The sequence below is a fragment of the Notechis scutatus genome, chromosome 4 (genome assembly GCF_049901735.1).
Source record: "Notechis scutatus isolate UNSWTSFEM ecotype Mainland chromosome 4, rNotScu1.2, whole genome shotgun sequence".
Classification (NCBI taxonomy): Eukaryota; Metazoa; Chordata; class Lepidosauria; order Squamata; family Elapidae; genus Notechis; species Notechis scutatus.
Window position 1 is genome coordinate 150,610,643 of NC_142012.1, and position 144,179 is coordinate 150,754,821.

The 144,179-nt window shown below is 38.3% G+C and overlaps 1 protein-coding gene and 1 long non-coding RNA gene across 14 annotated transcripts in view; one reads left to right on the forward strand and one right to left on the reverse strand.

The window, feature by feature from the left end:
- Nucleotides 1-760: 760 nt before the first annotated feature.
- GOLIM4 (golgi integral membrane protein 4) lies at nucleotides 761-66,234 on the reverse strand. Of its 9 annotated transcripts, XM_087965286.1 has the most exons (17): nucleotides 65,333-65,654; nucleotides 63,246-63,302; nucleotides 47,316-47,390; nucleotides 46,131-46,180; nucleotides 44,198-44,251; nucleotides 42,436-42,586; nucleotides 41,872-41,954; nucleotides 38,392-38,475; nucleotides 34,792-34,959; nucleotides 26,245-26,601; nucleotides 24,263-24,501; nucleotides 22,635-22,711; nucleotides 22,059-22,180; nucleotides 13,157-13,324; nucleotides 6,800-6,868; nucleotides 5,685-5,765; nucleotides 761-4,134 (listed from the first exon to the last, which is right to left on the reverse strand). In XM_087965286.1, exons 1-17 carry the CDS (start codon nucleotides 65,517-65,519, stop codon nucleotides 3,973-3,975), a joined length of 2,184 nt encoding a protein of 727 aa, XP_087821412.1. In that variant the 5' UTR covers nucleotides 65,520-65,654; the 3' UTR covers nucleotides 761-3,972. The 9 variants fall into 9 exon arrangements, with proteins under 9 accessions (XP_087821412.1, XP_026521774.1, XP_087821413.1 ...); XM_026665989.2 differs by lacking the exon at nucleotides 63,246-63,302 and having other exon boundaries at nucleotides 65,333-66,234; XM_087965287.1 differs by lacking the exon at nucleotides 38,392-38,475.
- A 35,266-nt stretch (nucleotides 66,235-101,500) lies between these two features.
- The window catches only part of LOC148130963 (uncharacterized), a 268,594-nt gene continuing 225,915 nt past the window's right edge, over nucleotides 101,501-144,179 (forward strand). Inside the window, exons 1-2 of one of the 5 annotated variants that reach the window (XR_015749516.1) lie at nucleotides 101,501-101,787; nucleotides 105,707-105,812. This is a non-coding gene — a long non-coding RNA (uncharacterized LOC148130963). Of the gene's footprint in view, nucleotides 101,788-103,976; nucleotides 104,110-105,706; nucleotides 105,813-144,179 lie in introns of those variants that run through there. The other 4 variants (XR_015749512.1, XR_015749514.1, XR_015749513.1 and 1 more) reach the window with 4 other exon arrangements.

Consider the following 144,179-nt stretch of genomic DNA (forward strand, 5'->3'; position numbering starts at 1 on the left):
AATTTATTATTAACCAAATTAATCAATACAAAGGAAGTTTGTGAAAATAACAACCAATAATGGATAATGTTTTAGGCCAGGCTGGAGAAACAATAGTTGAAATAGGGGGTGGAAATAGCTATTGAGGAAAAACAAAATAATGTCAAAGGGAGAATATAAGTAGTATAAATCAAACACAAAGCAAAGACATTCTATGAACATTCAACAGGTAGTATCTATGACCTGTCGTCCCAGTGTGGAGATTGCATCTGACTGCTAATTTCTAAAAATAAGTGTTTCCCAGTCTTTATACTAGTATCCTTCAAAAAAACAAAAAAAATTGCACCAATAATTATTGTTTCTGAGATATGTACTATTTATGTTACAGAGTATGTATATTCTAATGATAATCAAATCTAAACTTATATGTTTATGTACATATGATAAGCAATATATTTTAATAGGTTCATTGCTAAAATCAGCTGAACAAACTAAGCCTACAAAGTAAAAATCTCAGTGATAAAAAAAATACCCGTTAATAAAAACTACATTTACATCCATGTATCTTCATTTAATAAATTCTTTTCTTGATCACCTACTTCATTGTATTTGTTTGCAATGATCAGAAAAATGATTTCTGATTTGAATCAAAACCCAGATTATTTGAACTTGATTGTTGAAAAGCAATGTTATTCATCTACTTGGATGATGCACATTGCTAGAACTTACAGCCAGAACAATAGTAGAAATAAAGAAAAAAGCACACACCTTAAAATCAGCATTATTTCAAACTCTACCATTTATTGATGGTCTTCAGTTAAAGCCTCAGAAAAATTAAATACTGTCCCAAGGCATGAAAAATACACAGAATTTTATCAAAATATTTGTATTCCAAAGGGTATGTACATATCATACACTTTACATAACTGTAAACAGGGAAGTTTTTTTCACCACCTGTAAGATAATTTTGTTTAATCAGATTTGTATTGTTATACATATACAAGTGGATGCCATGTTTAACACAAAATCCTTTTTTAAAAATGTATAAAGATATGGTTCAAAACATTTACAAAAGTAAATTACCATCGGGTTAGTACAAAATGAATTATATTACATTCATATAAAAAGATTAAAAGAAATTTTCCATTATGGTTGTTGTGGTGTATCTTAAAAGAAAAAAAAGGAAAAGATTCTCAAGCATTGAATTATTATTATTTTTTCTTTCCTGTGATAGAAGAAAATAAAATGGAATTTCACCCCTGATCTGAAGAATGTTTGTGCTTCTGAAAAACATCCTGAAATATTGTTTCTTAACCTTGGCAACTTGAAGATGCGTGGACTTCATTTCTTCAACTGCCTGGAGAATTCTCAGAGTCGAAGTGGACACATTTTCAAGCTGCCATGTTTGAGAAACACTGTTCCAGAAGATATCCAATCGGCCTGTGTGTGAAGGAATCTTCCCAATTTTTTGATTCAAACTCCTCTCAGCAACAACCATGCTAAGATGGGGAATTCTGGGAACTGAAGTCCAACATCTGCATGCCTAGGTTGGGTAAGACCGCCATAATTAAAAGGGTATGGGTGTGCATGTGTATATGTGCATATGCTGCAAGTTACAAACATTTGACAAACATCACAAACATAAACCTTGGACTTGGGAATTTTCCCCAATGTGAATATGTGAAAGAAACTCACTCTCTTGTGCAAAAGATAAGATGGAGAATTACAGTGAGGAAAAGGCTTTTGGAATGGAATCTTCATCAAGGCTCTACGGCACGGGAGGAGAAAGTCTTCTTTCCAAGATCTGCATAGAATATGTTACTACGTTGGAGTTCATAGTATATATTGTTTGGGAACAATCTTTGATTTCCCAGGTAGCTGCACAGCATTTGTGACCCTTATAGCATCAGGTGGTACAGGCACTATTACCTTCTGTGCATGCACATATTAATGTATATTGATTATTCCATCAGCAAGTGCATGAGGTAAGCACTATTGATTAATCAAAGCAAGTCCAATATTTGAAGAAGACAGGAATGTCTATGAGTATTCGAAAGCTTCATTCTGTTTCCAATTGTGACACAGATTGGTCAGTTGATATGCAGTTCTCATACTTTAGTTCCAAAGATGAGCAGATTCAAAAGAAACTGCCCCTGTTTCCTAACACTAAGGAACAATAAAGTTGCTCCAAGATCATTTTGGAAGTTATTAAGAACTTGACATCAGAAACACAAGCATGGATAAAGCAAGAGAGTTGGCCAAAGGCTCCCTTTAGCTATCCACATGTTCTTTTTTTTTTGTTTCACAGTTGGCTCAAAACAGGCATATGGAAAAAGTCAACTTAAGACTAGAATATCTGGGGAAAGAATATCTGATTCTCTTGTAAGTATGATTACTAGAAACATCCGCTAAAAGTTAAACAAAACAAGAAAGACTGCATTAAAAATAGGGAGCATGGATAACGGAGGGGTGTGCAAAGGAAGCTTTGTAGAGTAGAGAACATATGGCATATTAGACACCAGGGCAAAAGTTTTCCATGCCTAAACTAAGTGATTAACTTGTGTCTATGCTGTACTGTTTCAGATGCTAGATGGGTGACAGGGCTAACAAATCTGGGCTAAAATCCAGTGCAATAAAGAACAGCCATCTGGAATTTTGGACCAAGATACTCAACAAGGAAAAATATAAAAATACTTTCACTCCTATACGACTCTACTAATCCCAACACACTAGTTTTTTATATGCCTAAAATACTTCCTGTATTCTGAATTTTGATATAACCAAGATGAAGCTTTTCAGATTCTTGGAGAATCATGGTAATAAAAAAGCCTTGAGAGAAAGCTATTTTTAAAAAAACCTTAAAAACCTAAAAGTCCAATGTGACTTTTTATAAATTAGGCAATGGTGAAAACGAAGTATGATTGAGTGCAAATAAACCAGAGGAAGAAGAGATTCGCATATACACATCACCTCTTAAACTAGACAAAAATGGGAGTTTCTAATAACAAAAATGTATACAGGTCCACTCAGAAGCAATTTCCATAGTTTTCAAATGTGAGCTTTCACAGAAAATGAAAACAAGTCAGTGAAAGAATCAGGACATTCTATCTTCATCAATGGATGACAACCAATCTTGAGTTAAGGTAGCTTTTTCAGCTTCATACCATCTAGTTGAGTTATGGCTATAAGTCCTATAAAATTTCTACCCAGTTGCAATCCTAACACACCTGAAGAAAGAACTAGGGCATGTAAGGCAGGATCAAACATAAACGTTACCCTGCTGGATCAGAACAACCAATCATCTAGACTAGCATTCTGTGTCATATGATGGCCAAGCACTGGGAAGTTCATAAGGAGGGACAGAAGGATAACAGTCGGCCTGCAAACATTGAAGTGAATTTTACACTCTGATCTGACACCAGCTCAAGCATTCCCCTGTTGCTATGCCTTTTGAAATATGCCAACATAGCTGTTACAAATCTGTGCTAACAACATCTGAATCAATGACACTTAGGCAAAATGATTCTAGCCAAAATGAACACAGGACAAGTCAGCAACAGGCTCACAGAAGTGAATGAATTGAGATATGGGAGCAGTCAGCCCTTCCTCAAGCTTCAAGCTCAGGCACTAGTTTTATTGTTGGCTTAAAGAATACCGTACCTTGGCTTCTCACTATATGGACAATGCCAAACCAAAACACACATAGCCCTTTTTTTTTTAAAAAAAAAAAAAGGCATCATAAAAAAAATTAAGAAAAAGAAAGAAAAAAACAATACTTTTCCTATTCTATTTTTTTGTCCCATAAAACTTATATTAAGAATGCAACCTAAAAATACTGTATTCATATAAATGCACAAAAACCTCCAATAAAAAAATATAATATATTCATTTTTGTTAAAAGGCTCATTTCACCCCCCCCTCTAGAATCTACACCATTTTGCTCTTACTCTCATCCCTTTTTCTTTCGCATAATGTCAGGAAACAATCCCAGAATTACATTTCCCCTCGCCTGCGGCTTTTATCTGCAACAGGAGCACCATCCTCCTCTTCTTCCTCTTCCTCTTCCTCATAGTTTTCATCATGGCCTTCTTTCTGTTGCTTCCCTTCCTGAATGTCTTCCTCTTGATCAACTCCTTCGCTCATCTTTTCTTCAGCCTGGATATCCAAAATTGGTAAAAGACAGAGACGATTTCAGGACACAAATTGAAAAACAAACAGAGAAACAACATAGAGAAAAGGATATAGCATTTGGGAATTATAACTAATACATTTTATAGATGGAAATATAATGGAAATATAATGGAGGGAAACTAAACAAAGAGAGAAGCAACCTGGAATTAAGGAGAAACTTCCTCACAGTGAGGAATATTAACCATTGGACAGCTTGCCTTCAGAAGCTTGCCTTCATCACTGTTAAGTTTTTAAGAAGAGACCGGACAGCGACTTGCCTGAAATGGTATAGGGCCTCCTTCTTGAGCAGAGATTGGACTAGAACATGGGTGTCACGTGATGTATTGTGACTTATCATTACTTTTTTGCCTTTGCAGAGCCGGGGTGGGCATGGTCTGTGCATGACGCAACTGGCCTGTGGGCCATCAGTTTGATAGGCCTGGACTAGAAGACATCCAAGGTCCCTTGCAGCTCTATTCTGATTTAAATTTAGATTAAATTATATAGTATTCCAATTGTTACAGCAAAATAGGTGGGATTGCTTCCCTCCCCTCCAGATAATTTTCTGGAAATGGGAGAAAATTCAAAGGGATATGTATTAGCGTCCTACACCTTTCGCTCTATAAAGGTGAAACAGTCATAAATGAAGTGTGCATACTGTGCAGCTTCTGAACTACATAATCTAACCAGATTCAGTTGTCTCAGCCACCAACTTTCATAGCTTTAATTCTAACTTAATGTCCGTGGACCTTGCCTCATATTTAAGAGGTCCCTAAGAGGGCGTATGTAAGTGCCTATTGTCCCCGTCACATTTTAATTTTTTATTTTGCTCATTTGGATTTGTATTTTTCATCTGACGAATAAATAAATAAATAAATAAATAAGTAAGTAAGTAAGTAAATAAATACATGAATAAATAAAATAAACAAACAAGCAAACAAATAAATAATCTAAGCTTCTGGAGTCACCCAACCCATCCAACAGCAAAATGATGACATGTCATACTGTTATCTATTTTATTATCTAATTAATATTAATGTCCATTTTATTTAAAAATAAAGTAATTTTTTATTGCTTTTTCCTGAGCTGCCTACTTGGAACGGATGGTGATCGAAAGTCAAGTGTAATCTTGATTGGAAAAAGCTTGCATCCCTTCATCCTAATGGACCTTTTGTTAGCATTTTATTAATGCTGTGAAGATTTGACAGTGCTTCGCAGGCAATCCATATATTCCTGGTATTCATTCTGGTTTCACTACAATCTAATTATCCTCCCCCTCCCCCCCGCACAAGAGCTGGGTCATTGATTCTGTTGAATTTGGCATCTGTTGTGTTTGTAAAAGTTCTGAAAAGCTGGTATGAGGCTCCAAACTCTGACTAAGACTTATTTGCTTTGGTAGGAATACATTTGCTTTTATCTACATAGAAAGAGTAATAGTTAAGAGATTCAATGGATAAAGCACAGCATTTTAGAACCAAGTCCATCTCCCACAACAGCATCTTCTTCACTTCATTATTTAATTGTGCAGTGCTTACATTTTCATCATTTTCACCATATGGATCTTCACCATTGTGTTCCAGCCCCCTTTTCTTCTCTTCGGGTAGATCTCCTTGGGCCTATTAAAAATATACATATTTAAGAACAAAGTGATTATAGAAGATAAAGTACCCATTTGGGCTACACTGTACCTATTGGGTAGGGAACATTTATCTTGGCTGCTGTATGTATTTATTTTGTGGATGTTTTTACTGCTTTATTGGTTTTAAATGTTTTATAATTGTAAGTCACTTGGTTGAATTGGGAAGTTATAGAGATTGATTGATTGAATGAATGAATGAATGAATGAATGAAAAAAAGAACAAATGTTCTTTTTAATATCTTGGAATAAAGTTCTAAGAATTCCCAGTCATAAAATTTTTATCAGTTCCTCCCCTGATGACATGGGTGGATGGCATCACTCCAATAGGATTATGAAATACAGGTAGTCCTCGATTTACAACAGTTCATTTAGTGACCATTCAAAGTTACAACAGCACTGAAAAAGTGACTTATGACCATTTTTCACACTTATGACCGTTGAAGCATCCCCATGGTCACGTGATTTACACTCGGATGCAACTGACTCACATTTATGACATTTGCAGTGTCCCAGAGTTACGTGTTCTCCTTTTTGTGACCTCCTGACAAGCAAAGTCAATGGAGAAACCAGATTTCACTTAACTACCATGTTACTAATTTAACAACTGCAGTGAGTCACTTAACAAATGTGGCAAGACAAGTTGTAAAATGGGGCAAAACTCACTTAACAAATTTCTCACTTAGCAACATAAATTTTGGACTCAATTGAGGTCGTAAGTTGAGGACTACCTGTACATGAAGTACTTCTATGGGCTATGTACTGTTTTAGCTTGTCCTTCCTTGCAGAAACTACTTGTGGGCTATACATTACATTGTTGGACTTGTACACCTGCCACTTCAAAAATACGGGCTTATGGTTCCACTCAAATATATTATTGCAGCTTTTTTCTGTAATGCAATTCATCATTTAGCCTGCCCTTCCTCCAAGAGGAACAGGAGACATAAATTCAACCCACTGCCGTATATTATCCTCACCATAAACCTGTAGGGTTCATAATTTCAGGTTATTTACCTCTTCTTCTCCCTCTTCCTGGTAGTGCTCATCCACATTGTCTTCCTGTTGATCCGGATTGCCCACCACCTGCAGATAAATCAAACAGATTCTGTTGCTCTTATTCCTGCAGCTCCAGAACTCAGAAAAATAAGTATTAACTTAAAAAAAATAAAAAATAAAGGATGGGCAAAACTATAGACAGGCTGGGCTATTGCAAAGACTTAAATCTGTAAGCTCACATATCACTAAGAACTGTACAGGCATAAGTTTGGTCAGTCTATTAACTGTGGTTGAAAGATCTGGAATAGTTTGATACACAGGGCCATAAAATCAAACTGATACATGGGGCTTTGTCTGCCAAAACGGAGTCTGTTGCGGTACAAATGAGCACATAATTCACTGAGTTCTTTCGCCTACTCTTTGAAATATTTCTCAGCTAAAAATACAAGGTGCATTAAAATTTGCGCAAAATTTTAATTTTAGATTCACATTAAGATCATATTTTGGCAAAGATGTATACAAAAATAAATGTAGGTTTTTGTGCTATTCATCCAGAATAAAACCAGTTTTTAAAAAATGCAGAACAATCCAGAATTTTGATGGAATGAATCACTCAAGGCATATGATACATCAATTGGATTATCCACTAATTGCTTCAATATATTCTGAGATGGAGATGAAAGCAAATACATTATTAATCAACACTAAACAAACTGGATGTTCTCTTCCCATCGTTTTAAACAAATTATTTACTTTTATAAGGTTGATAATGCTGCTGCAATCAACAACTGAGTGATTACATAGTCCATTAATAAAAATTATAAAAAATAGCACACCCATAATAATATTCATGAAACAACGCTAGTTACTAATCAAACTGATAAACAAAGAAAAAGAAATCTGAGAACTGGGAATATCAGTTAGCCAACAAACATTCACCTAAAGAAAGAATTCATTTCATCCTTCAGAATCGAAAGGATTAAACAGCCAGATCTCAATGGTTTTATAGAAACTCAAGAATGGTGGGAAAATGATGTTCTCTGCAGAGATATTATTCCAGAAAAGTGGGGCCAGAGAGAAAGGGCAGGATCCCAGCATATATAGGACCCAGAGCAGGGACCCAGAGGGAGTCCTTCCTCTGAGATCTCTTCAGATGACCAAGGCCACTGGGAGAAGTCATTCCAGATGATATCCAAGGCCAAAGCTATGAAAAGATTTACATGAACCATGAACACATTTAGTTGTACCTGGAAACCCAAAAGGTAACCCGAGCAGCTCTCACAGAAGAGGTAATGAATAAATAAATTGCCCCTCATAATCTGAATTCTATGTTCTGGACTAGCTTATGGGCTCAGAGTGATGTTCAAAGACAGTCCCATGTAAAATGAGTCCAAATGGTGGGTCCTTGGTGCTCTCTGAGCTTGGATGTTTTCTTGCAGATGCTTCATTAGCTAAATTAGATAACATCATCAGTGTAAACAAGACCCCACATTTCAATCCTGAGCTACAAGTATTTTCCTTTATTAGTAGTCCAAGTGAAAATTGGTCAAGGCATGAGGGACTATGAGTAACCCAAACCTCCCCCTCCAAAAAAAAAAATGAAGGAAAGCTTGCAACTGAAGCACAAGATGAAACTGTGGAGAAGCCTTCCGAATCACAATTGTGACCAAAATGTGTTGAAACTTTTGTATTTTTTTTCTTTTTAAAACATAATCTGGAAGCAACTAGATTGCCCAGAGTCCCTAGGGTCAGGTGATACATACATTTAATTATAGTAACTATTATTATTTAGAAATGTACTGAAAGTCACCATTGAATATGGATAGTATAAACACAATTTATCTGGCCAATGCTTAAGAATATGGAACACAGCAATTAAAATTATATTAATATTATATTAATGCTCGAGTAAATGATATTTTTGTAAACACAAATAATTTCCACTTCTAAATTCTTTCAGTGATGTGAAAGGTGGATACAGTGTTTAGAAACAAAATTACTTAATTCAATATTTATTCTTAAATGTTTCTCTCTTTCTCTTGATCTCTATCATTATAATGAATTTATCCAGAGGACAAGAATAAATTAATGTTTATTGTCTAGACCTTATAATGCTATTTGTATGTATTAGGAGAATCAATGTTGAGCAGGAGAAAGAGGATCAATGCTCTTCTTAATATTTTTTTAAAAAACATTGGAAACCCAGATGTTGGATTAAGCATTTCTTCTTTCAAAAATAGTGTCTCCTTGTAACAAACACATTTTAAGCTATCATCAATATCTACTAATGCTTTTACACAGTGTTTGTACCGTATTTGAACAATAACAAATATTCCAAAAGTAGTTTTGATTATCTAGAACAGGAATAAGCCAGTCCTGATGGTTCAAAGGCCACAGAATGGCATATAGAGGGCCATTCTGCAAAAGTGGATACAGGAGAGCTTGGAGGAATGTTTGAAGGGAGAAAATAATACTTTAATGCTTTAACCCCATGAAGGCTTAAAAAACAATTCCCCTAATAGCATTTCTCTCCAACTGCCCGAAGACAGAAAAAGGATGATTTGCCAGAGGGCTCTGAGACTGCAGACCCAAAGGGTAGCACATTGGTAAAACAAAGCTTAGAAATATTTACAACACCTTTCTGCTTCTTCATAGGATGTAAAATAGAAGCCATGACAGAAAGAGGGACATGTTTGAACCACCTCTCCTAAAAAAACAGGATTGAGTGACTTATGTAACAGAATAGCAGAGTTTGAAGGGACCCTGGAGGTTTTGTAGTCCAACCTCCTGCTCAAGTAGACAACCCTACACCATTTCAGACAAATGGTTGCCCAATCTCTTCTTAAAAACCTCCACGCTGGAGCATCCACAACTTCTGGGGGCAAGTCATTCCATTGACTATTTGTAAGGAAATTTCTCCTTAATTCTAAGTTGATTTTCTTCTTGATTAGTTTCCATCCATCTTGTTCTATGGAGAATATGCCAAGCTGAGATTTGAGATATGACATCACCATGAATGTGGTCAATTTGCAAAAGGAAGCTGTGTTTAAAGGTGACAAGAGTTTCAACCCCTATTCTTGGGGGAAAAGAAAGAAGATTCGGACTATTTCATAACACGGGAACTATTCTATAAATGGTTAAATAACAGATATTAAGGTTAGAGGAGTAGAATCAGGTGAAATATCGTTTATAGGAGAAAGAAAAACAGATGAGTAAATATTTCTGATGGTTATATAATCGATACTATAATGGAAGATATGTTATAATATGATTGATGTTATTGCATATTTGTTTATATATTACTACGTATTTGTTTATGTATATATATATGATCATAATGACAATGACGATGTTTTTATGTTAATACCTTGGACACCTAGAGAGCACATTGTTCAACATAGAAAGGAAATGTATGATATAAAACAATAAAAATATTTTTTTAAAAGATACATGCTGCCAAACAGCTCAACACCATCAGCAATTCCTATGGAAAGAAAATCTTGATGTGTTTCAAATCTTGGGACACATCTTGGTGTGTTCCAAATATATTCCTCTATTATCATTGGCTATAAGTGGAAGGTTTGCATTGATTACTCCCAAGTTCTTAATTAAGAAAGACATGGGATCAAAGGTTGTTTTATTTCAATGTTTGGTTAATATGTTTTGGTTTTCACTGAAAAGTAAAATGTCAGAAGTCTGACATGAAAAATATATTTTCTGATGTTCAAAGCTCTATTATAAAACCTCTTTCTCCAAGGTATTCTGCTAAAACATTAAAACTAGGATGTGGAGTCCTTAGTGTTTTCTGAGCTTGGCTGTTTACTTGCAGACATTTCCTAGGTAACATCTTCAGTCGATCAAAAGCTCAGAGAGCACCAAAGGACTCCACAGTTCAACCTTAAGCTACACATATTCTCTTGTATTGTAATTTAATTGATGTGTTCACACCATATTATTAAAGCAGGTTTCTGGTGATTTATGAAATTGAGCTCTATTATATGTTGCTGCTTTTCTAAAAATAAAAACATAATTTTATTATGTCTTAGAGCTGTTCTGATTTCTATTTGTTTTTACATGGCTTTTCAGTTTGCCAAGGAAGGTGAGATAAAATATTCTAAAGAAATAACAACAAATTTCATCATACGAAGAGCAGCACATTCAAATATTAATAATATGTATATAGTTGGTTTCAAAAAGGAAGTTCACAAGTATTTTACTTAGTTGGGAACCGGGAAATGCCTGCATGCACTGGTGATGCTGTTAAAAACCATTGTATCATAGATAACTACTACAGGAACGAGGCTGCGCCTCATGCTTTCTCCCTTGGGGTGTGTGAAGGTTATAGTGAATAAACATACAGGCTATCCTTGAACAGTATGCAGAAACTTCAGCTGGTACAAAATGCAGATATTGGGAGTCCAAAGAATGGTGCATTGATGTCAGTTTGCTTCAGGGTCCAATTCAAGCCATTGGTTATTACCTTTAAAGCCCTACATGGCACAGGGCCAGGATACCTTTGGTACTATCTTCATCTAATCCATTGGTCCCTCCCACCTAGTTAGAGTAGGTCAGTTGTGGACCGAATCAGCAAAACAATTCTGACTGGTGGGGTTCCAGGATCTGAGCTTTCTCTGCCATTGCCCCTACCCCGTGGAACCTACTCCCCCCAAGAGGTGAGATGGGCTCCATTCCCCTGGCTTTCTGAAAAGGCATGAAAAGATGGCTCTGCAACCTTGCTCAGGGCTCATAGTGATGCATGCAGCCATGGGACAGGTTAGCATCCAGAAAGCCCTTTTAATTAATTTTTAACACTGTTCTGTGCCTCTTTTTAAATGTTGGTACTGTTTTTATGTTTTAATGCAGAAGTCTCCAAACTTGGCAACTTTAAGACTTGTGGACTTCTGGGAGTTGGAGTCCACAATCTTAAAGCTGCCAAGTTTGGGGACCTCTGTTTTAATGCTTTATTTGTACATTACTCAGAGCTTCTGTTTGAAAATTTGATAGATTTGATAAATGAAAATAAGCAACAACAAACTCCACCAATATATCTGCCTAAACAGTGAAATTGAAGCCCCCCCCTTTTTTATGTACGTTGCACATATAAATGGATATACATATTTATCTTTAGCTGTAGCTTTAATTCCATCATCAAAGCACCATTTTTCATTAAAACAGTTTGTTTTTTGGTCACAATTGGGCCATAGAAACAGGGTTTGCACATTGTGCTAAGCCATTTGTTTTTTGAATATACCACAATTTGACTAGAGTCATACAATCTAAGCCATTAAACAAACCCGAACAGTTGAGTTTAGACAAACTGTTAACCAAACCAAACAAAATTAAAAAGGCCTTTGTGTGATGTGTGAACCAAGCTTAATTTTCATTTTAGGTACAGAAAATATATTCTACTGTATTACATAAAATCAGAAGCAGAAGCTTGCGTAGGAACTGTTGAGAAATTGTTTAATATAGATTAAAGTAAACTAAATTTTATTTACATCAAACTTCTCCACATATTGTTGATCATGCCAACTGAGAATTCTGGAAACTTAATTCAATATATCTTGCCGATACTACATTAGGAAAGACTGTCTTACATGTTTTTTGTGTACTTGTTGGTTGGCAGATTGATGCATGAACAGAATCACCTGAGAACGTTGCTTTCATTCATGTAGTTCACTGCTGGGTACTGTATTGATATTCATGTCTAAAACAAGGAAACAGATTTCCCCATTTCTCCCTTTGTTTTGTGATTCTAATACCTGGCACAATTTGGCCACAGAATGCTGATGCTTTGCAATTCTTCCCCTTTGGATTTCTGAAGTTCTCATAAATCATTTGTAGGCACAGCTTTCTTTCAATTTCTATTCTCCTTTATTGATTCTTCCCACACACCCCATCCTTCCCCCCTCTATTTGTTCAAGCTAAAGATGCTCATACATGCTCATGTCCACAAAGCATAGTTCATAAAGGAGATCTGATGCAGTGATGCATACCATTGCATCTGGATTCCTTCAGTGTCTTGTACTTCATCAAAGATGCACAAGGGTGTTTGTTAACATTGAGTGGAGAAGAAGAGGGAGAGATGTCACAGAACAGAAGATAGATGGCTCCTGAGATTGATTTTACAAATTTTCCATATTCACCCAAAGGAAATATGAGAGGTAGACAGGACAAAACAAACCCATAAAATGCTATCACAATAGGAAATTTAAATTTCTCTAGTAGCCATCCAGAATGACTAGCAGATGAGCCTTAAGATGATATAATGCATGTACTGCACTTTATGTTTGCAAGGGTTTTTTCACCCATGCATGGAAACACTTGAAGTTACAATCATTCCATGAACAGAGCCATTGGGTTTCACTGACTCACCACCAAATGGTCTTCCATTTCAGAATTTGCTTGTTTCTGGTTATTTGGTTTTAGCTCCTTATTCTCTTCAGGGAGATTCTCTTCCCTCTCTTGCTCTGCTTCTTCAAATTCATCTTCTCCCTGGTTGTTGGGATCATCAGCTGGGTTGATATCATCCATGACTGTCTTCTGTATTTACAAGATGAAATGAAAAAAAAAATCAATATATATTTCATTGCAATACCACCACTGTCACTTAGGTTTAACATATATTATGAACTAACTAGCACTTTCTGGCTATACCCTAGCAAAAGAGAAATACAGTCTATATTTATATCCTTTCAACATTAAGACCTGTAGAAATTTCTATTCTGCTTTTTCTTCCATTAGAAGAAAAATACAACATGGCAGCGGCATAAATGTACAGATGAAAGCAGTATGAAATATGTTGATAAATTATTTTTTTAAAAAAACAAGGAAAGCAAGTAGAACAAAAAGTAAATTCAGGTACAAATTCCTTTTTAGAAATATGGTACATTATCCATCTTATTCTTTGGATAATAAGAGTGCTGTAAACATTTAAAAAAGGATGTCTTCCAAATATTTTGGATAAAATTGCTGTTTAGAGATAGTAATTAATATAGTCCACATTCTCTTCAACAATCTTGTGCATGACCACAAGCAAGGTTTAGGATGATGGATAGACTCTACAGTATGGCAGCCACAAACCTCTCACAGTTGCTATGTTGTGGTATGCATATACAGTAGCTAAAAAATACCACAACATCGTTGGAAAGCAGATTAATACTAAAATAATGATAGGGTTGACACATTGGATTAAAACCATGTATTTAATTTTTGCTTTTGCAGAATGTAAGAACCTAGCCATTATGATTCTAAACTATGGTTTCTAGTTTACAGACATGAAGTTTGAAAGACTGTCCCAAAATCACTCAATGGGCTTTATGACCAAACATACGTTAATTCATTCATCATGGAAAACCAGAAAAATGCTTTGTTTGATATAGGCTTAGTTTGCTGTTTGAACTCAGTAATCATGTCATGTAAATAAAATGGTGGCTTTCCTTGATGTGTAAATCTCATCCATAGACTTGAAGGTCAAGTCCACTCGATGCATGATTTATTTTGCCATTAGAGCAATTCATTCTGCCAGTTTGGTTCTGTCTTCTCAACTTCCAAATTGGTCTTCATGAGTACAACTATAACAACAGAAGATGGGTAAGTCCATAATGCATTAAAGTCATCTGGATTCATCTCTTCTCAATACAGAATTTAATCCTGTAAATTAATATAGTGTAAGCCTGGTTTTGGAAGTTATTACAGCTGCTGAACTATAAACATTGAAAGTCAGGATGAAATCTCATCTTAACAGAACAACAGAATTAAAGGAACCTTGCAGGTCTTCTAGTCCAACCCCTGCTCAAGCAGGAAACCCTATACCATTTCAGACAAATACCTGTCCAATCTCTTATTAAGGATATAATTCATTTACAAAAATGAATTAAGCAAACGTAAATTCATTTATACTATAAATTCGCTCGCCAAAAACAACACCAAGCATAAAAACCTCCGAACTTGTCCTGACCTAACCTTACAGCAATGTGCCACTCCCGTATACTACGCACAGAACTCAAAAATCATCTAGACAATGGAGAGAAGGACCTGTACATTGATTACCTTGCAGACTGTATCAAAAGAAAGTCACACAACCCACAACTCAGCATCCAACCCTACTTCAATCAATCCACCATCACCCAAGACTAGGCACGCACGCCCCCAACTACCTCAATTCAAACTACAACTGGCCTTAAATGCAAGCTACTCAATGCAAGAAGCCTTATAAATAAAATACCTGAATTTCTCCTCTTACTAAATACAGCTAAATTCGACATCATATTTGTCTGTGAAACATGGCTCAACGCATCTCTCCCTGACTCCATTACCTCAGTAAGAGACTATCATGTTTACTGATCAGATCGTGAAATCCATAGAGGAGGTGGTATTGCTATCTTCTATAAAAAGTCCTTACATCTAAAAATCATCCAAGTTACCCAAGAGCTTGCTCTTCCTGAGACCATTATCTGTGAACTGACCTTAAATATCACATTTCGGTTCTTACTATGTTACAGAGCCCGATTATGACACTGAACATGGAAACAAGCTAAATACACTACTAACATGGGCAGCATCCTGCCCACACACTTTTATCTTTCTTGGTGACTTCAATCTACCTCATATTAACTGGACCCTAAACGAATGTACAACTGAACCCATACATGCAACCTTCTACAATGCTGTAACAAATCTGGGACTAGAACAACTAGTAACCAACAACACTAGACTTAACAACTGCCTCGATCACATCTTCTGCAACAGTTTGAATTCAATTTACGGAATACAAATTAAAGAACCCTTTTCCAACAGTGACCACAACATGATTGACTTTTGTCTCAACATACGTCCACACAAAAATCATCACAACAACGAAATCCCCAATTATAACTTCAAAAAAGGCAACTATGATCTTATAATCAACTATCTCTGTTCCCTTGATTGGCAATTTCTATTCACTGGATGCAATACTGTTGAAGACCATTACAACATATTTTTACTAGAAATCAAAAGAACCATCAAACTATATGTACCAATAACAACTCCCAAAACCAAGAAAAAACAGATTACCCATAACAATAAGGAAGCTTCAATCCAAAAAGAGATCACTTTGGCGAAAAAAACCAATCTGGTCACGTTGCCAACTTCAAAAGCCGTTACAAAAATCTATGCCACCAGATAAAAACGGAATGCACTAATTATCACATTAAACAAGAGGAAAACCTTCTATGCACAAATTCCACCCATGCTTTCTACAATTTTGTAAACAACAAACTAAAAGATTCAAGGTTCATCCCACCCCTGAAAGGACCTAATGGCAAACACTGCAACGATGCCACCATCAAAGCAAACCTCTTTAACACGTTCTTTGGCTCAGTATTTGTAAACAGCAATGGACCAAGCCCAGTACTTCCTAGTCAAACCACAGACAACTACAATGATCTAATACATATTGATTTTACAGATGACAATGTTGAAAAAGCACTATGCAATCTAAAACCATCTCTATCTATTGGACTGGATGGAATATGTGTCTACTTCTTTAAAAAGCTATTCACTGCCATAGCCGAACCTCTAAGCATAATCTTTGAAAAATCTTTCAGGACCAGCTCCTTGCCAAAACTGTGGTCACAAGCCACGGTCATCCCCATCTTCAAAAAGGGAGACCCCAGCCTAGTTGAAAATTACAGACCAATCTCCTTATGCTGCATCACCTGTAAAGTCATGGAATCAATTATTAACCAATCCATCATCCTCCACTTAGAGACAAACAACCTACTCTCTAATAAACAATTTGGTTTCAGGAAAAAAAACTATTCCTGTAATCTGCAACTCTTACACTGCAAAAACATATGGACTACACAACTCGATCAGGGCAAAGCAATAGTCGCAATCTACATAGACTTCTGTAAAGCCTTTGATTCAGTGGTACACGACAAACTACTACTAAAACTAAAATCTTATGGTATTTCTGGACACCTACATAACTGGATAGAAGTATTCCTGTCAAACAGACAACAAATGGTCAAAATTGGGAGCGTCCTATCAAATTCTGTACCTGTCAACAGTGGTGTCCCCCAAGGCAATGTTTTAGGACCAACTCTCTTCATACTCTACATAAATGACCTCTGTGATCATATTAAGAGCAACTGCGTTCTCTTCGCTGTGACGTAAAGCTATTCAACACCACCGACAATACTGCTACCCTCCAAAAAGACCTTGACTATGTATCAGAATGGTCAATCAAATGGCAACTTCAAATCTCAACAAACAAATGCTCTGTCTTACATATTGGCAAAAAAAATCAGAAAATAAAGTACAAGCTAAATAATCAAGACCTTGCTGAGGATCCAAACTTTGTCAAGGACCTTGGAGTACTCATCTCTAATGATCTTAGTGCTAGAGCCCACTGTAACTACATAGCCAAAAAGGCATTAAGAGTTGTTAATCTAATCCTACGTAGCTTCTTCTCTGGTAATATCACACTACTAACTAGAGCATACAAAACTTTTGCTAGACCTATACTTGAATACAGTCTGGAACACATATCATGTATCTGATATTAACACAATTGAAAAAGTCCAGAAATATTTCACAAAAAGAGTTCTCCATTCCTCTACTCATTGCAGAATACCTTATGCCACCAGACTTGAAACTCTAGACCTAGAAAACCTAGAACGATGCTGCCTCCGGTCCGATCTATATCTAAATATAGTATATAAAATCATACATTGCAATATCCTACCTGTCAATGAATACTTCAGCTTCAATCATAACAATACAAGAGCACACAATAGATACAAACTCAAGGTTAACCAAACCAAACTTGACTGCAGAAAATACGACTTCAGCAACAGAGTGGTCAATGTCTGGAATACTCTACCTGACTCGGCTGTGGTTTCTTCCCAAACCCCAAAAACTTTAATCTTAGACTGTCTACTATTGATGGCTTTCTACCCATCCCGCCATCCTAAGAGGCCTGTAAGGGGCATGACCGCGGTTGGACCTGTCCTGACTCTGTGGCCCAAACCCCAAAACTTTAATCTTAGACTGTCTACTATTGTATCCTGTACCACAATACTGTTGTATTGTTTCTTTTTATTTTTCTTATAAGTATCTATCTCATGTATTCAAAACTATGTTTATTCTTATACCTGTATCTTGCAAGCGATTGACAAATCAAATAAATACTAAAATACTAAAAAATATGATTGGATACCTAAGGAAAGTAATTATCTATTGCCCTCAATGCCCCTGCTACTGGTTTTATACTGATATATGTTCCTGGGTGGCATTATGGAGACTCTATTATACTCTTTTTATAGTCTTTTCCTGGAATTGGCATTTATTTAGAAAAATGTGATGTACATCTTAGCTGAAATCAAAAGGCACTCTGATGGTACTCACTTGGTATCATTTAAACACAAGCACTATTATTCTACTCTCATACACAGCTCTTCTTTACTTTCTTCCAAAAATGGTCTCTGGAGAAAAGAGTCTAAAGATACTGTTTTCTTTTCATAATCCATCTAAAGATTCTTCACCTTTAGACACACTTTTCTTTTTTGTTTTCATAACAAGACCGTCAAGCTAAGCAGTGGGATGTTGTATGGATAACTGGCAATCATTGCTCTAATTTTTGTTTTTCCCAAAGTTCTTAAAATTATCATGACTTCAGGCCTGACCAGATTTATGTTTATCTCTTTCTGGAAAAGAATTAACATATGTCTACTGATAAAGGAGAATATTTACAGCTCAGGGTTGAAATAAGGGTCCTTGGTGCTCTTTGAGCTTGGTTGTTTTCTTTTTCCACAACATATTTCTGTTATACAAAGCACCACAGAGCGATTGTGTGTGCAAACATACAAACACAAATACATATTCTCTCTTGGGATAAATAGCATTATATAAAGCACAGGAGGGTAAGAAGTACAGGTAGCTTTGATTAGTGACTGTTTGAAGTTATGGAGGACTCTTCACTAGTTACTTATGACCTAATTTTGAAGTTTCAATGGCTGCACCCTCATTATCACATTTTGGGTGCTTGGCAATCAGCTCATCTTTATGGCTGTTGTAGCATCTCATGGTTATGTGACAGTGATTTTCAATGGGTTTTTTTTTTTTTGAAGTTTCCAGCATTTTCTCCCAGTTTACAGTAAAAATGCAAATTGGGTAAAATTGACTCAGTTAAAGACCATGGTGTTTGCTTAATGACTGCGGCAAAAATTTAGATAAAATTGGGTCCAGTCACATGGTGATACGCTGAACAATTGTAATAACTTATGGTTTGAATTATGGTCGTAAGTCAAGGACTACCAGTAATGACAAAAGGAATATACTTGTTTCCTCATACATCTTCTCTATATGATCAAGGCAGCTCCACATTTTTCTACTGGTCATTCACTTTTGTACCCAGTTCACACTCATTCATTCTTTTTTTAAAAAAACAAATTTTATTCAATTTTTCACATAAAAACAAAAAGCTGTTTTTAGTGGACAACATATTTCCGGGTCATCATTTTACATACAAATATGAAAATAGTTATACATTCATATATGCATACTTAATTCTATTATTACCTTTTCCATTCCAAACTTTCAGAAAGGAGAGAAACAAGCAAATTAATCCTAGTCTCTTACATTAATCTCAATCAAAACATCTTTTCATTTCATTTCAATTATTTCAAATATAATCCTTTAATATTTATTTTAAAAATAGAAATAACAATATATGTTTGCCTAATAATAATTAAAAAAGTTACCAATGTCTCTCCTTTCTTTTAATAGTCTGTATTATCTTATTAATTTAAGTAGTTCTTTAATCTGTCATATTTTCTTTCCATCACACATTCTTTCTATAGATTCTAGATTAATACAAGTTTTAACACAAAAGAAAAAGAAACAAGTATAGGTTTCCCCCCTTTACTGCTTTGAGTGTGACACCTCAGTAGTTAAAATATACCTTTATTCCCTCATCTTAATTCCCAATAAACCATTATTTTTAAGTAGTTACAATAATAATCATTACATCTTTTCATTTGGATTCCGCAACATATTTCCCCCCCTTAATTTTATTTCTAATTTCAAAAAAGTAAAAGGGAAAAATTGACTATTCAATTTCTAATCACTGATATTGACCTCATTTTTAAACATCTTCACATTCATTTTAATTATTAGAATTTCTTCAATAAACCTTAACTTTTCTTTTAAGAATAAAAATAAAAATGTATATTCATCTAATAATAGTTATCAGTATCTATCCCTCCTTTAATAATCTATATTACCCTATTTTCTAAGTTTTTTTTAATTGCAAATATATTCTTGTTACCCCTTGTCACCCTGCAGAATCCCCTTTTTAATTCATCAACCATTATCTCTAAAAAAAACGATTTCTTTTCATCATTTTACTATTTCCGTATTTCTTTATTTCATGCACCTGTTTCTTACTACCTCTCCTCCCCCTCTTTTTCCCATATCTTTTCTCATTCCGATTTATATCCCTCTCTTTCTTGATATCTTCCTTTCCCCTTTTCTGCTGGATCTTTCTACCTCTCCTGATTTCACAGATATTCCCCTTTTTGATTACCTTCTTAAATCTCAACCTTTTAGCCTTCCTTCTTTCCCCTCATCTTTGTAGTGTTCTTTGTGTTAATTGTCTATTTAAGATGGCTTCTCCTTGAAGCAACTCCTCCTCCTCTGAAGTTCTTTCTTCTTGTTCTTCAATCGCCATTTCCATTTCTTCTAACATAGAGCAAAGTGATTCGCCTCTTTCCTGTAGTAATTCTCTCATATTTTTAAGTTCCATTTTTAATTCCCGAAGAGATATCATCATTACACACTCTTATATTTTATAATCATTGAAGTCCACAAAGAACACTTTTACTTTCTTTCTTTCTTCTTCCAGTTTTCTAAAGTTCTCAATTGTTCCAGGCCAGGGTCTATACCAAAAACATCAATCAATCCCACAATCAGTCTTTCCTTGCTTCTTTCTTTATTCTGGTTCAGCTTTCACTTTCTAAGGTTCTTACTTTGTTTCAATATTTCTTTAACATTATATCAACACAAGTTCATACAGAAACAGGATGCTTTCCCTTTTGTTTGGGTTCAAGTTTTTGTCAGAAGATGGCACTCTCCATTATACAAAGTCTTCACCTTTTCCCCCTATTTTTTTATTTAGGGTTTTTTGAACCTCAATATTCCAGCACAATCCAGTCTCCAAATTGTAAATGTTATTATTATTATTTTTTGACAATCTTAAGTCCAGCTTTATTTTATGCCTGTTTATTGCCAAAATATTTTAGTCCAATTTAATTAAATCTTTAGTTCCAGCTTCTTCCTTTCCCGGTTCGAAGCCCTGCTTAGCTGTCAAAATTATTTTCTTATTTTTTTCCCTGTCCCACTGTATTTTTACCACTCACTTTTCTTTTCTTAAAAGTTCAATGTTACCTTAATCCCAGGGTACTTTTTGTTTAGTTGTTGCGCCCAATTGTCCTGGTTCAGATGTTATCCACCTCTTCCTTCCCTCCTGCATAAATCTTAGTCCAGCTGAGTCCTCCTCTTCGGGGTGGCCATTTTGGACCACCGCTTCAGTTGTCTTCGGGGGGGAAAGGACCAAGCCCAGGAGGGGAGATGCGGCTCCCCACAACCTGGCTTGCAGCTTCCCCTTACTCCACCGCCCCTCCAAGGCAGCTTCAGCCCCTAATCGCAATGATTGGGGCTCTCCAACGAAAGAGCACAGACCATAACCACGGACAGTTGCGATCTACAGTCTGTCAGCAAGGAAGGCTCAACCCGGAAGTCCATCACCCATTCATTCTTGACTTATTCCTTATTGCTTTAGCACGCACACTTCTTAAATATTCTATTCCAACTACATTCAGGTGCAGTGGTCAGAATGAAGAATTGCAAGCAAACTCTGACTACAGCCTGGAGTTTGATCCTGACAGAGCTCAAGGTTGATTTAGCCTTCCACCCTTCTGAGTCAGTAAAATGAGGACACTGCTTGTTGGAGGCAATATGCTGACATTGTATACCTCCCAGAGAGGGCTGTAAAGCACTATGAGGCGGTATGTAAGTCTAAGTGCTATTTCTATTTAACTTAGTTTTGTTATTTCAGTTTATCAACTGTTTTTGGGTACAGAATGGGGATAGATAGATAGATAGATAGATAGATAGATAGATAGATAGATAGATATAAATAGACAGACAGACAGGATGGATGATAGATTGAATGAATGAACACATTATCTAGAAAATAATCTGTTTCTCTTAAAAAGTTGCTGCCACTTACTGGCTCTTCATTTTGCTCATTCTCTGACTGGTGCTCCAGCTCTGGATCCTGTTGCTCATTTGCATTATTCTGATCATCATCATCATCTACTCTTCTTGGATGCTGGTTATGTCTCTCATAATCTAATTGAAAAAAAAATCCATCTCATTCCTTCTTCCCACAGGCAGGAAGCATCATCACAAGCTTAATTCCACAGTTAGAAGCACCATAAAAACAGCATCTCAGCTCTGGATTCAGCGTGGAAATCGTAACACCACAAAATGACACATTCTATTCATAAGCCAAGTGTCTTTTGCCCATATTGGATATGATCAACCAATAAAAATGGTTATGTTAATGTTTATATTTTAAAATTATATTCCATAATTTCTGTTTCAAGGTTTTTTTTCTTCAGGCCAGGCCTTTTCAGATGGAATTCAGCTTAATGGTGATTTTATCTGTCTAAAATGTTTTGTTTTTTAACAGTTAAGCTCTATTGTATACTATTATTACCGGTCTTAAGTGGAATATAAATGGCATAAAAAAAAAATGGAGAAATAAGACAAACTGTTGACAGGGAAGAGAATGATTACTTACTTTCATCTTCTTCGTGTACACCTCCTTCTCCTCCTTGCACGATATCCTGATCTACATTGTCATAATGGGATTGCTGGCTGAAATGATTGGAAGATCTATTAATTGAGATTCATATGGAAGGAACCCTTATTAATATACAACATGTGGACTGATTAATGCTATGTTTCTTTTTAGCTCCAGGCTAGCTTAATATTACCCAGAAGGAGGACGAATGAGTAAAAAAAAAAAAAAAATACAGTTAAATTCTTGGTTTATTTAGATCAATATATTGTCTTCTAAGACAAAATTCCTTCCCAACCCTACTTGGAGAGGCCAACAATTGAACTTGAGATGTTTAATTTCACCAATTCCTGTTCTGTTAGGAAAATATGATCTCTTCCTCTGAACTAAAACCCATCCTATTGATAGAGAAACATAGGAATATGCCTTACTGTGAATTAAGAGCACCAGTCCATCCAGCTCACCAATTGCTGGAGTTTCAAAGGACAGTTATGATGATAAATTCTCCCACTACTTCCAATATTTCTATACAACTTGCCAAGTATTAAATTGTTCCAAAGAAGTCTAAGATGGATTGGGGAGGAGCCACAATTCATGGTCAACAGCAGAAAAACAGCAGAATCTTTCTTAGCATCTCTTTATGCCTAAGAACACGCATGCTGCCTTGGTGTCTGCCATTTGGCTTTACATAAAATAACTTTCCCTCCTTAAAACTTAACCAAATTGAAGAAACAAATGTATGCAAATAAATGGGAAGCTTCAGCCTCTTGGACTATAATTGTTTCCAACATTGTGTAGGCCCAATGGTGGGTGACTGCAGCCTAGTGTTTTATGTAGAAGCATTTTCCACATTTACCTTAAATAATAGAAAAGCAAGTTAGGTATTGGAGGTAGTGGTGAGCAGAGGCTGAGGGGAAACAACTTTATGGTTTTGCTTTCTAGTAAGCAAATGTTTTCTCATCCCCATCTATTCTGTATCTAGGAAAGCCTTCCAAGTGGCAATGATTTTGTGAGAACAACCCAAAACATGTTCTCAAAACCCCAAATATGACTATTGTATCAAAAAGATTCCACCTCTGGGTTACACAATGCTAATAACAGGGCTGACTTCTGCAGGGTAAAACAATCAGCACAAAAACCAGACAGTAATAAATCTCAGTGTACTGTATATACAAAGATACATGAATTCTGTGTCTCTTGTCTGCCTGTCCTTATCTGCACATAGTTTACACAAACAATAGTGAAGCTCAACCAATGCCATATGAATCAGTTAAAGAATTCCTACAGGATACACAGGCATTCTTTTCCTGACTGACCATTTGAGACCGACAGTCCCAATACTGAAAACTTTAGAAGTCACTGTTTGAGGGCAGCCATTACAAATGCCATCTTGTAAACAGTTACTTCTCAGATAGGCAATTAATTAGAGAACTGCCTGTGTTCTTCTCAGGCCTTGTTTATGTACCTATTATTTACCACCCTGAAATAGAAAACATTCAAAAAAAGAAAAGAGGGGAGGCAGCATTCTAAGAGTTTTGCCGTTCTAGAATTTTCTGGCAAATTAAACTTTCTTCCTTTCTCAGGGGAGGGTGGGGCAGAGAGTATTGGCCCTTTGTTGCAAAGACAACCTGAGTTGCTGCTTAAATTGTTCTTCGTCCTGCTCGGCCTGTCTCTGCAGCACCAACTCTCTCTCTTGAAGCTGCTGCTGCCGGTGCAACTGCTCCTGAAGCCTCTCGTGATGCAGAGCCTCCTGATGGTCTCTTAGGCGGCTGGCTTCTTCTTCTCTCTGCGCAGCCAGCTTCTGTTGCTCCAGCTGCTGCTCATAAGGCGACTTGTACTTTGTTACAACCTTTGCGGTGGGTGGCTCCTGGCAGAACACACATACAAGATCGCTCAAGTAAGGCAACATTTTTGTTTTGTGTGCAGAAGACCCCAAGTTTGGCATCCCAGAAGACATAGAAAAACGTCTGCGTGAGACTTCAAACAAGACCTGCCAACTCGTAGCCTCATTTCCAAAGCCCTCTTTTCCAGCTTTTGGTAAGAAAAAAAAGCTTCATGCTCAAGAAAAGAGATGGGGAAAGAGACCTAATTAGTGCCATATTAAATACCAGAAAATCTACATTGTCTAATTCACATTTAGCTACGGCTCCACTACTAATTACTTAAACTTCACCCCTTCCTCATTCCCAGGGCTGGGTTTACATTTATCATACCCACCCACCACTTATTTTTCTCAAGACAAGGTACTTCATGATATAAAACAAGCTCTCATTCTTGAGAGCCAGAGAAGATAGTATTAAGTTAAATGAGACAACTGTTTGAAGTGGGTGTAGCATAGACTTTGAATGGAAAGTTTGAATAGATCCTTTGGCAGTAGTAATCAAAAATGACTAGGGAGATGACCATTTAAAATGTTTATGAGATAGGTTAAATGTCTAAGTTTCTATCATTTTATTCTTCCTTAGAATGAATACTAAGGAACAATATAGACAGCATCAAATGTTGGCATTGGGATAATAGTTTCAGAAGCCTGAAACATCAGGAGGGCTTGGCACACTGTATAAGCTTCAATTTGAAAATTAGTTGAAACAAACGAAAAAGTATATTTTGGTGCCCCAAGATATGACCTAGAAAGTAGAAGCATTTCTTGACACTTCTATTTATAGTTCTGTACAAAATGTGACCTGCATAAACTGTACCTCTGGGATTCTGGCTGCTGGATGCATATCATATTTAAAGTGAAAGGATTTGCCAAAATATGAAATATATTACACCAAGGTGGAGGAAAGAGCATTCTGGATTCACAAAGATAAATGTGCAAGTAGAAATGTCTGCCTTTCAGACTAATCAGATTCTGTTAATGTATCCTTATATTAAAGTAGAATTAATTGAACTGGGCATGGTTGTTGTTTTTTCTGAATTAGGGCAAGCATTAATCTTGCCAGTCTGAAAATACATTTCAACCCAACAAACATGGAAGAGTCCTTTCTGAGATATTTGCCATACTCACATTCCTGCTGTAGGCTAAGCTACCTCTTATCTGAATGTTCCCTGGCTGCAGTTCCTCACCTGTCTCCCAAGGTCATTTTCTCATCCATTAGAAATGCAATAAAGCCCAAGGTAGTCTACAATCCAACAACTTTTTCTCCCCCATTAATTACAAATTAATTCAACCGTTGCCAATGGCAGGGAGGACCCAGAGGTTTCTGCCAAGTAATGATAACCTAAAATTCTCAACAAGTGCGTCTTAATATATCAAAGGTGGCCAATTTATTCTAATTAAACACAGTGGGATTGACTTCCAAATAAACCTGCAAATGGTTCTCAGAAAGACCTAACCCGATTTAGAGCTTTTGGCAATCTCAAAATTGCTAAGCAGAATCAGACATGGTTAGTACTCAGATGGGAAAGCATCAGAAGTCTTAAGGTTGTGGTCTAGATTGGAAAGTTTAAAAAAGATGGCAAACCACTTTCCATTATTGCTACAGAAACACTAATGAAGGTGTTCATGAATAATATGAAGATGTCCACCAAGAGTCAAACTTTACTTGAGGAAGACTACTTTCTAAACATGCAAATATTCCTATGGGAAAAAGGGATCCCATCCCACCTGTGAATGGTTGTGTTCTCCAACTGTGTTGGTTTCCTCGTCAGTCTGTTCTTTGTCCTTCCATTCATGGTCTTCACGGATTTGATCAAGATCATCTGTTAAGTGTTCTGGTTGCCCAGCTTGCTCCATTTCTTCTTCTTCTAATTCTTTTTTCTGCTCTTCTTCATCTTGCGCTGCATGTTGTTCCTCATCTTCTCCTGCTTCTTGCTTTTCCTGAATATTTAATTCCCGTGGCCCATGACCTTCCATCACTTTTCTGTCAGGATGAAAAAGTTCTGCTGTCTGTTCTCTTCCTTTCCTAGGGTTTACTTTAATAGCTTCTTCTTCCCCTTGTGATTGCTCACCATTTTGCATAATCTACAATAATATAAATCATTAAATCTGAGAGGTTAGTTTCAAACAATATGCTTCTGGACTATACATTGAATTTCAAGGGATTTACTTCCTGTCAAGTTTTCAATAGTCAGATGTGGCAATTAAAATATTGGGTGGGATTGGGGAGACAACTCAACTATGGAAGCTCACTTAGATGACTTCAGGTCAAATATGATTGTTCTGTCCAATCTACTTTGCAAGATTGTTGTTCTTTCTTTTTGTGGTTTGTGCTATTAAAGGGGAAAAATGGAAGAAGTTCTTGTATGGTACCTAGATTGCCTGGAAGAATATTAATCACATCAGCACATAAATCATGATAGATACATTGGAAAAGTTAGAACATACACACATACATACATACATACATACACACATACATACATACATTCTATAGTATATATGTTTTCTACAGTGATGCAGAGAAGAGAAAAAAAGAACAGCTTTTGAAAGTAGTTTTGGAAGTTTTGCCTGGTGAAAAATACAAAATTCAAAGTGTTACTTTTTACTGCTAAAGCGCTAGATAGCTTAGAATTAGGTCACCTATAAACTGCTTATATCCCTATGAGACTGCACAAGTTTGTGATAGTTCACTGATAATAGGTCCCTTTCAGGTGAGAATAGTGAAGGCAGAGCTATTTTGCTGATTGTTTTTCAGTTTAGTCTCCTTAAAACAAATGTTCTATTTTTTATTTTTGTTTACAAATGCCATAAAGCATTCATCTATGCTGTGAGCTTTGTTGAACTTAAAAACTCAGTCTAGAATCTTGAAATGCATCTTGGAACATGGCTCCAGAGATCCTCCAAACAGCTGCTACTGAGTTATGTTTAATATGAAAGAAATGAATAAAAGCACATTAGTTATAATTAATATTATAATAACCCTATGGGAATTAATTATAAGAACTATATTTTAATTATTTCAATTTTAATTCCACTTGTATTTGTCTTAAGCCTAGCCACATTTCTATTCTATCCTTTTGTGGCTCTTTCTCCTTTAAAGGAAGAGGTACTCACCAATGCTGAGATAATTGCTGTCCTAAAAAAGAAACTTGTTTATCTTGTTTAGAAGAAATCCAGATTGTTGGCTAAACTGATGATGTATTTTACACTATTTTTACTTTCTTTAAAAAAAATGTAACTAGGGCGAAGGATCCTTTTTAAACATTTTACTGCAATTTTTGTCTATATAGTCTTGCTGTAAGAAATTTAGGCATTTTTTTAAAAAAAAGTACTTGTGTGCCTCGGTACATATCTTACATAATTCAAAAGCTATCCCTCAATCAACTCACATTCTCAAGATGAATATCCTAAGGATCAAGAGTGGAAAAAGAAAGGTAAATACAATACACAGGGGGAAACACCTGTAAGGTCCAGGGAATTATGTTGCAATGTTTTATTAATGGAAATAGCTTTATGCCGAGACAAAGTGAGCACTGAAATAATTATTGGACCTATTACACACCAATTAAGTGGAATCTTTACAGAAGCCAAATTAACTTTAACCTGTATTATTCTCTAAAACTATTTGCCTAGAAATTGCTGTATCATAAGGCTAGACTTTAATTTTAATCCTTCACAACGTGGCTAGATATTGAAGAATAAATTCATATGTAAATATTTCATCAGAGATAGAAACAGATGTTTCTCACCACTTATTATGACTCAAGAATAAAGGCCATATTAAGCATGATCTGGTGGCAATTTCAGCACTGAATTCCTTTTCATAGTTGGGTATCAGACTATTAAGAGCTGGGACATCAACAGATAGACATTCATGTGTGAAATTAGCCATTAAAAAACCCCTCAATTTGCCTATGTAAATCTGTATTTTTGCTTCACAGCTGATGTCTCACATCAGTAATATTCTTGTAGCCTATTTTTCTCAATTCCACAATTACTTCCAAAGAGCTATATTTTATTGATCTGAAACATCCATTCCTGCTGCTTATTCTTTCTTGATTTCATTGTTTTTGTTTTATCCCAATCTTAAGAAAAACTCCCACACAGACTCACAGATTTTCATTAGGAAATAAAACTGAAACTTTTTGTACCCAAACAAGACGATATCTGGAATTTAGACTCCTTTACCTTGCTCAAACTATAATAATGTGACATTTGGAAAGAGCAAAGATCTCTATCAATGTTTTATTAAACACAAGCATTCACAGAGGGACCATATCTGCTTATGCGTGGTTGTCCATATGCTGTGGGAGTAAAAAGGACACATAGGTCTCTTTTCGGATTACTTCCAGCCTGCGCAGCCTAAGCTAAATCAATTCTATGATTCATACTTTTATATTGCTAGCTTGCTTGTTCTTGTGTCAGGGGCTGCATTTTCTTGATGCAAGCAACCAGCCTCCCAATTAAAACATCTCCACCAGAATGGCTACAAATGAAACGGGGGGACATGGATAGGAGAGCAAATGCTAGGTAGCAACCTGTTCCCTTGTGTTATAGTTAAATAGGACAAAAGGTTGATGGTTGCTGAAAAATCAATGGCACTTTTTATCATTTTATGGTAAAAAACACTGAAAACCTGTCTTAAACCCCGCAACAAAGGTCTGATTTTCTAGCTCAACTAGAAAATCCCAGCCTCATCCAAGTGCAAGATGCTTTGCATCATGGCATACAAGTGACTTTGAAAGTGGGAGAGAAAGCAAAAGGAAAAATAAGACCTTAGCTGTTCGTGAGTCAACTGGAAGGAGCGTCAATTCTTCTTCTCAGGTGCAAAAGAAAATTAAAAAGTAAAAGCTAGGGAAAAAAAGGAATTCCCCCTTGCCCCACCAAAAAAAATGTTGAGGACAAATTCTCTGTATTTGAAGAAACTCATGTCTCAAGAGCAGAAGAAAGCATGGACACCAGGGGAAGGATGGCTGATACAGCTTCCACCATTGATGGTGACCAAAGACAGTTTGCTTTTAGGAAGTCAGGATTAGTAATTCTTTGATACAGATAACAAATATGTTTACATTCTAATGGGAAGGCAGCCGCCTACTGCTGCTAAGGTATTCCTGAACATATCCCTTCCTAGCTGCCTTTGGGATGGATGGATGGATGGAAAGCAGGCAGGCAAAGTAAAGCACCAGCCATTTATTTATGCATATATTGATTAAATGTGTATAGCATCCAACTCCCAACAACTGTGCGAGGTTCACTAAGTAAAATACAGAAAAATAACAATTAGTCAATATGCAAATAAAAACAAAGGAACAAAATATGACATTATATTTATTTATAGATCTTTATAGATAGATTTATAAAGTCCAAAAAGGATACCAGAGATAAAAAAAATAAACCAAGCAGCTTCACTTTCCTCATTAACCCGCTCTACATTGCAGAAATGAGGAAAATTTCCTTATCAGGATAAAGAAACCATGTGGGCCTCCCCAGCACAGTGCTCTGTATCTCTCTGAAGCCTAAATGGTCGGCCAGTATCTGGAAGGGACTTGTTCAGCTGCAACTTGTACAAAAGTCACTGACTGGAAGGGCATCCTGCCCAAGTGCTTAGAATGCATAGAAACTGATTCTAGATTGCAAGCCCAAGCGAAGCGTCTTCAAGGGATAACTCTGAAGCATTGCTGACATGAAGTACCCTGTGAAAGATTTACACCACTCTAGTGGAAAGCTTTCTGATAAATTGGTATTTGGTGCCTTCCCATATCCAATGTAGTAGCCAATTGTGAGCGTACCTACCAATTACTTTAAAGATGTCAAATGGGACTCCATGCACATATTTATGCTTACTGTGTGAGGTAGGATACTCCTGGTTTCCATCATCCATCCATCCAATTTTCTGACTACGTTCTGCCTCATGTTAATATTTCTGCCTAATATCAATTAATAATATTAATACTTAATAATGTTAAGTATTGTGCTGCAGTGCTGTAGAAAGTCAGCTAGTGAAGTTCCTTTTCCTGGCCAGCCTTGAGAAAGACTGCCTTTCTAGCCTTGATGAAAACTGCATTTGTTAACTTGAGCTTTGCATTGGGTGGGCACACCTGTCAGCAGCTGCAGGCAAAGGGGACAGGCAAGTGGACCTGGGCATGGTGGGATAGAGATAAGACCAATGGGTAGAGAAGGCCAGGCTTCTCATGAGTGGTGGTGGGAAGCAGAAGTCCCACATACTGCTAACAAATTTCCACATGCTGTGAGTATCAAGACTACCAAGGACTCCCCCACCTTGTGAGGCATAGGGAGTGGGATTGGGTTCGTTGAGTGAGACGGCTATGTGGGTGTCTTGCTTAATGGTCATGACAATTTACAATCAAAATTCCAGGCTCAATTGCGGTCATAAGTCAAGTGGCAGCGTGGAAGGACTACCTGTATTTCAACCAAGCTCCAACTTACTTCACTTCAGGTAGAAGTCCTGCCCATTATTTATTTAACATCACATCCCCAAATATCAGAAATTCTTTTACACTGGCACATAGTAATACAGTCTCATATTTTCTTTCTTTGAGAGGGCAGTTTTTGCATTGTTTCTTAAAGCCGCCATCTCTATTTATGTGGTGGGAAGAAAATCCAAATTGTGAGTCATGTATTGCTCTGTTGTCTCTTTTATACATACATTTGAGGTTTTTGTACTTCTCTCTATATAACAAGGGTGTCAAACTCAATCTCATTGAGGGACGCGTCAGGGTTGTGTTTGACCTTGGGGGGCTAGATGGGCATGACCGGAGTGGGCATGGCCAGCTTCTCATCACTCATGTCAGGGGGCACTTGTGGTGGCCAAGGCGGAGCTTGGGGGATCCTCCTGCAGCCCTCTGCCAGTGAAAATAAAGCCCAGGAGGTTTGCACGCAGCCATCCTGAGCTCCATTTTTGGCAGAAGCACTGCGGGTCGATTCTTTGCTATTTCCAAGGTGGCTCCATGGGCCAAATCTAAGCATGCTGTGGGCTGGATCCGGCCTGCAGGCCTTGAGTTTGACACCCCTGATCTATAACATACCTAGGCAGGCTGGAGGATAACTATCTAGTAGCTGTTCTAGGAAATAGACATTTCAGATAACATATCCAGGCTATGATAGAAGGCAAACAACTGCTTCAAGTAAAGTGAATTACAAAATGGCAAGCAGATGTGATGTTGCACTTAATGAACTGAGGGTAATTCACTGCATCCAAAACTGATGTTGTAAGTCAGTATCATTGTTTGATGTTTCATTTAATGACTGTGCCACTTAGCAGTGGAGTTGCTAGTTCCAACTGGGGTTGCTAAGTGTAGACTACTGTTATGTGTACTGGTATACCATGCTGCTTTGTTCTGGAAATATCAATTACCTTGTAAGTTATTCTGAACTATGATTTAACATCCTATGCTGACTCACCACTCTGACATCAAACATGTACCATAGAACTTACTCAGAAGACCCCCCTGATTAGTCCAACTAAGGTACAAAGTGATTATTTTGAATGTCCTCACTTGGAAACCATCATAATCCTCTATTTGGCGTAGTGAAAATTACTGGTCTTCAGCAGGCCAAAGATGGTTCAGCCAGAGCCATCTTTGTCAACTTCATGTTGACCTGCTCTGTAAATATCCTTGCTAAACTTTCTGACAAGTTTAAGTAGTTAAATTTGATCAGGGTTTTTATGATAGCGATAGTGGAGAATACGTATAGCTTAGGGTTAAAATGTTGGAATCTTGATATTTTTCCCCCTTGCAAACATTTCATTAATTGTGACATTTGCAAAAAGAAAATCAAGCTCAGTAAACACAAAAATCCCCAAATAAACCTTTTTTTAAATGAATATTTATGATTTGTTTCATTTTAAATGAAGACTGGCCATTTCTGGCAGCTTTCTGCTGGATTCTTTTATACTTGGACACACATCACAAAATGAGTCCTACATCGTAGTGCTGGAAATGCAAGCAGCCCTCCCTAGATGACATCTACGTTTTTTCCATAACTGAAAATCTGAACATCTAGAAATCATATTTCACTACTGTCCTTTCACCCTATGTTGATCTAACAATTCCACTATACAGTGGTATCTGGGTACTCATTGTTAATTGGTTCCAGGAGGCGCAATGATTACCACAAACAATGAGTACCAAACAATTTTTCCCCATAAGGAATAATATAGTGATTCACAAGGAAGCCCTGACAAGTTCTAGCTTGTCAGATAAGTACCAGGACAAAATCTTTGCATAAAACTGCATTGAGTAGCAAATTCAATGAGTTTCAAGGCAGTTGAGTACCAAGTGCCAAAAATTCTTCACTTCTTATTTCTATACTTACAAAGTTGAATTTTTCCTAGCAACCCAGTTAGAATAAAAACAGATGTCCTCTATGTGTTCTCTACTACAACTGACACTATCACTTTGTCTGGAACTAATATCCTTAATAAACTTTTTTGCCAATCCAAGGCCTGAAAAGATTATGCTTTATGGATTTGTCTATAAGAGATGGGATATGGGATAAAGAGAACTTTGATTGTAAAATAAAAGGGGGTACAGAGTTACAAAAATGGTTTATACAGTACTTGTGATGAAGCTTGGAAGTCACTTTATGTATTTCTTTTTTTCCCCTCTCTCTCTATTATATTCTCACTTTTCTTTCTCCCAAAGGTGCTTTTTCAAGAGGCAACTAGACTTTCTGTTTTTTCTTTGAAGACGTTTCACTTCTCATCCAAGAAGCTTCTTCAATTTCAGAGCTTGGATGAGAAGTGAAGTCTTCAAAGAAAAAGCCAGAAAGTCCAGCTGCCTCTTGAAAAAGCACCTCTGGAACAACTATGACCTGGATGATTGAGAATCTCCACAAACATTTAATTTTCTTTCTATTTTTTTCTTCTCTTTTGCACCTTTCATTCTTTCTTTCTAGTCTTCTTTCTTTTGTATTAGATTTTACTATTGTAATCAAAAACCTTAATAAAAATTATTCATAAATATAAAAAAGGAAAACTACTACAATTCGGTATGTAGAGTTGCTAACCCTAGTCAGACTGATTAGCATACATGCCAATAGATGACATACTGGTGTGACATGCATTATGATGTGAAAAATGTACAATGCTTAATTCAAGTCATTTGCATAAAAATGGAGTCAGGTCAAATTACTCAAAATGACCACTGTAAAACTGGCAAATCGGTCTTGCAACACACTTCAGGATAGACAATGTCAAAATTCTGCCAGACAACCTTTACTCAAGATAGTCCTAATTGTCATTTTCTGTTGTCAAAAATTGTATTCAGTTGCCAATTGGCAGTTTCTGGGATCCTTCATCTTATTGTCCGTTTTTAAGATTTCCCTACCCACACCTCAAAATATATTTTTCTCCTGTAATCACAGGCCAACGCCCTGGTGTTTATTAAATAATTGCTAGAATAAAATTAGTGTCCTTTATCATAGTTGGAGGCTGCCCAACCAGCTGAAGCTGTCCTTGTTATACATGTATAACATGTTCTGCCATTTGGAAATCTTGTTCACTACTAATTCATATGCCTGGAACAGAGGAATAGGAGTCGGGGGGATTGATGAAGTTGGAATCTGATTCAAAAATTTTCCAGAAGCTTCTATTCTTCTCCAAAATTTCCTCTAATCCAGAAGCAGTTTGTGTCCTGCCTATATCTGAAGATGGAAGACACAGCAGCAGAAAATGAAGAAATACATCAGATTCTGTAACTGAAAGTACTTTTCTTAATTTGTATGATTCCTCCCCCCTCCTCTTCAGATGTGGGGGAGTTTCATTTTTAGGCAATTTTTCACCTATCCCAAGAGGGAGCTCTGGAAGCAAGAACAGATTCTAGTATTAGCCTTGGTTGTAAATCTGATCCTTATCACGGGCAATGCCCTGGTGTTTATTAAATAATTGCTAGAATAAAATAAGTGTCCTTTATCATAGTTGGAGGCTGCTAGAGCCATAATGATCACAATTCATTGTCGGAAGACAAAACTTCCAATTTTCATATCCTGGCTGAGTGAAAACTATCTTAGGAAACTACTATTCAAGGTTTTTTTTTTTCCCTAACTGTGTTTTAATGTGATATTTAGACTAAATCATTTGTCCTGCTCAGCTTCTCTTCTCCTGCCCTTTGAAATGATAACAGCAACCTTTTTAATAGGATTGTTACATGGACTGCTGCTTAGTAATGTTCACAGCATTGTATCAATGCTAATAACCATGACGATGATTAAATAAAATTGCTTTGCCTTAATATAGTCAGTTCATATTACCTCTTTTTGCTCTTTAGCAGCATCTGTGCCCTGTGTTTTGGAATCACTCAGAGGAGAAGGCACAGGTGTCACAGGCAAACCATGTGGCGATTCAAATGTTTCAGGTTTCTGGAAACTGGGCATCTTTTTTAAGGTGTCCTTCAACTGCCTGTATTCTTCCACCTGAGACTAGAAATCAAATGTAACCATTAGATTTCACTGAGAGAGAAGCTGGTCTCAGTGATAAATGCAGGGAAGCAAGAGGCTCCAAGCTGATGCAGGTATTTTAACTAGACATGCACATTTGATCAAAAATGTCCATGTGCTAAAGCTATATCTTTCTATGCGGCAGAGTGCATCAGTTTAATACATTACAGCAGACATGCAAAGTCTAGCAGAAAATCCCCATAGCCCAGAAAGGGGATTAGTTTTTCATGCCACACAGAAGAAGAAACTGTCAATAGTGAATTATTACATCTTCCTTCAATCTTTGGAAGGAAAATAAAACCCCACCCACAAATAGAAAGCATCGTGGAATGAAATGGAAAGGAGGGAGGGAGGGAGGGAAGAAGGAAGAAAGGAAGGAGAGAAGGGGAAGGAAAGGGAGGGGAAGAAGAATGGAGGGAAGGAGGGAGGGAGGGAGGGAAGGAAGGAAGGAAGGAAGGAAGGGAGGGAGGGAGGGAGGGAGGGAGGGAGGGAAGGAAGGAAGGAAGGAAGGAAGGGACTGTCTTGTTCAGTTGCCCATAAGGATAGGCCTTCCATTTTTTAACAAACGTGTTCGTTTAAGAATGAATCAACCTCAGGACTTCTCCTTGGGAACTCTTGGAGAGAATCTGGAGAGAAAGAGATTGGGACCTATTTCCCTGCAAAATTCAGCCTGCTGCTGCCTATAATGTTTAAAAACAGTGACTCTTGATAAAATACATACAGAGAGAGAGAGAAAAAGGGGTGACAGAATAATTTCCTGAAACAAACTACTGATCATTCTCCTTACTAGGTCACAAGAGCAAGGCCTGGTGATGGAGCCACACCAATAGATACAATCTAGTTCTAAACTCCCTATAAATCCATGCGATGAAGGCTGCAGGTGAAGTTAACTTCAATAGCCTCACAGAAGGAAGACATGATTGAGTGAATAGAGTAGCAGTGTTTACTGGCTTTTTGCAATGTGCCTGTCTTATATCTGTGCCTAAGAGCTGTGGTGGCACAGTGGTTAGAATGCAATATTGCAGGCTAATTCAGCTCACTGCCAGGAGTTCAATCCTTACTGTTTCAAAGTTACTAAACCCTCCATCCTTCCAAGGTCGGTAAAATAAGGAGCCAGATTGTTGGGAGGCAATATGCTGACTCTGTAAATCGCTTAGAGAGGGCTGTAAAGCACTGTGAAGTGGTATATAAGTCTAAGTGCTATTGCTATACAATATTTTAAGCATGAGGGACCACAATCACCATCTATCTAGCAAACATTTTACACCTTTCACTGTAAAACAATTATCAGTGCCAGAGAGCATGAGAAGAAATTATAAAACTACATAGATAGAAAATATAATTATTTTCACCAACTTAATCGCCAAATAGAGAGAAACTAAGTTTAAAGAGTTTTTTAAAACAAAACAAAACAAAAGAACAACAATTGCATCATTATCTTGGTAGAAAGAAAACCTTATACCATTTCAGACAAATGGTTGTCCAACCTGTTCTTAAAAATCTCCAGTGTTAGAATAACTATAATTCTGGAGGCAACTTGTTCTACTGATTAATTATTCTAACTGTCAGGAAATTTCTCCTTAGTTCTAGGTTCTCTCAATTAGTTTCCATCCATTGCTTTTTGTCCTGCCTTCAGGTGTTTTGGAGAATAGATTGACCTGCTCTTCCATGTGGTAGTCCCTCAAATATTAGAGCACTGCTATCATATCACCCCTACTTCTTCTTTTAATTAAACTAGACATACCCAATTCCTGAAACTATCCTTCATATGTTTTAGCCCCCAGTCCCTTAATCATCTTTATTGCTCTTCTCTGCACTCTTTCTAGAGTCTCAAATTTCTTTTTATATCATGGCAGCCAAAACTGGATGCTGAGGAAACAACTGGAATAGAATTCCTAAATCAGAGAGCCATGATGTTTCTCCCTATACTCCACCATGCCAGCATGTTTCCCTGTCCTCATCTACTTCCTGATATGAAAAACTCTCATCTCCAATCAGCAGCCAATAGGAAATTAAACCTTAAGAGCTTTTGAAAAGGCTCTGCTGATGTCAGTGATGACAGTTTTTACCTTAATGCCAAATAGAAGCCATTTAATCCAAATGTGGGAAAAGTACCATGACCAGCCTTTGCTGATAAAGCAGAAGCAATGGAATTGGCATCAATTGGGAGCCAAGGAGATATGCTGTGTTCAAGGGATAGTTCTGAGCCTTGAGATTAGTTTCAGAGTAAAAAGATATGCGGACCTGCCATGTCTGTTCTCCCTTAAGGGAAAAAAAAAGATGTTATACATAAGAAGAGATGATATGGACAGGCAAAGCAAAACAGATAAGGTTTTTTTTTCTGTTGATATCTGTTTATCCTTTTTTTTCTTTCCTTTTTTGAAATTCAAATCATATTCACACACAAAAAAAGCTACAATCTGTTTATCAACATAGCTTCATTATGATTACAATAGGTTGAGGAAGATAAGATGGGAGATGGAGAGAGCAGGCCATGATAGGAAGCAGGAGAGGACAGTTGGCTCCCATGACACCTTCTGGCTACCCAGCCTGATCCAAGGACTTATTAAGGCCTCTTTGGCTTTAGTTTTGCTTATATTTTATAATTGGGGCAGTAGATTAGGTATGCTGCTCCTTTTGTTTTTATTTCCCTTCAACAACATTTATTTATTTGTAAAATCTATTGGCTGCCCATCTTACCTCAGGCTAACAACATAATTATTGTTAGGTAAGAAATATTCATTATATTCAGGTGTAAATTACCTAGCTACAGCTCTGGAAGAAATGAGGCAGAATCTAACAGTCAAAGTAGAATGAATAGAGAATGACCTTGAAGGACAGATGAAGAATCACTACCCAAGCAACAATTGGCTACAGGGAGGGCTGAATCTATTCCAAGCAACTAATTTGAGGAAACATCTCAACCCCCTCCCTGATTCACATGAAAATAAAATGAGAAGGGTGGGAGAATTTATTCAGTCTTGCAAAATGATTTCTACCAGTCTCAGACTATACAATTACAGTGATTCATTTAACAACTATGGCAAGAATGGTCATAAGATGGGGCAAAAGTCACTAAAACAACTGCCTCACTTAGCAACAGAAATGGTGGACTCAATTGTGGTTGTAAGTCGAGGACTACCTGCATATTACTAGAGCTGTTCTAATTAAAAAAAAAATAGTTTGGCACTGATTTCTTAGCTTTACAATTCTGATGTAGCAGAAATCCTTCTAGGCATGCAGATTTTGCCCCAGAGGGTAGCTGGTTATTAATCAGAGAACCCAACTTGCATGCATAAAAGTTACGGTCAGCAGGAAAAAGAGAAGCAAGAAATATTAGAAGATTTATGGGGGTAAGGGGAAAGAAAGAAAGAAAACCACCACTGCTAATGCAATGCCGATCTGGTGGCTGACCTGCGCAGCTTTTAGTGCGCTCTTGTGTTCTTCCAGTGTCATTACAAGCTGGTTGTGTTGGGAGATTAAATTCTTATGCTGAAACTACACAAAAGGAAATACCACATCAAATGCGAGCCCAAGTGTTTCTTCAAAGCTTAAAAGATATTTCTTAAGGAAGCTGCCAAGCACTGACTTCTCACATGCTTTTTAACCTTGCTTTTATTAAATATATAGCAAAGCCTCAGTTTAACACATAAATTAAAAAGAGTGGCTCTTTCTTGTTTCTCACTATTAAATCAAAGAGTATGTGATCTCCGGCACCATCGTTACACATTGTGACAAATTATGCAATTATAACAGGGTTTTCATTCATGCCATTTAAGTTCATTAATATGAGGTTACACTGTACACATTTTATCAAACTTTAATAAACGAAGGGTGAGTTTATGTAGTCACAACTAGAAAACACAGATTGAGAACATACTTAACCATGACTGGTCAATTTTAGTGTACAAGTTTGCTGCTCGGATATAGTCAACTGTGGGCAATTTAATGTGCCATCATTTAGAAAAATCACTTAGCAAGAAAAAAATGCTAAAATTGGTTTTTTTTGTTCTTTATTAGCCTTATACATCAGAACCCAAATAGCGACTAAAGTTAAATAGGTTGTCTTTCCTAATTAAAATGAATTCCACAGAGGAAAGCTTAGTTTTATACTGTCCACATATATACAAACAAATTCAATTCAATTCAATTCAGTTCTGTTCTGTTCTCCTGTCCTGTCCTGTCCTGTCCTATCCTATCCTATTAAACATACCAGCTAGTTTGTTCTCAAGATCAGTGTTTTGTGCATGAATTTCTACAGAAAAGTATTATTCCTCATTTCCCATCAATAAAAATTATTTCCTGATACATTTCAGGAGAAAAAAGATTCTGAACTAATAAAGAAGTTTCTTCCACCATCTAAAGGATTAGACATTTCTATGAACTGCTGAAAAAAAACCCATTAGTTTAATTATTGTATTGATTTCAATACACTACAAGCAACATTTATATGTTTTATTTATAAACTGAACACAGACAAATGTTCTCTGTAGATACTGCCTTTTTACTCTAGCCTTAAACTGATTCTGCAGCTCATAATTTTTAGAGAGTAGAGGGGAATAAAGCAAATCTGGAATTACAAGCTAAAATAATTAATCTGTGAACTATCTGTGATCCGTTTGGCAACAAGAAAGCCTTATGGAAGATTGCAAATGTTAATGGAGTAAATGGAAAGAGAATGGATGAATGAATAACTCGAATTAATGAAAGAAAGAAAAATAGGTAGGTTGTATGCCTCAGAATCTAAGAGATCTGAACGAATGTAGTTTGTTCTTGTGCAGTGCGGTTGATGAATATATGCATGAATGTGAAAGTATGAGTTCAATTAGGAATAAAAGAGCTAAATTTGATGCCAAAAACTACGAACCAGTATTACTCGGACTGTTTTAAGGGTGTATGAAAATAGATACATTTATAGGCAAGTGCTGCATGTTATGCTCCAGTGAACTGTGATAATGAAAAAATGAGGAATGAATTCTGAGAAAAACTATGCAACATTCTGCGTGAATGCAGGCGGAGTTGGGGCGGGGTGGGAGTTATACAGGTGATGGAAATGCAAGGATGGGAATGAATCAAGCAGCTACAGAAAAATGTTCAGATTCTAAACTTTAGAGATTCAAGATTGAACAAGAATGGTGATTGTTCAGCTTTGAAATTCAGCTGCCAAAGTCCTTAGAAGATTCTCACGCTCCCTCTCTGACTGGTGTCTCCACACGCCTCCTCACACGCTCCCTGACCTGTGTGGTATCTCTAGTTCCCACTCCCCAACACATGCAGGGCCTCTCATGCACCTTTGTGCACCCACTCCAACCCTCCCCTCCCCAACCTATCCAGTGCCTCTGTGAACCCCCTCACATGCTCAAGCAACCTTCCAACCTTTGTATCTTTGTGCATCCACCTAGACCAGGAGTATGAAACTCAAGGCCTGCGGGCCGGATTTAGCCCGCGGGGTCGCCCTGGAAACAGTGAAGGAGTGGCCTGGGGTGCCTCTGCCAGCAAAATGGAGCTCAGGAGGGTGCCCTCCCAAGTTTCCCTTTCGCTGGCAGAGAGTTTCAGGAAGCCCTCCCAGCTGAAAACGAAGCAGGAGAGGGCCATGCATGTCCCTCTCCCCCCGAGCTTCATTTTTGTTGGCAGAAGGTTGCAGGAGGCTGTCCCAGCCAAAAACGGAGCTTAGGAGACCATTTTCACTGCCAGAGCACTCGGGCTGCCACAGGCATCCCTGACACGAGTAACATCAAGCTGGCCATGCCCGCCCCAGCCCCCTGATATGGCCCTCAATGAAATCGAGTTTGACACCCTTATCCTAGACCTTCCCTCTCACCTTCGTGTATCTTCCCCATGCCACACCTCATGTGTATCTTCACTCTGTCCCCCACCTTGCAGCAGCCATTTTGCCTGCCTGAAGATTTGGGACATACAACTTCATCTCAGCTTCCCCACTGACCTTTTCCTTGTGGGAAGCCAGGCTGGAAGTTGCCTGGCCTAATAACCATGGCATTCAGTTAACAACGTCAATCAGGACTGCAGGGATTGCTGCTGCGAAGTGATGTAGCCATGGTTTATTTCTATATCACTTAGCAAAGGAAATTCTCCCAATAGCTGTCATAAGTTGAGGACTACTTGTATGAAAATTCTTGAGGTTTCTCAGTCATAAGGAAAAAAGAATGAATGTGACTGAAGAAGAAAACAGACAGGATGGAAGAATGAATGGGTTGAGAAGAAACCCAAGGAACTGGAGCTGATGAAATGGGTGATACAAACAGTATGAAATACCATACATATATGGTAGAAGCAAAGAGGATTTGCAAGGATAGCAGTATCTGGAGTGAACAGCGTTAGTATAAAGTAGTTTTAAGTAGATCTTTTATTATCTATCCCTTTAATGTCTTCAGCTTATTATTTTCTTACTGCAGTTGTGCACTCTGCATTACCCTGCCAACTTCAAAAAGGGAACAGTGTGATGTGTATGTGAGTACCAAACCATATGGAAGTCAGAATTTAATTCACATTCCTGCTATCAATATATGGAATGTGACTTAAAGGATCTATAATTTCTTAACATGTAAAAATCAGAGCTTATATTGGCTTATTTAGTGATTTTTTTAAAAAAAATCAAAATGCAGCAGTTTATATGCAAGAAACATGTTTACTTCTCCTTTTAATTATTCAGAGGAAAGGAAGTAGAGTGCATTGGTGATCTGTGTGAACAATTCCAAAATGCTACAATGTGTACTTTAAAAAAAAGTCTACCATATTCCCTTAAGACACAGAGATGAAACATTTTTTGTCATTGTGTTACATACACCATTGCAATGTTTTTATTCCTCTTTGTAAAGAAAGAGGCATCTCTTTCTTTCTCGTCACTCGTGTCTTTTTGGGAGATCAAGATCTTACCTTCACATCTTGCAGCTGAGTATGAATATCCTGATGGGATCTCCTCAATTGTCTGTTTTCTTCTTGCAGATTGTACATGGATTCTGTTTAAAATTCAGTGTAAAAAGGTGTTTGAACAGACATATCCTTGTAGGAGGAATTCTAATTGATTTATGTTTTCAAATATTAACTAACTCAGTGCTAATCTGCATAGACCTGTCTTGCCCACCCCACCTGCTGTATCAAACTGCAAAAATCCATAATTCATTCCTCCCAACTAGCCAAATGAGGTCTGGCTCTTCAGGATGGCCTTTGTTCCCCAATTCCAAAATTACTTAAACAGAATCTCTCTATACCAATGATGGCTGACCATTTTGGCACTGAGTGCCCAAAGCACGCACACACACACACACCCAAAATGCAATGCACCCTGCCCCGCCCCCTGCACGCATCCCGCCCCCGGTGCATGCGTGGCAGAGAGCCGAAGACCAGCTAGCCGATGGGAGGCTCACACGTATCCGCGGCGGAGCTGAGCTGGGACAACATGCCCATAGAGACGGCTCTGCATGCCACCACACTGTATACCTTTTAACTTGGACAGCGCCTGCTCCTTTTCTTGCTGTAACTGCACATATTTCTGCTTGTGGTCATCGACTGCTCGGTTGAAATCATCTCCCTGTCTCCTGTGCTCGTCTTCCAGATCTGAGTGCTGTTTCTTTAGTTCTTCATGCTGGCTCTGCATAGCACAAAACCAAAACAGCCAAAACACCACAAAGATTTCTTGATCTATGCAGCTGCCAAATTTCATCTTGATTTTCAATTCAGCATCACGCCAAGGGTGAGGCAATGATCATTGGAAGCGGGGGGTGCTGTGCAGTGTTGATGGAGGTGCTCTCATTTCTGGCCTATTTTTTTATTTTGATTCCCCCCCCCCCTTTCTGTTCAACCATGTCTGATTCTCAGAGACCAGCACAAGTCCAAGTCTCTGCAGTTTTTTGGGTGTGGTTTTTCAGAAATGGTTTGTCATTGCTACTTTTCCTAGGACTGAGAGAAAGTGACTGGCCCAAGGTTATGCAGTTGGTTTGGTGCCAAAGGTGGAACTAGAACTCATGGCCTCTCTGTTTCTAGCCTGACACCTGTCTTTATTTTGATACTTCCGACATTTTTTAGAATATAGCCTCTGCCCACCGAAAGGTTAAGAAAAAATTTGAAAAAAAGTTTCAACCCATCTTAACTCAAGGTTCTTCAAACTTGGCAAGTTTAAGACTTGTGGACTTCAACTCCCAGAATTCCTGAGCGGACATGACTGAAGGAGGAATTCTGGGAGTTGAAGTCCACAAGTCTTAAAGCTGTCAAGCTTGAAGTCCCCTGGTTTAATCCTACCCTGCTACACATGCTCTTCCTTCCATCCTTTCTTTTGTGCTTTCCTCCTGCAACATGTACATTAATAGTAATAATAAAATATCATAAATGAAGAACAGGAAGAAAAAGGAAGATGGAACCCTGTCACATTAAGATTGAATGACAGTTTGGCAACACTGGAATTTCAGATCAGCAAATCGCTCAGAATATTTTTGAGCCTAAAAATCCCTTTTTGAAATTGTACTATCTCAAAAGGTCCCTGAGGTTTATTTAAACTCCAAACCATAAATCCCCTATTACTTTCCGTATTTATACATCAAACATACGAAATGTTTGTGGGGGTCTCATATATGAAAAATATCTTTAATTCTCCTCAAAGTACAAAGAAATCCGACGTGATGATGAGGTGGAAAACATTTTGCGATTAGGAAGCCGGCCTTCTCATAAAATCCCAGAAGACTCATTGAAGTCAAAAAAGATCTTTTTAACTGGAGATTTTTGACAAATGCTTAATAGGACTAGAAGCCTAATTTCATCATCATCCACCCATCATCTTCTATTTAAAGACTGGATAAAGGCAGAGGCGGGCCTATTTTATGTAGCTGAAAAAGGGAGCAGAAGGTTGATTCAATGGTGCTATGATATTCTGAGAGATTTCAAGTTCAGCGTGTGAGTTCTTTAGTTCTTCTACAGTTTTCAAGTTAAACCTTGCATTTAATGGCATGGAGTATTCTAATATTAAGCAGACAAAGATGCTCCAAATTTAGCATGGGCACCCTTGTTGAACCCATATGGTAGCCACATGGTTCAGGAAAAGTTTTGTGCACATTGATCGTAAAGCACCTTTGCCAAATTTATTATGGCTATTTTTATGGATTTTACCTAAAATGTCCTTTGTTTGCCAGGAAACTGCATGTGAAGGATGGGGCCTGTTAAGGGGTATAAATTGCCTACCATTGGGGAAAAAAACAATTCAAGTATCTACCTTCAGCATCTGATGTTGTATGTTCAGTGCACTATATCTGCTATTGGAATCTTGCTGCAAAACAAAGGAGCAAAGAAACAAAAAGAAATACACAGTTAGATGAGGCCTCGACTGCTTTTGGCATTCTCTGAATGCTATGGAAATTGCAAACTTCTTCTTGAATTTGCCCATAGAGGTGCACAGTGAACAGATTTTAAGCTGCATATTGGCTCAGTGCTGTGTTAAAAGTGTTGAATTCAATTGCTAGAGGTCCCAGCTTGGGGAGGTTCAGGGATGTAGACATCCAGCATTTCTAGACAACACTGAAACAAATCTGGATTACAGACGGACTGAAGATCCAGGGGCTGAAATCCAATCATCTAAAAAAAACATCACAGCAGTGAAGGCTTATTGTAAAGCTTGCCCATATGCTTGTCTGCCATATTTCTCTGTTCCCTTATATCAGGGGTGTCAAACTTGTGCCGTCACGGCATCATCATTGATGTATCGGGACTTTTTTCCCCTTCGCTAAACCGGGCAGGGGTGGGGCCAGCACGTGATACATTCGACCCATGGCCCATGAGCTTAACACTCCTGCCTTATATGAAAGCCATGAATTATCCAGGGATCCTACTCACAACTGACTAATCTGCCTCAGGGTGGGTCATATTGGTGAAATGGCACAAGTACAACCCCCCCCCCAAAAAAAAATCCTGTTTAGAATTGTCACAAAAGGACTAGCAACTTTCTTGCATTTGCTACTGTTGGCATCTCTTTGAGAACTGTGTCGACATGATTACTTTCAATTCTATTCCTAATTATCCCCAACCTGGATTTATTTATTTATTTAATTGTCCATTACCAGATCATTTTCTTGGGAGGTTGCCAGCATCTCAGATCTCATCATGGCATACAATTGAAAACTCCCCCATTGTAGGATTTATGCTTATTTTGAAAATCATTTTAGCAGTAGCAATAGCACTTAGATTATTATACTGCCCCATAGTGTTTGACAGCATCTCTGGGAGATTTACAATGTCAGCATATTGCTCCCAACAATCTGGGTCCTCATTTTACTGACCTTGGTAGGATGGAAGGCTGAGTTAATCTCGAGCTGGTAAGAATCAAACTGCTGGCAGTGGGCAGAGTTTTAGCCACTGTGCCACCAGGGCTCCTAAATTTTCCATTTTAATAATATTTTTTTCTATTTTAGAGTATACTTTTGAAAGTAATGTGGTATCACCTTGAACAACATTGTTCCTCCAGTTCAGGCATTCTTAGTGAGGCATCAATGTCTCTGAGGAAATCTCATTTGTCATCTGCCAAGCTCCACACCCCACCTGACTTTCTACATTTTTTTTAATGTAAAGCTATCATGTTGTACAAAATCAAAGTACAAGCTTCCAGCATAATCCTTGTTTTTAAAAATACATCTAGGCTCCCATTGGACTGTACATGCTTTTTCAGAAAATAAAAGTGTTGGATAGCTGAAGACCAATATTTCCATTCAGAAATGACTTCATCTGTCCCCCTCCTTCCCAAACAGTAAATTGTTAAATGGGGTTAACTTTACAAGAAAAGAGATCTGGGGAATCCCAACATTCTGGGAAAGGAGTATTATTTATTTGATTCCATTATCCATGGGACCTTTTAATGAATAGATAAAATCACTCCTTCTCAGCAGCTATTTTGCAAAAACACCAGAAACATTTTCAGAATTCCAAACTACAGTTGATTTGGTGACACACTCTAGATCATTTATAATATTTAAAAGCATCAATCGCAGTACTAGAATCCTGGAGGATACCATTGTTTAAAATCCTTCTTTTTCAGGAAGTGACTATATATTTAAAGTTATTCAGAATTCAGACAATTCTTGGAATTTTCAAAGGGTAGAGGCTTTGATAAAATTCTTACGTGCAGAAAAACTTATCAATTACTTCTGCTGACTTACCCTTCCTTTATTTAATGTTTCTTGTGCTTCTAATTTATAAACAAGAAAGTCTAAAATACAAAAATGAAAAGGGGAAAATGAATGATCTTCAGGAACATATACATAAATAAAACCCCAGAAACCACAGCTACTCTCTCTGGAGGTAACTCCAGCTCAAACTTCCTTTCACTGTCAAGATTTCACATAGTAATTCAGCCATACACAATTTCTCTGCATTCAATTACCATATACCCTTGAGCAGTACCTGAGAACTGATAAATATGGAAACTGACTGCCTGTGGTTAGGTCCCCCCTCAAAAATTTATGGCACTTGGCGCCAGTTAAAATCAATAGCACTTCAGTCATGATTAAAATAGATAACAACTAGGTTTAAATGAGATTCATGCAAATTCATGAGATTTGAAGTGAGTGCATCAGATATCCAGGTATGGATAGTGTGATGCAAATGCAACACTGTAGTTCGTTCACAAAAACATGTATCTAGTTATCCTTGTGTGTAAAGAAACTAGTTTTCAGTCTATGGATATTCTCAGTCATCCAGGTCATGGTTATCCCAAAGGTGCTTTTTCAAGAGGCAATTGGACTTTTTCTTTGGTTTTTCTTTGAAGACATTTTGCTTTTCATCCAATAAACTTACTCAGCTCTTTTCAGTTTAGCTTTACTGAGAGATAAAATTCCTTAATCTCTGGAAAAGGGCACTAATGACTGACTCAACCCTGTACCAGACCTATAGTTCAGTCTGCACCTGATTTTTCAAATATCCAGTTTTCAAATACCAGAATGTTCACTCTTAATTGGATTGCTACCATGCCTATTGTCATTTTTGGTAGAATAGGATCACCAGAAATTCAGCCAGACTGAGTGGTTGGCTCCATCTTGTTGAATGAGATACAGAATATGTCTCTGTTTGCAGAGAAATGGTTTCAGATAAAGTGAGTTTTATCCACTAGATGGTGGTAAGAAACCATAAAACAATCAGCTCTTATCTGCATAGCTGTGGAAATCTCACCCAACCACCACCACCAAGAGCATTCAAAAGCATGTCTTTTTAAAAAATACAGTTTCAATCCCGGTCAACTTTAAAGAAGCATACCATCCTAAATTGCCTATCGGAATTCTTATACTACAAACAGCATTTCTCCACTGATAAAATCTTTTAAAATTCATCTGAAATGTAAATATTACCTTCTTTTGCTTTCTTATGTTCAAGCCTTTCTTTCTGTAAAGATTTTTCTAGTCGTGATCGATGTTCATACACCACTGAAAAAGAGAGAGAAATTGCAGGGAAGTAAGTAGCTGTTCAACTAAAAAAGAAATATATATTTTAGGAAGGGTAAGAATGAAGATTCCCAGCAAGTAGCAAGCAGTTGGCCAATGTTATCAGGGCTCAGAAAGTAACTTAAGATAGGCCAACCACACTACATCCCTGTGGTTATTGGCAGTTGAGCTTTACTCAAAGACATTTTCATCTTTAAGAGCAATGAATATAAACTATCCAAACATTTAAATGTTTTGAAAATGGGTGTATGAGGGAATACGGAGGGAACACAATAAAAATGCACGCACCAAGCAAAATATTCTACACATTCAAGTTGATACTTAAACAGACGATGGTGGATTGTACCCACAACATTAAATTGCTTTAGCTTGACATTCAAATTTAGAGATAGTGGATATATAACGAAATTCAGTTCTCCAGCAATTGCACCAATTGCATTTGCTTGTTTGGTGTATGGAGAACATTTCAAATGTGAAATAAAACACACTCTCCAAGTAACTGAGTTGGACTTCGAACATTTCAGATTCCAATGTTTTCAGACCCCTGTTGTTCAGGTGTATATGTGTGTGTGCACATGCACATATAGAAGAAATCTCTCACCATATTGAAAAAGAATAAAGATTATCTTTTGTATCCAAGAGTCTGAGCTCACAGCCTTAGTTCAAAAGCTCTATGCAGAAAATTTTGACAAGCACCAAAGGAGTGAGGGTGGGGAGCTAGGAAAGCTGGGGACTGTGGGTGAAGCAACAAGCTTTGTTGTACCCATTCTCCAGATCTCTCAGCTTCCAGACTTCTATGTAAAGAACATGATGACATAAGGCACTTACAGATAGGATTAGAATATCTTAGTGCAACTTGGAACCCTGGATAAATAAGGCTTCAAACTCAGAACATTTTGCCTACTTCTTAGTTTTGCATTAAACTTTCTAAATATCTTTTGAGTGCAAGTTATAATATTGTGGCCATAATGTATCCAATATTTGTAACAGCATGTTCATCACTATTGGGCAGAGGTATTGCACCATGTATGTAATCTCATAACATATGTTAAAAAAAGGGTGGTGGTGTCTCGATTATGCAATGCTAATGTTCTTGGGATGGGAATATCAGAGTGATTGACAAATCACTTCAAAATGTTATTCAATTTCAGATTAGTATGATATATGGACCCACCCGCTCTAGTTTATGCTTCATGGCCCAGTGTTATCTGGAAATCAGGTCACAATAGATTGCTCTATACACTGTGCTTAAAACAAGCCAGCTCAGCACAATGTGTGAACCTATCCAAAACAGGATCATAAGCTTTACATTCAAGACTATTGATTGGGTCTGGCTGCTGATTCATTTCCAAGCCCTAATCAAAGGCCTGATAAAAGGCTTTAAAGTCCCAAATGGCTGAATATCTGGATGAATGCTTGCATCATGCCATTGTTCTCCTACTGGCACTGTAAATGAAGTCAAATGGATGTTTGTAAGGTTTCAGATGTAGAAAATTAGACAGGGAAGTGTCAACTTTCAAAACGAAAGTTTTGACTTGGTTGGGATCATTACTCGGAACCATGACAGGAAGTCTATCCGGCATACATATACACATATCCAAAAATGAGCATTTTTTATCACAAGCATTTTTTAACCTAACTTTCGAGTTCCTGAGTTGCTGTGGTGTATATAGTTTATGAGAGTTAAATGCTGAGCCCAGTTCAAGAATCCTAGAATGGGAAAAGGAGATTTTGAATTTGAAATATCCTATTTCAGAGCAGAACTTTGGCTTCGATTCTGAAAAGAGCTGTTGAGACTTTTGAAATTTGAAGTAGAAATGTTTGGAGTTCAGAACAGCCTCCAAATGCTTGCAACGATTCGTTTTGCATCTGAAACACTATCCTGCATCAGTCCAGAAGTTTAGAACTTAAAATAAGATGTACTGAGCTCAAAACAGAGGGTTTGAAATTGTCTTAATTTGAAAGATTCTTTACATTCCTTTACATTCCTATAGAAAACAGAGTGTTCTCTAGGCCATCCACTTAAGATGCAAATTATCATATGGTTTCTGCTGTATTGTTTTGTTTTCTTGCAAATGATCTGTTGTAGATGACTGTACTTTGTTCAAATTTTCCATATGATTTCAATGAAATTGTGGAACTGCAGGTAGTGCAGATGAACTGGAGAAACAGGATACTGCTACTAGTTTTATGAAAACTACTAATTTCCCTTGCAGAGGTCTAAATCCACAAATCATTCTTACTAAAGAGATAATGGCTAAAAGGAATGGAGTCTGTCATGCTTCTACAACTCAATTTCTTTATGTAAATTAATATAATCCTGTACCATTTCAGAGTCAAAACAATTCACTCCGTTCAGAGTTCTGAACTTCCAGCTAAAGAGTCCTCAATGCAACATGGAAGTTTTCAACTATATCAGGAAAATATCATATTGATAAAAAAAATATCAGTAGCATAAAGCTAGACATGTCATTCAAAAGGACCAATGTTATAAGAACATCATGGGGAACTTATAAAGGGACTCTGAATGAACAAATAATATCAAAGCTTGGTGCCTTTTTCATTTATGTTAATTACATACTTTTTGCTATTGGGATATGCCAAATAATTACCCAGTTCAAGTCAATTCAATTAAAGGGATGATTTAGGGTCAGGGTCTAATCAGGGTTTAGTATTTCATTAAATGATCAAAGCTGATTTGGACTAGCTCTGTCCTACATCAATTTCAGGACTTTGACTTATCACAGTGAAGTTCTAACCATGAAGATTTTTAGAGTCACATCATATTCTGCTCAAACAAAATATTTGAAAGCCTCTGCAAGCAAGTCATTGAAGGCTATCAGTCTGAAAATCATACAAAGCCATTTCTAGAACTCTGAGCATTCAACAATCCAGTTAAAGAAGAACAATGGAGGTGATCTGGAACAACAGTGAATTCTTCTAGGAGTTACTGTCCTGACAAAATCATTCCAAAAGCACAGCATAAAACTACACAGGTATTCACAAATAATGTCTAGGATCTGTAGGGCTCTTTTATCTTGACTGAATGTTCACAACTCCATCATCAGAATAGCACTGGGTAATTATTTATGAAGAGTAAGACGGCAGAAGCCACAGTTCACTTATGTTCAGTTTAACTTTTTCAAAAGGCCACTGGATTATCTTCCACACTTTAAAAGGAATATTCTATATATAGATGAGCCCAAAGTGAAAATTTTGGGCTCCACAGATATAATATATTCTAGAACCCAAGCATTAAATTGCACAGCAAGAACTTTATAACAACTGTCAATTGTGGGGATGGTCATATCATGGTTTGGGGATGCCATGCTTTTTTGGAACTGAAACTGTTATTATTTTTTTAATATAATTTTTATTGAAACTTTCAAATAAGAAGATATAAACTAACAGAACCGAACATAAAGTAGGGGAAAAAGAAAGAAATCAAAGTAAAAGCAAAAGTGCAAGGAAATTTTTTTTTAAAGTTGAAGAAAATTAGATACAAAAGAAAAAAGATATAATGAAGTGGCTTCCAATATATTTCATAACAGTTATAAGTATAAATATACATTTAACCTCTCTTTCTAAAATACCATTGTATTACTCTTCTTTCTATAATATAAGCATAAACTCTGTTTTATATTAAAGAATTTCACACAGGAGAATATCAGACTATTTACCTATCAGCTGAAGTGCAAGCGAGTGATGTACCCAAAATGTACAAGCAAATCTAAGCAGAGTAAATGAAGAGCTAATTAAAAGTTAATGAAATCCAAATCCAGGCTTAAATGCCCTTGAAACGTTGAACAGGATTTGAAATGAATAGTTCATTTTAGAAAATCTTAAAAATGTTACTTGTTTGAAGCCATTTGCCTCTGAAAAGGGGAACAATAATTTTACAGTGTTCTGAAATACTGTTCATCAGTTACAGGAAATCTTCAATTAAAGTTATTGCAGCTAAATATGCTGCAACTATAATTCCTTGTGTTTTCAAATTGACACATTAGACAAATGTTTGCTTCAACTTTGGTGTCATTTGTTCACTTAGATTCTATTTATAGATGAACTACCATGAAGCTTTACATAATATTCAATGAAAAATTCAGAAGGGGCAAAAAAATATTCACAGATCTTAACATTCTTCTGTTGACTTCATGTTTATATTCCAGGCAAAGTTGCAGGAGCACAAAGTTGTACTGCACTAAGATGCTGGTATGCAGATTCTACCTTTGTATAATTTATGAAATACTACGAAATCTCTGAAACATTTATAATGAGCTAAGCTTATTGGAATGTTTCTAAATTTTGTACTGTACTTTATTATCATATTTTTTAATTTTCATTTTAATGGAGATTTCAATAGACAAGTTTTACTGGAGTATAAAAGGTTCTTTCTTAGCCGTCATCTATCGAAAGTCCCTTCTAATTCTTCCACCTAACAAACTAATGATTTATTTAAAAAGGATATTTATTTTGAGTATAGCACAAAATATAAAATTACTGCATTAAGCTCTTTGCATGTACAGCTCTTTAGATCACTACAGATTTAACAGAGTGATATAGATTGAACCTAAGAATTATTACATCTTTTTAAAATATCTTTTTAGGATAAGTCCTGAGATGCTTATGAATTTTGTTTGAGAATAAAGACTTCTAAAATCAGTATTAGGTAGATGTATGTACTGTGTATATGCTCCAAACCCCACACAAAAACAGAAACAAACAGGCCATCTATAAAAGTAGAATCTCTGTTTCCCCAAAATTTTCCACTTGGCAAAAGAAGCTCCTGAAAACCAAGAGCTTATTCATCCCTTTCACATTCTCCTTTCTCCTTGCCACAAGGCATGGCCAAGTTGTTCAGCCGAAAGGATGCTATTAGGAACTTGCAAGTTGTTGGTTTCTATAATTACATTGCCATCTGAAAATCAATCTTCACAGGATAGATAAGATTTAATTTACTATTCCATATAAATTTAATAAAATGACATTCAAAATGATATGAGTTTTAGAAGAAATTAAATAAAAATAAGGAAAATGCAAGAAGGCTACGTCTATTGGCTAGGAAGGCCTGACTGAGATCCTATGGAGTAACAAACAAGAGAGTGTCTTTAAGAGGAGGCAATATGTTGTTTAGTGAAGCACATGTCTTAGATACAGAAAATCTCAGACTGTCCCCAACACCTCCAGATAGAGATGGAAAAATCTTTTCTGAAAGCAGACCTAATACTTATTTATTATTTATTTATTAGAATTTGTCAAACAAAAAGAAGAACAAGAATAAAAGAATAAAACTACAATGACAGGGAAGATAGGCACCTTAGTGCACTTATGCATACTCCCTCTACTAACCACTTAAGCATGATGTAAGGTCCACGGAAGTCAATTTGTGATTAAAACTGTGAAAATTTGTAGCAGAAACAACTGAATCAGATAGAGCATTCCAACTCTATTACAGAAAGTTTATTTTTTACAGTCAAGTTTACAATGATTTACATTGAGTTTAAAGCGGCTGTTAGCACGTGTATTATTGCGATTAAAACAAAGAAGTCATTTACAGGTAAAACATTACTATGTATAATTTTGTATGTCTGACCACAAGCGACGTAGTTCTAAGTTATCCAAACCGAGAATTTCGAGCTTAGTAGCATAGGGAATTCTATTGGTTCAGAAGAGTGCAAGACTTTTCTGAACCAACTATCTGCCTCATAAGAACAGTCTTGCTAGATTAGGGTTAGGGCAATGGCCATCTTAACCCAACGTTTTGTTTCTTTCTCAAGGTAGCTTGTGGTATATCTGAAAATAAGACATGGAGATATACCTCCTTTTCATCATTGCTCCCCACAACTGGAATTTTGAGTCAATATAGTTTGAAGGCACATAAACCTTTAAGACTAAGGTTTGTCCTCCATGAAATTAGATAACCTCTCTTTAAAACAATACTCGTTACTGACCATCAGCATGTCTTGTGCTAATGAAATTCACAGATTAATAATTCAGTGTATGAAGTATGGGTAGGTTTTGTGTGTGTGTAAAAACTCCTTCCCTGTTTATCACCTTTCCAAGGAAAACAAGCTGGCAAACACTGAGCACAAATATGATCTAATAAGATTTATCGTTAGCTAGTAACCCTGAAGTAAACAGGCTGAAAACAGACTGGCAAACACTGAACACAAATATGATCTAATAAGATTTATCACTATTAAATAACTCTGAACAGGTTTTAATTTAGCTCTGATTAAACCCTTGTCCACCGCTTTCAAGAAAATCAGAGTCCAAATAGGTTTTGTTGACTTATTCCAAGGTACGAGGTTTCTAGGAGTTTGTAATATTGAAATAACATCTTTAGACCAGTAAAGTAGGATTGGTTGACGGTACCTTAGCAAGTATATTTTAGAAGTATGTCTAGATCTATGTATTGTAGGTTGGCAGTCTGTTCTGAAATACATCTTTTCCAGTGAGGCACAAAACTGTTTTTTTATGTTTTGTTTATTTATCAAATATATATTGCCAGTCATCTCACTGAGGTGATTCTGGACAGTGCACAAAAACAGTTTAAAAATATAAGAATAGCAAATACAAATAAAAAAACTCCTGGTAATAAATAACTAAAAAAATACAATGGTGGAAGAATAAAAAACATCCTCCTCAACAGTGCAGTTATCAAGCCAAGTCTCCAATTCCTTGGGAGCCCCAGGCCTGGTCATATAACCTGGTCTTGAGGATCTTACGGAATGTCAAAATGGATGACACCAATCTAATTTCAGGGGGAAGAATGTTCCATAAGGTGGATGTCACAGCAGAATAGGCACGTCTCCTGAAGCTCATCAAATGTAGGCCACTGCCCAATGGTACCGGTAACAAGATCTCTGCAAGATCTGATGAATCAGACTGATTTAAGCATCAAAATGTTGATAATCTACTTTTTTCGGAAGACTGTATGATATAATAATGAATCAGCTTCCGCTGCTATTATTCTTTCTTGGCTCAGGTCTTCTTTGCAAAAGATTAGTGACAAAGACAAAAGCACAAGAAAGATGTGGTTTCTGCTACCTAAAAAACTGTTATAGCCACTTCCTTAATGCAGGTTTTATTGCAAGATAAACAGGGAGACAAAAAAAAAAAAAAAAAACCAAACCCTTAAGACCACGACTGGTTAGAGCTATCAATTTGTTCCCTTGGTGATGAAACTTAATAACATTTAGGACAAACACTGGTTCCCATCTGTTCCTATTTTCGAACAGATAAAAGCAAAGAAAATCAAGAAGCTTGATTGACAGTCATAATACTTCTCTCCATGAAATTGTCTGTCTGTCTGTCTATCTATCTATCTATCTAATCTATCTGTCATCTATCACCTATCTATCCACCTACCTATTCACTTATCTATCAATCTTTCTATCTCCTCTCTGTCTCTCTCTCCCTATCTCTCTGTCATCTATGATTCAAATCTTCATATGAAGTGTTATTGCTAAATTAATCACAATACAAAAGACATGTGAAAACATCAAGGAGGATCACTTTTCACTTTAACTTAAATGTTTAAAATTATAAACAGCACATGTTTACTTGCTCTTCTGAAGTCCTGAATGCAAGTTTTAAAAGACAAAAATCGAGCCCTGGAGTGTGATACGTTTCCCATTACAGGTTAGAGATTGGTGGGGAATTATTCAAAAGTCTTCTCAAATGGAAAAAAGTTTTTTGTCCCACACAACTGAGAGTTTCTATGAAATTCTTTTAGTGTTTTTTTTTAACGGATATAGGAAGATACTTAAAGACTTGTTTGTTATTTTTCTATTTGCCATTACTCCAACTGACAATCTGCACTTCCCAAAGAATAAGATTTGCTCACCACTACTTCCCCACATTTAACCGAAAATTTAGTTTCTGGAGCAATAGATAGGACGTTCATATTTGGCACCATGGCTATTTTTTTCATTAAACCAAGCATAATAATACAACAATCCTTCTAGAATTTTAGCAAAGTTTTTTTTTCTTTGAAGCAAATGTCAAAAAGAGATTCTCTTTAATTAAGAAAACTCACAGACTCTTTTTTTAAAGGAGAGTTTTTCTGTACAGCACTATTAAAATAGCATCCTACTGAAGGTTTAAATGTCAGTTCTGACTGCCTGAGTTCATTAAATTCTGGCTTTTAAAAATAAGCAGCACAGTAAGCTCAAGACATTACCGCATATTTATTCCCACTTTGCTCTGCTCTTGTGTGAAGAAAAGAATAAAGCCAAAAAGCCCAAGATAACTCTAACTTCTCACTTCATTTCAAGGGAGATATGTGGGATCAGACTATGAAAAGACTATCAGTATAAGCCTGATCTTAAAAACTGTTGGACAAATTTCATCTACCCTTGGGAGAATATTCAATAAAATGGACACTCATCTTAGTTACTTGCACATCAGGAGATTTCAAGAAATTATCTTTTCTAGGATTTTCCCATGTATTGATGTCAAGTTGATTGGTCTGTAGTTCCTGGTTCCATTATTTTTTTCCATTTTTTGAAAACTGGAACCATAACAACTCTTTTCCAGTCCTCTGGCACTTCCCCTGTGCTCCAGGATCACAAAATCACTAACAGAGGCTAGGGCTACAAGAATCTACACTTCAGTTTGTGTCATTGTAACTTGAAGTTTTACTCCTAGTCTCATTTCTCTTAGCAGCCATCCGGAAATAGGGAAATCTTATTTATAACAGCTGTTTCATGTCAACTTCCAAGATCAGGGTTACCAAACATGAGCTGCAAACACCCAGGCAACTATAGATTCAGATTTCTCTGAAATGTTTTGTGGCCACTTCATACTTGTGTAGATTGCTGCATCCCAAATCTGGTAGCAATATGCATTATAGAATCATCCCCTGGCTTTAAAAAATGGCTTGTTTCTAATATAACACATCTACACAATATATACAGATGCATCCAAAAGTATTGGTATCCCTCCACTTCTTCTCTAATTTCCCAATTTGCTGTTAAATAAGTTCAAGTGTCTAGCATCTGCCTTTCTTTATTCCATAGTCCACAGAGCAGACACATTGCTTTTGATGTCTGACTTAACATATTCTTGTAAACAATAAAGCAAATGAAAATGCCATTCCTGTGCTATAAGATACATCAGGGAGTAATCGTAACAATTTGCTCTGTTGGAATTGAATGTTTTGTAATTAGTCATGCTTATGGTGGCAGTTAGTGCTTATTACACAGTCAATAAATAATTACTTGCCTCTTTTGTAGGGTTTGGGTCTTCTGTGAGCGATAACTTTCCACTGATTGTAGAATCAGTAATAAAAGATCACCTTAGTCCAATAAGCTCTATAAAGCACTGGAAAACAATTTCAACCATCCATGAATGATGGTTGTCCAACACCTTCTTAAACATTTCCAGAGCATACCTTCCTTAAGTTCCACTGTTGTACAGTTCTGGCTGTCAAGAGGTTTCTTCTTATATTTAAGCCATCAGGTACCAGTTGAGCTTATGCCTGTTATTTATAGTCCTAATTCCAAAATATGTTCTTTTCTGCAGGGTATCTTGATCCCAGAGGCAAGAAACAGTTGGGAGTTGGACTTTCCACATCAACTGCACAACCTTCTCTGGATTTGTACATCTCTTTAGGTCAGGCCTTGTCAGCAGTTTCACTCCATGCTGCTGTATAGCCAGACTGGATTAATGCTAATTTATGTTTCAATTCTTCTTAACCCCCATTCGTACTTGCTTGATCAAAAACATAAAATGTAAATTGAAGAAAATAAAATAAATAAATTACTCCTGTTTAGCTACTATTATTAAGTACACATAGCTTTTTAAAATTTATTTATGATGTTAAACTATTTTCTGGGTGTACTGTATTATACATGTCAAACTTTAAGTCAGCCTTCCACAATCAGGTCTACTGCAAACAGACTATTATGCATTAGTTTTAGTACAAATACATTAGAAGAAATAATTTGTCAAATACAACGCAGAAGATTATTATACTGTTGGAGATTTTCAGATGCAACAAACAGAAATAGAAAAACATTAAGGGACCTCACAGTATAATTTTAGGATGCTGATTGACAAAACAAAAACTGTATTTATAAACGTTAAATTTATTTTTTACTGAGAAATAAATAAAGGGAGACTAGTATAGATCTATTTCAAGCTATTTCGCTCCCATCAGCTAGCCATACCCTTCTGGCATTCAAACCTGGGCTATTAAATGGAAGGAATATGCACCGTCCCATAATTGGACACACCAGGTTGCCCTGATAGACCAGTCCCATCAGAAAAAAACCACTTTATTTATAAATGTTTCTGTTTTCAGACACTGAGACTTAAAGACAACCTCCAACTTTCTTTAAGTCTTATTTTTAGGTAAACGTTAACTCCAGTCTAATACTAGCTGACTGATTTTATTTGAAACATGGTGTGGTAATTGTCTAGACCTTACATGCTATCGTATTTATTTTAGACAGTCTGGGCAGGCAATTTTTTTTAATTCTTCCTCAAGACCAAGGACTTAAATAGCAGTGTAGCGTGCTGAGCTAACATTCCAGTACTCCAAAATTACATCAGTATCCATTTCACAAAAGAACAAGTGGTAAAGCCAGACTAAAAAAAACATAGATAACTATTTATAGAGGGCCTTTTTTTAATCACAATCTTGCATGGAATTATATATGCTTAACGGCTATTATCTTAATTCCACTGAAGTCTGCAAAAATTGGGCATGGCATCATACATTTTCCGCTCTTCTCTAATAATGTACTCATGTCTTGAGACATAAACAAGAAGAATACTATTTACCCTTCTGCAGGCAAAACATGCTCTATACTTAGAGAAAGTATATACATTTTTGGGAGGCAAGAATGCCATTAAAAACAATCCCAAATCAAGCTCTTACAAATAGCTACACATACTTTAGAAACTGTGGAATGGAAGATATCTACGTATACAGAATTTATTGGCCAGTGATTGTGTGAGAATAACAAATATGCATCCTGTCTCTGCTTCCAGAGGTGTGTTATTATATATAGTACTTAAATATTCCTCTTTAAAAACAATAAGAAAATTCAACTTTCTTGAAAGGCAGATAGTTTTGGAAGGATATATAAACTGAAACAGCAATCAATTAACCATGCCAGATGTGCAAATTGCCAAGCTTTGGGAGGCCACATACATTCCACCTGTGGAACAAAAAATACAATATGGTGCAATTTACATGAATTTTATTCCTTTCTTTTATGATATTTGCTTATTTCTGCCTCTCTGTTTCGACTATTAGTCCGGAACATTTCACATTTTAAAAGATACTTTTAAACTGCAGTATTTGCAGGGGTTGTTTAAAAAATCAAGATAGTAGTTATCACTATGCGACTGACAACTCACCCCTTTTTTACACGCAGTGTGTATATATAAAAAGAGGCAGGGTTTTGATTGCACAATTAATACTACCCTCTTGATTTCTTTTAAAGCTTTCTCCCAACACTGTCTTAAGAACATCTCTGGTTTGAAGAATGACACAGTTTAAGAAGTAAATATTTATCAATATCACAATTTTAAGAAAAGTGAACCTCTGCGTTGGGGCCATATCCAGATCCCACCATATCCAGATCCCAAGAACCCAGACCTGAGGAACATCTCCAAGCCATTACCCTTCCTTAAGAGTGTACATGAAAAGGACTACTTATACCAGGAGTGTCAAACTCAAGGCCTAGGAGCTAGATCCGGTCCATGGGGTTCTTAGATCTGACCCATGGGGCCAGCCTGGAAACAGCAAAGGACCGGCCCATGGTGTCTCTGCCAGTGAAAACGGAGCTCAGGAGGGCTGTGGGTGGCCCTCCTGAGCTCCGTTTTCGCTGGCAGAGGGTTGCAGGAGGCCATCACAGCCGAAAACAGAGCTTGGGAGCACATTTTCGCTGGCAGAACACTAGGGCCACCAAAGATACCCCTGACACGAGTGAGGTTGAGCTGGCCACGCTCCCCCGAGGTCAAACACAAGCCTCATGTGGCCCTTAATGAAATCGAGTTGGACACCCCTAACCTAAACTATCATTCATAAAATAGCATAAGGTTACAGGTGATTCTCAATTCATTAAGCAAGCATCTGACCTTATAACAGCACTGAAAAAAGTTTTGACTGATTCTCACACTTATAACCATTATAACTTCCCCACATGTGATTAAAATTTGGGTTCTGGGCAGCTGGCATATATTTACGATGTTTGCATGTCCTGGGGTCTTGTAATCACCATTTGTGACCTTCCCAGGTGACTTCTGACAAGCGAAGTCAGGAGGGAAGCTGGAAATGATTCACTAAACAATTTCCTTGCGTCATAATGGAAAATCTGGTTCCAATTCTGGTCATAAGTTGTAAACTAGCTGTATTGTTAACTGAATGGTGTGGTCATTTTAACAAGTCAGGATCAAAACCATTCATGATTTAGCACTACAAATGAACTAAGACCCAGAAATGCTAACTAGGAAGGAGCTGAACAAATATCCAACAGCCAGCCATTAAAATAGTCCCCGATGCTTCTAAAAATAAACCTACATGTTGGTACACACATAACCAGTTATTATTTTAGTTTGACCCCAGAGTGAAAAAAAGAATCGAATTCATTGTAACCCAAGTTTTCTCAATGGTAGATAGCATTCATCTCCTACTGTGTATAGCAGAATGCACCCTTGGTTTTTGTGCTGTCACCCAGAACAGACGTTTGTGTTTTAAACATTCCTGCTGTCTTCTCTCCCTGCTCCACAATCCTCATTATCCTCAACTTATTAATGTGAACAAAAGAGACAAAGAGCAATAACCAACCCAAAAGTAAACATAGAAAATTGCAAGAGGACTATACAATATTCATTATTCATCACTTGATGACTGCAACATTCTTTGATAATTTGCAAATGAAAGACATTTGTATGACTTTTCATCAACAGAAAGTCAAAGACAGAATTCCTGAATTGGAGCACAAGTCACTGGATAATTTCAAATGGTTTGTGTTGGTGGGTGAATGAAAACTTCATCCACTCCAAAGAAACGTAACAACAAACATAATGTGTATGTCTTTTCCCTACCATAATCACATTGAAGCATAGTTGGAAAAGTGACCCCACACACACACACCTCTCTTCCCAGAATTTTAGCCTCCTATTTGTCTGAATAGAAGATTCAACAGAGACTTTACCTAATGTATTAAGATTAAATATTAACAGATTATCTCATGAATGCCTATTCAAATAAACTGCTCTGTGATCCATGATCTGTTTCTCTCTTGACTGATCACTATGGTGCAATGGCCCCGTGCACTTATTTTGCTATGAAAATACCACTGTTGGCTCCAAAAATAGCAACTTGCCAAAATTTCCTGTAACTAGAAAAAAAATCAGAAGAAAGGACTGGTAGTTTTCCAGATTGCCAAGAACAAATTGGTAGAAGCAAGCTGACACGTTGAATTTTAACCTTGTATGGGGACAGGATGTTCATACTCAGCAACTGCTCTCCAAATACGTTCAACAAACATGCCAAGCTGCCAGAGTGGTCCATCTGCCACTTTGTCGGTTTCTAGCCAAAATAGCTGTTTTAACACTTGGGGCACAGTAGTTGGCTTATACAGGTCTGCCCGTTTTCAGTAACACTGGCATGTTTCAACCTGGAGTGTTGAATACAGTATATATTCTACTCTAGTATATAGTAAAACCTATATAATATATATAATAATTATTTATTAATAATATCTTGCACACATTCTTAAGACATATGCTTGAACAAAGAGCAACCACTCAAAGAATGGGCATATATCGTCTATGCTCCCAGATACAATTTCAGCATCTTTTCTCGTGGCCCCATCAGAACCTGGTTTGGAGGGGAAGTTGGACACGGGACCGTCCAACAGGCATGGTATGCCTCCCTTGGGAGAGGGCAGTAGCTGAGGACGATGCTGTCCCAGGCCCCTCAGGCATTAGGGAGGTGGTCAACAGGAAGAAGAGCTGCCTGCCTGCACACGCACAGGGGAGGATCAGTTGATGACAAGCAGTGGTGCTGAGAGGCAACAGATGTCCTCTGATGAGGAACAGCTGCCTCATCCACTTGATCCAAGGGTACGGTGAGCAGAGTGTAGGCAAGCTCAGAGAAGGGCTGCAAGTCTACATGATCCACTTCTCCTCACAGGGAATACCTGGAGTGGAGTGACTTAAGGAGAAGCCATGGGGAGTTAGTCTTTGACAACAGTCTTACAATTGTCAGAAACAATTGTTTGTTTTGGCTTACACTAGCCCGGCTTTGACTCATGCCTTTTGCCATGCCTTGCTTTGAAGACTCTTTTTCGCCTTTTGCTTTGCCTAGCCTTGAGGACTGCTTTCTATTTTTTGTCTTGGACCTTGCCCTTGTCTTGTGGACTACTTTTGGACCTTTGCTTTGCCTTTAGAACTACCTCTTGCCTTGTCTTTGCCCTGTTTTTGCCCTGACGACTGCCAAGTGTTGTGTGCCTGGATTCTGCTTTATGGACTTGCTTAGCCGGATGGACTAGACTTTGAAATCTGGACCTTACCCTGTGAGCGTGCTCCTACTCTGTGGCCTTTACTTGTGTCCTTTTTATGATAACATCAACTTCCCAAAAGAATTCACCCAAAATCTTTAAGATGTTGATCTTGGAGATTGACTGCAATAGAATACAAAATCCTTTTACCATACTTGTCTTAAGTAGGAGCTTGTGAAGAAAGCCAAAATGTCTTAATGTGATTATCTCATGGAATTCTAGTAATTTTAAAGTTATGTTTATTTAATTCTAAGGTCTTGCAGATGTGACATAGGAATGTTGCAGGTGCCCTACTGCCAATCTACACAATCAGGCTGTTAGAACGTAGTCAGAAACATCATTTTTATGAAGAATGTATGTCTATGGATGGTTACATTAAAAAAAATTGAAAACTCATGGATTAACTTTTTAACTGGATTGCAATAGAAACTGATGTAACAATTTTCAGATCTACTAGTAACGAAATTGATATTCTGTATGCAATGTTTTTGGAAAAACAGCTCTATGCAATATATATAAAGGCTGAAAATTACAATAATTACTAATATGGCTCTAATAATTAATGCTTTAACAATATGAATTACTGTATGTTATGACCTCCAAAAATGCATTTCCAATATTCATCTCTAACACAATCGATTTTCACAAGATGGGATATCAATGTTTATATCCATTATGTCAGTATTAAATGGAAATTTCAATATCCCAATTCCAAAATTCCAATGTAATTATGCTTTTAGATTCCACTTCTCAACATTGCTTTATGGAACATTAATTTTCACAAATGCATTAGAGATTAACAATCTTTCATTATAGCATTATGTCATTAGCCAACAAGCAAAATTGATCACTAGAACCATATTTTTTTCTAGCAGATTGACTTGGCTTAAATACTTCAGGAAATCTGGATGAAATCTTATTGCAACATGCCTCTTTTTAAATGGCTAAATATCTGATGATTCACAATTATAAAACATGTATTTATTTCTTTAATTTGAATTCATAATCTCATAAATTCTAAAGTAATGATGTATTATACATTTAAAAATAAGTGCATGTTCATTTAAATATCTGATTGAATTTAACAAGCCTTATTTTTAAGCAGTTATGTATAATGGATCTGAGTCTCCATATATTTGGAGCAACTCCCTTGCTTTTAAACATGCGAGCCAGGATAGAGGGAAATTGGAGATTGAAAACATCTGAAGAGGAATATGTTATTAATCCCTAGTGCAAAATATTATAGAAATGTCAGCAACTCACAATTTGATCACTCAGTTGGTCTACTGAAGTAGATTCTACTTGGGCCTACCTTTGGAGATTACATGGAAGATGCAGCTGATATGACAGATTATTGCTAGATTAATCCCTGCAGGGTAAAATAAGACCTATATTGAAGTTGCTTCATTAGTTTCTTGTACATTTCCAGGCCAAATCAATGGATTGCAACTTTTAAAGCCTTAGAGTATATAGTGCAGCACTGGGCAATATCCGGAATTGTTGAAGTTGGATTGCTGGTCTGGTTCAATCATCTAGAAAAGGCTATAGGAGAAATGCTTCTCATGAGATGAATAACCTTTTTATTGAATGAATTACAACTGGGTGGATTTCTACAAGATACCAAACCACAACTCATTATTCACAAACCACAATAGCAAGGATCAAATAAATTTAAAAATAAAGTTAAATTTAGCAGAATGGATGACATGAGAAGCAAACTGATCTGTTTCCCACCTTATTTGATTGTTGATTTATAAATAAAGAAAAAATTATATATATTCAATTTCTTCTGAGGATCTTCTTAAACATTTTCCCGCAAAATTTAACTTATACATTTTTATGGCAGGCTAGTTCCAAGATCACTAGTTTTTGTGTTCCTGAGAACTCTACATTATCCAGAAAGTACAGGGAGACCAGGAGAGGGAGAGGGAGGAGAGGGAAGAGAGAGAAAGAGAGGGGGGGGTGGTCTTCAACTTAAAACAGTTCATTTAGTGACAGTTCAACGTTACAATGAACTGGCTCTGAAAAAGGTGATTTATGACTATTTTTCTCACTTACGACCGTTGCAGCATCCCTATGGTCACATGATCAAAATTCAGATGCTTGGCAACTGGTTCATATTGATGATGGCTGCAGTGTCCCTGCATGTGATCAGTTTTTTGGGACTTTCCAACAAGAAGTCAATGGGGAATCCAGATTCACTTAACAACTGTGTTACTAACTTAACAAATGCAATAATTCACTCAACAACTGTGGCAAGAAAAGTTGTAAAATGGGCAAACTCACTTAAGAAATGTTTCACTTAGCAACATAAATGTTCAACTCAGTTGTGGTCATAACTCGAGAACTACCTGTACACTGGTAATGGTATCTACTTGGATAATGAAATGCTTGCAAGTAAACAACCAAGCTCAGAGACCACCAAAGACGGCAATGTAGAGATGTATATTTCATAAGAATATTCAGCAACAAAGATGTTGTCCGCTATCAATTAAGCATTTTGGCATCATATAATTATAACAATTCTTCAGCAGATGGCAGTACCTAGTCCATCTTGGCTGATCAGAAAAAGTATGATTTTTCAACACTGCTTGGCGCTACAAGGCACTTGAGTAGGAGATAACTTAGCAATTTTAGAGCTGTTGGCTAGACTATAAAGTAAAAATAAGAAAGCAGTTGCAAATTATTCCTATTATATGTCCAGAATATTGCATGAATACAGTATTCTGTATCCTCAAGAGGTCAAGCTCAACTTGAAAGCGTCTTTTACCTATTAAAGAAACTACATTAGCTAATTAGTGCTAATCAATGGCAATTCTTACACAATACAGAGATAATTTAAGGTCTTGTCTATTGTAAGATATGAGAGTTATCAAGATGATTCTAAAAGAGAATCCAGATTTCTAGATGTTACAGATTCCATTGTCATTTTCAAGTGGAACTAAGCTGAAAACTTCAAAAGATTGACCTGACCTCTGAATTATGTCTATCAAAGGCTATGAGATACGGTCTGCTACATGCAATTTCACTATGCCCTCAACTCCACTAATATTAAATGAATAACAAATTAGAACTTAACAGAAAACACTAATTTATAACCAAGCCAACAAAAAGGTGCTTGTGCACGGGTTGGTTGTTGTTTTCTAGGGTTGTTAATTTCAACACTGGTGTCTGCAACCTCACAAGACTAACACACCTGCTGGGACCCAAAACCTCAAAGGAGTAAGTTCTCACACTAAGTCATTTGGCTTTGGGTTAACCAATTGAGAGGCCGGTCAGCAAACTATGGTGAAGCCTCTGCCTGGTGCAATGAGGAACACAGCCCAAGTCACCAGGTGGGAAGCAGGTGGAGCTTCTGAAGGAGCTCTCCAAGGTAGGAGGAACCAAAGCAACCTTTACCTTGCAACTGTGCTGAGAGGGACTCTTGGTGCTGCTGGTACTTGAGGGCCACAGCTTCAGCCTTCCTCAGCTGGTTCTGCAACTCATAGTACAGCATCGCCCCATAGATGAAGCCAAACACCACGGTGAGGAGCAAGAGAGACTGGAGGATCCGCTTCTGTTTTCGGGAACACATCCCGTTTCCCATAGTCCCTACCTTGGAGGTGGGAATCCAAGTCGAGGTCCACCTAGGACTTCAGCTGCCTCAGGCCACAACATGAACCAGGGAAGAGACCTCAGGGACCAGGAGGTCCTGGCACAGCTGCTGCCATAGGCCCTGGTGCAAACCTACAACCAGCTTATTACAACCCCTGCCAGGAATTCAAGGTCATAGACAGGCAAGCCAGCTTGGCAAGAGCTGCGGGAGACCGAGATCAGGCGAAGGCAGGGTCGGTTCAGCCGGGCATCCGAAAGGAAAGCGTCCCCAAGCACGGCTCGGAGAAGATGCAAGTTCAAAAGAAACGGGACATCTCCAGGCAGGCTCGTCCTTGCTTCACCAATTCTTCTGCCGGATTTCAAGGTGAACCATCAGCCAGCAAGGGACGGTCTGGAGGGGCTCTTCTGCCCAGCGCCGCCGCCCCCCCCCTCGCTTCGGCAGGGATGGGTGGAAGGCGAGAGAGTCTCTTCCACCCAAGGCAAGGAGGCTCTTCAATATAGAGCCTTTTCCCGTTAAAGTTACTTTGTGTGTGTGTATGTGTGTGTGTGTGTTGTTGTTGTTGTTGCTAAACTGCCCCCAAAGGAAGCTTTTCTTCTCCGGTTCTCCGCTTTCGCTTTTTTTGGGGGGACACCATTCAATCTCCGCACTTACGTGTCACCTCCGCTGCCGGGCTGCTTTCTCTCTCTCTCTCTCTCTCTCTTCTTCTTCTTCTTCTAGCGGGATCCCTGAAGGAAGTCCCGCTCCGGCCGCCGCCTCATTGGGCGCATCCTCTGGATACTCCCCTCCTCTCGGAGAAGGCAGAGCGCGCGCGCATTGGCCGTTCGGCGCGTCTGTCTCGACTCGCGGAGAGCTCAATTCCATTCCCCGAAAAAAAAACCCCACCCCACCCACCACCGCCACATCTCTCTCTCTCTCTCTCTTCTCACCCTCCCACCCGCCTTTGCGAGAGGAGGGAAAGAGAGATGGAGAAGTGGGTGGGGCTCCTGGTGGGGAGGGCGGGGCGGTCGCGCGCCAGGGCCGGAGGATAATAACGTGTGCGCGCGGGGTGTAAAGCGCTCGCGTTCTGCAGATTTCGGTGGTTGGTGAGGGTCTCCTCTCAGCCAAATACGAGGGCGTCTGCCCGGGGGTCGGTGGGTGGGTTGTACTATTACGCGTATTGCAAACTACGGAGAACCCCGATATTGCAGTCAAGCGTTTGGCTCTTTTTGCAATCTCTGGGTTGCCGACTTGGGGGGGCGGGGAGGTGAGGCGGGGTCGCCCACATTCTTTGCAATCCAGATATGTTCGCACTGTGTTTTCCAACGTTTATAGATAATGGTCTCCCAAAAAATATTGGACTTTTTATTTTATTTTTTTGGACTCAAAAGTATTATTTAGGCAGCTTCGGATTGCACCGGCAGACGTACATAAGCGTATGTGTTAAAAAGGAGGTTTTGCTGTTACATATTAATGTATAAAAGCAAAGACTTGAGGTTGGAGTGTGTTTATCGTGTACAGTGCTAAGAAGTGTTGGAAGACAATGCCCCTTTTTCTCTTGCCCCTTGTATTCCACACCCCCTTTCCCCCCCCCCCGCTCCCTTTCCCTCCCTTAATTCCCCCCCCCCCCTTCTTTGTATTTTATACAATAAAATAAAACCTTAATTTAAAAAAAAGAAGTTTTGCCTCATGGTCACAATGCAATACTCCATAATTAATTTAGCCTCGTTTTAATAGTGGGCTGCTACGGTACTACTTAAGAGTGGAATAAGAGATGAGCTAAAAATATGAGTGGCCGGTTTATAGTTTACTGGTTGAGCAAAGATAGCCTTTGAACTGGAATACTTTCCAGAAGCTTGACATTGCTGCACGATTGGTTTAATTGCCGTAAAAGTCATGGGTTTAAGAATTTATATACTGTATATTTTACTATAGTAAAAGTTTAACTTTCTGCCCCTGGGAGTTTTGTATGACAGTTGTCATCATCCTCAATTAATGCTTCATGAGATTATAAATCTATCTTCAAAGCATAGTCATAGCAGTCAACTATGACCGATCTAAAAAAGGTAAGTAGATCATGTTTGTCCCAAAGATGCTTTTTCAAGAGGTAACTGGACTTTCTGGTTTTTCTTTGAAGACGTTTTGCTTCTCATCCAAGAAGCTTCTTCAGCTCTGACTGCATGGTGGGGAATGGAAGGATTTATACTCCTTGCAGATAGTCATTTGCATACTTTTAGTGGGTTAAGGTCATCTGGAGGTTTCTGTGTCATCAGATGCAAATGGATGTGGAGCCTTCTTGGAACTGTCGAAAGGATTGTGTTGTTGACTGGAGATAGATGATGAATCCCTCCCCATCTGTTGAGAGAGAGCTGTTCAATTTTGGCCTCTTTGACCCTTCTTTTAAACCAGCAGTCCTGTCTGTCCAAAATGTGGACTTTGCTGTCTTCAAAGAAAAACCAAAAAGTCCAGTTGCCTCTTGAAAAAGTACCTTTGGGACAACCGTGACGATGACTGAGAATCTCCATAGACATCGCGTTTGAATAGTATTGGGATGAAAAAAAGCATCTGGACATCCAGAGTTATAAGAAAGTTGAGGAAAAAATCCAAAAGATGACTGCTATGAAATGTGAAATTGCTATGAAATGTGAAATTTGATTCAAGGTGGTCTTTACCTCTAGATTATTTTGGTTTGAAAATGGGATGTAAATTATGGTGAGCATAATTTACTTAATTCAATGTCTATGCCTGCCTATTACAGTCAATGACTCCACTTCCATTTTGCAAATTTTCAATGACTAATCCTTTCTTTGAGAGGACCACTAAATGTTGCTTTTGTAAATACTTATACTGTATTAAAAACAAAACGTTTGATGATTGGTTGGTCTTTTAATTCTTCAAATTTATTTAACTGACTAAATCATTCCAATCTTTTTAAGGAAAGTTTTCTTAGCACTTGGTTTCCTTTTTGTTAAAGAAATTTCCAACTACTTGTTAATGTGTGTCCATCTGTTCTGGGCCATGGCTGCCATGTGCTCTTTGAGCAGGAGTCATGAGTCCAGAAGAATCCCTAGATTGGATACTGGATCTGTTTCAAGCAATGCAATCCTATTGAAAAAGGATAAATCACCAGATAGAGGAGGCTCCAAAACCCAAATCCACTCAATCTTGCCAACATTTAGCTGAAGCCTGTTCTTCAGGTACTGAGAGAAAGCATCAATAGCATCTCTTCCACAATCTGTACTTTGTGAAGTCACGGTTCAACAATTTTCCAGGCTTTCTATGTATCGTAATCAACACTTTGGTCCTCACAATGGAAAAATGAATGACGGCAAAAGTTGATGGAGTAAGCAGAGGTAGCTAAATTGACTGCTTTGATAAAAGAAAAAAAATGTTTGTTTTTACTTGGAAACTGCTTCTGGACTTTGTGCTTGAGGTAGGAAAAAATGAAACTGTCAGCCTCAAGATATCTTCCTAATAAGTATATTCTGTCTTCTAACTATTGCATCTCTGCTGCTATGCCAATTTACTTCTTTCGGCTGTCATGAAACGTTGGGAGGGGGGAATCTTGGAGGGGAAGAAGGCAGGAGGTGTTTTGCATTCCTTTGCTGGGTTAGCAAGGGGGGGGGATTCTTTTCTTTAACTTTCCATTTCTTCGCTAGCCTCTGTCCCTTTTTGCGCAACTGCGAACTTTTATCAAAATATGTCAAGGTCAACTGACAGTAGCCTCATCACCACCTGGAGATGACCACATGATCATATTCAGAAGTTTTAATTGGAAGAATCATTTGAACTTTGGGGGTGGGAGCAATTCTATTCCTTTGTATATGTGTTCTACCTGCCAATTTCTTAGTTTCGGAATTGGCTCTGTCGTTTCCACTTTATTTCCCAGTAAAAGGATGACTTTGCTCTACACCATGGAGTCTGAGTATTTCTTTCTTGGGATTTAGAGGGAGCACAGACTGACATTATTCCGAAACTCCCCCATCAACCCACCCGGAGAAAACAGCAACTTTTCTTCCGAGGGGGTTTCATCTCATGTCGTCTCCAGCCAGCGATGAAGATGACCAGGGAGCTGCGGGGGGGCAGCCGATACTGCTACCAGAGATGCCGGCTGCTGACCTACTGGCCGACCTGACTCTGGAAGAAACCCCAGCTGAGATGCCCAGATGGTCGTTGGGGGTTGGTTGGAGAGACCTTGAAGACCCCCCTCCTCCCAGGATCACTGTAAGACGAAGAGGTGCGAGGGAACGGTTGTGGCGAGAGGGGGAGGAGATGGAATACAGGCTGGATCAAGCCGGGAAATTCCTTATGGACGTTTCTGAGAAGCCCGGCACGGCTCCAAGGTATGAGGGGGAAGAGGGAGCGAGGTCAGCCCGGGGAAGTCGAGCTACCCCCACCCCGCTAGCCCAGCCTACTGCAGCCACCCGCCGCCGCCCGGGGAGCCCCAGCAATAGGTGTGGTTCCTGGAAGACGCCACCTGCCTCCCTTAGATGTGAAATTTGGAGGAAATCCCAGAGACTTGGGGTTTTTCCTGGTACAAGTTGGAAGTTATATGGCAGAATTTGAAGGAGTTCATTTCTGAAGCAGCCAAAGTGAGATGTGTTACCAGAACCCTGGAAGGGTTGGCAGCAGACTGGGTGGTGACTTTGTTCAATGATAACTCCCCCCAACTGCGGAGCCTCGATGTTTTCATGACTGCATTGAGGAGAAGGTTTGAGGACCCCCTGGCAGAGAGAAGGGCTAGGATCAGAATGAAGACTCTAACCCAAGGGGGAAGATCGGTTGCAGACTACACCCAAGATTTCAGGCAGCTGGCATACCACATCCGAGGTTGGTCCCAAGGGGCCCTGGTAGAAGCCTACAAAGATGGCTTAAATGAAGATGTATACCACACGTGCATCTCCCGAAGGGACCCACGTGATTTGCAGTCGTGGTACTTGCTGGCGGAAGAGGTGGATATTGATCTAACTCGAAGCAGACGCAGAGGAGGAGGTCCAGTCTGGAGAAACCATTCCCCCACGTTTCTGAGAGACCTCCACCCCCCAAAGGGGAGGGATGGCGGCAGAGCCAAGACCACAGCCTGTTTCTCGCTATGGGAAGGAGGGCCACCGGATGGCGGATTGCCGGGTCAAGTCGGACCCACCGAAAGCGCGGGGCCCAGGGAGGAAGCCCGAAAACCCTCAACCAAGCCTCGCGAAACCGGGCTGAAGACGAGAGAGGTTGTAGAGGTCGCCCTTCCGGCGGGAGAGGAGCTGGGACCTCCAACCCCACTCGGCGAGAGCGAGACCGACTCGGAAGATGACGTCCCGGTAAGTCCTAACCAAGGGCCCATGACCATCCCAATAAAGTTAAGGGAGCCACCTCTGGGACCGAGGGAGAGATGTTGGCCTTATTGGACTCGGGTGCACGAGGTGCGTAATTAACATGAAAGTAGTTAAGGGTATGGGCGTTGGACTGAGAACTTTAAGAACGCCAATAGCTTTCTGTCAACTGGATGGATCTGTGGCGGAGGTTGCCCAGCACGTTTTATAACGGAACCCTTAGAGATGACCATGGGAACTCACCGCGAGATCCTATGTTTTATTGTGGCCCCTGGGATGGAACAGCCTCTAATATTGGGATTACCCTGGCTTTGAAGTGGAATCCCCAGGTGAACTGGAGAGAGGGGTGGATACGCATCCGCACCGATCGGCCACCGGAAGGGGAGGAGCAACACTATCCGGAAGGGGAGGAGAAATCCCATCCGAAGCCGCAAGTTCCGGCCGAGGCAGCTTCCGCAGGTGTCGAACGCGCGGAGGGGGAGGAGAAAATCCCAAGGAGTACTGGGACTTAAGAAAGGTGTTTAGTGAAGAGGCTTGCGACGAGCTCCCTCCCCATCGGTCAACTGATTGCAGTATTGAATTTCTACCGGGAGTGACGCTCCCGAAACCGAAGCTGTATTCGATGACACTGGGGGAGCTGGAAGAACTGAGAGCGTTTATCGACAAGAACCTGAAACGTGGTTTCATCACACCTGCCAGACCTCGAATGGCAGCCCCTGTGATGTTCCGCAAGAAGAAAGATGGCTCCAAACGTCTGGTGGTGGACTATAGAAACCTGAACGCAGTGTCTGTGGAGAACGTGTACCCCCTCCCTCTGATGAAGGACATGTTAGCCCACTTGGCAAAGGGGAAGATTTTCACAAAGTTGGACTTGAGGGAGGCGTACTACCGAATCCGGACTAAAGAGGGGGACGAGTGGAAGACTGCGTTCAACTGCCCGATGGGTTGTTTCCAGTTCAATGTTCTTCCTTTCGGCCTACAGGGGCGCCTGCTGTTTTCATGCAAATGATCAATCAAGTGCTTCACGAACATTTATACAAGGGGTTCTGGTCACCTCGATGATATTCTCATCTACACGGAGACTAGAGACGAACATGTGAAATTGGTACGCTCTGTGTTGCACAAGCTGAGGGCAGCCAAATTGTACGCCAAGCTGTCCAAGTGTGAGTTCCATCAAGAAAAAATCGACTATTTGGGATATCGTATCTCCCCGAGGGCATTGAGATGGACCCAGAGAAAGTGCGAGCTGTATTGGACTGGGCCCCACCGAGAACCCGTAAACAACTTCAAAGTTTTCTTGGATTTGCCAACTTCTATCGGCAATTCATCCCGTCTTTTGCTAAAATAGCCATGCCCATCACCAACCTCCTGAAAACAAAGGGGGAATTAAAACCAAAGCCCAGCCAACCGCTGAATTGGACCATGGAGTGCCAAGCTGCATTTGAAAAGCTTAAAAGACTTTTTGCTGCAGAACCAGTACTGAAACACCCAGACATGGACGCCCGTTCGTGATCCAAGCTGATGCGAGCGATGTGGCGGTGGGGGCAGTCTTACTTCAGTTAAACGAGAAGGGGACACTACAACCGTGCGCTCACACCTCTCGTAAATTGACTGACACTGAAAGGAGATGGGCCGTTTGGGAGAAGGAAGCGTTTGCAGTCCGCTGGGCTTTACTAGCGTGGAGGCATTTTCTGGAAGGAGCGAAGCACCCATTTGAGGTATGGACTGACCATAAAATCTGGAAGCTTTAAAAACTCCTCGGAAGCTATCTCCTAAGCAAGTTAGGTGGGCTCAGTTTTTCAAGCGATTCAATTTCTCCTTGAAATATATTCCAGGGGGGAAAATTTTTTATGGCAGATGCTTTGTCTAGAATGCCTCAATACAACAGTATTCGAAAAGAAGTGATAAGGCCAATCGTGTCCACTACACAGCTGGCTGCCCCCGTAGTTACCCGCGCGCAAAAGAGAAAACAGGAGAGAGATTTGTCCACTGACCTGATAGAGCGATTTAAGGAGGCTTTGAAAACGAATGAGTGGTTCCTGGCAAATGCAAATAACTGCACCATTCGAGATGGTCTAGCCTGGATAGGTGTGAAATTGTATGTACCTCAAAACCTGAGAAGCCAAGTGTTACAACAAACTCATGATTCCAAAGTGGCTGGTCATTTTGGGTTTGTAAAGACTCTACATTTGGTCAAACGGCAGTTCTGGTGGCCTTTGTTGAAAAGGGACATCGAGACTTATGCGGCGAGTTGTCCAGTTTGCGCTTCAGCAAAAAGACCTCCTGGTAAACCACCAGGTTTGCTGCAAAATGTGGCTCGGCCAACTGCTCCTTGGAAGGAAATTTCCATGGACTTTATAGTAGACCTACCCGAAAGCAGTGGACACACAGTCATTTGGGTAGTGTCTGACTTGTTCTCCAAACAAACCCACTTCATCCCTTGCTCCAAAATCCCTTCGGTGAAGACATTGGCCAGACTGTTCATTATTCATGTCTACAGGTTGCCTGGTGTACCTGAGCGTGTAGTTTCTGACCGAGGAGTCCAATTTACCTCGAACTTCTGGAGGGAATTTTTGAAGTTAATAGGCTCCACCCAGAGTTTAAGCTCCGCCCACCATCCTCAAACTAATGGGGCTTGCGAGAGGACTAACAGGGTGCTAGAGCAATACCTCAGATGTTACATAAATTATCAGCAAGACAACTGGGTGGAGTTACTGCCTTTTGTGGAGGTGGCATACAATAACTCTGTTCACAGCAGTACGGGGTTTACTCCTTTCAAAATAGCAATAGGGCAAGATTTTGTGCCCATACCTGAACTGCCTGGCGAAAACCCCAGTGTTCAATCGTTGAGCGACTGGATATCTCAACTTCAACTTAATTGGCCGGTTGCACGTAAAGCTTTAGACGAAGCGCATCAGTCTCATAAAAATTTGCTGACAGAAAGCGAGCCCCGCAGATGTTGTATAAGGTGGGGGATAAAGTATTCCTCTCGACCAAATATTTGCAGACTACCCAGAAATCGAAGAAGTTGGGTCCTAAGTATGTGGGGCCTTTTCCCATTGAGAGGATTGTAAATCCGGTGACTATTCAACTGACTTTACCAAAGACTCTTCGTCGTATTCATCCGGTTTTCCACGTCAGTTTGTTGAAACCCGAACATACCTGTACCCTGAGACCGACCTAGTCTGATCCACTATTGATTGAGGGTGAACAACATTTCGAGATTAAAGAAATTCTAGACTCTAGGAAATGGAGGGGTCGTATCCAATATCTTGTAGCTTGGAAACATTTTCTTCCGTCCTATGCTGAGTGGGTTAATGAGAAAGACATTAGGGCTCCTGAACTGCTTAAGAATTTTTATGCCAAATACCCTGATAAACCATAGAGATGTATGCCAATGTTAACATGTGATTATTTTTTCTTACAGGGACTAATGTCCTTCTTCTAGGGGGTCCGAATGTCAGCCTCAAGATATCTTCCTAATAAGGACACTTCCGGTTTGTCGGCTTCGCTAGCGGCAGGGATTTGCGATCCTGCGCGATCCCTGCCACGCTAGCCGCTTTGGTGCCTCCGATCCACGGATCTGGAGGCTAAGGCTGCCACGAAGAGGCAGCCGAAGATAGGGGGGAGCTGGTGAGGGGTTTGGGGGTGTTGCAGACCCCCTTCCCAACTGGCAAAAACCCCCTCTCCCAAGACGGTCGAGCGGCGGTCTGTAATGGCCGCCTCAAAGAAGCCGGCAGCTGGGTAAGACTGAGCAGGAGGAAGAGAGGAGAAAGTTGTTAAGAGAAAGTTTTTGTGGCTGACCCAGGATTTTAAGAGGCGTTTAATCCTGAGAACTATGGTTTTCTGAATAATACTGTTTCCAGAGGAGGATTTCAAGCGGCAAAATTGAGTGCTGAAAGGGAAAGTTCACTCTCCTTCCTTATGGAATCAACAAATGGCCATTGAGAAACCTGTTGTTTTTTTTATAAAAGGTAAAAAACTTGGCTTCTTGTTATAAGTGGAAGGAAGAGGACAATATATATATATATATATATATATATATATATATATATATATATATATATATATATATATATATATATATATATATATATGTGGATCTTTGGTTATTCGGGTTTTCCCCGCGTAAGATTGGAAGTATCTAGGCAAGCGTTTGATGAAGTCTCATTCATCATCTTCAGGCTTCTGTCTTCAGCTCTGTGCTTCTCAGAGTGATGTGAGCTTGCAGCTGCTTCTTCCTTTTAACTGCTAGTGGGGGTGTGACTTGATTGGGTGGGGGCTTGGCTGTGTTCTGATTGGGTGTGTGTGTGTTCTCATTGGTTGGGGGTTTGGCTGTGTTCTGATTGATTGTGTTGACCCCCACCATGAAGATGCAGCACGACCACGAACTCGAAGCCAAACAGCAAGATCACAGCTCACCAGCTCAAATCCCCCAGTAACTAAGACCAACCTGAGCACAACCAAGCCCCCACCTGAACAGAACACACCTCCAGCCAATCAGAACATGGCCAACCCCACAACCAATCAGAACACAGCCAAACCCCCAACCAATGAGAACACACACACACCCAATCAGAACACAGCCAAGCCCCCACCCAATCAAGTCACACCCCCACTAGCAGTTAAAAGGAAGAAGCAGCTGCAAGCTCACATCACTCTGAGAAGCACAGAGCTGAAGACAGAAGCCTGAAGATGATGAATGAGACTTCATCGAAACGTTGCCTAGATACTTCCAATCTTACGCGGGAGAAAACCCGAATAACCAAAGATCCTTGAAGATCTTGAGACCAGAAATTAATTGCAACAAGGCTTTAAAATATAGATTGGAGGTTTTTTCCTTTCCCTTTGATACCTCACCAGGAAGAGAAAGTGAGAACTTTGTGTTTTGTTTGACTGATTGACTCTCTCTGGAACTTTGGGGAATTGCTCTAACTTTTGAAACATTTTGGTTGCTTTAAGAAGAAGAATAAAGAATGGCTTTATCTGTTGATGAACTTAGAGAATATGAAGAAAGAAAGGACGCTGTGAAAGAAGCCTTCCTCTTTTAGAAATGGCGCTTGTTAATTATCAAATACAACAACAGATGGAGGAAATGGAAGGAGAAGAAGAAGAAGACGCCATCTTCAATGAATCTAAAAATTTAGTTAAGAGAGAAAGGAGAAAGAAAGGAAGGAAAATGAAGGACTTAAGATTTAAAAAAAATTTAAGAAAGGAAAAAATAAGATGCAAAACCAATTCAATGTTAATGTTACTGAGCAAAAGGAGAAAGGAATACAACAGAGAGGGGAAGCTGGAGGTAAAAAGGTTAGGTGGGATAAGAAAGGAAGGGAAAAGGGAGGGAAAAGCCACAAAGGTATAAAACAAGATGTGAAAAAAGGAAATTTTTTTAGGGATAAAGGGTAATGTATAATTTCTTTAAAAAAGAAGATTCTGCAAGGTACATAAGATGGTATGGTAGTATTTGTTTTAGAAAAAGAAAATTAGAATGTTATAAGAATTAACAAAAAACTAAAATATTGAAATGTTTAGTAATGATAGATTTTAAAATTTAATAAAAGATTAAAAGGAATGTTTAAAATATTGAGTTTAATTAAAAAGTTTAATTTACTGTTGTTTTGATCTTATTATAAACTCATTATTGTAGCACTTGTTTCTTGAAATAGACAATTGGAATGCTATAAGATTTAAAATTTAGATTTATTATTTAATTATATTAATTATTATGGACTTATTATTTTCTCTCTTTAGAGGTTAGTAGGTTGAATGTACTAAGCAGAATCAGATTGGGTATTAGGTGTTATTTTAAATATTAATTTAGGGGGAGGATAGAAAGGCATCATACCATGATCAGTGATTTCAGGAGAAATTCTTTTTTTTTTACTTGCTGTAGGGAATGAGATAAATGGATAATTTGGAAAGAATGGACAAAAATATAAATACAATGATTTAAATTAAAATGAATTAAATAAAATAGAAATAAGAAGAGTGAAAAGCGGGGAGAAGTTATATAGAAGATATAGAACGGTAAATAAGATAGGTAATGGTATATAAGATGAGCACGAATTTAATTGAAGTCCATACAAAGAGAGGTAATCTGGGGCCAAACTACTTTCTTAAAAGAAGTTTTATATTTTTGTGTTTTGTGTGTCTATGTTTTCTTTGAGAATTAATAAAACCTCGGAGGAATGTTGGATGAGAATAATGTTAAACAAGACAGAGAGGAATGAAGATGATGATTATAAACTGGATAAATATAGAAAATTAATAATAATTAATGAAATTGAATACAAAAAGAGAAATAATGAGAAATTTGTTAAGAGATATCTATATGGTTATATTGAAATGGTGAAAAATAGAATTATGTTGTATAAAATAATATTTTATTTGACTTGTAAAATTAATAATGGAGAGGTTTTATGTATTTAATGGTTAACGATGGTTTGTTTGTCTTTAAAATCAATAAAATTTGTTTAAAAAAAAACAAAGATATCTTCCTAATAAGTATATTCTGTCTTCTAACTATTGTATCTCTGCTGCTATGCCAATTTACTTCTTTCGGCTGTCATGAAACGGTGGGAGGGGGGGAATCTTGGAGGGGAAGAAGGCAGGAGGTGTTTTGCATTCCTTTGCTGGGTTAGCAAGGGGAGGGGGGATTCTTTTCTTTAACTTTCCATTTCTTCGCTAGCCTCTGTCCCTTTTTGCGCAACTGCGAACTTTTATCAAAATATGTCAAGGTCAACTGACAGTAGCCTCATCACCACCTGGAGATGACCACATGATCATATTCAGAAGTTTTAATTGGAAGAATCATTTGAACTTTGGGGGGTGGGAGCAATTCTATTCCTTTGTATATGTGTTCTACCCGCCAATTTCTTAGTTTCGGAATTGGCTCTGTCGTTTCCACTTTATTTCCCAGTAAAAGGATGACTTTGCTCTACACCGTGGAGTCTGAGTATTTCTTTCTTGGGATTTAGAGGGAGCACAGACTGACAGAAACTTTGATTTTGAGTTTTACTGATTAGATAGATTTATTAATATAGAAATGGCTAGTTTATACTACTATGTAAAAAGTAAAAAGTCAAGGTTGGATGTTACTGTCTTATTCTACTGCGCCAAAGGAAGTCGGAAATCAATGCCTTTTCTTTCTTTTTCCCTTTTTTTCTGTACTCTTTCTTTTCCCGTTTCCCTCTTCTTATTTTTCCTACTATTTGTTTTTGTATTTTTTGTATTTAATATTATAAACAAACAAAAAATAATACATAGCCACGCAGACACAAAAATTGTCACAACCCATAATCTGTTTAATCGCTTTTCATTTCTTTCTGTGAGATAGGACAAACCTGAAATGCACTGCTGAACCTGAATAAAATATTTGTAGAAGGAACTCCTCTGCTCGGTTACGTTGCACTAGATTTCAAAGTTCAGGAGCCCTTAACAACTTCTCCCTACTCTGCTCACAAGTAAAGTCTACAACGTTAATCACTCAATCTTGATCCATTCTCTGCTGCACCTATCAAAACCTATGGGCTGTGAAGTGTCAGTGTTACTAAGATTAAACTGTTAATAATGAACAATCAATGACACGGACTTGCTTCAAATATACTGTACTGTAACCATGGCATACCAACCATAATGGTACAACCATAATCATAGCACAACCAACCCTCTCCCACTCCATGAATCCTCTTCCCTCTCTTCCCATCTTTAATTATCATTTTTGTTTTTATTGTTTTTAGAAATATCTACTTTTCACAGTTTTATTGCTTTTAATGTTGAAGCCTCCCAGAGCTGTGGCGAGGTGGGTGGCAAATATCCTCAATCGATAATGGCTGAATTTTCACATTCAGGTAGTCTTTGACTTATAGCAGTACATTTAGTGACCATTAGAAATTACAACAGCACAGAAAATAATGATTTATGAACGTTTTTCACACTTAACGACCGTGCAGCATCCCCATAGTCTGGAGATCAAAATTCAGATGCTTGGCAACTGACATATTTATGACAGTTGCAGTGTTCAGGTGTCATTTTGTGACCTGACAAAGTCAATGAAGAACCCAGATTCAATTTATTTTGACAATTCTCCATTATTGCTTCTCTCTGTAGCAATACACCATCTAAAACTACTAAATTTTCTTTTAAAAACCAAAAGGGTTATAGTTTGAAAAAGTCTTTGAAAGAATCTCTAAGAGTCTTAGTAGCCAAATTGTTTAAAATCCATATATATTATTTATATCTATTATTGAAAAAGATCCAGTCCTTCAGAAAAGTAGATCTCTTGAATTGTCGCTTTTCTGTTTCCATATTTCAACCAGCTGTTAACTGTCCCAAAAAAAGTTACCACGCCCATCAGTCAATTATTATAAAATTTCTCTTCCTGGTTGGACATTTATATTCAAAAAGAACCTTCCATTTTTTGTTCCTGCTGCAATAAATTGTTTCTTGATTATAAACAAAATATATACACTATATCTTTTTTTCTAGTATGTATCAATTGTGGGCAAGAATTGTTTTCCTTGTTTTATTTTTTTTTTCAAATAATGAAGTATTATTTTTCTATTGAGGAGGATTTGTTCTGCTTATATTCTATATTAAACATTGGTAATCTACAGTCAAGCCAAAAATTTAGAGAAAGTGAAGAGAGTTTTATTCACTGGTCATAAGTCTGGTTCTTAGAGCTGACTGGCAATGGAGAAGAGAGGGAGGGAGGGAGGGAGGGAGGGAGGGAGGGAGGGAGGGAGGGAGGGAGGGAGGAAGGAAGGAAATACTGATTCTGTTTACAGAGTATCCCATTGTAAAACAGATGTCATTCCTCTGGCACTCTCTGGATAGTTTAGATCAGGGGTGTCAAACTCATGTCCTCACAGCAGCGTCACGTGATATATCACAACTTTTTTCCTCGGGCATGGGTGTGGCCAGCATGTGATGCATTCAGGCCGCAGGGCACGAGTTTAACAGCCCTGGTTTAGATGGATGAGATGGACTTCTGGAGGATGCTCGCTGAGGTAAGGTATTAATATGGCCCTCCCAAGTGTCTGCAGAAGGATTGGACAAATAATGGAAAGGGAATGGAATAGAATAGAATAGAATAGAATAGAATAGAATAGAATAGAATAGAATAACTTTTAATAACAGTTGCTAAATAATGCCTCAAGTTTTTACTCCTAAATATCATTTGTTTAAACAGTGATCCCCAACCTTTCTTATGCCGCGGCCCGGTATCCCCAACCTTTTTATGGCGCGGCCCGGTACCGGCATTAGCTGGCGCCGCCATCTTTTTGATGAAAAGTGCTTCCGGTGACCTCACTGGAAGCACTTTTTCATCAAAAAGATGGTGGCACCACGCTTCGTGAGCTTTTCCGGTAGAAATGGCTTTCTACCCGGAAAAGCTCACCGAGTACTGGCACCGCCATCTTGTTTTGATGAAAAAGTGCTTCCGGTGAGCTTTCTACCGGAAAAGCTCACCGGAAGCACTTTTTCATCAAAAAAAGATGGTGGCGCCCAGCAAACCAGCGCCCGGTAGGACTTGTTCCACGGACCAGTACCGGTCCGTGGACCGGTGGTTGGGGACCCCTGTGTTTAAAGACTCAGAACAAGAGTGGCTTGTTAAATTCTTGGACATGTTTCAGTTGTAAAAATGCTAGAAGAAATATTCTCTGGAAATATGCTAGAGCAGGAGGAGAAGGACTCCTTTTATAAATGGAAAATTAAAATATCCCCATCTTATACATTTGGCTTGAACTATTCACTTTTTCTTAACATTGAGAAGTGGCTGGATTTCAAGAAAGGATTCGCAGATATGTCAAAATCTGTATATACGTGGCTTGACTTCAGAGCTAGAGTGGATCCCCAGGTTATTATGAACAAACAAAGCTATGCAAACATCTCTACAGTTGCAGTTTTATTTGCAGTACCTGATTTTGTGTCCTATTTTCAGATCTGAAATATCTATCCATGAAAATGTCTACATGCCTCAGAGAATTTTGAAAAAGGATAGGCTTCTTCTTATGAAATGCAAGATTACATTAGGATATTAGTCTACATTGAAATGATTAATGGTCGTCAGAGTCAGAATACGTGCAATGTTGAGAACAGAATTTTAATGTTCTTGGCTCCTTTTGTTAAAATGGGAGCAGCAGGGTGGAGCTAGTTAGACATTATGGAACCTAAATCAGTGGCTTAGGCCTTAGGGATTAAATAGCTATTCAGGGCAGGCATTGACACATCTTTTTTTAGTGCTTAGGACTATGGTGAAACAAAATGAAAAAATGGAAATTTTTCTGAAGGGGGGATGTTAGTTTTGGGGGAAGAGGCTTAGAAAAGTAAAGAAGTCTGTAAGTTTGATTCCTTGCTTGATTGCAAGCAAGATATCCACAAATAACCATGATGGTGGAAAAATTATTACACATATTCAATGATGTGATGGCATAAATTAGCCTCCCAGAGTTGCCTTATAGGGGAGATGGACAGCATATAAATTTAATAAATAAATAATAAAACATAAATAAATACATTTTTGCACCTTAAACTTGCAAGTTTATAAGTTAACAAAGTTTACATGATGACACATTTTGTCACTCTGCTCCCCACCCCTATGTCTGTGCTTCAGTAGAGTTTTCTTAGCAGTGTTAGACTGCAAGGTTTTGCTGTTCTGCCTCAAAATGAATGGAAACTATGAGGAGGTGGTGTGTGTATGTTTGTTAAAGAGACTTGGTGTACAAACTCAGAGGTTATAACACGTCACTGCTCTTTGGAGCTGGAATATCTGTCTGTTAGATGCAGACCCTTCTATCTTCCACGGGAATTCAGCATTGTTATTATTCTTGCTGTTTACATTCCGCCAGATGCAAATGTAGATTTGGCTCTGGGCTTCCTGGGTGATGAAATTGGCAACTTGCAAAGCAAATTTCCAGATGCTGTATACATTATTGCAGGAGATTTTAATCATGTGGATCTTCGTGTGGTCCTCCCTAAATTCTATCAACATATAAGGTGTGCCACTAGGGGGTCGAACACCTTGGATAAAGTCTACACGAATATTGTAAATGGATACAATATTACAATTACCACATCTGGGCCAGTCGGATCACTTGTCCCTGCTTTTAGCCCCGGAGTATATTCCTCTGAGAAAACAGGCAGGGTCGGTAGTCAAGACGGTGAAAAGCTGGCCAGAGGGAGCTATGGAGCAGCTAAAGGACTGCTTCGAACAGACAAACTGGGAAGTTTTTGATCATCCTGATCTCGACGATCACACGGCTGCGGTGTTAGGGTATATGGCACACTGTATTGATACTGTCACGGTGGATAAACGAATCCGGGTTTATTCTAATCAAAAACCTTGGATGACCGGGAAGGTTAGATGCTTGCTGTACGCAAGAAATAAGGCTTTTAAGTCTGGGAATGATCTAGATTATAGTGCTGCAAGAACGAACTTAAGGAGAGGCATTAAGCAAACTAAGGCCGAATATAAGAGGAGAATTGAAGATTGCTTTCTCAGTAATAACATGAGGCAGGTTTGGCAGGGGGTTCAACAACTAACGAACTATAAAGCAAAAAAGGTTTCTTCGGATGGTAGTGTGGCAGTGGTTGAGGAGTTGAACAACTTTTTTGCTCGATTTGAGATCCATCAAACTGAAACTGTCCCTTTGCCATCATTTACTCAGCAGAGCCTCCCCTTCATTGTGAATGAGCAGGATGTGAGGCAGACAATGAAGGTGGTTAATTCCAGAAAGTCAGCTGGGCCTGACTCAATTCCTGGTCGGGTGGTAAAAGATTGTGCTGATCAGTTAGCTGGGGTATGGACAGAAATTTTTAATCGATCCTTGACACAATGTGTGGTTCCTGTGTGTCTCAAGGCTTCCACCATCGTTCCACTGCCTAAAAAGTTGCCTACAAATGGTCCGAGCGACTATAGGCGGTGGCACTAACTTCCATCTTAATGAAGTGCTTTGAGCAGCTAGTTCGAAATTATATTATCTCCTGCCTTCCCGATTCCTTTGATGGGCTTCAGTTTGCTTACAAAGAAAATAGATCAACCGAGGATGCAATTATTACTGTGCTTCACATGGCCTTATCCCATTTGGAAACACCAGGGAATTATGTAAGAATGTTGTTCGCAGACTTTAGTTCTGCTTTCAATACCATCATACCGCACAGATTAATAGCCAAGCTCAAAGATCTAGATTTTCCAGATTCTATTTGTTTATGGATATTGGATTTTTTAACAAATCGTCCACAAAGAGTTAAACTGAATGATTATACTTCTACTGTCAAGACACTTAGCATTGGCACTCCACAAGGTTGTGTCCTTAGTCCACTACTGTTCTCCATCTATTCATCTGATTGCACAAATAAACATCCCAACAATAGGATAATGAAATTTGCAGACGATACTACGCTTGTAGGACTCATTTCTGGGGATGATGAGTCTGCATATCGGGATGAGGTATTACAGCTATCCCGCTGGTGCAAAAATAATAATCTTCTATTTAATATTAAGAAGACTAAGGAGGTTATAGTGGACTATAGAAAAAAAAGAGCAGACATTCAGCCACTGTATATAGAGAGAGTTCGTGTGGAACAGGTGGTTGAATGTAAGTTTCTCGGGACCATCATTACAAATGACCTGACCTGGAGTGCAAACACCGCTGCTTTAATTAAGAAGGCACAACAACGGTTGTATTTACTAAGGATTCTTAGGAAACAACAACTGGCTGAGAGTCTATTGACTACCTTCTATCGGAGTTCAATTGAGAGTATATTATCCTACTGTCTCTGTGTATGGTTCTCGAGCTGCACAGTGGCAGAGAAAAAGGCAATTCAGAGGGTGATCAAGACGGCCCAAAACATCATTGGCTGCTCACTCCCCTCTTTGGAAGAACTGTATAGGAATAGATGTAGGAGGAAGATACTTAACATATTGAATGACTCCTCTCATCCGAGACATCAGCTCTTTGAACTATTACCATCGAGAAGGAGATTTAGGGTATTAAGAACAAGGACGACCAGATTTAAGAACAGTTTTTATCCAAGTGCAGTTTTGAGTTTGACGCGGGGTCATAAGATTTTTGTGGAGTTTAATGGCTGAGAGTAGTGGGGTATTTACATTTTTAAATTGTATAGAGATTATTGTATGGTTGGTTGTGTTTAGTTTAATTTTTTTCCTTTTTCTTTTTTAGTGGTGTTTGTCCAGTTTTACTTGTGGAAGAGCACCTCATTTCGTTGCACCCACTTGCGAGTGTAATGACAAATAAAATTCTTATGTCTTATGTCTTAATTAATTAATTAACATAAACTCACAACCTCCAGCAAGGATACAGACATTTGAGATCAGGGCCTGGGGCCTGGAATGTGGCATCTTTCAAGCACTGACTTTTAATTCCCCAAGAACAGCCTATCACCAACAGCCTATCATTTCCACTACAGGTAGTCTTCAACTTATAGCCATTCATTTAGTGACTGCTCAAAGTTACAACAGAACTGAAAAAAGTGACTTACGACCATTTTTCACATAACCATTGCAGCATCCCCATCCCCATTTGTCACCTTCCCAGCCAGTTTTCAAAAAGCAGAAAAGCAAAAAGCAACGGGGGAATCCAGATTCACTTAATGACTGCATGATTCACTTAACAACCTTGGAAAAACATCCTAAAATAAAGCACAGCTTACTCAATTGCCTTGTGTAGCAATCCAAATTTTGGGCTCAATTGTGGTTGTAAGGTAAGGTAACAAAAACGTTGGGGCCTACCTTTTTTGTGTTCCCTTACACATAACAACTGTATGACTTCTCTCTGCCATCAGTCTTCATTCCCATATCACCCCTTTTTTCTGTGTCTGAGCACCATTTAACCAGTCAAATATTCAACAATCAACCATACGTCCCAGCCTAGCCATCAGCTGGTAATTCCCTCACCACACCTGCTATAGGTAATCCTTGATTTACAACTTGACTTAAGTATTCCTCATGCTGTCATTATTAGCTAGCTTTGGCAAATTTAGATATTGTGCTGATGTTCTAGTAGTAAGGAATTCTTAAAAAATGGTTAAGACCTAAATCAGAGTTAAAGCCAAACAGCACAGGTAGTCCTCGGCTTACAACAGTTCACTCAATGACTGTTCAGAATTACAACAGCACTAAAAAAAAGTGATTTAAGACTATTTTTCACATGACCTTTGTAGCCTTCCACTGATCATGAGATTGAAATTCAGGTGCTTGGCAATTGGTTCATACTTAGGATTGTTGCTGTGATTCCCTTTTGCAACCATCTGACAAGCAAAATCAGCGGGGAAGCCAGATTTACCTACTTAAGAACTGTGCTACTAACTTAATAACTGCAGTGTGTCAGCCTTCCTGGGCAATTAGGAATTTTAATTAACAAACCACATTACTCACTGTCAGCAGGTAAGATAACGATTTATTGCAAATGCCTCCCATCCATATAGGCAGCAACAAGAAAAAGATCTGTATAAAGCCAGTGCTGAGAGCAATTGCCTCTGACCACCTCTTATCTACATACCCCACCCTTCCTAATTAACCTAACATCTGCCCGCCCGGCTAATTCCCCACGCCTCCTCCCCGCAGGCCTAATCGCAACGCCTCCCATTCCACTCCCTATGCGTGCAACCCAACACCACCCCTGCAGCACTCCTCCCCGAGTCAGCAGCCACCTTCCAACAGCATTCAAACAGCGATCTCTCAAACAGCCTTTTCTCCGTCTGGAGACCAATCGCCACTGCGTGCCTGATGAAACAGCCACCCCCCAACAGTATTTAAAACAGTTTGCACTGTGCACCGGATGAAGAAAGCCCCTGCCCTGCTGGAGTTCGTCACGCGCTGCCACTCGACAACCAGCGACCGTCCGAATGGCCGCCCGAACAGTCCTTGGCCCAATTACAAGTCCTGTGGGCCGTGACAAATGTAGCAGGTCAGCAATGCATCGTACCATGTGTCGGGCTTCATGCTGGGTGGTGAGTCACTGAAGCCTGACACAGTGATTCACTTAACAACTCTGGCAAGAAAGGTTGTAAGATGGGGCAAAACTCGCTTAACAAATGTCTTATTTAACAACAGAGATTTTGGGCTGAATTGTGGTAAGTCAAGAACTTCCTGTATCCTTCTGCACCCATTGGGAATAGAACAGGCCTTGCTCTAGAAAAACAACCCCGATCTGTTGCAATTGCATTTCAAATCCACATCAAGACATTCAACACTCCTTTTTCTATTACCCAATCCACAGGACTGGCAGCTGCAAAAGACCTACATAATCTCTCCTCATAAACAAAGGGCAGATCCTAATTCCTGACAGTTCTAGGAGCATCAATCCATCAAATGATCCCAGAAGCAAACTTAAAAGCCACCGAGTGGAAATATTCAGGGGTGGGATTCTGCCGGTTCGGACCAGTTCGGGTGAACCCCTACCCCCAAAGATCAGCTGGGAGTGAATTGGTTCACTCTGATGATTATGTGGGCCCATCCACCCGCCCCTGTGCTGTACTGACCTTTATTGTCCCAGCTGATCAGTGCGGAAGAGCGGATTGCCACTCCTCACCTGTGTTACTCCCCCGAAGTAACATAGCAGGTAAGGATTATTTTTGCATGTTCACACACGCACAGTGCATGCATGTACAATCACTGAACCAGTAGACAGAGAGGACTTTAACTGGCCATGGAAAACTGATGCCTAGCAGCCACAGGACTTGAAGGAAGCATTGAAGGAAGCTTAGTTCTAACTTGGAGATCATAAAATGCAGGCAAATGGTGATTTGTTGTCACAGTAGCACAATTAAGGATTCTTTGAGATAACACTTTATTTTTAGTGCAAGAATATTTAGTAAGCTGTCTCATGCCGGTTTTCAAAGTAATTATCAGCACCTTGAATTGCATCTGAAACACACATGCCAAAGAGTTGCTTTGGGTAGTGAGATGGATGGCATATAAATTTAATAAATAAATATAAATACATGGGAGTCTGCATAGGCAGAGATGTAAAGCAAGGAAGACTTGGTGTGTCCAAAACTGCATGTGCCGATATATTGTGTACCAGTTGAAGTTTCTGAGTGTTTTTCAAGCACAGTCTCACATAAAGCATATTGCAGTAATCCTGTCAGGAAGTAACTAAAGCCTGAGTGACGGTGAGCATCATTCACATAAATGATGTACTCACAAGCCATCAAAATATTGGCCCTTTAGACCAGGGGTCGCCAACCTTTTAGACCTCAGGGACCACCAAACTCATAATTTTAAATCCCGGGGACCAGTGACCCTGGGAAAAAGTCTGCAGGAAAATTCCCCACCCTGTTTTCCTACCAATCGATCATTCTTTATTTGGGATTGCAAGATACCATCTCCATCTCCATTCTCAGAGGAGAGAGAGAGAGAGAGAGAGAGAGAGAGAGAGAGAGACTGACTTTTGGCTTCATGCAAGGAAAGCAGCAGAAGCAGCAGAAATCTTTCTTTCTCTCCCCCAAACTGCACCAGAAATGAGTCTTTGTGAGACTTGTCGTACCGGCGCAGCTTCTTGGAGCAGGATGAAAGCAGAAAGAAGGACTTTTGCTGCTTTCCTTGTGTGCAGTCAAAAGAAGAAGAAGAAAGAAGCAGACTTGAATCCATTAGCTCCATTGTCTTTACACTTTTGCTGCTTCTGAAAGAAGTATATGTCCATAGGACGTTTTTACTTATTATTTAAAGGACTTTAAATATCTGTGTAAGTAGCTTAAATATCTGTAGCTCCAGCATATGCACACCAGATGGCAGCAGCTGATTTTGAAAGAAAAATGTATAGTATTGGGAAAGTCTTGTGTACAAATAAATTGCTAAATAACTAGTTACAAAACTGTAACAGTTTTAGCCATATTATGAATTCATTCTAATGTTTAGTACTACCTAAAATACTTGAACACTATTAATTTGATTCTCAGGTTCTTTTTATACTGTACAAAGCATTATAATAATAAAAAAGATTAGTAATTCTTTTGGTAGCTTGTTATTGATCTTCTCTTTAAGTTGTCAGTGTAGTTGCTTCAAGAAGAAAGATACATGAGAGAGAATGCATCTTTAAATACACAGATCCGAAAAACCTCTACACTACAGAGAGACCAAATGGTTACAAATGATCTTTGGTTGTAATCTCTTCTAACTGGCTAAGTGTCATTTGGTTTCATAATTCTTTATGAAATTCCCATAGACCTTTCAAAGCTTTATGAAATTCCCATAGACCTTTCAAAGCTTTATGAAATTCCCATAGACCTTTCAAAGCTTTCAAGGCTTCTTTGACCCTTTTTGAGTTGAGCAGTGGTAGTACATAGGGAGCATTTCAATGCTTCTGGTTTATTAATGCACATTTCCCTAACATTTTTGACTTTGCAGACTGGCGAGGGGGGAGAGGGGGTCGTCCTGCATGCGCAGTGAGCAAGTGCACAGACACGCAGCTCCATTTGTGTGAACAGCGGACATACATGCCCGCCACTCACACAAATAGAGCATGTGCGCATGTGGTTGCTTGCTGCTCACACAAGTGGGGATGCATGCGTACGCACTTCCATGGCCCAATTCTGAAAAGATCAAGGCCTGATAGTGGGCCACAGACTGGGGGGTTGCGGCCCCCTGTCTTAAAGTATGAATAAAAAATAACTTAAGTCTCTGAGACAATCTTAACTTCTAGTAATACCATGGGCACCTCCATCTAATTTTCTGTGCAATGATAGAGTAAGTGATTGGTAATGGTCTACCTTAGCAGAGTTCAGCTATTCTAATCTGTTCATCATATCAAATTCAAATTGTTTACAAAGCACAATGTCTGAGTTCACACATTGTATTGAGTTAGAATACAACACGCCACACTATATCTTCTGAGAACCCAGCTAATAAGTGAATCTGTATTTAGCCTGCCCATCCAAATTTCAAAGAGATACTTTGCTTCAACAAAGGCTTTTACAAACCACCCCTCCAAAACTTATGGCCATTAGCTTCTAAAAGTAATGTGACTACATTGCTTTGTATCATATTTAAATCTTTTCCAGCGGTTGAATCGGTGAAGGCAATAGCTTCTTCTAGCTTATGGAATAGAGGGATAAGACTTCCCTGTGATGGTGTACAATATGATAAACAATGTTGGTTTCATGGTATGAAATGTCTTGTCAGGAAAAATTGCAGTCACTGTGCACATCCCAGTACTTATTTCAATTTTTAATAGGCTGTTTAAGATTACAAAATAATCCAAATCCATTTTATATATCTGATTTCAGCCTACAGTGGATTCCTCGTGGTATTCTGACAGATTTATTTCTGTAATACAGATTCTTGAGAAATGAAATGGAATCCTTTTATTGCCATGAATAGTCAACAACATTGTCTTTGATGTATGGGACCGTGCAGGGGTGAGATCTGACAGTGTTAACTACCAGTAAGGTCATTTACGAGGTCCGGTGATTTATGATGTGCTTTCCCGCACAGCTGCCGTTGCGCGCCTGTAAATTGTCATCAGCATGCTGCGTGCAGAGAAGCAACCTTTCAAAAAGCCCTTTTTTCCTGCTTTTTTAACTGCAGCTGTGCCTCATACAGCAGCTGAAGTTGAAAAAATCAGGAAATAAAGGTCAGGTAAGAGCCCGGCTGGACTGGTGGGCAAAAACATCAGCAGACATAGAACCAGTTCTATGTCTGCTGTTCTTCAGAGCTACTGGTTCTACAGAGGTGGACAGAACTGGTAGAAACCCACCCCTGGGACTGTGCATTTCTAAATTAAATATTAATAAAGTTATGGTTATCCTGAAGATTCAGTTCTGAACTTATTAAAATGTCAACAGATTAGGATCAGCAAGAAAATCTCAAGCAAACTGTTTTGTAAATTCTCACCTGCCTAGTTCTTCAATCTCATTATAAATTAGATGGATGGGTGGGATGGATGGATGGATAGATAGATAGATAGATGATAGATAGATAGATAGATAGATAGATAGATAGATAGATAGATAGATAGATAGATAGATAGATGACAGAACTATATCCCCTATATTCCATCCCCCCATCCATCATTCATACACACACACACACACACACACACACACACAGAGAGAGAGAGAGAGAGAGAGAGAGAGAGAACCAATTGCATACATAAGACGAACTCCAGGTTTGCTCAAATTTTAAATAATGGATGTCTTGAAGTAAGGCAGGGTTAGGAACAAAACAATATAAATCCAAATGTATTAACTTGAATGCATGGGAAGAAGTGAGATAAAGACATTTAGACTGAAACATTATATATTTCTGTAGGAGCTAACTGGGTTGAGCCCAATGGAGGGATCAAACACTTCGTCAATCATAATTCCCTGCATGTCCACAAGAGCCCACCTTGAATTCCTTTCTTAACTCCTACTAATTTCATTTGACCTTTAGTATTTCAGATTCTTATAGAGAGCTTAAGCTTGCAATAAATCTTTATACTTATTTAAACTGCCTGAATCTCCTGATTTCCCCAGCACTTGATAATTTCTTTGCTCACAAGTCTTGATCCTGGTTTCTCATTAAATGCCAGATTTTACTATATGCAATTATTCCTCCTCTAAATATTTTCCATGCAAATGTTGGAGACTTGAGAACATCTTGAAGTTATATCATTGAGATTGTATGCATATATAATGCTAAAAACAGGTTTTTTTTAAAAAAAAAACAGCATTTGTTGAACAAACCATATTGTCCTTATTCATGCATGAAACAACCAATGTTGTTCCCTAGTATATTATATTAACTGATGAATTCTGTGTAAAGTTGCTAAGCAATGATTTAATAAACCATGACTGATAAACTACAATTGGCAAGTCAGACGATATACCAAACCAAAACCAAATTTACTTATATTATGGTTTAAAGCAATTACAAACTCTGCCTTTGTATCCAGAATGAAGGAAAGAAACTAATACTGTATTTTTGTCTTTGTTTACTTGCCTGAGTGGAATTTTTGCCTTCTGCTTAGATGTTCTTCTCAGGTGCTTAACAAGATCAGGCAGAGTTCAAGCAGCTTGCCTAACATTGAAAGGAGAAAGGAAAATATCAAGTTATTATGAGACTAGAAACCAGAATAAATGAAAAACTGTTTTACTTCTTTCAACCAGATAAGGGGATTGAAGGGCATGTTAAAATAATTTATATAAGTGAAGTCCTCAAGCAACTGAGAGTACTGAGTTAGAGAAGAGGCCTTCAAAAACTGATTACAAGAACAAAAAAATAATAATTTTACCTCAGAGATGGCAAAATTAACTGTGTTGATTAGAGATAATAGTCTAGGCAGCTTTAAAAGAGTCTGGAAGCCATTTGTGGTCTTTATACGTGTTAAATAGAAACACATGGATTTGACGACTAGTATAATATTTGGGCTAACCTGTTGAATGTTGCTTTTTATTTATTTATTTTTCTTTCCCTTCTATATATATATATATGATTTTGGGTCATTTTGATTATTAAATAAATGTTTCATCTGAAATATTTTTCTATATAATATATTTTTCTTGTTAAATAAGGATGAGAAATTTATAACTATTTGCAAACCCATTATAAAAGGGAAGAATTTATCAGGTTTATTTATTTATTTATTTATTTTTCAGCATCCAGCTAGGGTAGTTTTTTTTTATGTTTAATGTTGGATGTTTCGGTCATTTTCTTTCTTTTTTATACATTTTTATTGTTATTACTGTTGGATGGTTTTTTGTTTTTTTTTGTATTTTATTCTCATGGATAAAACATAATAAATATATATTTAAAAAAGAACAAAGAAAGTTTGACAAGACTTTTTAATGCATGAGGTGAAGAACAAGAACCTCCTTCACTGATTTCAGCATAGATTGGCGGGTTTCAGAAAGTCTGTCTTTCAGGAACTCAGGTTCATGTAAGCATTCTGCACTAGTACAAGGATTAATCCAGGCTGCTCAGAAGCAATCAGTCCAAGTGTTTTCCAGATTACTGCTACTTGATCTTATTTATCTGTTCTACTTAACAGCTTTGCAGTTAGATTTCTGCACTATGTGCATAAAGCAAAGACAACATGTAGCCCAAATAGTGTGCGGTGCAGTAATGCAGCCTGTAAACAATTGCTTAGTCTGATTAGAAGTCCCCCAAAATGTCATCTTCATTCATTCTAGTTTGCTGTAGGTATCTGTCCAAATAACTAGATTGGGTCTAAAATCATTTACTTCCTGGAACTTGAAGTACTAATTCTACCTACAAGCCAGAGGTGGGCTACTGGGGGTTCGCAGGGGTTTGTGAGAACCCTAGCTAAGATTCTGCATGGTTTGGAGAACTCTAAATCCCACTCCTGGCTGGCCCCGCCCACCCCTCCCCTCCCAGAAGTCCCCACGCAGCCTGTTTTGGATGCAGTGCAGGGCATGCATGGAGGCTTGGGGAAGGTGAAAAATGGCCTCCCAGAAGTTTGGGAAGGCCGGAAACAGGCCTGTTTCCGGCTTCCAGAAAGCCTCCGAAGCCTGGGGAGGGCAAAAATGATCCCCCCACCATAGTACAGGAGGCCAACTTGGCCACGCCCATCATAGTCACGCCAACCCAGCAACCGGGTAAAGAACCCGTTGCTAAAATTTTTGAAGCCCACCCTTGCTACATGCAGTATTTTTTTCAGTAACTTCACCAAGACTGACCACAATGGGTGAGTACAAATTAAAGGTTTGTCACAGTGGCACTCCAGCCATGAATTTACCACCCCAGAGAGAGATGTCTGCTCAAGGCCTTGCTTAAAATGTTATTTTTGGTGATCATTGAAAAATGTTAGGGAAAGCTTTTCAAATCATGTGATTTTGAACGTTGTTTTAGCTTAGCTGGTTTATACATTGACCTATTGTTTTCTTTGATCTTTTGTCTTGCTCCACATTGTTTAATACAGGTAGTCCTCAACTTATGACCACAATTGAGCCCAAAATTTATGTTGCTACGTGAGAAATTTGTTAAGTGAGTTTTGCCCCATTTTACGACTTTTCTTGCCGCATTTGTTAAGCGAATCACTGCAGTTCTTAAGTTTGTAACATGGTTGCTAAGTGAATTTTATGGCTTGTCAGAAGGCCATAAAATGTGATCACATGAGTCTGGGACACTGCAACAGCCATAAAAGTGAATCAGTTGTCAAGTAGCTGAATAGGAATCATGTGACCATGGGGATGCTGCAGTGGTCATAAATGTGAAAAAGGATCATAAATCACTTTTTTTCAGTGCCTTCAATGTAGTTTGAATGGTCACTATAAATAAACGTTGTAAGTCGAAGATTACCTATAGCGTATGTGGTAGGAGGAATTACAAGCCATTATTGTTTGTTTTAGCTGTGATTAAGGTCTTAACCATTTTTTTTTTTTTTAGAATTACTGCTGGAACATCGGTACAATACCTTTCAATTTGCCAAAGCTGGCTAATAACTACAGCATGGGTAATATTTAAATATGCAAATACAACACTTTATTTATTATCTTCATGTTTCAGGTGCAAGCACTGAAGTAGAAAAGGCGAGTCTCTGAAAATTGCCTGGAACGTAATGACTGTGACAATATCTAAATTGGGATGTATATATTTTTTCCACAACCAGAGGTTAGCCTTTTGACCCAGAGAAGCATTGAACTTTCTGGTAATATATAGATTAGCTCTACCTCCTCAACTGAGCAAAAACAAAAGTCAAGGACTGGTGCACAGGTGACTCTATCCTTAGGTTTCATCAGCAAAGAAACCTAAAATGAAAAACAAGACCGTGTATGGTCTGTCATCATTTCCATGAGGTAACATGGTCTGGAACTCTAGCTCGTTCAGAGAGACAACCCAGTTGTAAGCATAAAGATTATTTATTTCATTGTGTCATCTCAGCAAAGTTTCACTTCATATTGACAAGGGCAGAGAGGAGATTCAACAAAATAATGCAGTATTAAGATCTCCAAATGAGAGACTTTTTATAGTTGATCTTGACAACAATATCTTAGTCTGCTCCTAGGATGTTGACTGATTTGTGCTAGGTTCGAGCATCATATTAAGCCGTTGTGTGGATTCTCTGGTTTTGGCTTAATAGAATTTGAGAATGTAGCTGTTTAGTGATTTATGGCTTAATGTTATGTGCTGAGTCAGCTCTTGTGACTTATTCAATGAACTGTGGTTAGAACAAAAAGGGATGTGTCTCAAATGTACAAGAACCACATACATAAAGAACCACACAGCAAGATAAACCTATGCCCACTTCATTCACAGGTCTGCCCCATTGAACATATTGGCAGTATATGTGCAGAATTTTAGGCACAGCTAAGATAAATTGGCACTGGATAGTTCCACATGGCTTGTTTCGGCCTGTTGTAAGAGATAAGAAATGTGTTTGTTAACCTGGCTTTAGAATTTACTAAATTGTCTACACCTCATTCCTGGGTGTGTACTTTCCTTACTGGCATAGGGATCTGCAGTGGGATAGGGAGAAGGAGGCACACAATAAAACCTGCATTGTGACATTGCAATAACAGCTTTGCCCCTTGTGTACTTGTGGGTAACAGAAAAGATAGTGTTTGTGTTATGATGTTGCAACACTTCATCATTTCAGATTCATGGGGTTAGGAATGGACGCCTCTGAATATCAAGCAGTTTTCTTTCTCTTTTTAATTTTGAAGCAATCCATGTGTGCATCCAGAGTAAAGCTTAAACTTTTGTGAGTTTTAGCAACTTATCTTCCCATGAGGGCTCCCAGGGAAGAAAAGAAAATGGAAAGACAGGTTAGGAACTCTGCCAATTTTATCCTTTAAAGATGTGTGCAGCTCTGAATTTTGGAACCCTCCAATATGATCAGACTTATCTTTGAGCTTATATGTAGCCTTGAACCGTTAATCTCATTTGCACATTAATGTGATTTGCATAACTACAGGGATGCATATTGCCTTAAAAAGCAGCAGTGTTTCTAGCATTACCATTTTTGCTGTTATTGGGCACTGTAAGTGTTAGATCTTCTAAGCCTCCTGATAAATACCTATGAAATAGCTGTCATTTCTTGCCCCGACAATTTGTTAGTGTTAGGATGCGTGATCACCAAACCTGTCAATTTTTAATTATTTCCTTTACATTTCCCAGCAATGACTGGAGATTAAAATATCTGCCCTGCTTGAGACCATTGAATTAAAGCTGATTTATCTATCTATCTATCTATCTATCTATCTATCTATCTATCTATCTATCTATCTATCATCTATCTATCTATCTATCTTTCTCCCGCTCTTTGGAGATTAAGGTGCCCTAACTGTGCTTTATGTTACACATGGCATATCCTATATGAGAAGAAGCACGCTCATTGTCTATAAAACTGTTTATAAAACTGCAAAACAATACGTTTTTCTCCTCTATGTGATGTAGTACTTGCTAATATTTTTTTCCCTGTGAACGGGCAAAATAAATATGGAACAGGATTTTCTGGTTTTTCTGTATTTGCATGATACCATCTTTATTTTCCCAGTCCGCTTCCATGTACGATTTAAAAGGCTGGATGTTTAACACCATTCATGGCATAGGACATTCATGGCATAGGACTATCAGAGGTACCATTTTCTCCTATTGTTTCTGCCAGCCCAGTACATTCAGGTAGAGTGGGTACATTCTAGGTCTCATTTATTAAAGGCTGTCATTCTAAAAGACCTAGGGAATATCTTCTCTGTTGCAGCCTCCACCTTCTAGAACAGCATCCCAGAGATACACACGGTATCCTCTCTTCTGGGATTCCAAAAAGCCCTTAAAACCTGGCTTTGTTCTCAATTCTGGGATTAACATGGTTACTTTTTGGGTGATTATGCTTTGTTTTAATGGTTGTTTTTATTCTGGGCTGTCTTCCTTTAGCTTGTTTTTAATTGCTTTAATCTAATATTTATAAGATGATGATAATCCACCATAGTGGACATCTGTATTAAATTTAAGGAATTAGTAATATTTATTAATATTAAATAATAAACATTTGAATCAGGAATTGTGATGTGCATCTGTTTACTTATCTGGATTACGTTAGGAGAGCTGCATTCTGAACAAGGGTAATTCTTGCAATTTGTATTAAATATGCTGCACAAGGAAATTCCAAGAAAGAAACATCATGATTGACTTGTGATGATGTCAATCTATATGGACAAAACCTAGGGAAAAATTTTTGAGTATATTTCCAGTTTAGTCTAGTGGCTAGAAACTGGGTGACCATGAGTTCTAGTCCTACCTCAACCATGAAAACCAGCTGGGTGAATAAATGTATATCCTGCTTTTCATCTGAAGGATCAAGCGAGGTTTCCTGAGAATTCATGACAGCAGTTCTGTAAGGTCGGTTAGGCTAAGAGTAAGTGACTGGCCCAAAGTCACCAACAGAGATAAGACTTGAATCTTGGTTTCTCCAGTCCTAATACCACATCTTGTTCATACTATCAACCCTCTTCTTTCTATGCTACTTAGTGTTATGCAATAGCAAAATATGAGACTTAAGGAACCAGGATCAACTTCTACAAATGGACTGCTACAAGCTATCTAAGGTTTTTCCTGTGTTCCACTTCTGAACCGCAAAAGGGATTTCCCACATGAGCTCTGTGTCCACATTATGTTAACTTGGTTTGAATGGAAGCATTGAGAATTGTGGAAACTCCACAAAAGGTTCCATTGATCCAGTCAATTACCTTTAGTCAAAAGTTAACTGAGATGAAGTTAAACCAAATTCAACATTTGCAGTCAAACCATCTGTACTATGGTGTACTTAGGACTCCAAGAAAGAGCAAGAGAAAAAGTAGATTATTTTCTTAGCATTAATTCAGATATGGAATTGTTTTTTGAACCACCTAGCCATGGTCCTCTACTATTTTGCCACCCTGTGTGAGGCTGTGCTGCTTTGGTTTGAATGCTGGACTTAATTATGGAACAAGCTTGGAGTCAGTGCTCCTTGTATGGTACAAATGTTTGGCACTATCGTTGTCCACATCCTGCATCTTGTCTAATTGTTGAAGAGAACCTTCCAAAAGTGAAAATAGATGGAATACTATAGCTGACTTCACACACTATTTCCACTAAATCAACTTATTTCTGTGGGTCTTCTCTATTTTGTGCAAATAGAATGCACAAAAAAGAAGAATATATTAAAAAAATATTATGTGGAATGTCTAACTTCCATCCTTGCAAATTTATAGTTGTCAGCTTGGATTGAAAGTTGGACTGAAATCATCGCTGTCTCAGGATATCCATAGTAGCTTGTTTACAGTGATTTCTACCTCCATTGCTTTGCTTTAAATATATTTTTTTCTATTTCTATCAACAAATGCAACAGGATTGGGGGACCAAATATGCTAAGTCACAAGAAAAATAAATCATGGTTCATACTAAGCTAAACAGGTTGTCTGAATACAATTACCAGATTTTTAACAACCACTGTAAAACTTCTGAATACAGTCTTTATGTACTGAAATTGTACTGGACAGGTCAGATTCTATTCTTGTTTTTATTGTTCTTACTATTTTTAATGTCTGCTATCCAGAGAGCCATGGAGTTCTAAATTTAATAAACAAATAAATGTATGAAAGATTTGAGGCAAGAATGGTTTGAACACATTCCTATTACCGTGAAACATATCCCCTAGGATATGGCCAACGTTTTCTGTTTCTCTTCCTATTATACAGTATATTGCTTCAGTTTTTATCACAAGGTGATTCCAGCATCATTGAATAGATGGTTTTCCTAGGGCAAAAACAGGAGAAACAGAAGTAAACCAGCAAACTCTTCAGCTGAAATCTGAAAGCAGACATTTCTGGCATAGCAATGTTCAACCAGTTTGTTAGTTTGTTTGTTTTTTAAAAAAATATGGAACTTTAAAATATTTTGGACTTCTAGAATTTTTAACATCATGATTACATAATATGGTCCTCTCTTATCAGCCTAGTATTAAGTTCCGAGAAAAATCTATTACCATAAATGGTTCTTGTTGCTTTAAAAACAAGATTTATTTAGCTACGACTAGCTACCATTGTACTAAGAGTCAATTTCTGCATTAATAGTGCAATTTACTTCAGTGTCAGAGAAGAAAACTAAAATGTAGCATAAAAAATACAGGTAGTCCCCGAGTTATGACCACAACTGAGCCACAATTTCTTTTGCTAAGTGAAACATTTCTTAAGTGAATTTTGCCCCATGTTACTACCTTTTTTGCCACAGCAGTTAAGTGAGACACTGCAGTTGTTGAATTAGTAATAGGGTTGTTGAGTGAATCTGGTTTGCCTTTGATCTTGCTTGTCAGCAAGTCACAAAAGGTGATCTGGGACCCTGAAACCATCATAAATATGAGTCAGTTGCCAAGCATCTGAATTTTGATCACATGACCATGGGGATGCTGCAACTGTCATAACTGTCTCCTGCTTGGGCAGGGGGTTGGACTAGGTGACCTACAAGATCTCTTCCAACTCTGATTATCTGTTAAGTGTGAAAAATGATCGTAAGTCATTTTTTTTAATGTTGTAAGTTTAAACAGTTATTAAATGAACTGTTGTAAGTTGAGAACTACCTATATTTAAAACATTTAGGTTAAAAGCACTCAGGTAAATTATGTTATGAATGTTTTTTCAAATATCCTTTGGAAAGTAACTATGTGACTTCCTTACCAATATCTGGCTGGCAAAAAAATAGATGGCCAACCTGATGTTTACTGTACATCTTTTTTTGTTATTTCAGGTTAGCACAATCTAACCCTACCTGTTTATTCAAAAGTAAATACCACCCAGTAAAATGAAACATTAGGTTAATACAGAATACCCTTTCACATACCTGCTAGAGGCCATATTCCCAAAAATCGTGACCTGGGCTTGCTAAAATTAACTGCCTGGAACCTCATTTACATTTGAATTTACTTGTAATTACATAAAGTTACTATGATTATTCTGCGGCAAAGTATTAAGTGATATATTTGTAGAAAAAATGCAATTGATACACTGTAATAGGGTTTTAAAGACCATTTTATTTGATTAGTGGATTATCCTAAAGTTTTGGTATTTTATATTACTGTTTAGTTGGCATCTGTTGTTATTACCTGTTTTAAATTATTATGGATATAAATAGATTTGATCTTATCCCTAGCACTGCTTTAAATGTGTTGTTCTTGCTTTGTTTTTAGAATTCTGAACTAATGTTGGATTGATTTGTAATTGTGTTAGTTTTGTTTTATTCTGAATTTTTCCTGTACTGCACCCTGACCTCCTTTAATATAACACCATTTCGGATATTTGAATAGTATTGTAATATTCTACATCAACATTTGGGACATTTTTTTTGTTAAAGATGCATAATTCTTCCTCTTCCTCTTCCTCCTCCTTCTTCATCATCATGTGCCCCACTCAGGACAGAAATTCAAATTAAAACATGCCATAGAATGAGTATCTAATTTCTGCCTGGATTCACCCAGTGAAGGAAGCCTATTATAATAATTAGTTTTACTGTCAAACTTCTTTTAATGGTTAAGTATCTTTTTTAAAAATAATTTGTTTCAAATCTTCTTCCTGAAACTTAAATCCAGACTTCTGTGCTCTGGAATGAGAGACAATAAACCCTGACCTCCTTTAATATAACACCATTTCAGATATTTGAAGAGTATTGTAATATTTTACATCAACATCTGGGTCATTTTTTTTCAAGATCCAACTCATTAAATCTCTTTACATAACTTAATAGCCACAGATCATCTTCAATGAGTAGCAAAATAACAAGAGGCTGTTGGTCCTCTTAGTTGTTTGCTTCAAAAACGGAACTCAAAAGCTATCTGAGACCTAATTAGACTACTTACTATTGACTGGAGGAGATGCAGTGATTGTGCATACCTTTTCAGTGCAAAATATCCTGTTTTCCAGACATCTGTGATATCACTAGCTAAGATTAAGAAAAACTCTCAGTTGGAACTCGAGTTGAAACCAATACTAACCATATTAGCCTAAATCAGTATTTTTCAAACTTGGCAACTTTAAGATGTATGAGTTGAAGTCTGCACATTTTAAAATTGGTGATGAAGAATTTCCTCCCAGTGAATGGAAGGGAGGGGAAAACTTCATGGAGCTGCAGGAATATGGAGATTTTAGCTCTGTTAATGCAACCCAATGAAGGATTGCTCCTGCCCCCATGGACTCTCCCAGGACCCCCCCACCCCTCCAAAGCTCGGTCCTTACTTGGACTTCACTTAATGATCTGTTATATTGCTTAATGATTGCAACCAAGAGTGTTGTTATTGTGATTGCTGAATGAAGTGGTCAAATGGTCATCTCACTTAATGATTGCTTTGCTCAAGTCCAGTCCCAATTGGTGGAATAAGCTAAGAACCACCTATAAGATGGTTAGATTACAGTTAGTACTTACACTGGAGATCACTACAAAATTGGAAGGAGTTGCATAGCAACTAGCAACACAACTGTGGGTTCTTTTTTTTTCAAAGTCTGCCAAAGGACTATCAAGTCCAAGGCCAGCTTGATGTAAGTCATATAACAATAACAGAGTTGGAAGGGACCTTGGAGGTCTTCTAGTCCAACCCCTGCTCAGGCAGGAAACCCTATAACATTTCAGAAAAATGATTGTCCAGTCTCTTCTTAAAAACCTCCAGTGTTGAAGCACCCACAACTTCTGGAGGCAATCTTTCCACTGGTTTATTGTTCTCTCTGCCAGGAACTTTCTCTTAGTTCTAGATTGCTTCTCTCTTTGATTAGTTTTCCATCCATTGCTTCTTGTTCTGCCTTTAAGTGCTTTGGACACTATGTTGACCCACGTCTTATTTGTGGCAACCCCTTAAATATTGGAACACTGCTATCACGTCACCCCTAGTCATTCAACTAGACATACCCAATTCCTGCAACCGTTCCTCATCACGTTTTAGTCTTCAGCCCCCTAATATCTCAACAATGGATTTACAAATATAATGAGAAACATTTATGCAACTCCCTTCCTGGTCCTTTACAAGTTAAAGGAAGCATTGGGGTACTTTGGTAGAGCAGAGCCTCTAAGAAGCTCTTCCTCGGGTTCTTGGAAACCTCGGCTGGGTTGAGTGCACCAACTTTTATAAGCTCAAAGGGGCTTTGTTTACTTAGGCGCATAAGTGTTTCCAGGATGCAGCCAACCATTTCCTACAGCAAATGATGGTTACACGAAAGAGAATTCATTCCTTTTCGAAACAGAAGGGGCTAACAGTCTTTAGAGATTCTCAGCCACCCAGGTCATGGTTGTTCCAAAGCTGCTTTTTCAGGAGGCAATTGGACTTTCTTGTTGTTGTTGTTTTTGTTTTCTTTTTAATTTTCTTTTGAAGACGTATCACTTCTCATCCGAGAAGCTTCTTCAGCTCTGACAGAGGATAGATTCCATTCTCCACTATCCTGTCAGAGCTGAAGAAGCTTCTTGGATGAGAAGTGATACGTCTTCAAAACAAAATTAAAACAAAAACAAAAAAAACCAAGAAAGTCCAATTGCCTCCTAAAAAAGTACCGTCGGAACCGTCCAACATTGAGCCAGGCGAGAGTCGTAGCGACCGGCCCGGCAACTTCTTTCTCTAGCCCTCCGCTGAGTCCGACCGACCATCCCCATCTAAGCGGTGGGCGGACGCTCGAAAATCCCGAAGCTTCTGATTGGTTCTGCGGGAGCTTAAGTTGATTTGGAGGGCTCTGGCGGCGGTAGCGGGAAGGTGGCGCTTGTCGGGAGCCTATTGCTCCAGTTAAGTCTCCGCCGGGTGGGCGATAGAAAGCCGGCGAAAACTGCCGCGAGCGGTTGCGTTCTCCAGCCGCTGCTCCGTTGGGCAGCGCTCAGTGAGCCTTGCGGTCAAAGCGCTGGGATGTGCGGCGGTTCTCCGGTGTGGCTTCCCGCGACGCCTGCCTGCCTGCCTGGCATTGTCACCTGAAGTTTCAGCTTCCACGGGGGTGGCGAGCCCAGCGCGTACCTTTGGTAGCCTTGGGGCTACCGGGGAGTCGGTGCAACTTCGGCGCGACTGGTAAGTGGGTGGGTGGGTGGCGGGGGAAAAGGCGGCCGCTTCTGCGAGGAATCTTTTAACTTCAGCTCTTTGGAAATCTTGCAAAAATGTGCGTCTGGCGTTCCGGTTCTCATTCCATTCATGGATCTCTCTCTCTCTCTCTCTCTCTTTCTCTCTCTCTCTCTGTGTGTGTGTGTATCGGTGTGAGAACTCTCACACATCTAGAGTTTTTTTTTTTTTGGGGGGGGGGCACGGGAATTGTAATCCGGCTATTAGGGAGGCCACCTGGTTAGAAAAGCAGGACTAGCCAATATTACTTGTATCCACGCAAACATCTGGGCGGGGATCCCGTAGGTTAAAGAATTTCGCCTGGCGGTACCCAGATAGGGAGCCTTCTCTTCCGTGTCCCCTTCCCTTTGGAATCGTTTATGCTAGAGATGAGTTAGATCCCCACTTTTCTGATGTGATGAATGGCATTATTAGAAGAAGTCTCCTTGTTGGGACACTGGGTGACTGGGACTAGTCACTATTAGATGTATTCATGCAATATGTTTCATTTGGTTGAGTAAAGATCATGCAAGTATATACAAATGCCATGCTAAGCTGGCTTTGAGCTGCGGTTTAATGTGCTTAACTTTGGTAAATGGCAATTTGGAATTCAGCAGATAATCCCTGTAAATATTTTGTATGAATGCAGGCACAAAGTCTTTAGGCTATTTTAAAGTTCCTCTTAATTGCAGATGTTGGGATTGAACATGGAGCCAACTCCAGCCTGATTCTAAATGCAAATACTTTTATTGATTGCATTGACACTGAAAACCTTGGACAAGATACAACTTTTGCTGTGCATTTGCGTGGCTGCAGTGTATACTTTTTCCTATGTTCTACATATGATGACAAAATGCTAGATCACATCACAATAAAATGCATTGTACATGCATTCTTTTCTTTTCTTTTCTTTCTTTTTTTTTTTTTTGAGATGGGGACAGTACCCATCAGGAGATGTTTTATTCCAGTAGCTCCTTCATATACAAAGTTTTCCTCAGGCTTCACATTTAGGCAATTTTGCTGGGAGTTAATTCTGAACTCAGTGGAGCTTAGTTCTGAATAAATATGGTATAGATAGAATCCCACTGTTGGTCTCTGTGGAATTATGAGTACTTTATTTCCATATGCTTATTGCAGTATCAATACTTGTATTCTTTGCTGAAGTCAGAAAGACATGGGGGGGGGGAGAAAGTGTTGAAATCTCAGCAAATGTATAACATATTGCAGTGCTTATATTTTATTAACAATATAATAGGGTTTTTCTCCACTTCTCTAGTTGATTTATAGTATTGGAGAGGAACTCTTCAAAAGCAGAGGCTTCTGAATACTAAATTCTTCAGGCAAAGCACCTACCCACACTTCCATGGTTTAATAATCTGAGAGATATATCTTTATTATGATTCTTACATTTGTAGAACCACAGATTGTTTTTAGATATGTTCTGTTCTACAACCCAGTAACCCCTTCCTTATCTTCCTTATCTTATGGAGAAATTCTCTGTGATTTGTTGTTGCTATAGACTAGTATTATGTCTTTCAATCATAATATTCAAGCCTGCTTCAAACCACATTTTGTGAATCCTGATTGTTATCATGTTATCCTGATTGTCCAGGAGCAATCCATAGTAGGTTCCTACCTTGTAACTTGAAGGTCTTTCTGTCTGCACTGAATCAAGGACAAAACAATGGAATTGCCCTTGTCATCATTTCTGATTCCTTTTTAAATGCATAAAAACAATGACCTGAGCGTGCCTCAAGAAAACAAATTGAACTAGGCTCAATTGTGCCACAATAATTAAGAGTCAAAGTCTGAGGTTGTGTAAAACGCTTGCGTGTTATATTCTGTCTGAATACAATTCTGTGGTTTGGACTTTAGCCTATAGTTCAGCCTTATAGCAAAAAGTTTAATTGGATTTATTTTCCCGATAACTGTTTTATATGCTCGTTGCAGCATTCAGATCTGTGAGGATTGTTAAACAGTGATGCTCAGTGGTACAATTTCTGAGGGAGGGAAGAAAAGGTGAAGATACTCTGAAATCTCTTAAAAACAGGTTCATGGGTTCAAACTGCTATGGTCATATGCCATTTGATGAGTCATAAATTGTTTTCAATGTTAATCTATGTCTTTTTAATTATAGTTTGATGAGCATATCATTTGTTTGGTTTCCATATTAACTGAATCCACAACTTTCCTTGGAAAACTGGGGGACAAACACAATTAATGATGTCACTTGGAAGTGTGATGATGGAATGGGTTTTTTTAAAGGTAGAAACAGGAATCTCAAGCTTTAGAAAGGTAAAAGATCCGAATTACACTTGAATCTTTCTGTTCTGTTTGGACCGTTTTAAGGGTGGAAATAAGTACGATCTGTTTCCCAGGGACATCCCATTTCTAACACTTAAAAAAAAACACAATCATTTTACACTGCTGAAAACCAGCCCTTTTGCCATCAGTTTATATAGTATCATCAATTTGGTCTGTAAGTTACTTATGTCTTGTTCAAGCCAAAACCTAACTAACCACCCTTGGAAATAGCCATGTCATAATGAATCATTGCAATTTATCAGCAGTTAGTCGATTTTTCCATCTGAGGATCATCTCATTCTGAGTTAGCAAAACTTGATACATTCCCTTGGGGATTTTGGTACTTATCTCACTTTTTAAATGTCAAAATTAAAAGATAAAAATCTTGTGGGTTACCATCACACAGCTTATCTTGTGGTGACTTCATGGACAAATATCTGTGAATTTGCCTGTTTAACTCAGTTATGTATTTTCAAGGGGCTGTGTGTTACTATTGAATGATCTGTGTGTTGTCTTTAAGATGCTAATTCTTCTTGTGTCCTATCCATCATCAGACATGTTGGCGATTCTATTTTTACAACAGCCACATGAAAAAATGCTGCTGAGTTTTGTCCAGACCAGGCCCTTAGATTTTGAAGCCATGATATTCTTCTTCTGCCTGGACCTCGTTTGCCTTCAAACTTACCTTGGAGGATTAAGTGAATTATGCTGTATTTTTCTGGATGTCAACATACATGTCCAAAGTATTCTAACTTCTGCTTTTTATGTTTTTGATGATTTCCCTTGGCTTTCCCAGGCTAATGACCATATCCAAATGTGAAGTACTTTTCCCTCTTCAAATTCAAATGCTGCTACCCACAATCCATATAGTTGTCTTTGACACAACAAGGAAGTCATTGTAATTCCACTTAAATCCCTAATATTTCCCAGTAAGCATCCATTCAAATACTAACCAGATCTGAGTCTGCTTAGCTGTTGAGGTCAGCTATGATTAGCAAGAGCCACCATCAAATTTAGCATTTCATAAATAATTTCTTTACCAAAGAGGGTGAAGATTGTATATTCAGTCATGGGTTAATGTCTGCTGAATGTGGGCTGCACCAGACTACTGTTGACCATTTATTTATATCTTCAGCCTGAGGCAACTGACAAAGGATTTCTTGGAGTTTGACCTGCTCCCTTTCATTTGACCACAACCCTTATATCAATTATCACATCTAATAGGAAAGAATTGTATAGTTGGATTCAAAACATTATAAATTCATTCATACAAGGGGGAGTGATTCCAGACTCACCATGAGAAATTGCAGTGAGAATACTTCTTCAAATAACAATAATATTCAGCATGTGATATCTGATCAGATCCAGACATTCTTAAATTCAATATATTTTTAGGTCTTGTGGTGCTGGGGGATTTCTGTTGGATGTCATGGAGTTTACAACAAAGGGGGCGGAGTACAAAGCTATATTTTACTTCCAAGCTGTTCAACCTCAAGAGAAAATTGCTGAGCGAGATCATGTTGAGATTTAAAGTGTCATCAGAATGCTGATGACATCCAATTACACCTTTCTTTTTTATTGAATCCAGATGAAGCAGTGGAATTGCTGAATCAATGCCTGGTACAGTAATGGTCTGGGTGAATGCCAGATAAATTGAACCTTAGTCCAGAAAGACAAAGGTGCTATTTCTTGAGGTGAGTAGTATTCACTTCTCTTTAAGCATCAGTATCATAGTTTGGGGGTGTTTCTGGAGATACCTTTGGCATGAGCAGTATATAAATTTAATAAGTAATAATAATTAAAGGTTATGATGCCCTTCATCACGCAAGGTTCTTCCTAGTGTCCCCCTAGCTATGTCTCAACTTGCCCCAAGGTAATCTTGCAGCATAATCCATATTTTGGATTATGTTGCCTGGCCTTAAAAATGATTTAGAAACTTCAGTTAACACAAAACATCACAGCAAACAAATGACTGGAATTTGATATTGCTAGTGCTTTGTGATTAATTAGCTGGAAGGGACCTTGGAGGTCTTCTAATCCAATTCTCTGCTCAGGCACGAGGCCCTACATCATTTCATATAGATGGCTGTCCAGTCTTTTCTTAAAAACCTTCAGTGATGAAGCACTTACAACTTCTGAAGGTAAGCCGTTCTGCTGGTTAATTGTCCTCACTGTCTGGAAGTTTCTCCTTAATTCCACCCATTGCTTCTTGTCCTGCCCTCAGGTGCTTTGGAAAATAGCTTGATCCCCTCTTCTTTGTGACAGCCCCTGAGATATTGGAATACTGCTATCATGTCAATACTTCTACCCTTCAAAAAGACCTTGACTATGTATCAGAATGCTCAAACAAATGACAACTTCAAATCTCAACAAATAAATGCTCTGTCCTACATATTGGCAAAAAATAAATAAATCAGAAAATAAAATACAGGCTGAATAGTCAAGGCCTTGTTGATGATCCAAACTCTGTCAAGGATCTTGGAGTACTTATCTCTAATGACCTAAGCGCTAGAGCCCACTGTAACTATATAGCCAAAAAGGCATTAAGAGTTGTTAACCTAATCTTACATAGCTTTTTCTCTGGCAATATTACACTAATAACTACAGCATACAAAACATTTGCTAGACCAATACTTGAATACAGCTCATCAGTCTGGAACCCACATTACGTATCTGATATAAACACAGTTGAGAAAGTCCAGAAATATTTCACAAGAAGAGTTCTCCACTCCTCTGCTTGTTGCAGAATACCTTATGCCACCAGACTCGAAATTCTAGACCTAGAAAACCTAGAAGTACGCCGCTTTTGGTCCGATCTAAGTATAGTATATAAAATCATACATTGCAATGTCCTGCCTGTCAATGAATACTTCAGCTTCAACACAAGAGCAAACAATAGATACAAACTCAAGGTTAATTGCACCAAACAGGAAATACGACTTCAGCAACAGAATGTCTGGAATACTCTACCTGACTCTGTGTTTTTTTCCCCAAACCCCAAAAACTTTAACCTTAGTCTGTCTACTATTGACCTCACCCCTTTCCTAAGAGGTCTGTAGGGGACGTGCATAAGCGCACCAATGTCCCTGTCCTATTGTTTCTTTTATTTTTCTAATATGTATCCATGTATTCATAACTATGTTTTTACTTATACCTATTGTAAGCAATTGACAAAAATAAATAAATAAATAAATGTCACCCCGAGTCCTTCTATTCTCTATACCATGCAACTCCTGCAACCATTCTTCATATATTTTAATTTCCAGGGCCTTAATAATCTTAGTCGCTCTTCTTTGCACTTTTCCCAAAGTCTTAACATCTTTTTTCTAATGTGGTGACCAAAACTGGATGCAATATTCCAGGTGTGGTCTTACTAAGGATTTATAAAGCGGTATTAATACTTCACATAATTTTGATTCTATGCTTCTATCTGATCTTCACTGTCTGATCTTCACTCTCTCTGAACTTTACTGGCTCCCAGTTCATTTTTCCCAGTCCCAAATCAAGATGCTGTTTTTAAATCCTAAAATATTTCCGTTTTGGGACCCTAGTATCTGAAACAATACCTTTTCCTAAATGTTTTAACACAGTGTATATTCTCTATCAAGTGGCATAGTGGCGAAGATACTTGCCTATCACTCAGAAGGTTGGGAGTTCAATCCTAGGTAGTGGCAGATTTTTATCTCCAAGGGCACAAAGAAAAAACATCTGCTGCGAACTCCTCATGGGTGTCAGGAAGGGCAACCGGCCCCAACTCTACCCAGAATTAAGGGACTACAGGGTCATAAAAAGGAAGTTTTTAGTGTATATTTTCTATGATCTCTTAATGTATGTTTTCTATTAACTTATCTAAAATCCATAGAAATTTTAAATTAAACTTTATTCTAGGCCACTTCAGGAGTTTTGATGAAAAGCATTAATCAAGTATTTCCTGACAGAAATAATTATTCCATTCTGGAAAATCTTGCATAGCTGAATTTTGTATAAGTCAGGATGGGACAATCTTCCCTCCACTATGAGACACAAGTACTGTCAACCCTGAAGTTGGCCCAACTGTGGCCATTTTCTTTTTGTAGTTTTCTATAGGGAGGTTTCTCTTCTCACTGCTTCAGGGCTGACACAGCCTGGAGTGAAGGGGCCAGGGAGTGGGGTGTAGAGATAGCTGGGTTGTTGTAGCCTAAATAAAATTCATTCTCCTGGGAATCAAGGATGTTGGTGCAGGTGTTCAAAGGGTGGAGACTGAGGTCACCTAGCAACTGGGCTCGTATGCTGATTGGACCATGTGACTGGAAACTCGGGGGAGGGGGAAGTGACAAACTTTTACTTTTAATTGGGGGAAAAATCGGTGGCAACTTAGAGCCAGTTTTCCACCAAGAATATGCCAATTTGATATGTCTTAATAAAATGTTCTTTGAGGAAATCGCTTGCCTTGGAGTTCTTATTGAATGGGATGTATTACTTGGAACCTTGACAAGTACAGAACCTGAACGGGGAAATTTTGAGGGTAGATGAGGAAGGAGAAGGAGATGTGCTTTGTAGATGGGTCGACTATCATTTCAACTGAGGATCCTGTTAGGTCTTGTGCTTGCATATATAGGCAGTCCTTGATTTACAGTCATTCATTTAATGACCATTCGAAATTACAACTGGCATGTATTTATGATGGTTGTAGCATCCTGGGATCAAGTGTGACCTTCCCAGCCAGCTTCCGATAAGCAAAGTCGATGGAGGGGGAATTCATTTAATGACTCTGTCATCCACTTAACTGCAGTGATTCACTTAACTGTGACCAAAAAAAGTTGTAAAATTTAGTGTATCCACCTGACTGCCTTGCTTAGCACCATAAATTGTGGTTCCTGTTGTGATCATAAGTTGAGAACTACCTGCAAATGTTTTAACTAAAATAAATAAATGAAATTATGACCAAGCAGTTTTACATTTTGTACTAGTCACTATTGGAGACTATGAATTGCATGCAAAATAATGAACAGATGCACAGCACAGAAGGTATTTGGGGAATCAGATAAATGGTCTTTCTTTTTTCACCTCAAATATAGAAATCCTATAAGTGTCAGCTTTCGAAGCCATATTAGCACCAGAAGCTTCCACGCTGCCAGATTCTTGAGTGTGGGAAAATGGGAGGAGGGAATTTCATGGAGCATATTGTTTAGACATAATAGAATTATTCTTTAAAGTCAAGGTCATGTTATTCCTGCACCTGGCTGAGGAATGGTTGAGGGGATGTCTCAAGTTTGGATGGATGGTGATGGGGCATGTGATGCAATGAAGGGTGCAGCGGGTGGATTTGTAATATTTTTACTTATTGGAGGGAAACCTGGAACTTTCAGATTTGGGATTTCCCAGATGTGCCAGTTTACTACTCTAATAAAAGGAAACTTTGAGAACATATCTGTCTCGGAGTTATTTATTGGAGTCGATGTTTTCTGGAACGCTGACCATAAGATGATGCATTGTTGGTATTTAACACCAGATAAGTTATGTAAGATTGTATAAAGGTAGGTCAGATGAATGTTGGAAGTGTAAAAGTAAAGAAGGGACTTTTTATCATCTATGATGGACATGTGATAAAGCAAAAAAAAAAAAAAAAAGTATCATATTTGAATACAGAAAATTTTGTAAATGAAGATAAAGATGAAACCAGAAATTTGGCAAAAGACCTGAGAGAGAAAATTGTTACTACTATATGTAGACAGCAGAAAGACTATTGTAAGCACAAAAATGAACACTTGATTCCTACCATGGATGAACAGTTGTAGAAGCTGATGGAGTTGGCTGAAATGGCAAAATTGACTATTTTGATTAAAGAAAAGAATATAAACGCTTTTGTTTCCACATGGAGACTGCTTCTGAACTTTGTGCTTGAAGTAGAAAAGAATGAAAACTTTGATTTTGGGTTTTACCAATTAGACTGATAGATCTTTATAGAAAAGGCTAGTTTATGTTATTATGAAAAAGCAAAATGTTGTGATATGATGTTAATGCCTTATTTTACTGCAACAGAGAGAGTCGGACGTCAGTGCTTCTTTTTCTTAATCCTTCCTCACTTTTCTTCCCTCCCTTCTCCCCATTGTTTTCCTATTTTATTTTGTATCTTATTTTATAACTCAATAAAAAATGTGAGAAGAAAGTATAGAAATCCAGCATGCTACTGGAAAGAAAAATAATAATATCTGGTCGCAAGAAGTTTGAATGCAGTAAGATGCAGTAAGATGCAGTCTATAGTGTGTTTATAATATGAATGCTGTAGTATGTCATAATATGAGGAAAGAACAAAAGCGGCTCTAATACGAGAGAGAAGATGATATTAATAGTAACTGATTTCCATGTGGTATATGGGGTTAAAGACAAGGGTGAAAAGATTAGGATAGTGGAATAAAGAACTAAAACACTTTTATAAGTGATTTACTGTGGTTACTGTTGTTAGCAGTTTCATACCAATTATCAAGTGATAATTGCTCTTAGCATACAATTAACACATTTGGAATTCTTTTAGAGATGTTGAAGTCTTTTTTAGGGTCTCACACACATCTAAGTGATAGTCTAACATTGACCAACATTAAAACTTATTCTGATGTGAGTCACCTTCTGCTGCTAAGTACATTAACAGCTGTTTTGCTAGTGTGTGACAAAGACCAAAATAAGTTGCCTGTTAACTGCTTTCTAAGTGCCATTCAAAGTGCTTAGGAAGAGAAATCATACAGATTTTTGTCTCCATTACCTGCAGGATCACCTACATCTGCAATACTCTTCTAGGGTTAATCCCCAAACCCTAACATTGGTTATGGGCCCAGCAGCATAGTCTAACTAACCAGGATATAGCAGAGAGAGTTGGTGTGAGTTGCACATTACTGTAAAAACAAACTGTTTTAATTAGTTTAAAATAGTCAAAATATCTGAAGAGTAATGGCACAAGTAAATTTGTCACAACTGTCCATGATATCCAGGCTGGATGGAACAAACTATGTTTCATGGTCAATGAAATGTAGTTTACTTCTACGCAGAGAAGGTTTGTGGGACATTATAGCAAACCCACCAGATGTGAGTAGCTGGGATCCTGCTAATGATGATGATAAAGAAAAGTTACAAGACTTCTAAACTGAAGCCAGTCAAATGTATAGCAGGCTTTATGCATCATAGGACTGACTCTCTGTGATCAGCAGCTTGTCCACATTCGTGGAGAAGAAAATGCTGCACTTACCTGACTAGTTTTAAAGGGAGAACCTCAGGAAGATTTATGTTATAGGACAGTGTAGGAGCACATATATAAATCTTACGGAAGCTTTTTGAGAAACATCTTCAGAGGAATGGAGATATGTTAGTTCATTTAAACTGTATGAAGAGCATTTTTCAAGATTTGCAAGAAAAGAGCATTATATTTAATGAACTGCAACAAGTCTACATACATAATATCTTCATTAGATCAAAGCTATGATGACTATGTGAACTTCGTTGGAAGTAGTTGCTCTTGAAAAAAAGCCTCTCATTAACCGAGATTACAGGCAGGCTACTAGAAGAAGCCAGAACTGATGTGAGCAAGACGAGCTGATAAGAGAGCAGTCCAATACCTTTTAAGAAAGAAGAGAACATCTTCTAAGTACCAGTTGAAAGAAACCAGCAACCAACTTTGCTTGCAAAGCGAAAAGGTGACACCTGGAAGAAAAGAACGTTTATCTTCGACGCCAACCCCTGAATTTTGAAAGTGTTTGACTTGAGGATGCGCTTTAGAAGAGAAGGATCGTGTTATTTTTTCACAGAAACTAAAGAAAGTAGCCTAGGACGACCTATTTTATAAGGGTAGAATGGAAAAAAGTTGAAGGTTTTAAAACTACCCTCTGGCTGAGCCACTTTCTGCAAAGAAATTATTTGGGTCCAAGAAGTTAAACTACACAAATCTTAGTGAATGGAACTGGTTAACAGTGAAAGAATAGAATAGAATAGATAGAATAGAATAGAATGAATAGAAGAGATAAGACAAAATTTATAAAAATGTCTACAAGTTCTCAACATATATCACTTGCCAATGGCTGGAACCTGAAAGCGAAAGGTCAAGGTTTTGCACGTTGTCCGTACATAAACCAGGATATAAAAATGTTGTATGTACCGCAACTAAAGTTTAATTTGCTTTCAGTAAGGGTATTAGATAAATTAGGTTATGTAATTACTTTTAAAGATAATAATTGCATAATTGAAAAAGATAACAAAAGGGTAACTGCAGCTTTAAATGGAACATTATATGTCTTAGATAATAGTAAGAAAGGGGAGGCTCAAACTGTATTTAATAATATAAAGCCTCATGAAGAATGTATCCATTTATTGCATAGGCGTTTGGGGCATGTAAATTTTAAAATGCTAAAACGTACAGTTGAGTTATCTGAAGGAATAAGGTTAAAATCTTGTGATAAATATTTGCGTTGTAATGTTTGCTGTGAAGATAAGAGCAAAGTATTGCCTGCAAATAGGCTAAATGGTTTCAAAACAAAAGAACCTTTAGAAGTGGTATTTGCAGACATCATAGGTCCAAAGAAACCCAGTATGGGGGTGCTAGATATATACTGAGCATTATGGACCATTATTCTAGATATGGGTTTTGCTATTTAATGAAAAGCAAAACTGAAACATATCAACATTTTTTCAATTGGCTTAGGTTTGCTGAAAGAAAGTCTAAACGGCAACTGATAACCCTGGTGACAGATAATGGCACGGAATTTATTAATAACAAATTCCAGAACAGACTTAAGGTAGCATGGAATAGAGCATAAGAAGTCTGCTCCATACAGGCCAGAACATAACGCTTTTATTGAAAGAAGAGGCCAAACACTATAGGCAATGGTTAGAACAATGTTAAATGATTCTGGGTTACCTGATTCTTTGTGGGGGGAGGCTACAATGTGTGCTAATAACATATTGAACAACGTTGTTAATACAACAACAGGTGAAATACCATTTACCAGGTGGCATGGCAGGAAACCTGATCTAAGTTACCTGCACACATTTGGTGCACCAGCATGGGTGCATATTCCTGCACAACTCAGAAAAAAAGGGCAACATAGAGCTAAAAGATTTTTCTTCGTTGGTTATCAGGCAAACCATAGGGCATATAGATTTTGGGAGAAAGGCACATCTAAAGTGTTATGTAGTGCTAGTGCCCAATTTCTAGAACATGAAGGATGGGAGAAATTAGAACAGGATGCCAATAAAGATGTAATTATTGAATCCTATAGAAATCCCATTAGTTATCCCTGTAACTTTAAAAATAAGGTAAAGAGACAAATACAGGATGAAATAGTGCCCATAAAGGAAGAAACAGATTCAATAGCTGAACAGGATGAGGAAGATGAACAGGTAGTAGTTCAACAAAGTCCTCCTGTAAGCCCTGTAATTCCCAGAAGAACTACACGTATATCTAGACCGCCTGATAGGTACCAGGCTAACACAGTGTGTCAGATTAATCAAGTTCCTAATTCTGTTGAAGAAATTAAAAAGTATCCTACTAAGGAAAAAGAAAAATGGTATGCAGCAATGAATAAGGAACTGAATTCATTAAGAGATATGAAGGTGTATGAAAATGCCAAATTACCTGCAGGAAAGAAATCCATTGGCTGCAAATGGATATTTAAGGTAAAAATAGATAAAGATGGTAATTTAATCCATAAGGCAAGGTTAGTAGCCCAAGGTTTTAGGCAGAATGCCAATGACTACGATGAGGTGTTTGCACCTAGTCTTAAGGCAGCAACCTTGAGGGCAGCTTTAGTGTGGGCAGCTAGTAAAAACTATATAGTTAACCATTTAGATGTGGAAACTGCTTACTTGCACGCCCCATTAAAACATATTATTTATATGAAAAAACCTGTTGGTATTAAAAGTGAAAATAAGGATAATAATGATTGTTGGTTGTTAAAGAAAAGCCTCTATGGTCTAAAACAATCAGGCTATGAATGGAACCAGTATATTGTAAAGGAACTAGACAATATAGGATTTAAAGCTGGTTTAGCCGATCCATGTCTGTTTAAGAGGGAGACAAATGGGAAAGTATCATTATTATTACTATTCACAGATGACATTGCATTGATAACTGAAACTAATGATGAAGCAAATAAAATAATAACATCATTAGGAAAGAGAATAAAGATCAAGCAATTAGGGGAGATAAAGAAGTATCTCGGTTTGAATATAAAGAAAACAAGGAAAGGTTTTAAGATATCTCAGGAAGATAAGATAAGCAAATTGCTAAAAGATTACAAGATGGAGCTTTGTAAGCCAGCTAAGACTCCAATGAGTCAGGAGTTTAGCAACACTGATGTACAAAGCCCTGAGTTTGATAAGGTGATTTATCAATCTTTAATTGGTAGTTTGAGTTATATTAGTAATTGGTCTAGACCAGATATATCGTACTGCGTGAATCAGTTGGCTAGATTCAATTCTGCACCATGTGAAAGACACTGGATTGCAGCAAAGAGGATATTAAGATATCTTAAAAAGACAATGAATTATTCATTGTATTTAGAACCAAAGGGTGATTTAATTCTAAGTGCATATGCAGATGCTAGCTTTGCATCAGAAAAAGACACTAGAAAGTCGACTTCAGGAACAGCCATAATGCTGGGTAATTCATTAATAGGCTGGAAGTCAATAAGACAACAGCATATAAGTTTGTCTACTATGGAGGCAGAATTCTCCTGTTTATCATTGTTATGTACAGAATTAATAATGTATAAACAAATGTTAATTGATATAGGTATAACTGTAGATTATCCTATAATTATACATGAAGATAATCAGGCAGCAATTCAAATGGCCACAAATATTGGAGTAAAAACAAGGAGCAAGCATACAGATCTAAGATACCTAAACGTGAGACAATCTGTAAGAAGTAAGATGATTCAGCTAGAGTACTGTATGTCGGAGGACAATTTAGCTGATAATTTTACTAAAGCCCAAGGTGCCAGTAAGCACCAGGAGAGTTGTGAAAAATATGGGATAAGGTTGTAAAGGTATTATATATTTATTTCACCCAAAAGGGAGTATGTTAGGTATAACATTGATACCAAATATGGTTTGGGTGAATAAATATATAAAACTTAGATATCATGGTTTAAGTGCTTATCACTTTAAGCACAATGCAGCAGGCAATTAGCCGATTAAGGGTGCGGTTAGAAGTTACAATATAAGGAAGCATTAGAAGCTGGAAAGCTTACTGTCTGTAACTGTTACTGTGTGCTGCTGCGACTAACTGAGATTACTGACTGTGAGTGCCTGTGACTGAACTGTTATTGTTTGCTACTGTTTGCTGAATATCCAGCGTTTGTTTCTCTGGAGAGTGAAACCGAGGAGGAGGAAGATATCTTTATCGGCTGATAAAGATATTGCAAGGACTCTTAACTTGGACTATACTAGTGAGTCTTACTGGATGGAAATACTGTGAATGACTTAATGGACTGAATGACAATGCTTAAACTCTAACTGGATTAAAAACTATTTAAACTACAAACAGTGTTTGTGTTCAGTGTGTGTATACTCTGGGGCCCTTCCACTCTCCTTTGGCTTCCTGGCTTGACTACTGCTGCAATACTCTTCTAGGGGTTAATCCCCAAACCCTAACAACTACTATATGTAGACAGCAGCAAGACTATTGTAAGCACAAAAATGAACACTTCTATTCCTACCATGGATGAACAGTTGTAGAAGCTGATGGAGTTGGCTGAAATGGCAAAATTGACTATTTTGATTAAAGAAAAGAATATAAACGCTTTTGTTTCCACATGGAGACTGCTTCTGAACGTTGTGCTTGAAGTAGAAAAGAATGAAAACTTTGATTTTGGGTTTTACCAATTAGACTGATAGATCTTTATAGAAAAGGCTAGTTTATGTTATTATGAAAAAGCAAAATGTTGTGATATGATGTTAATGCCTTATTTTACTGCAACAGAGAGAGTCGGACGTCAGTGCTTCTTTTTCTTAATCCTTCCTCACTTTTCTTCCCTCCCTTCTCCCCATTGTTTTCCTATTTTATTTTGTATCTTATTTTATAACTCAATAAAAAATGTGAGAAGAAAGTATAGAAATCCAGCATGCTACTGGAAAGAAAAATAATAATATCTGGTCGCAAGAAGTTTGAATGCAGTAAGATGCAGTAAGATGCAGTCTATAGTGTGTTTATAATATGAATGCTGTAGTATGTCATAATATGAGGAAAGAACAAAGAGTGGCTCTAATACGAGAGAGAAGATGATATTAATAGTAACTGATTTCCATGTGGTATATGGGGGTTAAAGACAAGGGGGTGAAAAGATTAGGATAGTGGAATAAAGAACTAAAACACTTTTATAAGTGATTTACTGTGGTTACTGTTGTTAGCAGTTTCATACCAATTATCAAGTGATAATTGCTCTTAGCATACAATTAACACATTTGGAATTCTTTTAGAGATGTTGAAGTCTTTTTAGGGTCTCACACACATCTAAGTGATAGTCTAACATTGACCAACATTAAAACTTATTCTGATGTGAGTCACCTTCTGCTGCTAAGTACATTAACAGCTGTTTTGCTAGTGTGTGACAGACCAAAATAAGTTGCCTGTTAACTGCTTTCTAAGTGCCATTCAAAGTGCTTAGGAAGAGAAATCATACAGATTTTTGTCTCCATTACCTGCAGGATCACCTACATCTATCTATCACCTTCTGCTCCCAAATCAGCAGTGCAACACCTTTTGCTGACCCTGCCATGGGTATGTTTAAGACAGACAGCTTTGTCCTTCCTGTGTGGTAGAGCTTCTACTGGGAAACAAATGTCTCCCTTTCCTTAAAAAGACTTATAAAGGATCTGTAAACTGCATTTTACAGTTTTGTACCTTAAAATGAACTTCATCATTATATTAACAGATTAACAGAGTTGGAAGGAACATCTAGGTCATCTAATCTAACCCCCCCTGCCCAAGCAGGAAACCCTACACCATTTCTGACAAATGGCAGTCCAATCTCTTCTTGAAAGCTTCCAGTGATGAAGCTCCCACAATTTCTGAAAGTGAGCTGTTCCATTGGTTGATTCTTTTCACTGTCAGAAAGGTTCTCCTTGTTTCCAGGTTGAATCTCTCCTTGTTCAGTTTCCATCCATTATTCCTTGTCTGGCCTTCAGATACTTTGGAAAATAGCTTGACCCCTTCCTCTCTGTGGCAGCCCCTCAAATACTGGAACACTGCTATCATGTCTCCCCTGGTCCTTCTCTTCACTAGACTAACCATGCCCAGTTCCTGCAACCGTTCATCATATGTTTTAGTCTCTAGTCCCCTAATCATCCTGGTTGCTCTTCTCTGCACTTTTTCTAGAGTCTCAACATCTCTTTTTATAACGTGGTGACCAAAACTGGATGCAGTACTCTAGCAGTACTTACCTGATTATGTTTTTATAAGGTGGCAAGAGACTTTAGGTTTGAACAAAATAGGTATGCTATGATAAAATAAAGTTGAGAGTGAAAATTATAGTTGCCTGTTTCAAGGACAAAAATCTCATGTAAATAGGAGCTTGTTGGAAAGAATCACTATATCTTTGTGCATTGGTAGAGGGAATTTAAGTTGCCCCTCCCCTCTCTGGTTCTGTTGCTTCCTCCCTGCTTCTGCCCTTGTGTTTTTCAAAGGATATGCCTATTGCATTGCATCTTGTTCCATTCCGGTTCAGCTAGTATATTACAAATTTACATTCCTAGGCAATGCAGAGAAGCTGAAGAAGCTTATTGGATGAGAAGTGAAACGTCTTCAAAGAAAAACCAGAAAGTCCAGTTGCCTCTTGAAAAAAAAGCACCTTTGGGACAACCATGACCTGAATGACTGAGAATCTCCACAGATACATAGGCAATACAGGTAGTCCTTGACTTACGATCACAATTGAGACCAGAATTTCTGTTGTTGAGCAAGACAGCTGTTAAGTGAGTCATGTCCAATTTCACTACCTTTTTTTTGCCAGGGTTGTTAAATGAATCACTGCAGTTTCTAAATGAACCAGTGGTCATTAAACAAACCCAGCAATCCATTGACTTTGCTTGTCAGTAGCCAGCTGGGAAAATGGTGATCACATGACCAGGTGATCAAACAACTGTTGTAAATATTGGTTCATTGCCAACTCCCTGAATTTTGATCATGTGACTGTGAGGATGCTGCTATGGTTATAAGTATGAGAAGTGATCGTAAGTTATTTTTTTCAGCGATGTAAACTAAATAAATGTTGTAAGCCTAGGACTATCTGTATCCTATTTTATAAGGGTAGCGGAAAAAAACTGTTGAAGGTTTTAAAAATGGCTAGGTTCCTCCTCTGTGCTGAGCCACTTTTCCTGCATAAGCCATAATTATTTGGGTTCACAAATAATGTTAAACTACACAAATCTTAGTAGAATGTGTGAACTTAGTTAACAGTGAGAATAGAATAGAATAGAATAGAATAGAATAGAATAGAATAGAATAGAAACATTCCTTTCCTGTTATAATAATTGTGAGTAGATTTTTCAACTGTTATGCTGATATTAATTTATATGCCTGTGGTTCTTCATAAAACGGGCTTCTCCATAAATTAGTTGCAATTTACAACTGGTTCATTTACAGTTCAAGCTGACAGTGCTTTGGAGTCCACATGACATATATGCCTGAAATTTTAGTTAAAAAGCTGTATACAAGGCAAAGAGTAAAGCTGAATATTTAAATATTCTTCCTCTCCCTGCCCACTATTTTCAAACCCAAACTAATCCAAGTTTTTTAAGTCTGAAGGATGATGGAAGGAATCTTCTCAGCTGAATCCTCATTCAACAATTTTTCAGAACAAATTTTCCTCTCCAAAGTTCTTTTGCGCCCACTGGGGGAAAATACAATTATGATTATTTTCTTTTTTTTCCTTTTTGGTAAGCGTATCAGAATAAATGAATTCTGTTATCACAAATATCTTAAATTAGGCTGTACTGATGCACAGAGCTGGAGAAATCTCAGCAGAATAGAAAACTGGAATCTGATATTGATGCACAGTTATATTTATTCAGATCTACCATTAATGTGACCCATGGCTTCACTTGTTTCTTTTCTTTTTTTATACTGCTTGATTGGTACAGCTTCAGTGACCATTGTATTCAAATGAAATCTTGATTAAAATTATGTAGAGATAAAAGGCTTATTTGATTCTAAGTTGCTCTGCATCATTTCAACATGCTTACTTTGGTTTACAGAAAGAATTTTGATACAGGATGTAAGACTTTCAGAGTTGGGACCTAAAATTAACATGAAACTCTCTTTTTTACAACCCTGTAGCCCCTATTCAGGGTGGAGTCGGGGGAGATAAAATGGATGGAGATAAAATTAACATTGCTAGCCATTATTTAATCTGGTAATTTCACACATCAGGTTGACACATATTGGCAATATTTTATTTTGGATTAATATTAAACAATAGTAAAAATTGATTTAATGTGGAAGCCATAATGAGGACTAAGAGCCTAATTTGTAATTTTGGTTTTCATTTTCGCCTGAAGCATAAAATCAAGTATATCTGCCAATGATTCTAGAAACCATGATTGAATTTTAGCTTAGCATGATCTCTGGATCTAGCTGGTGATTTTGCTAAGTTTATTTATTAATCAGGTTTATATGGCCATCCATCTCACAGACAGCATACAGAAATCCAATAAATCAGTAACATAAATAAAGCAATCATTACCTAAAAACATTATATATTACCTAAGAATTACCTAAAACCATTACATATTAATTAAATATAATTATTAATACTGTAGAACTTTTAAAACTATAAAAGCAGTAGCTATGGTTTATTGATTATACCACAATTGGTTACCTTTATGTAACACTCAAAACTATAAGGTGTACCTTACAAATGAAAATAAATGGGTTCATATTGTATACTAAGTCAGTTCATATCACAGCACATGTGTTGTATAAAACTGACTCAGGCTTCCACAGTTAGAGAAAATTTTTACTATTTTTTCTCCACTACCATACTATTAGACACATCAAGAACACCATGGGAATCTTGGCATACTTTTCCATGTCCTATTACTTGATGTTTCGAGTTCGTTGAACCTCCCTGTGCTGTCTTAAATTTTACCTACTTATCTTTTCTGAAACCTTGTAAGATATTTCACAGTGGGATTTGAGCGCTTAACCTTGAGTCCAGGCAGATCACAAATGCATTTACATTTTTTAAAAAAACCAATAAAATTTGCTAAATCAGTAAATGTGTTATTTGATGGCATCATATAGCTTTGATTCTCTGCAGAAAGCAAAAACTGACATGCAGAAGTAAACATTTGAAGCTTAAGTTCAGCCAGATGTTTTCTGGTGATACTTCCAAGCATTCCTTATTCATGTTACCTTAACGTACAGCTCTCCAGAGTTCAGAGGTAAGAAGCATGACTTATTAGGAAGACCGTGAAATGTATTTGAAAATAAACAGTTGTCAGCACTATGGAAATATAACTTTCATTCGTGATGGACACCATCTGTAAATAAGCAAGATTTATTGTCTAGCCATCTATTGAGCTGCCATGATACCAGCCCCCACTACCACAAAGATCCTACAGGGAAAGAGCAGTATGGACAACCATGGGATCTGGCAGGGTGAGAGCTGTGGACCATAAACACAAAGCTTTTGCTGTGTCCCAGCATAACAGATACAGTGCCCTTGCTGACCTTAATAGGGACACTAAAGTGACAGGTCAAGGTAGTTGTGATAATGATAACTCACTCGGCATTGGTAGGTCACTTCGTATCGGGAGACCTTCCGCTGCCGTTGCTTCAACTCCTCCCCGGTGTTTGGAGCATCACAACGGTGTTTGACGCAGCCACGTGGGGCCGGCCAGGACTCCTCCCTGCAACCAAAGCCCTGCCGGAGATACTCAGCTTTAGGCACTCCTGTTGCCGCCTTCCCGGGCATCGTTCGAAGGCAAAGCCCATTCTTTTAAAAACGACATCCTACTACGACAAAGCCTCCCCCACCCGAGAGGGCAGCCCAACCCCACGTGGGGAGGAGAAGCGCCCAGCCACTGTCCCTGCCTGGCACCAGGCAGAGCATGACGAGGGGCTGCCACAGGGAGGAAGGGATCAAGCTATTTTCTAAAGCGCCTGTAGGCCAGACAAGGAATAATGGATAGAAACCGAACAAGGAGAGATTTAACCTGGAAATAAGGAGAAACTTTCTGACAGTGAGAATAATCAACCAATGGAACAGCTTGGAAGTTGTGGGAGCGCCTTCACTTGAGACTTTCAAGAAGAGATTGGACTGCCATTTGTCAGAAATGGTGTAGGGTCTCCCGCTTGGGCAGGGGGTTGGACTAGATGACCTACAAGGTCCCTTCCAACTCTGATTATCTGTTATCTGTTATCTGTCTACTTTTTCAGTAAATATGTTGGCAGATTATTTTTGAAATGGGCTTTATCAAAAGAAAAGCTATGTCAGTCTATTGATCCCTTAGTTTAGCTACAGGTAACATGTGGCCAACTTAGCAGTCCTTAAGCTTTCAAATTCACTCTAAAAGGGCTTCATTATCCAATTATGGGGGACTTTAAGGTGCAAAATCCTTATAGGTTTTGAAAAATAATTTTGCATGGCAACTCCTACATGGAGTCATCATCTGTGTTGAAATGAACTAATGAACTCTAAATTTTAGTATCTCCCTTGTGTTTTAGATTCACGATATTTTCAGTTATGGGAAGTGTATATTGATCATGCCTCCAGTGTGTGCTTCTGCTTCTTGTTAATCCAGAATCATGGAAGAATGTATTACTATTGCTAGACCTGGATTGCGATAAATTAGATTGAGCTTCCCAATCAAACATAATGTCTAAAGCCATGTTTTGTTACTCTTATAATTCCCTCCAGCCAAAGTTGCTGAAAACTAATAGGGTAGTTAGCTGTTACTTTTAGGTGAGAGACATACGAAATCTAGTGGTGCAATCATATACGTTAAAATTGCCTTGAGGGAAGAAACAGTTTTTCTCCATCTATTGTTCAACACACACCCCGTCCCGAAATCATTTTGCCACCTGAAGCTAAATGTTGATTTCTGTCCCCCTCTTTAGAGCAAGTGTTGTACCATTGTTCTAGCATGTCACCAGCCACATTTTGAAAAAAAAAAAAAAGGTGAGGCCAGGAGAAAACCAAACTCAATTTAATTTACATTTAATCAACATATTTAATATATAAGTATTTAATATGATTGTGCTGCTAATTGCTGATAGAAATTGAAGATCACAATTATCCAGAAGGCTAGATGTTCTTCTTCTGTATACGGTGAACTGCAGGAATCCTAAAAAAGCCAATAATCTGGATAGGGACCAAAGGCAGTGCCCAAATTAATTTTCCTCTGTTTTTTAATTTTTATATAATACTTTGGGGTATGTGTGATGTATTGATTTATATGAGATTATGTGTGCGTGTTAACACATATACATACTTAATGTGTGTTTGTGAAAATACTAAATAATGGCACATAATCAATTAAATAACCAATACTACCGAGGAACTACTATTGTACCTTTATAAAAGTTTATTAAACAGAGTAAATCTGTTATTTACTCATTCAAACATTACTATTTAAAAATATAAATGTAGACATAGAAAGACTAGAAAAGCTGAAGCTCCCCAAATCTTCCATACTAGAATCCTAATCCATTTGGAAACTATGCTTACTCCACAGAGAAAATAAGGAGGAAATAAATATAGATGTTGATTATACATTTAAATTAAAGTGTAGCTTAGCTATGCATGTTAAGTGAATCTCTTTACTTCCGTTCATATCTACTTGCGCATTTGCAAATACCAACTCTGACTAAATCTAAGTCTCCAAAGCTATTCTTGTATCCAAAGGAAACCGAACTCCATAGTGTTGCTCATGGAACTGGGACATCAATAATGTGTCTGCATAACTTTATACTGACTTCAAAGAAATCAATAATGTTCAGATGGCAAATGTGCCGCTTAACTTGATCCAGTTTGTGACACCTTGCTCTAATAGAGGCATTAAAAGCTCTTCTGTTAATGTACAAGTTTAGTGTACTCCATTTAACACCCACAGAGCAGCTCACAGTTTTTTTTTATTTATAATATATTTATATTATTTTATATGAATTAAAGACATATCTAAATTATAAATCCAGTATTCTGAATATAATCATGCAGCATTGGGAAACAGTGGTTTCGTTCATTGCTCATCAGTGAGCAATATTGAACAATGAGTTATATCAGTGTAGTGTGCATACAGATGCTTACTTGTCTTTTTTCTTTCTTTCAAACTACTTAGTCAGCTCTTATCATTTTATCATCTGGGTGATCCAAATAAGTAACAGGATCATTCTGTCAGGATATGTTGTACAGTATATCATCATTGTATCAGAGGTGGTATTCAGCAGGTTCTGACCCATTCTGGAGAACCGGTAGCAGAAATTTTGAGTAGTTCGAAGAACTAGCAAATACCACCTCTGACTGGAGATTTTACAGTATCCTTTCCCTGCCACGCCCTCCAAGCCATGCCCACAGAACCGGTAGTAAAAAAAATTGTATCCCACCACTGCATTGTATTGTTTAGATTGAATATTTCTCTCAATGTTTTAGGTCTAATGTAAGCCATGCTGGGGCATCAACAATCTTGTGATCAAGTATTTATCAGTGTAGTAAAGATATGGAAGCAGTCCATAGTGGCTCATAGCTCAAAAGTGAAGGCAACATATTGGCTTGTATTTATTTATTTATTTATTTTTTGGTAAAAGCTAAATAAATGGGAGGGCCTTCATATTGCACATGAATTGACCAACATCTCCTACATTTTGTTTTATTTTTCAAATAATCTTATTAAGTTTAGAAATGGAAAAGTAAAAAATAATGCAAACTAGAAAAATATTAGAAAAATATAAAGAAAAAAAGAATGAAGAAGTAACTTCCCCCTTATCACGACAACTACAAACATTTTTTGTAAATTATCACTTCCTTTTAAGATACGTAAATGCATTTCTTCCCATAATTCATTTCTTAACAATTAATAAAAACTTAAAACATTTTCATTCATTCCTAGTCATCAAAAGACCATTAAGGGCTACCAGAAATAGCTACATAACTATTTTAACCTTGATCAGATAAGCCAAGGTTATTTGTTATGTTCCTTCCCTGCACTTTACCTATCTCAGTTTTTAATCCCTTAAAATAATGTCAAGTTTGATTTCTTTTGATCTTTGTCTCCTTCCAGCAAATCCTTCAAAGCTTAAACAGATCTCTTTTGTAAATCCAATTTAAAAAATCCAAATCATTCTTCTGAATTAATACGTGCATGTCCCTTTTAAATATCAAGCCATCAGTTGGTTTCAATGTATATTCAATGTATATGTGTCATCCTTTTACAGAACATTCTTACAGCTTGTCATTTTTAAATCCACATTCAGATCAATTTCAAATTTATCCAGAATAAATTGTTCTGTAATAGTGTTTGTCACCATCTATCTATGACGTTAGATATTTTTAAACTTAATTTCTCAATCAATAAGTCCCAAATCTCCATAAAAGCACCCATTATTAAAATAATGTGTTCAATTGTATACTAACATATCTAATCTGAGTGTTCTTCTCCTTCAAATAATCTTTAGCTGCCTCTGGTTTTCAACATTTAAATTCTCTTCTTCTTGTGTTATATTTTCAGCAACCTAAAGCAAACAGAGATTACTATATTGAATTGCCAATTCTCATTTCAAAATAATCTAGACCCTTAGTCCAGTTTTTACTTTCCAAACCCATCATTTTTAAAAAGCCTCCTATTTTTATAAAATGAAAATAATATGTTAAACTTCTTTCACAAAGAAAAAGGAAACTCACTCAGTGAATGCAATAAGGTCTTGCTGTTTGAAAGATTCTTAATATTTCAAAAGCAGTAAAAATAATTCCATGGATGGAATTATTACTCACTCAATTTTTAGTGCATAAAAATAGTTGTGTTACAACTGTGAACTAAGATGGAATCCTTGATTCCCAGCCAATTCAATTCAGAAATAATATTGCAAAAGCTTATGTTCCTGTGATATACTTGCAAAGAGTACACATGCATTATCTCATGTTCTTTCCATGCTCTGGAAAGAATTGCCAATCTAGATCCTGCATTCAATCAGGAACTCCATTATATACACTGTCCTGTTCAAAAAAAGTTGCCTAGTTCTCCATGAAATTATTGTAATGTTTGAATTCTTCTCCTTTACTCCATCAATATATTGTGATAATAGGCATCCGTCAGCACAAAAATACATTAGAAGCTACAAGAGATTGGACATTGCAGTCCAATATCTAAGCCCCAATTCACAGCACAAACCAAGCCAAAGAAATTGTATTAAAGTTGTTGCATTGAATAAACTGGACCTAAGATGTACCTAAAGTTGCTTCATATTTAGTGAAAAGCAGTAAGTGAGAGAGGGTCCTATTTTGCTGGTTCACTGCCAGAGTTCACAAAACCAGTATGGGAAGATAAAGTGTAGGAGATGACCAGACTGAGTCCAATGAATTATCAGCATTGAGTTCCTTTGTGCCCACAAGAGATTTAACTTCGGCCCACCTTGAATTCTATTCACTCTTACCATCCATTTGCTTTGACCTTTAGGAGTTCAGATTCTTGCAGAGAGCTTCAGCTTGCAATAAACCTATATTTTTCACTTGAACTACCTGGACTCCTGATTTTCTGTGCTTGACATAAAGACTTATTTGGGTTGAGCTGGACTCTTGATAATTTATGGATATGTCCAAGTTTTTTTTAAATTTGGTAAGAGTACAAAAATGATATTCCATCCCAGCCTTCTGAATTTTTTTTTTTTTAATTCTGAAAATAACCTAATACCTGAAAATAACCCTAATTCATAAGGGTCTCCTATCCAAGTACCAAATTAGATTTATCTTCTGAGACCATCAAATTTTATTCTATGTTTAAAATTGCCCTTATTAACCTTTGTGAGTTAGAAAGCTATCAAGTATTCCTGCAGAGACTTAACAGTCAATTCTGGTTGCTCATTTGAATGATGGAGAATCACGGATAAAGCAGTATGAAAGGAGATTGAAAACTTGAAATCTGATGCTTTACAGAAACTGATTCATGGGTCGCAAAATAACACGTCCTAGAAAAAAAAAACATGCTCTTTAATTTCATTAATGTAGATGTAGACCTTAACCCCGATTAAATAATATATTTGTCTTTAAAATGTGTTCCTCTGCTTTTTCATGTGTCTAACTATCTCAAAGAACACAGTATTATACCATCTATAAAAAACAGTATACCATCACATTATTTTTAAACATTGCCCTGAATGAAGGAGGAACATTGACAAAATGCTTCCTCTATAATCTTGATTCATAAATATAAATAGACGTTTACAAATGTGTACGTTGAAAGGGGAAAGACCAGGATAAAAGCTGCATGGTTATGTATTATAAATGCAACTTTTGCTCTGGCTGAGTTTGCATAAACAGGAAATTCTGGATCTGTAGGTGTACAATATGCAAACAAGCTCAAGCCTTCATCCTTTTTCAGGTAGTCTGCAGTTTACAATCATTCATTTAACAGCCATGGCAAAAAAAAAAAAAGGTTGTAAAATCGGGTCCAACTCATTTAACAACCACTTTGCTTAGCAATAGTAATAGAAATTTTGGTACTGATTCTGGCCTTCAGGTGAGGATTACCTGTATTCCTGAAGAGGTAGGTTATGCAAGCATGCAGCTTTAAATGGGAATGAAGGGTTTACTGGGGTGCTAAGAAATGGCATTAGTTGCTTATTTGCTGTCTGTCGTCCCTTCAATCCAGCTTGATGCTTGGTACATACTTGTTTCAATGGAGGCCAATGCTTGCAAAGCAGAGGTGGTATTCAACAAGTTCTGACCAGTTTGGAGAACCAATAGCGGAAATTTTGAGTAGTTTGGAGAACTGGCAAATACCACCTCTGACTGGTCCTGACCCCATCTATTCTCTGCCTTCCGAGTCCCAGCTGATCGGCTGGGTCTTTTGTTGCCCTGCACAGAAGAACAGAGCTGGAAAGTAGGTTAGTGGGGTGGGGAGGGAATGGGATTTTGCAGTAACCTTCCCCTCCCATGCCCACAAAGCCACGTCCACAGAACCGGTAGTAAAAATTTTTGAATCCCACCACTGTTGCAAAAAATATACAAAATATACAGAACTAACTTTATAAATGGCTTTATAAAAACGGACATTATTCTAGGAAATTCTTTAGTGGAGTGAGTGAACAATTCTTTCCATAAATGTTATGAATCAAGTTACGGGACTATGAATCTTTGAAGGAAGACCATTGACCAGATGATAGTGCTGTTTCTAGTCAAGCACTATTGACTGATTATTTTGTACTTTTCCTGATTAGTTTGGCTGCTCCTTGTATTGCTTCACCTCACATACTATAACAGGATTTGTAAGCCATTCAGAATCTTTTGATTGGATTGGCAGGGAAACATGAGTAAATAAACTTGAATTTATGCAAATATATGGAAGGCCTCAAATAGTAGAGAAAAAATTGTTTATTTTATTTGTCAAATTTAGACATTGCTCATCCAAGCAACTCTGTATATGTGATGTATTCTAGATTTATTTTCTGCTATGCTTTTACCCAGAAGTCTTATCTGCAAGAATTCATGTGTAACAATCCATGACGTCTAAATCTCTGCTTTATTAAGATTTTAAATTGCCATGAGAGCTATATTTGAATCAGGGAAATGCAAGGGTCATGCTTTTCCATATCTCTAAATGAATGCATGGTGATTAGGGGGAACAGGGTAAAACTACAGCATGATTTTGGTCTTGGCCTACCACAAGCAAAGTTAAAGGCACAAAACCTAAGGATACACAAAACAGTTTTTTTCAAGACATCCCAAGCACGAAATGCTTCCAAGATGCACAAAACAGCCCATTTTGTACTTGAAAGAATAGTTTTGCACCCAAATAAGGAGATTTCACAGAAGTTCACACCTGAAGCATAACACATAGCAAAAAGTATTTCACTGCTCTAATAAACAAGGCTCAGTATTAGTATTCTTGTAGATAATTTTGGCATTTTCACATGAAACTTCAGTAGTTATTAGGGACCAAGGAAAAATTATGGAAAGAATATCCCAAGTGCCAATTGAAAAATCTTATTTAAAAGCTTGATGTGATTTGGATAAAATATTTTATTAGAGAACCTATATAAACCAGTTATGTCAGACTAAAGTCAATGAAATATCTCTTAGTCTGATTTATCACCCCTTTTAATTAAACAGAATAATCTGATGGTAAGATGAAAAATAAAATAACTTTTATGGAACCAAGTGCTGAGATTGATAGATAGGTGGTCAGTTTGATGTCCTAGAACTTAATGGTAGGCAATCAAAATGTTTTACATTATCCATTTTATGATAGGCTGTTCTCTAGTCCAACTTGGTGCTGTTGCATATTTGACTTTAGAATGGGTTTTGTATAATTTAAAGACTAAATTGTAATACGGAATGGTCAGTAAAAAAAAAAGCTTATTAGCAATCGTGCTGCAACCAATAACTAGTAAAATAGCAAATTCATATCAGCAGGTTGGAGGCACTGAATGAAATTGGGGTTCTAGTGATGAGTGTGGAGTGTCCACTTCAACAGAAAATTCAGAGGTAGGAAAAAACTTAGCAGTTTTTTCAACTTCAACTGAGAGTATAGCAATTTCCTTAAAAACACCTTGAGCAAAAAGGTGTTTCCAAGGGTCTCCAAAGCATTTGGCATTTTGAGGAAGGGTTAAATGGTGGTGCTGTAATATAGGCAGGAATAAGGGTAGGTTTGGGAATCAGAAACCAGCTCCATGGGGAGTTGATTAGAGGATTGATGAGATGCCTTGAAAGCAGTGCTATTTAGTCTACCATTTGTAGGCTTCTGCTTTTGAGAGGTGTTTTACCATAGTGATCTGTGCACTTGAGGACCTGCATGGAATTCAGTCATTAGCTTCTGTTACGTGCCACAGTACACCTGTTATTGAGAGAGTGACAAGTGGATAAATGGCTGAAAGTTTGGAACAGAGTTCTCCAACCTAATGTTCTTCAGATATGTGAGATTGCAAGTCCCAGAATCCTTAGCTTGTTCCCTCTCTTCATGGGTCATCTACTAGCTTAATTCCTGTAGATACTGATTTACCTACGGGGGAGGGGGATTTATAACATTGTGTTTTAGGCCAAGCTACCTCACAAAAGGGATAAAATGAAGCAAGATGCAATGTAAGCTACTTTGAGCACTTGGAGGAAAGGCAGAGTATAAAATGAACAAAAATAAACTGAATTCACAGTGATTATGGTGCAGTTTTTAGGTATTAAATATTTCTGCTTTGGTATTCTTGCAGATGCCATAAGTATCTATTTCTTTCTCAACTAAGAGAGAAAGTTGAAAGTCTTAATTGCAGTTCCTTGTTTTTATATTCTATAAGAAAATTTGTGATGAACTTTAATGGTGGAAACTGTTAAATAGTGTATGATTTATGGAATAAAGAATTGGAATATGCAGTTTTGGAAAATCAACTATCTATGTGGCAGTGCATGTCTGTGGAACAGCATTCTCCTGCCCTCCCGTGAGATCTGCATGGCTTTGAGCTATGCCCCCAGGCATTGGGGTCGGGAGAATAGCATATGAGCAATGCTTGAACAGAGTCCGCAGGATTGTCTGGGATACTACCAGGGATGGGATTCAAATTTTTTAACAACTGGTTCTGTGGGTGTGTCTTAGGTGGTGGGTGTGGCTTTGTGGTCATGTGACTGGGTGGATATGGCTTGGTAGGCATGTTATTGGCTGGATGTGGTCAACTCAATATCACTCACACCGAGGCACACATCTCCTCGTCTGGCCTCTCATGACTGTGGGGATGCTGCAACAGTTGTAAGTGTGAAAAATGGTCATAAGTCACTATTTTCAGTGCCATTGTAACTTTGAATGGTCACTCCACACAAGCAAAGTACCAGCAAAGGAGGGGGAAAAAAACTCCAGAGAAATTCCTGAGATAGGAAGTCTAGTCCTGCCAAGAATGTAATAAGGGTTAACGGAGAGGCAGTTTCTGTAAGCAACACCAGAATGTTTCCTTCCTGCCTTCCTTACAGGATTAGGCCAGTAATTTCTTCTAACAACTGGTTCTCTGAACTGCTTAGAATGTTAACAACTGGTTCTAGTGAATAGGTGCAAACTGGTAGAATCCCACCCCTGGATACTATACAACCTCTTCACAACTTGTTTCCTTGTTACCTTCTGGGACGAGGCTTCATGGTATCTGAAGCAGAACATCTATATTCAGCCACAGTTTTGTACCATATAGCATCAACCTTGTGAACTCTCAGGTTTCCTCCAATACATATTCAAGATGGACAGTGATTAATATATATGTATATACACATATGTGTAGGTATATGCTTATATATATATATGTATATAGCATGTGCATATGTGTGTTATGTATGGGTATGGTTAGATATATACTTTCTCTTGAGAGCAGGCAATGGAAATTTCATTTTTAACGTGGGCCAGTGTGGTAAAAGTAAAAAAAATGATAATAATTTTTTTAAAGTTACGTTGAGAATAGGTGAGCAATGCTAATGAAGTTTTGGGTGGGTGGGTTGTTGTTTTAGCCAGGACATCGTGAGTTACATGTTCTTCTGAAGAATTTAATATTTGTACTCTGCCTAGTCACTGCCAGGAGATGCACAGCTCTATAAATCAATGTGGATATGTCTGTCTCTAGGTTTCTGTCTTCTAAGTAGTTTTTTTGCTTGTTACCTTCCACGCCAGCATATTGGAAGAAAACTGGCAAGTGGCTTTTTGAAAAGAAGACATATTATTAATGCATTATGCTGTGGCTCTATTGACAGCCCAGGGATATCAACAATTTGTGATAAAGAGCAGTTCTTTTGCAATTGGGAAGCTGTCCAAATGACTCTATAAGATGTTTACAATTTGTTTTGTAAACCTGCAGATGTTTCTTGGTTGTGAGGTGTCATCATGGTTATGATTTTTCAAATTTGAGTTTTATGGAATGGTGGCCAGAAATACAGACTTCCTTTACAAATTTTCACTTCATCATGCATGGTTTACTTTTCCTAACAGCCATAATAGAAAAGGGATTGAAAGCAAACTGTTAGGAAGAGCTGACTACAAGCTTCATTAAAAATAGAAATTAAATGTTTAGCCTATGTTAAAGTTCTGAATTTCTAAAGACAAAAAAGCTAACAACTATAATCCAGCTTTTGTTTGCATTAAAACATATTTTAATAATAAGTACATCATTCTTCAAACAATTATGTATGTTTTTAATTTGACTATTCAGAATAAAGGAAAAGATCAGAATTTCTCTATGAAGATTTTAGCTCCAAAATGAGTTGAAGATAGTGTTTGTTTGACTAGCTGATCAATATGACCTAATAATTAAATAAAGGGGCTGCAGAGTTCAGATCATGGTTATGACTACATGATCAGAGCTCATGTAATGCATGAACAAAGGGATTTCAATCACATGATAATGACCTCCATCTTGACTTGATTCCCCTCATACTTTCCTGAAAAAGAGATGCCATTTAGCAACTTGTCCTATGTGTGCATTCAGTCACCATTTATCTAAATATTTCAGCTATTGGACAAAAGGATTTCCATGTCAAGGTTCCAGAAATGACTATGGAATTGGAATTCCAAAAGCTGTCAGATTCACATCATATTAAGCAAACTTAATTTGTTTATTCTATTTTCCGGCCTTCCTTTAAGATACAAAACTTTAAAAAAGATTAGCTGTTACTTACAAGTAGTCTATGCTTGCGAAAAACCATTTTAGGCTTAGTGTAGAAAATAGTTTTAAAATTTCTTTAATAGTAAAAATGAGCTTCAGCTGCTGTCTGTAGCAGTGTTTGATTGTCTGTTAATTGTAGTTAGCAATATTATGCGTATGAAAAAAAGTGATTTCCAGAAGTCCCTATTTTTTTCTAATTAATGAGTCCTCATCTCATCCACAATAATAATTGGCTCATAATCAAAATCTTTAGCAGGAAGCTCATATTTTCCCTCACTGTATTTTCTCTTTCAAACTTTCAGGCAGCTTAAATTCTTCATGAGGCATTCCAACACATTTTGACACTTCTGACCTGAGCCATTGCTGAATGGAGAGGTATCTTGATGTTGTTGTACTAAAGGGAATTGCTTTTTCATATGACAACAAAGATGGAAGAGTTTATGTTTTCAACTTCACCCTCACTAACCCCAGTATAGGTTTCGCTTCTCAATTTTTCTTCCAAAATTGTCTCTTTTGAAAGAGACAATCACTAGGAGGTACCTGTGTTAGGTTGCTTATGATTATAATGACCTTTTTTAGAAGAAAAAGTTCAGTGATGCTAGCAACTGGGTAAGAATGTCAATTTATTGTTGAATGTGGGAAGCAAAACATTTGCTAAGGTGTAGGGCTATTTGTGTGTAATGAATGCCTGGCAGAAGCTCAGAAGGATGTTTTTTCCAGAAGCAAAATGATTAGAGAATTATGGAAACAATTCTGAACTTTGACAAGAATTTGTATGTCAACCTTACCTCTAGTTAAAGCTAGGGAACCTCTCAGTTTAGAATTCCTTTAGTTTTACAGTTTTCCATTTCTTAATTGGGCTTTCTCCCACTCCTGGAGCAGATTTGTTTTCAAATATTCATATGTATTTTTTAGTATGTTTCTGCAAATGTGCACATATTGTTGACAATTTTGCCAAACCAGATCCATGCTAAATAGTACTTTCCTGGTGTAATAGATGTCTTATTTTTATGATTATACTCAGTAATGTGTGTAAAACAAGTAATGTATATTTTGAGGAATAACTAACTTTTTATCTGTGTGTCACCTAAGCATGAACATGGCAAACAAGATTCATGTCAGATGTGCACTGGTCATTATTACCACATTAAATTTCATTATTCTTTAAAGAAGATATACAAATAACAATAGCACTTAGACTTACATACTACTCTACAGTGCAGTGACAGTGAACCTTTTAGAGACTGAGTGCCCAAATTGCAACCCAAAATCCACTTATTTATTGCAAAGTGCCAACACGGCAATTTAACCTGAACACTGAGGTTTTACTACCTAAAATAATGATAAACAAGGCAGAGTTCAGCTAATTGTTCTACGAAAAATGTAATAAATGCATTTTTATGCCCTTCATTTTTTTCTGCTTTTGAAATATTATGTTTAGTAACAATAAAAAAGAACAAAAAGTAACATAATTAATTAATTTCCCTCCCTCCCTCCCTTTCTACCTCTCTCTCTTTTTCTCTCTCTTTCTCCCCCTCTTTCTCTCTCTCTTTCACCCTCTCTTTTTCCTTCCCCCCCTCTCTTTCTCTTTCTCTTTCCCTCCTCCCTTTCTCTGCCTCTCTGTTTCTCTCTCTCTCTTTCTCTCTTCCCTCTGTCTCTCTGTCTCTCTCTCTCTTTCCCTCCCCCCTCTGTTTCTCTCTCTTTCCCTCCCTCCCTTCTTTCACTCTCCCTGAACTGGTGCTGGGTGATGGGAATCTGACATCCAACGAGCCCAGGAGCAGCACACTGATGATCAGCTGACTGGGGGGGAGGCAGGGCATCATAACACAGACAGCTCTGCAGGAAAAGCATCTGAATCTGGGAGGCGAGAGCAAGGCTGATGGCACAGGGTTGTATTGTGGCTCAGGGTCATAATGGGCTCCAGGAGGAGGGGACTCCGTCTTTCCCATTAGTGAGACAGTGAGAAACGTGGTGGGGAAACGTGGTGCAGAAACATGATGGAGCTGGTCTGGGGTGATGGCACGCATGCCCACAGAGAGGGCTCTGAGTGCCACCTCAGGCACACGTGCCACAGGTTTGCCACCACTGCTATAGTGCTTTGCAGCACTCTCTGAGCAGTTTACAGTGTCAGCATATTGCTCCCAACAATCTGGATCCTCATTTTAGTGACCTTGGAAGGATGGAAGGCTGAGTCAACCTTGAGCTGGTCAGGATCGAATTCCTGACAGTGGGCAGAGTTAGCCTTTGCAATACGGCACTCTAGTCATTGTGCCACCAGGGCTCCTGATTATCCTTTATTGCTACTGGCCTTAGGTTATCTTGTAAATTTCCTAAGTGAGTATTCCTTTAATCCTGAGTCTCCTGGTTCAACCCATATCACCTTGACTGTAAACATCACATTATTTTTAGGCCATCCTTTTTGAGTCAGAACATAGGCTTGCAAAGATGAGAGAACAGATAAAGATTTTATTGATTGAATGTTTGATATTTTACAATGTCAAATGCAGGGGCACGATGGCTTAGCGATTAAAAATGCTGAGTTTGTCAGTAGGAAAGCCAACAGCCCAGGTTTGAGACCCAAATACTACTATGATGGGGTGAACTCCTGTTACCTGCTCTAGCTCCTGCCCAACTACCAGTTTGAAAGCATGAAAATGCAAGTAGATAAATAGGTATCACTTGGGTGGGAAGGTAACAATGTTCTGTGTGCCTCGGTGTATAGTAATGTTGGCCCTGGGATCGCAGAAATGTTTTTGGGCAACACTGGCTCCCTCAGCTAAGAAACAGAGATGAGCACCGCCCTCTGGAGTCAGACATGACTGGACAGAGGAAACCTTTGTCTTTATGTCAATGCACATGGGAAGAACTTTCAAGATTGCTTGAATGCCTGGTGTTTGGTTTTTAGGAATTATAGTCAGGATATATATGGCTCTGTACCCTGATATGAAATTCATAGCAGAAGAGCACTTCCGGAACATTCCTCCTTCCCAGATGTACCAATATACACAAATGCACTATATTTTCTCTTTCTGGGGTCCACTTTAAAAAAAAAAAAAGGCAGAGGGAATGAAAACTGTAAAGTGCAGATTGAAAAATCATTGTCTGCTTCCTGAACAGATGTGTCAAGACATTAATCCATACATCTTGACAAACTGCCCTGGAGTACCTGAACTTTAGAGCTATTAGTGCTGAGCGATGGATAGATGAGCAAGAGAACTGCAAACTGCCAAATGGATGTGACAACAGTAAATGCGCTCAGGAATAACCAGTTGAGAACAAATGCATTCTTAATGCCTGCAACGCAAGAGGTTGTTTACTTTGCCAGCTAGGAGAAGTGGGGGGAGGGGTCTAAGGAGAAATAAGTGCATTCTTCAACAATAATTGGAGTGTACAGTTCAGAGGTGGTATTCAGCAGGTTCTGACCAGTACTGGAGAACCGGTAGTGGAAATTTTGAATAGTTTGAAGAACCGGCAAATACCACCTCTGACTGGCCCTGACCCCATCTATTCTCCGCCTCCCAAGTCCCAGCTGATCGGCTGGGTCTTCTTTTGTTGCCCTGCACAGGAGAACAGAGCTGGAAAGCAGGTTAGTAGGGTGGTGAGGGAATGGGATTTTGCAGTAACCTTCCCCTGGAGTGGGATGGAAATGCGGATTTTACAGTATCCTTCCCCTGCCATGCCCACCAAGCCATACCCATCAAGCCATACCATGCCCACCAAATCACATCCACAGAACTGGTAGTAAAAATTTTTTGAATCCCACCATTGGTACAGATGATTTGGGAAAATGGGGAAGAGCAAATTTGGCAAAAGTTGAACCAGGCATCTGGGGGACATTCTAAACTACAAGTGAAGTACCTGTACTAAAGAGGTCTGCAGGAAAGAGACCGATGCATAACAGCAGCTGAGGGGAAGGTTCTAGTGAGATGAATTTAGAGAGACAGAACTATCCTGTTTCCCATCAAGGTATACAGGTGGTCCTCAACATACATCCATGATGGAGCCCATAATTTCCATTTCTAGGCAAGACAATTGTTAACTGAGCTTTGCCCCATTTTATGACCTTTCTTGCCACAGTTGTTAAATGAATCACACTGCAGCTGTTAATAACACAATTAAGTAAATCTGATTTCCCGATTGATTTGGCTTGTCAGAGGGTCACAAAAGCCAATCACATGACCTCGGGATATTTCATCTGTCATAAATACGTGTATATAAGGTGAAGAAGATGGCGGCGGCAGTAGCGGCAGCGTGAGGAGCTCCGGCGGGCATGGGCAGCGCCAGTCAACAAGTCCTCAAATCCCTGCGGTCCAGCCGGCGAAGTGGAAAGCCTAACGCCCGAGACTTGCCAGCAAGCCATAAAAGAGTGCCATTCCTCAGTAAACGCTCAATTCAGAAGTACCCGGAGATTTCTGATTCTTCCCATCATTGACCAGCACGCCAGAAAAGAGCTCATTCCTCGGTAAGCGCTAAACTCATCCTAACGTTCTCCTGAGGGATATCGTTGTCCGGGAGCTCGGCGGAGATGCTCAGTAAGTCCTGAATACCCAGTCAGGGTCCAGGAGAAACGCGGGCCGCCGAGAGCGCTTTCAATCGGACCGCAGGCGGGCGCCGAGTCTCGAGAAGGTCCCGGGTTCGGCCCGAAAAGAAAGGAGCCACGGAGGAATCGAGCTCGGAATCCCAGCGGCGTTTCGAGCAGCGGATTTCCAGTGGAGTTTGGGGAAACAGCCCCAGAGGGGAAGAGAAAGTGCCGGGAACGATCGGGAAGGGCCGGCAGAATCATCTCCCCAAGAGAAAGTGGGGACTGCAGGCGCGATCTTATCAGCGCCCCAAGAATCTGCCTCGGATGGTGGCGCCCGTGATTGGATGGCGGCGCCCGTGATTGGCGGGCAAGAAGACGGTGAGGGAACGGGCGGCATCAGGCGAAATCGCCTAGATAGCCCGACGGGGCAGGGCACGGAGCGAGCGTTCACGACCCACGAAAGAGCGCAAACAGACAGCCCGGAGGCGCAAAGGCAAGCGGGCGAGGGCCATCTCATTCATCAAGGGAAAACAAAAACAAATAGTTTCCTGTGAGCTGTTCAATCTTTCCTTCACTCAGATAAAAACCCTTGGATCATTGTGTTACAACTTCCTGTTTACAGAGTAATAGCGATCTGCTTTTCAAACAGCGATAAATTCCTCCCATTCAGCTGCCAGTTAAACAATTAACCCGTTTCCTTGCAGACTCTTAATACTACCTCATTACCTCAAATCTTACAACTTTTCTACCTCATCACCTATATCAACGATTAGATAATCAATTTCTATAAAATATTTTATTAATGGTTTAACTGATTTGTTGTTTTTAATTGATTAGTGTGATTAGAGTGTTTAGTGCAAATAGTGTGATTACTGACTAGTTTAAAAGATCAAAATTTATGTAATTTAATTGAATAGCAAAATCATTGATCTAGTGAATTTAAATGAACAGTGTGATTAATGATTAGTGTAATTAATTGATTAGTGATTAGAGTAATTAATTGTTCAGGCTGATTGTTGCTCAGGAATATTATCTGACTTGAGAGATTACTGCAATTGATTGTTTGATGTAATATTGGCAATATAGATTACCCAAAATTGTTCCTTTAATTAATTCAATCAACGTACTATTTTAACAATCCTACCATGCCAAAAAGAAAATCCTACGCCAAACCACAACCTAAAGAGAAGATGATCCCCACCAATGAACCACAAGACTCCTGCACATGCCTTAAATGCTACAAAAATCTAAAGGATAATGAAAACTCCATCAAATGTTCTCTGTGCAAAAATACACTCATCATGACTGCTTGGGATTACCTGAGCAGATGATTCAATACCTAAAATCATCCAATGAGTTTCCATATTTTGCAAATCATGCAGATCCAAACTGGATCTGTCTGAAAGAGTTGATACCATCGAAACCATTGAAACATCCCCTACCATCGAAACCATTAAAACATCCCTCAACATCATAGTAGCATCCCTGGATGCCGTAAAAGAAAGAATATCCAACCTTGAAAAAAAGACACAACGCAAAAACATGAACATCCAATAGCTACAAACCACATCTCTACCAATCAACCACAATCCAATCCAAAACCCAATCCACAAATAAACACAACCCAGACAAATATTGATATCCCAATCCTCATCAGAGAAGCCGTTGAGCGTGAACGGAAACGTCCAAACGCCATCTTATTTGGTCTAGAAGACATCGATGTCAATGATGACATCACAACTGTCCGAAACATCATCAGAAATTATCAAGCATCAACCATCTCCGCTGATGAAATACTGACATTTCCCGCATTGACCGAGAGCTCAAAAATAGAGACGGCTCTGTGGCCCCACGCTTGTGCAGGGTCATTTGCAAAAATGAATCAAGCAAACGTAAATTCATTTATACTATAAACTCACTCGCCAAAACCAACACCAACCATAAGAACCTCCATTGCCGCCTGACCTAACCATACAGCAACGTGCCCACTCCCGTGTACTCCGGATCGAACTCAAAAACCGTCTAGACAATGGAGAGAAGGACCTGTACATTGACTACCATGCTGACTGTATCAAAAGTAAGCCACGCAACCCAATACTCAGCTTTTACCCTCAACCACAACCCTACCTCAACCCATCCACCATCACCCAAGACTAGGCACGCACGCCCAACTACCTCAATTCCAACTACTGCCGGCCTTAAATGCAAACTACTCAATGCAAGAAGCCTCGTGAATAAAATACCTGAATTTCTCTTCCTCCTAAATATGGCTAACTTCGACATTATATTTGTCTGTGAAACATGGCTCAATGCATCTCTCCCGACTCCATTACCACAGTAAGAGACTATCATGTTTACAGATCAGATCGTGAAAATCGTCGAGGAGGTGGTGTTGCTATATTCTATAAAAAATCCTTACATCTAAAAAAATATCCAAGTTACCCAGGAGCTTGCCCTTCCTGAAACCATCATCTGTGAACTATCCTCAAATATCACAATTCGATTCTTACTATGTTACAGAGCACCTGATTATGACATCGAACATGTAAACAAGCTAAATACATTACTAACATGGGCTGCATCCTGCCCATATCCTTTATCCTTCTTGGTGATTTCAATCTACCTCATATTAACTGGACCCTAAATGATTGTACAACTGAAATCATACACACAACCTTCTACAATGCTATTACAAATCTGGGACTGGAACAACTAGTAATCAACAACACTAGACTAAACAACTGCCTCGATCTCATCTTCTGCAACAGTTTGAACCTAATTTATGGAACACAAACTAAAGAACCCTTTTCCAGTAGTGACCACAATATGATCGACTTTTGTCTCAACATACATCCACACAAAAATCACCACAATGATGTAATCCCCTATTGTAACTTCAAAAAGGCAACTATGATCTTATAGACAACGATCTCTCATCCCTTGATTGGCAAACTCTATTCACTGGATGCAATACTGTTGAAGACCATTATAACATATTTTTACTTGAAGTCAAAAGAGTCATCAAACTATATGTTCCAACAACAACTCCCAAAACAAAACAAAAAGCAGATTACCCATATCAATAAGGAAACTTCAATCCAAAAAGAGATCACTCTGGCGGAAAAACAAATCTGGTCACGTTGCCAATTTCAAAAACCGATACAAAAATTTATGCCACCAGATAAAGACCGAATGCACCAATTATCACATTAAACAAGAGGAAAACCTTCTAAGCACCAATTCCACCCGAGCTTTTTACAATTTTGTAAACAACAAACCAAAAGACTCAAGGTCCATCCTCCCTTGATAGGACCTGATGGTAAAGACTGCAACGATGACACCATTAAAGCCAACATCTTTAACACATTCTTCGGCTCAGTATTTGTAAACAGCAATGGATCATGCCCAGTATTTCCTAGCCGTACCACAGATAACAACAATGATCTAATACATATCGATTTCACAGAAGACAATGTCGAAAAATCACTACGCAATCTAAAACCATCTCTATCTATTGGACCGGATGGAATATGTGCCTACTTCTTAAGAAAGCTATCCACTGCCATAGCCAAACCTCTAAGCATAATCTTTGAAAAATCTTTCAGGACCAGCTCCTTGCCTAACCTATGGTCACAAGCCACAGTCATCCCCATCTTCAAAAAGGGAGACCCAAACCTAGTTGAAAATTACAGGCCAATCTCCTTATGCTGCGCTCACCTGTAAAGTCATGGAATCAATTATTAACCAATCCATCATCCTCCACTTAGAGTCAAACAACCTACTCTCCAATAAACAATTTGGTTTCAGAAAAACTATCCTGTAATCTGCAACTCTTACACTGCAAAAACATATGGACGACACAACTCGACCAGGGCAAAGCAATTGACGCAATCTACATAGACTTCTGTAAAGCCTTTGATTCAGTGGTACACGACAAACTACTCCTAAAAATAAAATCCTATGGTATCTCTGGACAACTGAATAACTGGATAGAAGCATTCCTGTCAAACAGACAACAAATGGTCAAAATCGGGAGCGTCCTATCAAATCCAGTACCTTTCAATAGTGGTGTCCCCCAGGGCAGTGTTCTAGGACCAACTCTCTTCATACTCTACATAAACGACCTCTGTGATCATATTAAGAGCAATTGGTGCTCTTCGCTGATGATGTAAAGCTGTTCAATACCACAGACAATACTGCTACCTTACAAAAAGATCTTGACTATGTATCTGAATGGTCAAACAAATGGCAACTTCAAATCTCAACAAATAAATGCTCTGTCTTACATATTGGCAAAAAAATCAGAAAATAAAATACAAGCTGAATAGTCAAGATCTTGTTGATGACCCAAGCTCTGTAAAGGACCTTGGAATACTCACCTCTAATGATCTAAGTGCTAGAGCCCACTGCAACTACATAGCCAAAAGGCATTAAGAGTTGTTAACCTAATCCTACGTAGTTTTTCTCTAGTAATATCACACTACTAACCAGAGCATACAAAACATTTGCTAGACCAATACTCGAATACAGTTCATCAGTCTGGAACCCTCATTACGTATCTGATATTAACACAATTGAGAAAGTCCAGAAATATTTCACAAGAAGAGTTCTCCACTCTTCTACTCGTTGTAGAATACCTTATGCCACCAGACTTGAAATTCTAAAACTAGAAAACCTTGAATTACGCCTGCCTTCGGTCTGACTTAAGCATGGTATATAAAATCATACATTGCAATGTCCTACCTGTCAATGAATACTTCAGCTTCAACCATAACAACACAAGAGCACACAATAGATACAAACTCAAAGTAAACCGCACCAAACTTGATTGCAGGAAATACGACTTCAGCAATAGAGTGGTCAATATCTGGAATACTCTACCCGACTCTATAGTCTCTTCCCCAAACCCCAAAAACTTTATCCTTAGACTGTCTACTATTGACCTCACCCCTTTCCTAAGAGGTCTGTAGGGGGCATGCATAAGCGCACCATCGTGCCTACCGTCCCTGTCCTATTGTTTCTCTTATTCTTTTTATTTTTCTTATATGTACCCATTTCATGTATTCACAACTATGTATACACTTATACTTATTATCTTGTAAACAATTGGCAAATCAAATAAATAAAAAATAAATATATGAAATGCCAAGCACCTGAATTTTGGTCACATGACTATGGGAATGCTGCAATAGACATTAGTGTGAAGAAAAGTCACAAGTCACTTTTTTTAGTACCATTGTAATTTTGAACAGTCACTAAATCAATGTTTATAGGTCAAGGACTACCTTTAAAGCTCTGCATAATCTATCCATCCAGCCTACATAATCATGTTTATCTTCACTAAGCCATAAAGTGGTTTGTTTATAAGAGTTGAGGTGCAGATTGTCAGAAAATTAATATTAATGAAATTCTCAGGACTTTATCTAAGCTTCTCCCTCAACAAGAACAATATCATTCAGAATTCATGAATGAATACCTAGTTCTTGGTTGGAGCTTTCCTCATCTTTACTCTTTACTGCCTATGATGGTTGTACATGTGTGTAGGGAATAAAACCTTTTCGTATTCTGTGGAGTAGCCCAGCTCCATGGATTACCTTGGCACTTTCCAAATGTATGGAGTTTCAGCTATAACTCCCACCAGTGGTAGGATTCAATTTTTTTTACTACTGGTTCTGTGGGCGTGGGTTGGTGAGCATGGCTTGGTGGGTGTGGCAGGGGAAGGATACTGTCAAATCTCCATTCCCTCCCCACTCCTGAGGAAAGGTTACTGCAAAATCCCCATTCCCTTCCCACCCCACTAACCTGCCTTCCAAGGAGGCAGAGAATAGATGGGGGCAGGGCCAGTCAGAGGTAGTATTTGCCAGTTCACTACTCAAAATTTCCGCTATCAGTTCTCTAAAACTGGTCAGAACCCTGCTGAATATCACCTCCGATTCCCACCAACCTGGCCTAGGTTTGATAGAGTCATGAGGGCTGGCTAGTTCAGTCTTAATGAGTTTCTGCTGTCCATAAATTGTCCCACATATCCTTTCATCTGAAAGGCTAATCATGTTGATATTGATCCATCTGCTTGCTTTTATAAACCCCATCCCAGAATAGCTTTACAACAGAAAAAAAAATAGGGAAGTCATATTCCGGATGGGGCCAGGAAGTACCAGATAGTCGTTCATGCTTGCACAAAGTCTAGGGAAAGCACTTTGATGCCTTTTGCGAGGAATTTCTAAGTTCAGAGAGACACAAAACTTCTCCTGAATAGGAAACAGGTTGAATAGCTAGCTATTTTCCACCTGCCTCCAGCCAAAGGTAAGAACCAAGGGGTTTACATGCAAAGCAGAAGGGTTTAACCAGCCTCCTAACCTTTTCTTGTCTTCTCCATGTGATCTGCCAATTCCCTTTTTTCCTGAGTTTTTGGGAGGAATAATTTCATTTCCAGTGCATACATAATAATTTGTAGGCATTCAAGCACCTTTTCAGCTCTGCTAGAGTGTTGTGCTAAGAGGGGCAGCAAAGTTAATTACACTGTCTGTCTAAAAGTCAGGCAAAAGACCCATCATCAACCACTCAGTAGCCCTGCTCCCATCAAGAATGAGCTCTCAGTAGGGGCATCTGGATCTAATTAGGAGCTGGCAACCCTGTGGTTTTTAGCAACAGCTGCTGGAAAACGGATAATGCTAGTAACTTTTCAAGCAACCTGCATTAGAGTGTTTTCTTTCCTTTTTTAAAAAGCTGTCATTTGATAGAATGGCTCACCGAACAAGTATTAACAGGAATAAAGATTTCCCTAGAGAGGCAGCAAATAACAATGGCTACATTTCCCCCTCTGCCTTTTGTATGGCTTGCATGCATATATATTCCATTTGCTTTGATACAACCTTTTAGTCTTGAGTTAACATAAACATCCACTTAGCATATCGGGTAAAAGGGGTATGTTTTACATTTCCTGCAGAAGCATAAAAGTAGGGATATCCCTCCTTTTAAAAAAAAACATATATGGTCTTAGTGATGTGTCAATTTGAAGGAGACCACAGTTTGAAATTTCTCTGTTGGCATTCTTCCCCAAGTTTTCTAAAAGCCATTGTGTTGGCTGCGTTCCCAAACCAGAGTTTAAAAAGCAGGCTTCTACCTCTCTCTATCCCTTCTGTCACCTTGATGAAAGTGGCTTCCATTTCTTTCCATGGATGTGAAATGCTTTGGATGTATAGAAAAATAATGAGAATAATATTTGGAGTTTGCCTTTTTTTTTTTTACAGAGACCTTATTTCTAACTGTTTCCCCCTTTTTTGTAAATCTAATTGCTTTAGGTTCACCAAGAATTCACAGGCAATTGCTTTCTTGCTGTTGCCAATATCACGAGCACTTTATATTCAGGGCTGCTGACCTAAATCTGTTTTCCCACACAGTAATTTTGTAGCCTTGTGGAGCTTCGAAAAGCTGACAGGGATGGGAGAGGCAATATCCATTGGTTACATTGCCAGCATTTTGCTTTTGGTCCCTTCTTTACATCTAACTTTGAAGGTAAGGGGCCAGGAAGGCCTGACACTAATAGAAAGCTGATCTCTAGTCATTTTTACATATCCTCCTGATGAATACTGTTCAAAACATACCTTCAGTGCAGGTGTTCTTCAACTGGAAGGACAATAATTATGCAGTCCAGGGGTGGGATTCAAATTTTTTAACAACCGGTTCTGTGGGCGTGGCTTAGTTGGTGGGCATGGCTTGGTGGTCATGTGATTGGGTGGACAT

Bases quoted from the DNA above. Each gene is read 5' to 3' on its own strand.
- GOLIM4 (XM_087965286.1), bottom strand. From the start codon at position 65,519: ATGGGAAACGGGATGTGTTCCCGAAAACAGAAGCGGATCCTCCAGTCT. The intron at 13,325-22,058 runs GTAAGTGGCAGC...TTGTAAATACAG, and splicing joins ATGAGCAAAATGAAGAGCCA to AAGACAGTCATGGATGATAT. The intron at 6,869-13,156 runs GTGAGTCAGTGA...ATTTATCTGCAG, and splicing joins AAATGGAAGACCATTTGGTG to GTGGTGGGCAATCCGGATCA.